We start from the raw sequence: 103,322 nt of genomic DNA on the forward strand, positions 1-103,322 counted from the left end.
GTGTAATTGGTTCAGATGTAACTTACAGATTTTTGGAATATTGGATCGCTCTTCGCAAGGTCTGTTCGTTTCGAAAAACCAAACAAAAGTGACCTACCCCCCCTTCAACCACCCGCGCGAGCGAGCTTCAACCCCCGCTATCTTTCCGCTCGTAGTTCCTAGTCTAGCCGCTAGTACCTTCACATTTGGCGCGCTGATGAGGCGGTACCGGAAATTTAAATTTGAATTTTAAACTGGGTCACTACAATACCCACGTTGATTACTAAATTAAATCACATTATAAACATCAAGTATCAAGTGGTCAGCGTCATTATAGTTTGTCTCAATCCTAAATTTCCACCACTTGTTGAATTATGTTGGCAAAATAAAAATATTTCTAAACTGGGGATTGTTATAACTAAAGTTGGCAATAAGTATAATTATTTTATAAACATGATTCGAAAACAACGTAACTCTAAAATCTAGAGTAGTAAAAACGGACACAGAGAATGATATTAATGATGATAACCTCACAAATACAAGATGACGCATTTTTAACCAAACAATGTTGCCGGTTGTATTTCTAACGTAGAATGCAGTGTTGGTGGAAATTTAGAATTGAGACAGACTTTAGTGTTTTTGGTAGCGTACAAAATAAATTCAGAAATAAGCCTTATGTGACTTGCCCTGTATAAATGTGAAAACTGACATGACAGACAAAAAGGGGCAGCAATCGTTGATTTAAGTATTACTTTTTATAAATTTACGCAGCTAGAAACCACTGGAAATTGTAGTTTCGGTTGCATAGGTACCTATAACGAAATTTTCATCGGAAGTCTCTCGTGACTAACCCTGTATATTATTGAACTTTTCTAAAGGCGGCCTTACACCAGGGCAACAATTGGCAACATGTTGCCTGCAACATTTTTTAATAATGTTGCCCGTCATTACTAAAAAATGTTGCCGGCAACATGTTGCCAATTGTTGCCTTGGTGTAAGGCCGCCTTTATAAACAATAGTCAAAATGTCATGTTGGTTGAGCCAAATAGTGATTTTCAATTTTCATGATAATACAATTGGTCGCACTGAGTGACTGAGTGTCAAAACTGTCATTGAGCCTCTGCTCTGACAAGCGAGAGCTCATTTTAAATGTCAAATAGATTTCTCCTGATTCCCCATTAAATTTGTTTTCAAAGTGAATTCACGGAAGAAAAGTGTGTACGGGAAATGAAGTGAACATAACCTCAACTATGATTTGGGATAAAATTGTTATACCGCTGGTCCATATGCGCACGTTTTGGGGTGGTACAGTTGGTTTTTTATTTAATTTTGACAGTGACAATCGTTTATAAGAAAAAATCTCTTTATTGCATATTAAATTTGAATAGTGTGCCTGTTTTGTTGAATCATAAAAGTAAAAATTGGGGCCAACGGGCTTGTGAATGAAATTTCTGTAATCAGTATTAAAATCTAATATGAGCCTTATCACAGTGCGTTGGTTACATAACATGCACTTTCCAAAATATTACAGTCTATTGCAGCTGATAAAGCTATTAATTAAAAAGCTGATCAGAGCAGCGTTATTAATTTTTTATACAAACTCGCCACAATCTACATTCTTTGAATTTTAGTTAAAGTAATTATGGCTGCTGCAAACAACCATGCCCGTGAGCAATGCTAGTTGCATACTTTGGCACTTTCATTGATGAATTGTATCGAAGAGATTTGTCACAAGTGGAGTGGAGGGCAAAGAACGTGATTGGTAAGAAAGGGTAAGTGCGAAGTGTAATTTCAAGTCGTATTAAAAACTGGTCTGCTTATAAATAAGACGTCGTAAAAGGGATTGTAACGAGGAATCCCTCTGTGAGTTATTGGGAAGCTGGCGACGCTCGGATTATCCTTTATTATTTTTTGTAGCACTTAGAGTGTCTGTAACATAAGGCAATAATCCGACTCTTGAGGAGCGACGTACCAAAGTTTATAATTACGAAACAGATTGACTGATTAATAATAAAATCTTGCTCCAGCCGTGACACCACCGAAACTAGATAGTTCCAACTGAATTGGTATGTTTTCTACAACTGGCACTTTGCCAAGTTTATCAATCTACACGATGATCGAATAAAGTGAAGTTGAAACACGCCTGTTGAGCCGACTCGAACACGTTTCCTCCTAAATTGAACAATCCCAAAACTGCGTTTTAATTCGTCCGGAAGCCGCCCTGATTTTCTTTATTTCGTTAAATCCGCAGACCCGTAAAATGTAACGGCTGAAGGGCCGGATAGTTCCAAAGTATTCACACACCGCATTCCACTTCGCCCTCTTGGAAAACTGCTAAGCTAAGAGAAAAATCCAATTCAGGGGAGAATCCAGTTACTTGCGATCCTCTTGTGTCATTTCTAAAATGGATGCACGCCCACCGCCATTTTCTTCTGCGACTGGCACAGCCAAACCTCGCACGTTTGTGAGTTTTGACCCGCGGTCGCTCGACCTCCGACCTCAAAGACAAGTTAACGACACCGGCGAGGACACTTGATCTGCGGTGCATCCGGAAGGTCAAGTGATTCACGGGCTGCACCTCGAAGACCATCTGGAACCCGTCGAAAAAGTAAACGGCGAAAGTTTCCGCGATTTATTTTGCCCAAATCCGGTGGAAATTATTTCGCGCGGCTCGTCTTTCTCTAATAGGAAATGATAACGCCGTTGCAATTATTTTTGGTTGTTGGCTGAGTGGGAAATATTGCGCAATAAAGCCTTCCTGTGCGTTGGCGAGCATTAGGTGGTCTAGGGGAACAAAAAGGCGGTGTTAGGTATAAAAATATATTTTGGAATTAAATAGGACAGTTTTATGTATATTTAAATTACGGTTTGTACAAACGTCGTGGCTGTCTTATAAAATATAATTACACTTAGAGTTCCTGCAAGGTTATGGCTGCAGCGGCATTTACTATACAATGAACACATCTCAATAAGTAAGAAAGGAAAACATCTACTCGTCTAAACCTAGTATATTACAACTTAACAGGATACAATAAAATGGCAAGTTTAAATATTGACACTTTGTTTCAATTCCAAGAACTGGAACGGTACGTGGAAAGTACAGTGTTTGTGTTCGACGATCAAATGGCCTCGTCTGTGCGAAGCTCCTACTACTAAAACAGTCTCTCCCTTCATGAGCACCTGTCCCTCCCCGTTGCAGTCCTCGGGGTAGGACATCTTCATGACTCTGGTCTGAGGGTAACCAAGTTTCGTGTTGCCGGAAACCGTGTAGGATCGACTGGGGGGCACCGGCGGCGGCCGCTCCAGGTCCAGGCCGAACAGGTTGCAAGTCTGCTGGATGATTTTGGCGTCGCACTTCTCGTTGGGGTCCGGGGGCGGCGTGCCGGCGATGGGCTGCGGGCGCGGCCTGGCGATCGCGCCCCCGATCGGCGTCCGATTCGCGAGACCGTTGGACGTGGCGGCGGTCTTGTGCTCCTTCTCCCTGCGGAGCGCGGCCCACCGGTACCGGCAGTGCCACCCCCGCCAGGTGGACTGGATGAGCGTGGCGGCCTTCTGGCGCGTGTCTGCGCGCAGCTTCTCCAGGTGCTGCCGGATGCCCTCGCTGAGGAAGATGTGGCGCTTGCCCAGCGCCCAGCTCGTCGACACCAGCGTGTTGTGCTGCTTGGAGATCAGGTCGACGACGTACTGGAGGATGAGGTGGCAGTCGTCCGTGACCTTCTCGTCGGTGCGGTGGAGGCGCGCGAACGGAGCCAGCAGCCTGTACCTGGCGTTGAACGCTTTGAAGCGCATTCTGTGCGGGTATCCTCCGGCCATCAGATTAACAGTTTCCAGCACTTGGAGGGAGCGTATCTGGCGGACGACGGTTCCGCGATCGTATCTGTTGGGAGTCTCCTGCGAATTGCTGCGAATGCACCGCACGAAATGAGGTCTAGCGTGAACCAGAGTTCGCAGTAAATTATCGAGTCGTGTATGGAAATCTTGCGTCAGAGTCGAGACTGGTTCGTCGCCGTTCAACAGATCGGTGTGGGAGGTCGGCGATATCCGGAAGCTGACGCCCCGGGGGACGTTCTCGACGGAGTAGAGCGCCTTCAGCTCGCTCCCGAACAGGTGCGTCGCGAACCCGAAGTTGCAGTTGTGCTTGTAGAAGACCGCGACCAGGTCGTCCGGCACCACGTCTTTGTTGGTGTCCAGGAAGTCGGTGGCGTCGTAGATGACTCTACCGGCGAAGTGCTGGATGCCGAAGAGACGCGGGTCCACCGGCTTCGGCTCGAACAACCTGGTGTTGTGCTTGTGCTGCACTTTGATCTTGGAGACGTACGACTCGGCGGTCCCGCGAATCGAGCACTCCACGTCCAGCATGCTCAACAGCCCCGTCCTCAACGAGGAGATCAGGTCGATGCAAGGGACGTTGTCGACGTAGTCGACCTCCACCTCGCAGTTGATGCCCTCGTCCCGACAGGACTCGATGCTGGACTTGAAGATGTGGGTGTTGTAGAAGTGCTGCATCGTCTCCGCGCACAGGTTGATGCACAAGTGCTCCAGCTGGCTCGGTTTGGGGTCCTCGAACCCGAACATGTCCAGGATGCCGATGAAGCCGTCGGTGGCGTGACGCACGGCGTTGTTAAGCGCCGCCATCGACTTGCTCCCGGCGTTGGTGCTGCCCCCGACGGTCGAGGCGTGCTGACTCGTCACCTCCGCCTGGTTGTGCACGGACTCGTTGGAGTCCGAGCTGAGGGTGCCGAGAGTCGAGCCCAGCCGCTTGAGACTGTTGGCCCTCCGGACTATCGTGGCGACGGTGCGGCAGTACAGCGCCTTGGCCAGACAGTCCCTCGTCATGTTGGACATGTTGGCGTCGCAGACCGACTTGACGAGCTGGCCTCGCGCGTTGTGGGTGCGCGAGGTGAGGCCTCTGAAGAGCGCCGCTCCCGACACCCCCAGCAGCCCCGCCACGGCGTTCAGCTCCGTCTCGCCCTTCACGTCCACCTCCAGTCCCTTTCCGTCGATGAATTGCACGTTTCCCAAGAGCAGTACCGCGGCGAGTACCCTGACGACGTCCAGGAACGGTATGCCGAGTATGCCCAAACAAGTCTTCCACGTTTGAAACCTGAAATTGAAAGTTTGTTGTGTTTTCGTCGATTTGCGATGAATGGATGAGTCACCTCGACGAGTCCTCGGCGAGGTCTTGTCGCGTGTCGCCATGTTGCAAGTACCTAAGAGTGGCCGGCGTGTGACCTTCCAGGTTGAGCTTGCCCCGCTCCTCCGTGGACAGGCCGGCCAGCATCTGGTAGAATATGTGGTAGTTCTTCTCGCCCGCTAAGGGCCTGATTACGCGAGTTTGGTCTAAAAAGTAACAATGAATTTTCGTTCGGTACAAAGCCCCGTCTGTTACTTGTACTTCGATGAACTGACCCTAAAACACAGCGGCGTTAGTGGTTAGTACCGGGGTACCACGGTTCGGTACGTACGATTCTGCTCGATTCGGAGTTGGTGGCGGTTTTGGCGGAACCTAACGAACGTAATACTGTGAAGGCTGCGGCTAAATGTTTGAAAGCGTCGGTCTCGGGGCCTCCGCCGGCGACCGCAAAAAGTTGTCGCAACAACAACATAGAAGCATGGCTCTTGCCCGAGCCGCTGGTTCCTGCAATGGTGGATTCGTCAAGGTGGCTCCTTCGCGGAGGCGACACTTACCTGAAAGTATGATCGCTTGGGGATAACCCGTTTCGGATTGTTGTCTGACAGCTTCCTGAACCACCCTGTTCAGTTGAGGGCTCAAGGCCAGACCGCGGGTACTGCTCAGCGTTAATGGGTTTCCGACGTCTCGGTACGGGTTCACGCACAGCAGAATGGGACCCACGTTGGTCTACAACCAAAGTGCCCCATCATTCTCTCCCCGTACAAAACTGGTCGACTAGACTACACTCTCCGACATCTCAACGCATTTTTGTCGCTTGATCGTACCTTCTTAAACTAGGCTCGTGGTACTAACGGTACCACTTTTAAAAAGCAGATACGCATTATACAAGATCGTTCTCGGAATTACTGTCGGCAATTTGTTGATCTAAGCCTGAATTACTATCAGAATTCCTAACGTAATGCTCTGAAAATTGAATAAGTACAATTTATTTCATTTTATAACATACCAAAGGTAATTTTGTCGTAACCGATACTTAATTTCATTAATTTCTTCGTAAATCAAGTTCGTTACTCTCACAAACAATCGAGGTGGATTGTTATTTCCACGAATTCCTTATTTTAATGAGCACACACGAGTTCATTAAGATTAAGTGTGTGGTAACCTGGTGTACAATAGTTGGGAAGTGAGAGAAGGAAAAACTGCGGGAACAAGAAACTCGGCAAGCAGAGGTGAAAAGATACCATTTATGAGAAGAGAAGAGACGCCAAGTAAATCGAAAAAGAAAATTAGAAGTGCACGATATGAAAGAAAAGGTGTTCTAAACTGGAAGAAGAAGCGTAAAGACATTTTTACTACATCTGGTTTTGCCGGATGACGCCTCAACTTTTTATTTTAATTGGAATATCTTACTGTACGCATGAAGTTACCACAAAAAATGACAGTGACAATAATCACTGCTACAGCTTTTATTGCGTTTTTCTTCAGAAGCAATTAAGAGCAATTTAGTTTACATATTTTTTCAGCAAGGCAAGTAACTTCTATTTTTCAGTCAAAAATGATGTTTTTATGTGCAAGAGATATTCCAAGAAGATGTTTAAAAGTTGTTTGATTCAGACTTCAAAAGCGCATCTTTTATTTTAATCTAGGGAACAAAAAGAAATCACGAGGTGCCACGTCTGGACTGCAAAGCGGACGTTCTAATAATTTTATTTTCGAAATCTCGAAAAAGTGTCTTTTGTTGTATTTCACGAGGTGCAATAGTTATTTTTGTACTCATAGCCTTGAAAGAAACGCTTCCAACATCCAGCGCTCGCTCCGAAACCAGTGCTTCCCGGTCGACACGAATGTAAAAATTGCAAAAAACACTGGCCCTTTGAGGCATTCAAAAAAAAAATCTGTCTTGATAATAATAAAATTTAGTTCATAAAATACAACTTCCCTGGCTTTTCCTCCATTAAAAAATTACGGAAAGATTTATAATCGTTGAAAATTGTTCCTACAAAATTCACAAATTATTGCAAGAATTGAAATATCAAGTGAAGCAATTGTTTCCAATAACCAAAGATCACTGCCTACTTGGTTTTATGTTCGTTTATGTTTAATGTATTAAAACAAAAAAATTTAATTTAATTTTCGTACAAAAAATATTGTACGAACCACTTGCGTGAAGACATCTTCCGTTCATTCGCGCATTAATTAAAGGCACTCGCTCCTTCGTCGCTCGTGCTTTAAAAAATGCGCTCATGCGGGAACATCGTCTTCCCGCACTTGGTTCGTAAAATTATTTCACGTTTAGGACACTGTAAACCACAGTTCTGGGGAAAAAAGAACGATTTTTTCTTTACACTTCTCGACTTTGATTGGATTAGAACCTGTGGAATTGTCTTCAGATTTAGATTCAAATCCAGTATCCAGATTTCTGTACCTATTGCGATAATGTAGATTGCTATAAACATTTTCTTTGAACATCCGTTAAATCATTGTGCAACATGTTATTAATAGCAACCAGTCCAATGTCCAAAATATTTCTTCCAATTCTACACATCTTCCCTCACACCTCAAAGCTACGTTTTCTTCAGTAATAATAAAAACTACTACTCTTTCTCGTAAATTGTTTCTAGGTGAAACCCCTTCAAATTTAAATTAATTGAAACAGTTCTTTCATAAGCAGAGTCTTGTGATGTATTATTTGGGTGTAAAAGAACTTTTAAAATCTCTCCTCTTCTTAGTCGCATTTTTAAAGTCCAACTTCTATTTAAAAAATGTTAATGCAATAAAATTACAACCGTGAATGTACAGGGTGATTCAAGTTTTACCGCCCGCACGATTAACCATATTACAAAATTAGTAAAAATTACGAAACTTTAGGGTTACATTCCCTTCATATAAGGCTTCAAACGTGTGTAATCAATTTTCCTGTATCACTTCATTCAGAGCCATAAAATTTAAAAAATTGATTTTGACCAAAATAAAAAAAAATCCGTGCACGCTCATAATTCACAATTAATTCAAAGAACATATTTATGAAGTTCGCATCAAAAGAAAATGATTAGTTTTTGAATTATTCCAATTTAAATATTAACACCGAAAAATTATCAATTATCATGCAGTGTCATAAATAAGTACTTCATTGTTGGGAAACATCTGTTGAGAACTTTTCCAGTAATTCTTTAGTCCCTTTAAGGTACCATAAATAACCCCTCTTGTGGAAGTGACCGCCCAATTTAATAATAAATCATAGCTAAATTTTGCACTTTAATATCGAATTCCATTTATTTAAAAAAACCGACGATGCTTTCATGATTTCAATGACATCAAATTTTTACTAAATGTTTGAAAGGACTCTCAGTGAAAAATTATGTAAATTAACCTAGCGGTTATTGAATTAAAACGAAATATTTACTCGTTTCGTTAAAAAATTTGAAATTTTTACAGAATGTTCTACAGCGTTACACAATCATTCTTGAATTTTTTGAGAATTTTAAATCGATTAGAAGTGTGTTTTCGGGCGGTAAAACTTGAATCACCCTGTACAATTTAATTCTGAAGATGCAGCTATTATAATACACGCCCCTTACGCACCATCTTACATTTGCTGTTTCTTTATTACAACGCTACGTAATTTTGAGACGTGCCATCAATTTGCTGTTGATGATGATCAGTAACGAAAATTTGTCTCAACGTTATTATAGTCTTTTCTTGCCGAAACGCAATTATTAACCAATATCCCGGATGTCACGACCCGCCGACCGCCAGAGACTCCAGAATCCCGGACATCGCTTCTGAAAGTTTCTGACTAATCAGTTTTGTAGGGGACGCTTGTTGGAACACAACGCTCCCAAAGTTGTTCCTTGTTGTGATGAAGCCTGACAAAAATCGAAATTGACAAAAAGCACGCAGAAAATAACAAAGTAGCCGACAGGCAATCTCTTTTGAGGGGATTCGTTTCACAATTTCCCCACAATTTGTTTCCACTTGTGCGAAGCAACATTGTTTGCTTCCAACCTGTCCTATTCTGCACGAATCAAGTCTTCACTCGTCCATATTTCGAGTCGTGCTTGATTAAAATTAAGAAACAAGGAAACGTTAATTGCTTCTCGTTAAAGTTGGTGCTCAGGTTATAAAGTGTCCAATCAGCGTCGACAGTTGCCGACTTGAATTCTTCATCTTTAATTAAAACTAGCTTTGCATGCAACAGTTCGAGACGGGTCGACATTGAACTTGCCATTGTATTTTTCAACCTGGGAAAACGCAAAATTACGCCCATTTTATCTACAGTTATTATGTTCCCTTTTAATTGCCGTTTACAGTTTGCATGTCCGCTTTTCGGAATGCTTCCGGACGTAAGTAACAACGCCATAATTTCATTTTTTTCATCGTTACAAAACTTTACGACGGCCGGACAACATGTTGTACAAAGTTTTTATTAAAATCAACCAACCATAATAATTGGAGAGGCAACTGGCGACCTTGTTAACACGAGTAAAACGGTCCCGCAAGGGTGGTTTATTAAAACCATTAAATTTCGTTTGGAAAGGGCCAACTTTAGAATATTATCGCAACGTCTGGAGCCCCTCTCGGCTCATGCAGCTGGATTGCATTTGAAATTTTAATGAAAATTATGTGACCCGATTCTCATAAATATCCGACACGGTATTTTCGTTTAATTAACAGTGGAGAAGAGTCTCGGTGTTCAACTCTTACCTTAAAGAGTTAGTTTTTAATGTGTGCAATAAATAGTTAATTTCATACCAATTTAGACTCCATATAAAGCTAAAAGTCTTTAACCGTTTGCGTACTGCGATATTAGACGTAAATCATTCTGATATGTTATTGCCCTTAAATAATTGTTTTGTTAAGTTAGACTTTGTGGTTAATCTAGCAAAGAATTCTTCCTATTTTATTTTTCAAAATTTTGTCCTGCCTGACTGTTGGCTGCTGTTCCAAACTACACTTTAATGAAAGTGTTAGATGAACACGTTGGCATAAATAATTTTTTTAAATTAGCAAAATAATCACATGAACTTTCAACCCAACAGTACAGATAGACAGAAGAGCTCATTGTAAAAATAGAAAACGTTTAATAAAATTGACTAAAAACGAAATTTCTAAAAACAAGAAAAAATTATTCAAAAACGATTAGGAAATGGTTAATCAGACGAGCGCAGCGAAATTCCGCAAAATCACACCAGTACACAAAATTGCATTTCCTAACGTGTTGCATACAAGATTTTTTCTATTTTTGACAAAAAAAAGTTTCTTCAAACGTTAAACGAAGTAATAAATTTCATTAATAATAAATTATTATTGTGTTAAAATATCAAGTAGGTAAGTAGGCACGTTTATTTTGCTTAAAAACAAAAAATATCACAGTGTCAAATTGATGCTACAATAAATTTTTCCTAACCAGTTAGGAAAGATTTTACTTTTCGTAATCAGTTACGAAAAGTGTGACGTTTCCAAACGTCAATTAATTTTGAAAAGTGTCACTTTATATGTCAAAATTAGAAAAATACATTTAATTTTAACTCTGCAATAAAGCGTCACTATAGATAATGTACATGTGCATATTTTCAAAAAATATTTGCAACTCCTTCTGAATAAAAGAGAGTTTGGGGTTTTGAATAGTTATTTACAGTAAGAGTAAGGAAGGCAAAGCTTTCGTTCACGCGAATTGCGTGTTCGTCTACAAAGCGGAGCTGAGTGGACGATGCAATGCCAGTGAACGAAAGCGGCCTTACTCTCAAGTGCTGTATTTGCTTTTGTTCGATACCTCCTTAGAAATTCAGTCTGCAACTTTGTATTCAAAATTTTAAATAAAAATAAATCACATTTTTGGACGTTTCTGTTGCTGTGGAAAAAAAATACAAAATAAAGAAAGTCCTATAACGTCAATAATGTGGTTGTGTACACGTTTGGGAATTGTGAAAATGGATAATGGAAGAGTTGTATGTTCCTGATTATGTCCTGGAAGAGGCCAGTGCCGCGAGTTACCAAATGTTGCCTAAAAAAATCAAAAGTACGGTATCAGAAAGAATTGAAAAAATTTACGAATGAATGAAAACCAGTGAGTGAAAGACACTGAGCGAAAAACGATGAGCGAAAGTGAAGTGAACGAAAGGGAAACCTTCATCCACTGGTATATAACTATGGATACAGACTCACTTTCCAGGGAGGTATCGAATAGAGGTATGTAGTTCCAAAAATGTTTTGAGAAAAATTATATCAAATAATTACAACAGATGACTTCAAGCAAGGCGATCTTCATTTACCAGGCCATGACACTGACCAAAGACAGTGTGCTATGGAATGGCCTACCACAGTCTGGCAACATTGCTTCACCAACATTTGGTGAAAAAATTCGAAATCCACTAAACCTGTCATTGAATTTGCATTTGTCAAATATGAGTGATCTAATTTTGCGACAGTTAAAAAATGCATTATCGCATTGTAATATACAGTTTAAATCCACCTTGGGGACAGAAAAATAACGGTGCTCATTACTGATAATATTTCAGATGTTCTGCTGTGTTCCGGGCTATTGAAACTGTTTGGTTATAAACTAACGCGAGGTGGGCATTTCCAACTTAAATATAACAATTTTGTTCTCCCCATTGCCTAAATCCCACCCCATTTCTTGTAACTTGCTTCCCAGTCTCATTTCAATATTCCTTTTTTAAGCCAAAAGATTTTCCCCAGTGATTGTGTGGTCGTTACTAATTTGGATTATTTCTCCCCAAAATGTAATTTCTTCGTAATTAGAAGTTATTTGCACCGCGTTTGGTAGAAGTCGCTTCATTTTGTCCCCATTTATATCTGTTCCCCTAAAATATTTAGCACAAGAATGGCTGCTTTTGCGATTTCTTCACTTTTCGATTATTAAAATTTCTTTCCAAATTGGCATTGTTTCCTCATTTGATGGAAACCTAAATACAGGTACCTACGTAATTTGAAAAAGAAGACATAATTTGAGTTGCAATTTGGTACGCAACACTTAAAATGCGCTTTTAATTCAGTTTGACGAATTTGACCAAGGACTTGTCAAAATTTATTTTAAATGTCGAATTAGTTTCAAAATTTTAGGAACATCGTAGGTCATGGAATGGCCTACCAGAGAATGTGGCAACGTAGCCAGTGTCCTGGCCTGTAACTTTAGACCGCCTTGCTTCAAGTCTTAAACGCATCAAGCGAGATTATTATGAAATTTGGAAATACTGGAGAAGAAATTAAATTTTCAAAAAACAAGAAAAGACTTTCCTAAAACGCCTATTGTGGTAAGTAAACACATTCCTATCTTTAATTGTGCTAAAATCTTGAAATTCGTAGCTATAGCTGACATTTGAATAAAAAATCGGAATTTAATTTATCAAATCGCGTCATGGTCATAATTTCCTTTTTCAACAAGATGGTGAAGTGTCCCACTTGGCAAGAGTTTCAAGACTACGAGAAACTGTCTACAATAATTATTGTCGAATAAAACAATGCTTATATTTTTTGAAACAGAAATAAATCAAATAAAAGTTAATCCGTGATTGTTTAAAAAAAGTCTTGATAAGTACAGGGTGATTCAAGTTTTATCGCCCGCACGATAAACCCTATTAAAAAATTAATGAAAATTACAAAACGTTAGGGTTACATTCCCTTGATGTAAGGCTTCAAATGAGTGCAATCAATTTTCCCGTATCCCTTCATTCAGAGCCATTAAATTGAAAAATCAATTTTTATCCAAAAAAACTAAATTTTTTTTCGTACACGCTCATAATTCACAATTAATTCAAAGAACACATTTATGAAATTCGCATCGAAAGAAAATTGTTAGTTTTTGAATTATTCCAATTTTAACATTAAGAGCGAAAAATTACCAAGATTTATAACATAAATAAATATATATCATAAATAAATACCTCATTGTTAGTAGACATCTGTTGACAAGGGTACCATAAACAATTCATGTCAAGTCAACCTCTTTTGTGGAAGTGACCGCCCAATTTAATAATAAATCCTAGCTAAATCTTGCACTTTAATATGAAATTCCATTTATTTCGAAAATCGGTGATCTTTTCATGATTTCAATGACACCAAATTTTTCCTAAATGTTTGAAAGGACTCTCATCGAAAAATGACCCGTAAAGAGTTTATTTATCACTGTGAACACTCCGAAATTTGGATAAAAAATTGTAATTGAATAATCTTTGCACCTATCCTTAAGTATGCATTGTCCCATTATTCTTATAATTCTTTCGAGTAGTGCCGAGTCTCACATGATTTTAAACCTTCTGTTAATTACAACAGTGCTAGGGTGCGATCAATTAAAAAATAAATCGAGTCGGCGTGTTACCTGTGGCAACCCATGCTATACCATAGGCTCCAAAGCAAACTCGATTTATTTTTTAAATGATCGCTCTGTATAAGTTTTGAAATATGTAATACTTTTAAAAATACATACATATTCGATTTATTTGACGTATCTGTAATAAACGTGTCTAAAAAATAGTACGTAGTAAGTGTGTGCGTCTCGCGAATTTTGACGATAGAAACATTATTTGAAAGCAAAATGCGAAGGTGACTTTGAAGAGCATTAAAAAAAAACTTTTCTATATTTTGTGACCGTAAAAACGTTTTCCTTCTTTGATAAATACGAGACACTTGAAAAACCTGTAAACTCTGTTAAAAAAAATTGTAAAAACTCTTTGCAAGAGACCAATAAGAACACCATTAGAAACTTGATGTATCTGCTAATGAAATTTCTGAATATTTTCCTTGAATAAAAACTTTTATTAAACCTGATGTCTAGCATTTCTTTTATTACACTCAGTCTAGCTCTTTGCAGATCTAACTTTAGCAGCTAACTTTGAACATTTCACTTTGGGTTTTGACCAGCTCGTTGCTCGTCTTTGATCTGGCTTTTACGATTCTCAACAAAGCATCGTTTAAACAAACGTCATTTTCTTTTCATGCATTTGCAAAACCTCCCGAACATGCTGCAAAACCTTTCGTACCGAACTCGTACATTCTTGCTGCAACAAAAATAAAGAAACATTTAATTTGAATGTTTTAATTAAATCCGATTGAACCGGAGAAAATTTATCGGTTAATAAGTTTCCTATTATAAATTTCGACGAGTACTGTCACAACCTTATTTTAGAAAAAAAATTAATTAAACTGACTTACACCCCGACGTGCTTTGCAAACAAACATTTTTTAGCATTATTGATCGAGATTTATATTTTGTCCTTTGTTGCAAGATCTTAGGCAGCTTCATTCTGTGATATAATACGGTGATCTAGCAATTCCCTTCTGATAAAAATTGTAATTCCAATTCAAGCGAAATTTTCGCTTAGCTTTGCTGCGATACCACAACAAATGCGGATTTATTGCCCCATTCAATAATTAAAGCTTAGTGTTTCGTATTAAAGAGCCGGGACATAAATAAAACTAAATTAGTCCAGATGATGTTTTTGTCGATGTTGTCTGTCAGAATTACGACAAGTGCGATTAAAAAATATGTACAGTGAAATTTTGCGGAAGAGATAAAAACTGTCCCAAAACATTAACAAAGAGACTGTCGGGTCCGTGTTTGTGACGCTGAAAATGCTGTGTCCTGCTTCCCTTGCAGTTTTTCTTTTAACGACCCACTAGCACGAACAAAGAGTGATAATTGTTTCGTTGATTGCAACGTTTGTTTGCATTTTCCGTTAGCAAAATACAGTTTCTTTGTATCTCAGTTAATTTCAGTGAGTCGTAACAGTTAGTCATAATCATATTACTTCATTTAATTTTATTTCCTTCATTTTACGACGTGCTTTGCCAATTTCTGGCTCCCTTCATTTAAAAAATTTACTCTCGATTTTGGGCATTCATATTACAAGTATTTTAATTTTCTCTAATGTTAATGGTATTAAAATTCCTCACGATTTACCGAAGCGTTCTGAAATTTACGTCAAACCATTGGTCGGGAATTTCATTTTGCTGGCCAATATGATTTTAAATTAATTTTTGATCCTCATTCGAGAATACTGCGGGACAATGTAATGCGGTAGGAAAATTTGAAGCCAATCTCTGTAGAACCCCGAGGCGACTGAGATTGACTTCGGAAACAATCAGGTTCAAGAAACTGCAAAAAAATTGTCGCGAGTTTTATTTTGCCGCGGTTTATTTCCGCCTCAATATTAAAAAGAAACAGACCTCCTTTGTGTTAACGACCGAGATTGAAATTATTATTCCCTGGATGCGAAGATGAAAGAAAATTAATCCCTCGGGAATAAGAAAAGTCGCCTCGAATTACCTTTGAGCCGGCTACTTTGCCTAAATTTTCACAACAGATAATAACAGCTCATTTTTCATCTCCCCCCTAATGTTATGCTAATGTATCGTTCCCATCGTTTACAATAAGTTTCGATGAGATTCTTTTTCGCTGCATCATCCTATTTTCAAATGAAACAAGACCTCAATGGGATTCATTAGATTTGGTGAAAAAACCCACGCTATTCAGTTATTTTATTGAATTTACACAACATCAAAGTCAGTCTAATACGTTTTTCAAAGAGTGGTCACTCTGACTTCTATGGAATTGTGATTCAAATTTATTCTCATTGTGTCGAGACTCCGATATGAAAGCGTCATTATTTTTCGCTACATATTCCCAGAAGAAAATGATTTAAATAAACCGGTCGCTTGTTCTTGTGTTGTACAAAAATCGGCGCTCCAATTTGTCACGGCTTAAAAATTAATCTGAACGGACCCACTTGTGCCAATTATAAATTCGCATGAATTCACCCTTTTATGTCGCAAAGTCCGCAAAATCTTTACAATTTCAAGCAAGGATAAGCATCGGAAACCCGACAAGCTTTGCCGCGGCTTTTGCCACTTTTTGCAGTTCATTGCACGTTAGGAAATCCACACAAACACCATACTCGTGGATAATTGCTTGAAATTGCAAACAATCCTGAAACCAGAAATTTAAATCGAATAATGAGCGCGCTTCATGAACGCACCACTAAATGACGTAGGCGGTTGGAACGTGTTCAATTAGGAGCCGAAGAAAATGTTTTTAAAAAACGACGTTCGGGTGGGTCGCAAAAGCTGCATTCTGCTAAATTGCCTTTCTTACAATGTATCTTTAAATTTAATTTATATAATGGTGGCAAAAACAAGTGAAATTATCATGTTTAATTAAGCAGCGCTGTTGGTTGCGGCAAGAAAAACCGTAATTATCGCCGGAAGGGGTGTGATTATCGCATGAATGAACGCAATTATCAAGTAATCTGAATTTGATTGGCAAGAGCTTCAACCTCATTTATCAATTTCACTAGTCAAGTATGCACCTGATTTAGCTTTGGCAGACAATTATTACAAAAAGGGAGCCCTAATTATATCAAACTAAATTCTTCAACGTTTCATTTTATTGCTCGAGGGCTTTCTGGCTGCAAATGAATCTCTTCAAAAATTGATGAATATTAAAACTTTTGGCCCGGCGTATTGTTTCTAGTTCCGACTTAACTCTTGCATGCAAATGTGCTGAAAACCACTATTCCCCAGACCATTTTCGTTACTATTCCTCTAGCAGAGCAGCCACTAAATAAGTTACAAGTTCCGCTCAACTATAACCACTCATTGTGTTTTAAATGAATTAAAGAGGGCCGGTCATAAATCAGTTTCTGCGTGGGATGCTTTGTAGTACAAAGATTAATTTCGTTACATGCATACCTAGCCAGCGGTTCCTTAATTAATAATTTTTATCAGCGTATCTGTCTCATTCCCAAACCAAGAAACAGGTTTGGTACGACCGTTGGATTTCGATGCTCACCACCGATAGAGGCATTTTCCCGGCTCATTACGTCAAATCTCCGGCACAATCACATATTAACGGGGGTCCCGGGCCCCAAAATGAAAACATTGCAACTGTCAACCTCAAATTTAAAACAGCGATAATGCAGAAATCTGCAACATAATTACCGGCATTGCGTTTAGTTACGTCGAAATTGTTCGAATTTAAATGAATCATTCTTGCAGATGCTGGTTTGGTGCAATAAATGTATATTAGTCAGTGTGGAAGTATTATATTGGGTGGGAATATTGATAGTTAAATTTTTATGTTGTCGGGATCTGTATAGGGATTTGTGTTTTGTTGGGTTGATGTTGGTATTGTTTTTCGTATTTGAACTGTAACCTAAAAATAGTGCGGTAAAGTTTGCTTATTTTGAACTTTCGCTTGTGCGGAGCCGTGTTGATTTTCCGTGCAGGTTCGTCGAGGTGGACAGAGTGTCGGGTCGTCCGCGGTCGCCGCGCGTTTGGAATTCCCGACGGAGTCCGGGTTCCGGCGCTGGCCCGGAGCCGCCGAATCCCGATGCGGCGTAATTTACGGCCCGCTAAAGCGATGGTATGTAAATGCAAGAGGAACCCGTCGTTGTTTTGTTGGCAAGTTCACGGTCAGGCGTAAACAGGGCCGGCCCCGGGCGGCGCGACAGGTGCTGCCCAAGGTCACCTCTGTTCAATGACCAATACTCACGTAGAAGTTGGAAGCGGCGAAACGCGCCTGGAGGCACTTCATCACCGCGTCTTCGGTGAGGGGCCCCTGCAGGTGGATGAGGTCGTCCAGGTCGGCCCCCGCGGTGGGCGGCTGAGGGCGGCTCTCGACGACGGCCACCACAGGGGCGGGGGCGCAGGGGGCGCTCCGCGGCGGGATGATCGGCTGGGTCCCCGGGACGGCGGCCACGGGCACGGCGGGGCCCTTCAACGGGGCGGCGGGCGCGCCTTGCACATGGAGGCGGTTCCTCAAGGTCACCAGCTCGGTGCTCAGGCTGCGGAGGCGCTGCTGCAGGTGGACGGCTTCGTTCGACGACGACGCATCTGGAAAAATTTTCATGAATGAGCGGAGGTGAAAAACGGTCGCGTGACCCACAAACGGCCACCAACGCGGCGCGGCTCGATGGGCGGACGTGGTCTTTTTGCGACGCGGCGGAGGACGACAAGGACGTGAGCGATTGTTTTGAAAATTTCTAGTTTGGTGGAGGACCCCGTGGGACGCGGCCTGGATTGTCGAGACATGATCCCCGGTGAGCTCACGTTGAATGACGGCTTGGTCGAGTGGCCGACATAATCCAAGTTGTACAACAGCTTCAGGTTCTAAGAAAGAACTAACCGTTTTGTTGGCACCTATCCTATACACATTTATCCGCCAATTAAGCCCAGATTCTGCCTTTTAAAGGCTTGTAAGCAGCTTTTTTGAGATCTTGTTCTACACCACTTTTTACAAGCAAAACCAACATGCTAGTACCAATTAGACTTTAGAAACAACACTAAATGGAATTAATTATCAACATTAAGTTTTAATTTAGAAAATACTGCCTCTACACAATTTATTTAAACAACATTTTTGGTTGAAGAATAAAGCTTTTGACATTTTTTTGCAATAATAACAATTTCTTCTTCATGCAGAATTAATTGTACAGGTGTCCCCAAAAAAACCAAGACGAGTCCATACTTTTTTTTTGTAATTCTGAGAAATGTTTATTTTGAAAACAACAATATATCACAAGTATACAATTACATAACAAAAATTAAAAAAAAAAACGCATAAATACGCTACTATCGTTATGCTGAAACCGATACGTGATTTTATCAGGCCATTTTGTAGCCCATTCACAACCTTTTAATTTGGTGTATAGATAATTAAAATCCTCCGATAAATAAGGGAGCTATGGACTCCTCTTTTTTTTTGGGACACCTGTATATGTAAACGAAAATAGCTATATTATCTCCTCCCTGCAAATTCTCATTTTTCGAAAAATTAATGTCAAATGTCACATAACACCCTTGTTTCGATTTCGGTGATTCACCCTGTATTTTCAAGCCAAAGCAAAAGTTTTTTTTTTTGGTTTCGATTTCGAACCATCAAACAGGAGTGCATTTGAAAATGTATTGATAATATTTTTTAATTCAGTTAAAAAGATCTGCCTTGATACAGTGCTCAAGTTGTTAAAATGTTCTGTGACATAATGTGACGCCATTAATAATGATTATATTATTTCGTAATCAAGTTTTTGAATAATTTCAAATTAATTGAGTGTATTTTATGTGTGCAAATGACGTTTGATTAATATTTCCTTAATTAAATTAGAATCAAAAAATGATTTGTCGATTTCCTTGTAAATTTTTTCGACCCAACTTAACCCAGATTCGATCTGTCCCACGGCGTACTAGGTCGACATTCCTAATAAATAACCCAAGCAATAAAATTTTATGCATCCGCCATCTTGGTACGAAACTCCTTTTGTATTGTACTACAGACCGAAAACGCATAAAAACTCATTGTGTCTCCGGTAATAATAGAACCGATAATGCAGCCACCTGTCAATTTTTAAACCGTTCAACTGTTCAGAAGCTTTTTGCGGTCACTTGAACCCAACGTCTTCGAAATGAAGGCTCTAAATAATAAAATCCCTTCGAAATTTCGTGATCGAGTGACATCGCACGAGATAAATAACGAAACGAAACGGTGAACTATTTAACGCGACGGTGAAATTTTTTAAGATGTCTTATCTAGCATTTACGGAGATGGTATCTCGATGGCCGACACGGCCTTCATCAATAATTCGCCTTATCTCGATCAGATCGCCGGTTTGTTTACACATATTTCGCGAACGTTGGAAGTAGATGTTTCCAGTTTTTTTCCCATAAAATTGCGTCTCCTCCGGTCACATGTCTACATCTCTATGGGACCGGAATAATGAATGATCTGGAGCCTGCAGAACTCCGGTGATCCGCAATTGTTTTATTGTGGCTCTATTAACGATTAAATCTATATCCAGCTTTAATTAATGTAGATTTATATTGTCGTAAATCAGTGAAAAACTTGTTCTTGAAAAGGCATTAAAATACAAATTAAACGGCCATTTTTAATGGTTAAGCCTTTATATAGCGTGTTCCGAGAATGCCGCCACTCGAAAAAGTTTTGCCAGTTGATTTATAAAAATAATCAGACTGATTCGACCCACAGTGAAAGTTGTTTTTTTTTCGCTGCTGAACCATATTTTGTCGATTTTATTTTTCTTCATTTCGCAGCGACCACGCGATTTCCATCAAGGCTGAAACTGGGTATTTGTCATAAATTCCCGTGATAAATAAACATGTCTTCCGTTAAAGACCCTAAAATAGCGACGACATGAATTTTTAAATTTACTTTATAACACGATAAAAGCTCCGAACGCCTGTTATTATCCTTGCGAGTTAAAATAGGATTGCAATTTTATCACGCCCGGAGTTTATAAATTTTCGAGTTCTTTGTTAGACCACCGCGCACGCGAACAAACCATTGACAATCTTATCTATCAGGTCTTAATTTAAAATTGATGTTGGAGCGTGTGAAAAATGAACTATTTAAAAAATCTTCACCGGCTGCGAATTCTTCGGGCGAGCTGGACCTCGTTCGATTTACATAAAATGTTAGAAATACATTAGTGGAGAATTTGCATTTTGAAAAGTGTACATGTGTGGTGCACTACAAAAAGTTCTCTCGGCGAGTGCAGGATGTGCAAGAGATAAACGTGTCCGAAGGTAAATTACAACCTTTCTAAATTTATCATGGGTGCAATACGTCAAAAAAGCGGTACAGTACTCTTACCGTTGTGAGAACACAACGTGGGTGTCAGTAATAGAAAACTCGTAACTTGCTCGCTGTTATTTACAACCATCACAAAAGGATACCATCGAGATACGATTTTTAGAACATGACGGTTGATTAAACGTCGAGATGATTTATTCGTTGTTACACCGCCCTTTTATAACAGAACAATAACAGTGCTCTTGGAGCATCTAAGACTAGGAGTTCACCTTCACCGGAGGTCCGGAAATACTCCGAGAGTCACACTCGTGCCAACCCAAACCAAGTTCACCGTTTCGAAGATAAATCAAATCCTGGCCCTCGTACCGTGCCGAACTGGGTCCAATCGAATTCGCTGGGAAGGGTCGCTGACTCGCACGATAATTGTGTTCTTGTAAGAGTCGCTGGACACCCCGAGAGGAAATTAAAACATGGCAAAAGGTGTGTACCGAGCTATTTTCTCTAACGTGTAATTAAATGGGTCAAAACGGAGCGATCACGTTTGCAACACACAAATTTTTCAGAGATAAGAATCGAATTAATCGCTTCACTTGTTTGTTAGTTCGACGTGAAAGCTGCCTGTGAACCATTCCGTATAACCTATACCTTTATTTTTACTTCTTGGGAGCAGTTCTGCGGTCTTGTTTTGTTCGGTCTGGGTTGCGCAATAGAAGAAAGGTTACGGTTATGCTTTCAGATTTGTATACTTGATATTGCGGTGTTATAACAATTATTAAAAAGCTCTGTGTGGTGTACAAATTGATGAGTGGGCGATTGTTGACGGTAACACGCGGGAAATGAGTCCTGAAAAGTAGACGGAGAGGAATCAATATCGAGACAGGGAGGATTTTTCTAGCGCTGTCTCGAGGGACACCATTGGAAGAATTATTGGCTGTCATTACTGATGAATAAATTATTTCAGTTGTAACAATATCAGAAATTTAAATTATCTAGTTCGTTTGTAATTCTGTAATTAATTCTCGAGAGCGGCACCTTCTAGAAGTACCATTACCGACCGATATTAATGGTCCAGCATTTCTGTGTCTCAATGACAGATCGAGGAAATTTGCATTTTTTTGCTTGAAAAAATTAGCCTGTTCCTGAAGAATGCAGATGCTTTAAATGAAGTCAATACCGTCAAACATTTTTTTTTGCTCTTCATCAATTAAATTTTAATTCAATTAATGTGATCAAAATTCAGTATTATTTTTCAGTCTTATGTTACGATGAACGATAATTTCTCATTAGTTCTTAATTGTTTTATAAAAATTAAAAAATGCGATCCTGTCCATTAATATCGGGTGTTCATTTAAATTTATTCTCACAGTAAGTAGGCGTTGAAGAGTCGATTCTGAACGCACCACTCGTCAGTCTGCAAAAAATTAGGTTAGGTTTACACAGCTGATCCGTGATCCGTAATCCGTGGTGCGTTCACAATCGACTCTTCAATTTGAGGATAAATTTAAATGAACACCCGATATCAAATTCCGATGCAATTCTACTTTTTTTCTATTTCTGATTAAAAAGAAATATACAGAATTCTAGACCTTCTGTCAGATATAGTTTCAAAACTGGTTCATATTGCGTAATATAGTAGGTACTATTCCGGACACGGAATCTTGGCCAACATTTTTTAGACATTTCTAAAAAAAATTATGTAAACCAATCTTTAGTGTCATTAATAAATGACAGTTATTAAAAATCACTTTGAAGTTTTTCTTATGACATCAAAAAAGCAGGGAAATGGCATTATCGAGTCAAAAGTTGGGTTATATTCAATAAAGGCCAGTTCACACATATTTGTCAGTTAAATGTCACTTGTGGCCAAGATTCCGTATCCGGAATACTACATCTAAAAATATCGTACTTTTTAATCATGTCATAAATGGGCAAGACGTGGGAGGAAAAACAGTAACGGTACTATTATCTCTTATAATTGACAATTAAGCTTTGAGAATTCTGTCCGTTTGAATTATGAGAAATGTCATTAACACATATCCTGCACTTAAAACTTAATAAAATCGCCATTAAAACATAACACCTACATAACTAGTAAAGAAAATCACTGACCTTTAATTATTATTAAAAGAGCAGCTTTCTAAAGCGTCAGTCATTTTTCCCTTTCCCTAAACTAACGTCTTCTTCGTCTTTGTCGATCGAAAAAATCTCTATTCCATTTGCTCAAGACAATACTTTCGAAAGATGGATCAAAAACTCTCGGAAGTTGCGCTTCCCTTTCCACCGATTAGTTGATGTATTTTTACCATTTCGGAGTAAATTTGTGGTATGCAGGTGGTCCGTATTCTTATGCAAGCCCAGTTGTGGCAAATACCAGTGGCTCCCATAATTCAGCAGAGAGTATGTGCGAATAATACCATGGCATGCACGTAATAGACCTGAAGTCGCACGTTTCTTCTAAGTTAAGTAATATGGAGTTGTCGCGTGCTAGCTGAGCTATCCAGTGCGTGCACAGTAATTATTTATAATGGGAATAGGCGGCTTTTTTCATCGGGGAAAAAAATTGATCATCCAACACTTAAAACGGAAGGGAGTTACGCGATCTGGAATTTTATAATGAGATAATGATAGACGTAATACAGTGAAACCTCCCGACAGCTGAAACCCTCGAGGAACGACCCGTAATAAGAGATGTTCGCTTTCGGACTGATGGAGGTTCATTACAGTGTATACAAATATGGAGGAATTACGGCGAAATTTGCTACTTTGCCCGGTCGAGACCGTGAGGCGTTTGATCTTCGACTGGTTGTTACAAGCATGCGATTCGTTTTTTTTTTTCATCTCGAAACCGTTTACCAAATAGGATGGTTTTTCAACTACAACCAGGAAGGCAGCAAATTCAATTTGATCCCAGTAAGAGTAAAATGGTCCGCAAGTGATATTTTCGAGATGAATTTATTTGCGCGGGGACTCCATCTGCAAAATAAAATTCGGTGTCCTGTGGGTGTTCTACACATTCGTTTGTTTTAACATCACATTCACTTTTTCAGCGGCAAATAAATTCCAGCGTATTCCCGAATTTATTCCTTTTTGTTTATCAACTTTCCAGCTCATGTAAATCGTTCAGAATATGAATAATTCGGGAGATAACAATGTACACAGTTAGTGTGAAAAGAGCGCGATACACAAATAAAGGGTGTTTTTTTAAATTTGGCGTCGAAGTAGGCGGTGGAGAGTCGATTGAGATCGCACCACTCGTGTAAAAGCGTTAAGATTTAAGCAGCTGATCCGTGATCGGTAACCTGTATAGTGCGTTCACAATCGACACTTCACCGCCTACTTCGACGCCAAATTAAAAACAATCCACCAGTGTGTGTACGTTTAAGTAAGTTAAGAAATAATAATTGATTTGATAAATGATATCTAAGTAAAATAAGTCTGGACATCGTAAAAAAGTATCACATTCTACTCGCGTGTAATGGGTAGGTATTACCCGCTCGAATGAATGCAGCAGACTCGTCTACGGCTTCATTTTCGTGAGAAGTATCCAACGTTACATGCTCCTTGAATTACGAGTGTTTTGTATTTTGTATTATCTGAGAGATGTTGTTTGTCAATTAATTTTGTCGTAATGAAGCGAAAACAATTTGTTTTCACAATTTACGTATACAACGTGTAACAGAAATAAGTACATTAATTTTAACTGGTAATAGAACTCGTCAAAAGGAACAACTTTTCTATCTACCATTTTGCCGAAAAACGATGTTTAATTCCAAAAAAAAATTGGAGAGATTTTTCACTAAAATAACCCTACGCCACTAAATAGTGCAATGGCTAATTGAGATCAGCGCTAATATGAAAAAAACGTCCATTTTCATCCAGAAAACGTGTTTTAACGCAGAAATCGAAATTCAAAGAAATCTACCCGTATAGCAAAAAATCCACTTCGTAAGAATCTGGTTGTTTCACGTTTTTAGGTAGCTTAGTTTTGGAGATATGAACGGTTTTAGGAAAATCTTTCCTATTTTTTTAAGCCACTACGCAACATTTTTCGCCAAAATGGCAGAGAGAAAAGTTGTTCCTTTTGATGAGTTCTATTACCAGTTAAAATTAATGTACTTATTTCAGAAACACCCTGTATACTCGTACTTCTATCACAAATATTTGTCTCAAATGTTTTATAACAACAATTTCCCATGAATTTAATTCGACAAATAAATAAATAATACAATATTTGTGCAACGTTTTTGAAAGTTTCAGCAGAAATTAAACCATAAAGATGTTTTTCTTCAAACGTCCGTAAAATATGACATTGCACTGCTGCATTGATAATGCTAAAGTGTCACTTCATTGTCATGGCATCTAACAAGCAGACCAGCGTCCGTGAAGTTATTATCTCCGCTGAGGAGCGTCCGTGAAGTTATTATCTCCGCTGAGGGCGTCCGTGAAGTTATTATCTCCGCTGATGAGCGGCTGTAAAGTAAACTAGCTAAATCATTTGAAATTCCTACCTGGTTTCTTAATATGACTTAAATAATTTGTTATGAAGGTTTGAAGAAAAAATAGTATACATATGTTATTATAAACAATTAATCACGAGTGATGTAGGATCTTTCAGGAAAAAAGTGGGTTCTAAGCATGACTGGAGTGAGTTGAGGATGTGAAAACGTCACAGCAGGAAAAGAAACTTTCTCAATTAATGATTTTCTGTCACTGAAAATTATAATTATTTTTGTAATTATTCATATAATAATATTTAAGTTAAACGAAAGCACTACAACTCTTAATGAGAGTTGAAGTTTCTACATTTCTGACGAACTCGCTGAAGTTAAATGAATTTTGGAATAGTGTTAATGAGTATGTTAAACGTGTCTTGGGAGCCGACGAGAGGATCGAATTAATTTGAAATACCTAGAATTGAATTGCTCGGAATCGAAGCAGCCCCTTTCGGATAGGCGAATTTCATTGATGGCATTCATGGTGAAGATTTCTCGCTAATTACCCTGCAAGAATTCGCAGCTATTTACAATTCACAAGACCGTCCGGCCCACGGTTGGAATTTTTAACGCAGCAACGATAACCTCGTGCTAATGAATGCGAACACGCAATGGCATACTAAACGGCCCGTGCACTGCCGAAGATAACATTAATCACATTAGAATGGTCAGTTTGTTCCTGCATTTGGGGGCGCTCAGGAATTCCGAAAATTTCCTCCTATCTCGATCTCCATCTGGGAATTCCGACGGATTAATCCGCGTTGATTTTATTTCCACCAAGATTAGATCTGAAGCTAGAGGTGTTTCTCGCTGTGTATCCTCAGATCAAAACATAATCATGATTTGATGCATGTTTTCTCACGTCAAGCGGACCGTGAGAGCAGATATGCAAATAAGAAAGTGGATACAAACCGTAAATAATCATAATTTAATGGAGGCAAAGGCGCCGCCTCAGCTACGACCCAAGAGATATTGTTTTTGGAGTTTGGAGGAGCGGTCCAGCTGGCGTTAATTGCGTTTTAAGAAGCGCAAAGGGTAATTGCGGAAATGGAGAAGAGAGTTTAAATGCCGGCAAAGCGGTGGAAGTGAAATCTGTATTTATCTTTTTCTGGAGCAAATACAATTAGTTCAAAGGTCAAACAATATTAATTATACTGGAAACATACTGTTAAAAAGGTTTTTTTTTCACAATTTTCCCTTAGGATATCCAGTTTTACCGTTGGTTCGTTGCTGGATTACGGACAAATAAAACTGTAAAGCATTGGATGTTTTCTGTTACAATTTCCCAAGAAGTATTTGAAAAACACTTTGCTGTAATTGTGAAAAATAAATGAAGCTAAAGCGTGAAATCTAATTAAATTTTACAAGAGGGAAACACTTGTTTGAAGCAGTGTGACTTTTAATCATCATGGGAAAAATAATATTCTGTTTTGAGGAAGTGTAAGAATCACTAATTATTTTTATTTCCACCCAAAGTTTAAAGAGAAGCGTGAAAAAGTAATTCTTGTGGAAGCAGTCAACTAAGGCTGGGTTTACACGAGCGTCCGTTGAAACGTAGATATTGTAAAAATAGGTTGTAGCATACTACAGTCGAGATGTTTCTTGTAAAGCTAAGTTTGCACATGCAAAGATTATTGGTGCCACGAGTATGCCATTTTAATGGCACCAATATTAACGGCAACAGTTTAGTTTGTCTTTCAACTGACGCACGATTTAACATGGGCGTCAAGTGCTTTACTTCCTGCAAATATTAATCTCGTAGTACAAATGTTGTCTTTAAAGCTCGATTTGTTAACTGGCCCAATCAACATCTATTCCTTATAGTTCCCCAACAGAAAATTGTCATATAAAGTGTTGTCAACGCCTCTTTTCACCGTCTTTTCACAACACAAGACGTTTGCACTAACAACTACCCCACCTTCTTATTTTACTGCCGTAATGATTATTCGTGCCGATCGAGTGGCGCCAGTTGAACGGACATGTCTCCACATGCAACTAAACTGCGCCAGTCGAGTGGCGCCAATAATATTGGCATGTGCAAATCTTTTTTAATATACAATATTTTTCTCCCACGGACGTTCAATACCGAACTTTAGCACAACACTCGTTCACCCAAGCCTAAAGGTAGGCGTTCACTAGTCCGTATCGTACGCACTAGCCAAATCGTCTAAGACTGCGTAGTACAGAGGTTGTAAACACTAGTTCCCAATAGTCAAGATTTTGAACTATATTTATTTGCATCAAATGTTTCTGAAAAAGAAGCTTTAGAAGATGATTCAGTAATTCACCAATCAGGCAACAGTTTGGCGGAGTTGTCATTAATGGACAAAAAGTTTAAAGCATGTGAGCAATACTTACGAATTGTCAAATTGCAAGTTCTTTCTAGATTTTGAATGAAATTGTCACATTTTTGGTGACATAACTTGTGGATTATCAAACAAAAGAGAAATCATGTAGAATATAGATACATTTGTTTTGTTACAATATTGTGGCATCATCCGCTTATGATGATTGACATATACAGAACGAATAGAATAGTTCCTTGACGTCCGTTTGATGCGTACAATGCAGACTAGTGAGCGCCCACCTTTAGTCATCGGCTCCGACAACAATAATTATTTTTTCAAAACAGGAAATTACTGAATCTATCCAAATGAAATTTTGTCTACAGGTTATTGACATATCAAGGACGCACAGACGTACATTTTTTACGTACAGGATGTACAAAAAATATCTTCTCTAAACTCTAAACATCTAACAACAACTTATATGGAAAGTGCTCCAAGCTTTTAACGTAATCATGACTAGATAAAATGCCATAATTCTGGTTTTGCAGCTGAGTGTTCCCGTAATACGGCGTTGCAGAAATACGATTATTGAACTGTTTTTTTTTTACATTTTATTACATCACATAACTTTGTTAAAATATGATCGAAAATTGTATCGAAAACGTTGGTAGCTTCGGTAGAATTTAAAAGTCGAGAGCTTGCAAAGAGACATTATTGATTTCCTCATTTTGTTCTTTCTGTCTCATTAGTCGCTTCAGTTTCTAAACAGTGCAATTACTCGACGTCATTTCTTTAAACTGACAAATCCCCCCAATAAGCAAGAGCCAACGAGTGTAATTAATTCCACTTTACAAAGCAAACGGTTCTGGGTCGAAAAATTGTTTTTTCAACGGTCACAATTCGTCCAAATTAGACATCCCCCCCTTCAAAGGACGAAGAAATAACAATCAAAGGAACTGGGAGAGGAAAACAGCGTTCACGTGGCAAAATTGTTTTCAGACATTGATTCTGTTCGCCCGTTAGCTTTCGATAAAAATAATTATTCTTTCCCGGGCCGCTTTCGGCGGAAATTAATGTTTAATTGGATATTTAAAATTGGAAATCCTAAGTATCAAACTGTAAACTTGTCACGTGGGTCTTTGATCGATTGATTTACTATTGAGCAACACACGCCACGTTTTTACTATCAAATCCGAAACGTTTCCGCCTGAAACATTTAATTTATGCCAAGTTGCGGCGAGAACTGCTACAAACATACATTTCTGTTTGATCTGGAGAGCGCAACATTGGGGTCGTAACTCACCCCTGTAAGGTCGATGAAATTTAAAATTGTACCTTTATTTTTTGCCACCTAGAAACGTGCACGGCTTTTAGGACCTCCAGAATAATTTATTCGTCCGTCATATGGGCTTAAAATTTCAAGGGTGGCGGCGGAATCTAGGGGCGGTGGGGTAATGTGGTGGGAGGGAGCGGCCTCTATATAAAATTAATAATTTATAAACTGCCTGGCCGAGCTGGACTCCCCTCGATCGCACCTATTTATTTTGGCGGTCCGGACTACTCCGGGACAATAATAACGTTCGGAATAAGGATTTACACCTCTTTCCGGGCGTTTTAACAGGACGTCGGTCGTTTGTCGGCGGAAAATTCTTCGATGGTGCAGTTCGATGGCTATCAGAGTAATGAGGGGAATTTAATCTGGAGTAATCCCAATCGTCCAGAACCCGGGACACAGATGATTTTGCATCTTTAATTAACGGGCTCCCGCGGGATCGTGTTGTTTTTCGATTTGATTTGATTTTTTCCTCAAAAAGTGGTACATCATGCACGATCGAACATTCCAGTGACAAACTAAGCGTTTCTGACGTGTTTTATCTTGTGGAGCAGCCTGGGAGAAGGAGCCCACCCAAGTCATGTTCCACCTCATTTTTGATATTTTCGCGCGAATTGTTCGGGAATTGGGTTTGCGTAAGTGGAATCAAAAAGCGGAAAGCAAATGTGTGACCATCGACGGGAATTGGCGAACGGGTTTCCATTCGTTTAATGGTTTTCACGCAGAAGCTTTAAAAGTCTGCCGTTTATCGAGATGTAACTAGTGGTAATTGTTTCGAGATAAAATTGCGAGATTGCAGTTGTCGTTGTTTCGCTCAATTATGTTTTATTGTGTTCGTTATTGTTGTGTGTTTGTTTCAGAATGGAGGCGATATTTTTGAATGAAGCAGTACGCCCACGGTGGAACGGACGACCTGACCTATTTCGATGCAAATTCCTGAAGAGTTCGCGTAGGAACCGGTGGAATTTTTGATCTCGGCGAAGAGGATTTATGGGTGAGTGATTTGACCTGATATAATTTAGATGTACACGGATCAAAAGTACAGTAAAAAAATTGGGTTGGATTGTTTTTTGGAGAAATAAGTGTCCAAAAATATCATAATGAAAGACGCTACAACTTAAGCTACATTTTGAGCCAACGATGTTCGTTTTGGAGGAAGAAAGTTACTGCAATAAAACGCGGCACAGCATTGGCATTTAGTACGCGAAAAGTTTTGCATTCAGAGATTAAAAAAAAAAGCATAATATTGTGGTCCGAAATGGTTTTGTAATTAGGAAGAATTAAAGATTTAAGAAGGGTACGAAGATAAATCTTGGCAATATAGGTAGTTGCCGTTTTTGCGAGTTAATTCGTCCAGGTCCCGTTGGGAATTCGTAATAGCTTAACAAATTAAAATTTTGTTTGCATTAATTCTAAAAGTAAAAAACTATGTATAACTGTTACAAATTGGTTCGTTAGATTATACCGTGAGATCGAAAAAAAAAAAAAATTAGAGTTGGCTGTAACCAAAAATTTCAGTTGGCAATTCGTTAAGATTTCAATTATCAGATGTCAGTCTCAAAAGTTAGGTTAGTCATTTTGAGAACGTTGAAATCTTGATTTTCATAAAGGTGTGAATTATGTGTGACCTGGGGCCCAATTCTTGAAATCACTGGAAAATATTCGTTTGAGAATATTTTCCCATAAATGAATTCCCAGTGGAATTTAACATGTTCTCATATCTGTATTCTTGAACTGTTTGGAAAATGATTTCACATGAGAATTTAAAAATGCAATACGAGTATGTTGACAATTTGGATCAAACGGGTCAAATTTCGAATAGTCTTTGCGCTTGGGCAACCATTATTTGGATTGCAATGAATTCTTCCATTTTTTTCTTTTACAAACACAATTATCTATTAAGAAAAGTGTCAGTGACAGTCGAATTTCTCGCGAAAAAATTATTTTCCCATGATAAACTCTAGGTAAAATAATTCTTGGGATTACTAGTGGAACAATCCGTCTGACATAAGTCCAGAATACACTTTTGCATTTCTCATGAGAAAATTTGCCTATTTTTCCAATGAGAATTAATTCCATCGATTCAAGAATTGGGCACCTGTAGGTTGTGAAAGAATTTCCTCACCTAGTGCAATGAAACAATGAAATTTAAAACTCTCGGGTCTTTATTCAACGGTAAGCACACAGCTTGTTTATAAATTGAAACTACCGAATTACCGATCAAACGATCAATTTTCAAATGACCTTCGCAAAGTCGGGACATCAATTAAATTGCATTAATTCGGGAATTGTGCCAGGCCTGTTTTTGAACGCGTTATTTTTCAGGTATGGAAAAACAAAATAATCACAGGCAAGTTGTTGGTAAGTGCCTTGAAAGTCCGGAAACTTTTGTTGAAATTCCTCAAAAACGTGAGGTGTCGAATAGGACCATGACAGTTACTATTGTAATGAAATGACATCTGATGACATTTGAATTAAATTTTTACGTACTGCCAACTGAAACGTATTAATCATGGCCATCTCGATTTTTTTAAATTTTCGATCGCACGGTATTATACAGTTGCCTTATTGGAAAGATTCAGGCAAGGTATAAAATGTGATACATTTTAAAAATCACGTTTTTGGACTTTAATTCAGTGTCGAAAACTGTCGTAGATAGAACAAAATTGTATGTATGTAATTATTTTGTAGAGCACAAAGAGCCTGTCAAAAGTTATATTGTCTATTACGTTTTGAACGTGATCTTCAAAAGCGCGCCGCGAAATACTACGATTTCGTGTGACTTTATGATTTATGGTTTTGGGCTGGCTTAGTAACAATTCGTTGGAAAAAACTGAACATTGAAAAGCATTCTATTTTAGTTTCCATTTTTATTACACTTTTAGGCGTTCCCTAGTGTGAATTCTCTCTGTATGTCCTTTTACTCTTAATGGAGTATAGGGCGCTTTCGTGTTTCTTGGTCAATGATTTGATGTGGTTGAATAGCTATACTTGGGCCAACCAACAGATATAGTAATAAAACCGCCCCCTAGTGCCCGCGTATTTTAAATAGCAGCTTCCAATTGGCTTATTCAAAACGTGCGCAGATTTTCGAAAGCCTGATGTACATCCACAAAAATTACTTGACGGCATCCGGCATCTCATTCGTTTTAACCTCGCTTCGGGAGTTTGACCACGTGTTTGTTTGTTTATTTTCCTTGGCATTTTTCGATTTGTATTACAAAATACTTTTTTTTCAAGACTTTTGGTTCTCTATTTGTTAGAAAGAACCTGCTTCATTGTGAAACAGGCTTCGGCGTATATCGTTCTACGCAACTAGGCCACATCCCCTTTTTTATTACTATATCTGTTGGTTGGCGCAAGTATAGCCCAACGCACCTTCCAGAAGAAATTACAAAAACTGGAGGCAGAAGCCCAAAACAAGTCACTAAGGAAGATACTAAAGAGACACTGGCCAGACAAAAGAAGCAACATCGAACAAAACAAAGCAAGAACCAGTAAAAATCACAGTAAAACGAAGGAAATAGAAGTGGATTGGACATACGTTAAGAAAGACAAATAACAGCATTGTAAGACAAGCACTAGATACTAGAAGATCAACCGGAAGGACAAAGGAAAAGGGTCAAACCCTTCAACAGTTGGAGAAGAAGCGTAACGAGGGAACACGAGGCAATCTGCTTGAGCTGGACGGACATAAAAACGATAGCGAAGAATGGAAAGACACAGTAACTAAAATCTGCAAAGGATCGAGGGATAGATATGGTTTCTCTCTTCGGTTAGTAAACACACATCGTCAGCAAACTCGATATATTCCGGTTCTGTTGTCTGTTACCTTTTTCATTAGCCAATCTATTATGATAAGGAACAGCGTGGGTGACATGACGCAACCTTGTTTTACTCCGTGTGTACTATTTAAATTATTATTCTTTTTTAAATTGTAGCCAACGAGAAGACAATATTTTTTTTTAACTCTTCTTCATTTTTTAAATTCATGAATCATAAGTACTATACCAATATCTGATGCCAGATGTGACAAAATTCCATTTGTTGTTTTCTTGACATCATCATCATCGTTTTCACCCAGTCAATGAGGTAACCGATTGCCAAAGGAAACAAAAACTTTTTTTGTATAGAATTTTTTACTTTTATAAAAATTCAAAAATCAAATGGTAATTTTTAGAACGTGAACTTAATTGCAGACAGATGTTATTATGTTTTTGATAAATTCTCTTCTTTAAAAAGAATCCGAATCAAACTTCTCTCTTCACTCATGCATTTCAGCTGAAAAACCATCTGAAGATTTTTATTGTCGGATTTGACGCGCTGCAAGTTTTTATTGGTTTTGTTATTAATCTAACATCTTCGTTTTTATCAAATTTTGATTATAGAAAGTTTATTCCGCGACTTTCAAGCATGGTTGCTGTTAGTTTGCTTGAGGTTTTAGTGAAAGGAAACAAAAAATTTATTTAGACCGCTTTAACAAGATCGATAAAGACAATAAGTCCAACATGGAGAATTCTGTAGAGTCATCAAGCTAAAAATGGTGTCCCGAGTGAATGTTAAAAGCACAGCTAGATATAACTGAGTCGTTCAAAACTAGCGACCGGAGTAAAATTTCCGTCTATAATTTCTGTAGGTAACTTCATCATGATTGTCAAAATTGTCATTGTCACCATTGTAGCTATAGTAAATTTAGACAAAGTTAAGTCCGCTTAAAAAACAATGTAACCTAAACCTAACTAATTAAGAATTAAGAAGTTAGGAAGAAGTCAGGCAGATAAAATGTTACCTTAGTTGGATGATAACGAAATTACAGTAAGAATTGTATTTAAAATTAACTTCAGGATTAGCCTGGAACCTGCAACATGACGACCACGAGGCGAGCTCACTACACCCCGATATACATACTCGTACTTGGCGCAGATTTATTTTAACTGCGTAGCTCTACGACCACATATCGTAATGAAATAAAGTGCAGAACATAATCGGGAAATTTCCTTTTCTAATAAATTTTGTTTGAAGAAAAGCGAACGATTAATATTTGAGTTGTGTGTATTCAAACAGACAACCAGACAGACAAAACATTTTTAAAATTTCTAATATATATTCTGCATCATGTAAGTAACCTAGAGGGTTCAAAATTTTGTTTAAATATCGAAATATCAGACGGACACTCCAATTTCATTTATATGTATAGATATTTTATATTACATATTTGGGAAAATAAATTTAACATTAAAATAATAATTGTACATTGTTTTATGCATAAACACGTTGTTGGATAATGAATGATTTGTAAACAAAATACATAAGTATGTCTTAATGTGAATAATATAAAGCAGATTCAAAGGATAAAAATCAACCTCAAACATCCTTTAAAAATCAACACGAAAATCTCCCAGCTGCTCGGATTCAATCACTTGAACAGTCTTTTACCACATTTTCCTTTTTTTTTTGCCAGTAATGATGACAGTAATTCAAGTAATCGTTGTCGTTTATGTAAAATATTTATTGAAGGATTTACAATTTTTTATTTAAATAATTACAGGTTTTCCTAATTTTATTTGCAATAAATTGCATTGCTCCTCTCGTGTAATTCTAGACCAGTTTTACCATACCGATTAGACGCGTCATTTAATATTAATGCTTTTAATAGATATTGATTAACGAAGAAAAGCCAATAAAACTAAAAGACGTTTAGTGGAATGGTGGTGCGACAGTTCGTGTAATTTTCCTGAAAGAAAAGTAAACGAGACAGGGTCGAACAATTCAATTTTCCGCTTAATAAATATTAGTCAACTGTCAGAACCCTTTTACTTAGTTGTTAATTCCCCGTTACACGGTTCGTTTGCAATCTCGCTCTAACAGACCCTTCACTTTCTCTAACAAGACGATATTTATAAATTTATCCGATTGGGGACGGATGAAACGTATCGCAAAAAAAAATCATCAGAGAAAATCGAATTTTCTGCGAGAATTCAGACACGTGAAACATCTCGGCGATCAATCTCGTTTAAAAAGTATTTCCACCGAGAAACCGGCGAGATATTTTGGGACGGCCTCCACGGATTATTTATAAAGCGAAAAGCTCGGGAAAATACCTTCGCGTCCACAATTATTTTCCGGGCGGTTGCGAGAGGGCGCGAGCGAGCCGTAATGGCGGAGCAAAATGAAGTATACGAGTCGAACGACGTCTCTGGCCCATTACCCGCCTAAATAATAAATACTCGGTGAAAAGTCGAGGGGTGGGGTTTCTGAAAGTCTTTCTCTGTTGCGGCTCCCTAAGAATCCGGAGCGTCGAAATTGAATAGTGCAACATGAATCGCTCCGGAAAGTAAGCCACGTTCCTTTGACTTTGAGCTTCGGGTGCGTTTTCCGGGGCCAAATCGTAAACCTGTTAAGTGGATAATGACACGTTTGGAATGGTTTTCCGGAGGTCATAAGTCACTAGACGGCCGTGTTTGGGTCACTTGCACTTTCACGGATAGGTTGGGGCCCTTTATCGGCTAAAGACAACACATTTAGTTTATTTGGATGCAGACGGAACCAGTTTTTGTTTGCGTCTGCATTCTTTGGCGTGTCATCAAAATGAAGATGAGGCTGATTAAAATTTCAGATTTATCCAGTGAATGTGTCTGTTGTTTTATCTGGTTATTCAATTTGTCTACCGAGGTTTTTTCAGGGTCCGGGTGCATTCTAGCCCAATTCCTACCGGAAATGTGTTGAATTTTCTGTGGTCAGTTAATAATAACATCTTGGTGAGCTGTTAGAAATTTGAGATTCTAATAGTTTCGGTTTCGTTAAAAAAAAAGTAAATCATGAAAGCGGGAGTTTACGTTTAGACTGAATAGGTATAGGTGTTGGATTTTCTCATGGGTTGTGAGTCATATCTGCACAAACGACGAATATCGGTCTCAAGTAGGCACTACAAACCGACCGGAAAACATCGTCATTCGTTACGTTAGTGTCGTCTCTCTCTCGTCAATTTACATGTAAAGTAGTCGACGTTTTCAGTTTTCGTTTACAGATTTTTCACTGGTTTATCGCTCTGCCTTCGCGCAGATATTTCCAAGGTCACAGTCCATGAGAGGATCCAATACCTCGGATAATACTGCAACTGGAATAGACCTGGAGTCTGTTTTGTTCGTTTGTTGGAATAAAAAAAGTTCATTCGTAGAAAACTGCCTTTTTCCCAGTGGAATATAAATTTCGTATTGAACTGAATAAAGGAAAAATGGAAACGGGACAGTTCCTAACGAACTCCAGAAAATAACAGTTATTTTAAGGCAATCTAAACATTTATATTCTACGACACTCGGCTTGTAAAAAAGTAATATCAAATAAGTGAAAATAAATTAAGGAAGTGATAAGAAATGAAAACACGCAACAAGGAAAAGGCGAGATATAAATGTAAAGTAGAATATGTTTAATAATGTACAATTTTATGTTTTAACAAAATAAAAGAGAAAAATTTAAACGTGCGTTTAGACCCAAAATATAAATTAATGAAATACTTCAGTTCATGAGCTGCAGAGTTTCGCATGAGTCTGGCAGTCTTTGAGCAGAAAGGGAAATAGTTTTCTAAAATGTTGTGTTGGCAGAAAGGATAAGTATCGGGTGTTCATTTAAATTTCCGGTCAAAGTTGGCGTTGAAGAGTTGATTGTGAACGCACCACTCGTGTAAAAACACAAACAACGCAAAAACTGAGGTAAGATTTAAACAGCTGATGCGTTCACAATCAACTCTTTAACGCCAACTTTGATCAGAAATTGAAATGAACACCCGATATAAAGAAAACGTTACGTGATATGATGCAGGGATCGTTCTAAAGGAAATAGTGAAAGAATAGATAGACATACCTAATGGTTGAACAAAAATTGAAAATAAGTGTTTGGATGTGAACTAGAGAGAGTTTATGAAATAGTATATTATGTTATGAGGAGCAAAAATGAAGTTTTATGTGCTGCGGCTGGTAGATTGGCTGCCGAACGCAGTGAAACCAGGTAGGAATTCAAATGATTTAGCTAGTTTACTTTACTGCCGCTCATCAACGGAGATAATAACTTCACGGACGCTCTCAGCGGAGATAATAACTTTATCTGCCGCTCTAACGGACGTTTGAAGAAAAAAGGAATTTATTATGATAATACTGAAAGAAAAAGTTTAGGTTTACTGAAAAATGAACGAGAACACTGAAAACGAGGCAATAAGAATTTCAAAAGGAAAGAAAGAAAATCCAAAATGTGTCGGGATTTGTAAGAACCAAAGAGAATTGGGTGAAAATTAAAAAAAGAAGAATGATGATAGAAAAAAATTGTAGAAAAATGCGGAGAAAAGAATAAATGGAGGCTATATGAAGGAGGATGGTGAAGTGTGGGTAATTAAAGGAATACAATGAGCGTGGTGACATAATAGAAAACAGTAAAACAAAAAGTAATGATCACAGCAACTAACAAGAAAATTTAAAAGAAGGGATAAGATAGAAAAAGAATTTGAATTTGTTTTAAGGAGCACCATTGCGATGTTGAAGAGTCTAATAAAAAGAATGTTCTTCCTGAATGGATCATTTGGAGGTGTAAAGAGAAAAAGTATGGAGAATGAAAGGAAAAACTGTAGACAGCAATAAAAACCAAAATTAAACTAGGTAGGTAGATTGAGGCAATTATTTTGCTTTCCAAGAAAAATTGTGGAATTCCCTATTCATTTTTGCTTAGTTTAAATAGGAGTACAATATACAGTGCGTCCAAAAAGTCTGGAAACACCCCAATAAAATAGAAACGAATGATTTTTGAGAAAAACGCAAAAACAGTTCAATTAGTGTTTTCAAAAAGCTTGCTGTTGATGGTATTTTGATGACCTTGAAAGAGTTATGATGTCATTAGACGTTTTTTTAAATGGCAAAGTCGCATTTTTACTACCGTTTTTAATAGATCTTTTAATTGTCTACTCGACGGTCAAAAAAAAATTTCAATTTACATAAGAAATTTCCTGAAAAAACCTAATTGGTTATTAGAAAATAAAGGCAACTAATTCTTACAACAAATGTTCAAAATGTTGTCCTTGAACATCTTGACAATACGCAGCAGAAAGCTTTTTTTGACCTGTCTTTAGATTTTTTTTCAAAAATTATGCGTTACGTTTTCATTTGGGTGTTTCCAGACTTTTTGGACATACTGTATATCAAAATGTTTGGATGAGCTTTTAGGAGTTTAAGTGCTAAGGAAAATATGTTACAATGAAAAAACTGGAAATAGGGTAAAGCATGGAAGCAATAAAGGAGCATTTGCAAAAGAACAATCCTTTATTTAGTAAATAATAGAGTGCCGTGACAACTGTCTAAATGTCAATAAATTCGCTCTCTAATAAAAACGAGCCAAATGTTGTTGCAAGTGCTTCACTGCAATCCAATGGTGCTACAGAAGTTAGAAAACGCAAAAAATGGACTATGGAAATGAATATTTTCATTATACGGGAATATTTTCGGATCACGAAACTACAGGATGTTGTGAGTACTTACAGGCTTGATTTATTTAAAGCGTTCCAAAGTAAGTACCCCCAGTTTCCTGTTACTATTCAAAATTTAGCTGACCAGAGGAGAGCCATTATGAAGAAAAACTATATCCCTTCGGCAATTTTAGAAAAGATCAAAAATGATGTAAGTTAGAATTGTCAATTAATTATTCTGACAATAATGAAGTTTCTAATAATTTACTCCAAAATTCTGTTGAACCGCAAACTTTACAAAGTTTATCTAATCATAATGACTCTTTCTGTCCAATTCTCGATTCACCAAACAACACCATACAAACAGACATACATAATTTAGACTTGAGTTATAATGATATACATGTTATTAATCAAAATTTTTACTACCATCAAAATTTTAAAGAACAAATTGAAGATGAATTCAATAGAACTCTTAACAAATTTGAACACACAGAACCATTTAATAGACCACTATTACCTAAACAACAAAGTTCCAAAAAATTCTTTGCAATGATTGAAATTTTAAATCAATTCATTTTACCTAAATTTGTAAATAACACGACAAGTTTTAAAAAATTACACAGTATTATATATAGTGGAGCTTTAACAATTATCAGATTAAATGGATCAAAAGAAATTGACCAGACAAATAATATAAAAGCGAAAGAATTACCAAAATGGGAACAAAGACTAAATAAACGAGATTTAGCTAGAATAACTCAATATTTAAAGGGTATAAATTCTAATCATCTAAATAATTGTATTCAATCCATTTTAAATAACAACCGAATACATTGTTTAAAATATAATTAATATAATAAAACATTAATAGAAATCAAAGACACTTTATTACAGAAGTTAAATATTTATTCTAAACGACTCAAAAGATATAAAAATAATAAACAACGGAAATTTGAAAACAAACTATTTAGAAATAATGAGAAGTTGTTTTACAAAAATTTAACAGATAATAAAACTGAAACTAATAACGGTACACCAAATATAAACGAAATTAAAGAATTCTGATCAAACATATGGTCAAATGAAGTTCAATTTAATAATCAGGCAGATTGGATTCCTCATTTAGAAAATGATATACCAGATAGTAATAATCGACATCATATTCAAATTAGCCTTGAAATTTTAGTTAAAAATATTAATAGTTCACATAACTGGAAATCCCCTGGAGGTGACCAAATTCATAACTTTTGGTTAAAAAAATTTACTTGTATTCATAAATGCTTACTTGATCACTTTAACGGATTTATTAGGGAACCTAACACATTTCTAGAGTTTTTGGCCCATGGTATAACATATCTGAAACCAAAAGATTCCGATACTAAAAATCCATCAAAATATAGGCCAATCACATGTCTACCTACAATTTATAAAATTATGACATCTTGCATTAAAGTAATAATTTACGACCATTGTCAAAAATTAAATATACTTAATGAAGAACAAAAAGGTTGTGTTAAAGAGTGTTTTGGTTGTAAAGAACAACTCATAATAGATACGGTAATAATGGAACAAGCTAGAAAAAATAATAGAAATATTTATACCGCATTCATGGACTACAAAAAATTTATAAAATTAATTTGGATTTGATTAACTTTTTATCTCATGTTATGACATTTTGGAGAACTACTTTAAATTTATCAATAAACAATATGTACTAAATTAAAATCCGAGCCTATTCAAATTAAACGGGGAATTTATCAAGGAGATTCTTTAAGTCCTTTATGGTTTTGTCTAGCCATTAATCCTTTGACAAATCTATTAAATAGCACTGGATATGGTTTCAATATTAGACTTAATAATACCACACTATCCAAATTAAATCACCTTCTTTATATGGATGACATAAAACTTTATGCATCAAAAAGAATCACATTTTATCTTTACTAACAATAACTGAAAATTTCTCAAATGATATTGGGATGAGTTTTGGTATTGATAAGTGTAAAATGCAATCAATATGTCGCGGTCATTACGAACATTTAGAATATATAACTCAAGAAGGAGAAATCATTAAAAATTTAAATAAAGGAGAATTTTATAAATATTTAGGTATTAATCAATCAAATCATATTCAACACTCAATTATAAAAGAAAATTTAGAAAAGCAATTTTATTTAAGAATTAAATCTATTTTAAAATCAAAATTAAACGGTAATAATTTAATTAAAGCAGTTAATACATATGCTGTTCCATTACTGACCTATTCTTTCGGTGTTATAAAATGGTCCAAAACTAATTTACAGAACATAAACATTAAAACTAGAGTTCTTTTTACCAAATTTAGTAAACACTATCCTAAATCTGCTATTGAAAGATTTAATTTACCACGCGAAAACGGTGGTAGGGGTTTTTCAAATCTAGAAATACTGCTAAAAAATCAAATTGCTTCACTAAAAAATTATTTCCTCAATAGAGCTCGTGATAACACCTTTTTTAATGCTTTGGTTTCAGCCGATAAAGGCTACACACCTTTAAATTTAAGTGATAATATAATTTCAGATATTGTTAAGCCAAATATACCTGACACTATAGCAAATATAAAACAGAAGTCTTTACATGGGAGATACTTTAAAGAACTGGAACAACCAGAAGTTAATATTCAGGCCTCTCATGCATGGCTTAAGAAATCAAATATTCACCCTGAGACGGAGGGTTTTATATTTGCAATACAAGATCGTGTTATAAATACAAGAAATTATAAAAAACACATACGTGGTTTACAATTGATAATTGATAAATGTAGGATATGCGGAACTGAAGGGGAAACAATTGAACACATCATTTCTTCTTGCACCGTTTTGGCTCAAAGCGAATATAAAAAACGTCACGATATATTCGCTAAAATTATACACATGAATTTAGCTGTTAAATTCAATTTATTAAAGAATACACAACCACATTATACATAGTTATACACCAGAAAGTTGTTTGGAAAATGACAGTTACAAGTTATATTTTGATAGAACAATTTTAACTGACATTCATATTAAGCATAACAGACCAGACATTATAATTTTAAATAAACAACAAAAGCAAGCATATCTTTTAGATATAGCTGTTCCAAATTCACACAATATAACACAGACATATAACACAAAAATTAATAAATATTTAGAGCTCTCCGTTGCTATGAGAAATCTTTGGTGTTTAGAAAAAATTTCGATTTTACCACTTGTAATTTCAGCAACGGGAATAGTACCGCAATCTCTTTTTAAAAATTTAAAAATTCTGGATTTAGATAACACATTGGTAGTTGAAATTCAAAAAGGTATATTATTATACTCATGTCACATCGTTAGGAAGTTCCTTAACATTGACACAGAACATAATACACAAAAAAGTCAAAATGCGGAGGCGAGACGCCGGTAATTATGTTGATAAGCACTGCACTATTACTTGATAGTAATATCCGTAATAGTGTATGTACTCCGGCAAAATTGCCGTGCCGCCGGGTGGAGGTGGGATAGTATGTATGCAACAAGTGTATAAAGGAGTACTGTGCGTTCTTATGATACAGCTATTTCGGTGGATGTATTGGCGTAATGCCAAGGTGAAATAATGACAGGATAGGGCACTTTTTTCTCATGTTTTTTACTTTTTTGTACGCATTAAAAATGGTGAAATATAATACAGTTTTTTAACACTCGTAAAAATTGGATGTTTATTGGGATTATACGAGGAAATAGCAAGTTGGAGGATGCGGAAAAATAAAGGAGAATTTAAGGAGAAAGCGAAGAAAAATCTCCGACATGCAACTGTGGGATTTAAGAAATTAAATGTATAAATAGTTGTGCATGTTGAGAGAAACAACTTGTTTAAAAAGAGTACTGAAAATGAAAAAGAAGATGACAGAAAGTGTAAAAAAATAAATAGGGGAAAGATGCAGGAACGTTCAAAAGTTGAGAGCAATTGAGAGAGAAGGAAGGGAACGGACAGTGTATAAATCGAAGAGTTGTAAAGTAAAAGAATAATATTATGATACTCACGAATGTTATTCGCTTCGATAAATAAAAAAAATCAATCTTTCAATTTTAATTAAACGTTATGATTTATTATGAATTTGAAATTTTGTTGGATCGGAATTTAAATTTGTGAATTGCCATAATAACGTTCAATAATAGCCGCATTAATGTGAGTCATCTTAGAATAAAACCGGATGGAATACATAAATTTTCCTGGAGGAACCGCACAGAATACGAATAAGAAATGCGGAAATAGCAGAAAAGGCGACGCGGCAACTCAGACCCTTCGAAAGGACAGACGGGATGTCTTAGGATGCTCAAATAATTGAGTCAACTTGTTTATTCCTCCTTGTATTCTCTTGTATAATTATCTCGTATTTTCATGTCTCCGTCTTATTATTTTCTTCAAGTCCCATCATCCTATCCCATGGAATTATAATTTTAAAACCACGATAAAATGTTACGTTGCAGTACTAACAAGCGACATTGCAGCAACTAAGAAATGAGCAGTAAAAGCTCTGTGTACTTTCTTTTTACTTATTTTAATTCTAGTTCCTCAGACGAAGCATTCTTCTCAAATAAAATAAACAAACAGTGCTTTATATTTTGCTTCCAATCTCGTTACCGAGCTTTATATAGGATATTGATAAGAAACTCGACTTGTGTCGCTACTACAAATTAATATTTGTACCAGGAAGGGCTCCAGCTGAGCCTTTTCAAACAAGTAATAAACAATCCGTTCGGCGTACGAAGTGAAAGGACGAATCGTCGCTCAATTTCGCCTGATCATTGCTATATATATTCTTTAATGATTTTAATTGCGAGCCTCGATCCAAGGACGAGTGGTACTTACGCATACGTCACAGATGTACAGTTAATCATGAAGAACAGCACGCGCAATTACCGAAGATGAAGGGTTTGTGAGCAGCATTCAAACTGCATGTGTAATTTAAAGCTTTGCCTCTTGGATAGGTCGGTCGTAATTACAAGCCTGTCTTGGGGTAATTAACTCGCTAACCATGGGAGACTTAACATTTCATCTTGATGGAGTCTCGCTCTTCCTCCAGACTCTGTGCACAAATATCGCGATTCTAGTTCAAAGTGGGACCGCGAGAAGTGCGGATTTTAATTTCAGCTGCCCGATAAAATCATAAGCCAGAGGAAGACAATGGAATTGTTGTTGAGCAGTCACGACTCCGTCGAGTTGCGCGCTTCTCGGGGACATCAACACGTAGTCGTCTCGGGTTAAGGAATGGGTCCTGCGGGGTCGAGCAATAAATCCGCCGCGGACGCACCAAACAGGACAACTTTCCTGATCTAATCAAACTAAGTTGCGCAAAAATTAATATAAAACCGAGTTGAAGATGACGGACGGCAAAGTTGAAAAGTTTTTGATTGGGGACGAGTGATGGGTTCGAAGATGACAGCCGAGTCCTTGGGAAATGAAGTTAGAGCTGCAATAGGTGTGGAGAGCGTCGTAAAATGGAAATTTATCGTAGTTATCAGAGTCTCATTGGTCTTAGAAACTTTAACGAGTTGAAGTTTTGGAGGAAAAACTCAGTTTGAATTTCTAATTTGTTGAAATTCCGTTTATGCTGGTATCTTGGGCTCGTTAAGCGTTTCCATTTTCCACCCTATTTTGAGAAAATTGCTTTGTTTTAAGAATCAGACAAAAATTTAACAACAATTTAAATAAGTACAAATGTTTATGGAGTAGACCAGTGTTATCAAATACCGTGCGATCGAAAATAAAAAAAATGGAGATGGCCATGATTAATACACTTCAGTTGGCGTTGAAGCACAATTCCCGAATCAATGCAAGTAATTACTGCATTACTTGCGAAGGTCATTTGAAAACATGAAACGAAGAGAGTAACATTATGTTTGGAAGCTAAAGGCAGACATTTCGAACATTTACACGTAAATACGATTGGAGCATCTCATGATTCTTTTACAACCGACAGGTCACACATAATGCACGCCTTTATGAAAATCAAGATTTCAACATTTTCAAAATCACTAAACTAACTTTTAAGACTGACTTGATTGATAATTGAAATTTTAACGAATTGCCAACTGAAAATCTTGATCACAGCCAACTCGATTTTTTTTTCGATCTCACGGTATTTGCCCTGGATACTGCGATTCTGCTCTAAACTAGTTTTTTATTGGGTACAATATGATTTGTACAAAAGCCACCACAATCATTGTGTCAACATTGTACGATTATAATTTTCTAATTTAGATAAAATTAATTTGGTGAAAAACTCTTTGCACAGCTGTTACACCAATCAGTGTGGTTTGTTGCAATTACATATTTAACAACTAAAATTACAGAATACAGTTTTAATTATAAACTTCCTCAATAAATCCTTTATTAAATAAATGAGAGCTAGAAATAGTGATAAACGAAATTTTGCATCAAGATAATGACCAACTGTGCATACCGAATGGTTCGTAATCTGCTCGTAACTCGACAGATGTTTTTTTTAATTTGCACCCATCACTGTTGCGGGCGGATTTAGTAATTGAGAAAAATATTAAATAATAATTAAAACATACACGATCTCACAAAACGGTTTCATTCTTGTTAAAATTAATTTAAATTTTAAGGGTGGGTTTTAGGATATGAATTTCATATTTCAATAACCTTTAATACTGGAAGTCTACTACAGCAGCATCGTATTTGAGGAGGAATTGAAGTGCCTCTTTTCGTTCCGAGTGAAATTTATTGCACGAGCACAGCGAGCGCAATAATTACACGATGGATGAAAAGGCATTTTGGTCCCATGGAAAATGTGCTATTTTTTTGCTCGACCTACTGCATTTAGCCATTTAATCGTAAAAGAAATATATTTAAAAAGACACAGCAAAACAAGACACAGTAGATCGGTCGACTGTGCTTTTACTCTCAAAGGGCTACTTTGCTCCTTCTTTTCACGGGCTAAAAAATATTATACGAAGGTCATGCAAAATAGTACATATCTTATTAGGAGCAAAAATGAAGTTTTATGTGCTGAGGCTACAAACCATTTTTGCTCCGAATAACATATACTATTTTTTCTTAAAACGAAGATTGGGTAGACTGATAAATAAATTAATGTAGCTCGTTTTGGAAAACGTTACTATGACTATGAATAGTGAGGAAAATCCGAATTAAAAAAAAATATATTGATCTGTCAACAAGTTTTGGATAGTCTTTGTAAGTAAGTGCATATGTTTTGCAATTATGGACAAGTTTCTTGATTAAATCGTATTTGTTCACTTCAGCTTTCAATATGTCAGATTCAGAAACGAAGTTGTTAAAATTTGAGTTAGGAATTTCAAATGATTTAGCTAGTTTACTTTATCTGCCGCTCGTCATCGGAGATAATAACTTTATCTGCCGCTCGTCAGCTCGTCGTGGCAATTAACTGACACTTTATTTATTATCAATCCAGCAGTATAATATCATATTTTACTGACATTTGAAGAAAAATATTTTTCAATCACTGTTACCATGTATTGGTTTTTCTAAATTTCCCCTCGCTTTTCAACACTTGTCGGTGACTAGCACTTATTTCCACAACAATAAAAGCAATCGAGAGATCGGAAAATTTTTCATAAAGAATTCAAGCACTACCAAGGTTATAACATAATATTTTTTTTAATGTCAAAATCCATTGCCGGAACATATTTGGAGAACCACCTCTTATTTTAAATGAATAAAAATTGTTAATAGTTAATAATTAAATGGTTTTATTGATAATTAATGTGTAGTGAACTGTGGTGTGTTGGTGTGTTTGGATTGCATCACACTTAATTAGTTCTGTGATATTAGTTATTTTGTTTTTGCAGTTATGTTATGCCGTACATGATAAAATCACTTTGTTAATTGCAGCAGAATGAAATTCTAAAAATTCGACCATGTACCGATACCAAATTTGACGTGACCAACTCAAGGAACGCAATTTTTAGATATGTAGTCCCAAACAATCTAGTTTTTCGTTTTAGAATAAATTATTTGCATTCAGCTGTAATAGTCTTAACATTTACACAACATTTAGTTCTTTTTTATCGGCCAAATATTTATTTTGCTCTTGACGTTTTTGGGTTCGAACATGCAATTACAGCTATTTTCGCACAACGCATGTGTCAGACTGGAAATAATTACGACACCAAATCCCCAAATTCATGTAGATAATGAACAAATTCGAGTTCCTTGACCGCACATTCCGTTACTTGCACGAAAAAATCCCCCCGTCGATAATAATTAATCGATCGTAAATCAATAAGCGTGTAATCCAGACAATTTGTGATAATTGTGAACCGATGTGGAGCAATTTATCTGAAATCGAACCTCGTTTCGATACGATCGTGTCCCATTCATGTATGTAGGTGTGTTTTTTCCACTCTGTTACAATTCCACAAGATCGAACCAATTAAAATTCCATTCTTGCAATAACTTCTAAATTAACACTACGTACACCAAGCGACGCACAGAAATCTGTGACACAGTTCCGACGGTTTTATTTGAACAATTATTGTCTAGTAAACATTTTGATTAAAGGACAATATTTACATGAAGCGAGAGCACTATAATTTGTTGCGTAACTACCTCGTAAATCTAATACCTGCACAAATAATTGAATTGTGATTAAATCGTAATGCAGCCTGCATATGTTGGGGAGTGTTGTTGCACTCGCAAGAAGATCCCGTGATAATTTTCGATCAGCAAGCCTCGCTAATAAATGCGTCAGGAGTTCGTTGTCTAATGCAAATATGTTCTTGACAAGGGACGGACACTGTAAAAAGTCTTCCATTAAGCTCGCCGAACTTCTGCTCCCACACATCCTCCCCGGGAAAATTGTTGTGGGAAGTTGTGTCGTTTCGAGAAATGTCTTACACAAAGCACTGTTTCGAACAGTAGTAAATATAGTACCTAATTGCCCTCCCGAAACGTAATGACTAATGATGTTTATATTTGAATAGAAAGTGAGGATTTTAAATTTAGTTTTCAGAAGAAAGCTACATCCTTTATCTGATCGAGCTTTGAAGCTTTGTCGAATTGAGTTTTTAGTGCGAAGGTGGAGAAGTATCTGGAAACTTTGTTGATTTTTAATGTATTATGCCAAGATAAACAGGAAAGTCAATAATTGCTTAAACTCAAATTGTTATTGATTTTCTTGTGTACTTAACAACTTCGTAACTCTATATCCAATAGATGACGGTATCCGACAATAGATGAGTGTGTACACATGAAATATACAGGTTATCGACAATAAATAACTTTATTGAGATAATTCCCTTCGAAAATTCTGACAATCACTTCGTTTGCTCGGTCCACGCCGCAGCTTCACGTTTTGCTTTCAGGGGATCAAATCATTTTCATGAATATTGTATGTAATAGATTAACTTTGGCATTTATGCGGAGAATTTATCAGCACAGTTGGAATTTATTTCGGAAACGTGGAGATAAATTGTAATTAGTACAATTGAAAACCCGTTTAAAATATGTATTTGTTAATTTGTTGTGTCGTTTCTTCCAGCTTTTGTGACATTTCATTCTACAATAAATATCCAATAAAGAGCTTGCATTTTGTACGATTGTCGTGGAAACGAGAATACCTAATAAATAAGGAAAATAATTTCCAGAATCATAATCGTAGAAAAAGTATAGTATTCTACTCGCGGATAATCACTCGGATGAATTACGTCACTCGCCTTCGGCTCGGACACAAAAGCATCCTCACGAGTGATAGCCATCATTACCCGCTCGTTGAATAATGTACAATTATGTTCCAAGCAATATTTTTTCTAAGACTGCAATTAATAATAAATCAATATTAAAACACAAATCTAAAATTTGACGTTTCTAAAGCCAAAATCACGAGACAACTTCAATGCAACTTTATGATTCGGCTATTTCGCTGCATGTATGTATTTGCATAACGTCATAGTGAAATATGATTGTAAATAATATACAGGTGTGTCCCAAAAATGGCGTACTAACGGTGCACTACGGTGTAGAAGAGATTACTGTAAACGCCAGAAAAATGTTTAAAAAATTCTATTGAACTTATTTGCTGATTTGGCGGTCTTTGAAAGTGGCACTTAACACGTCAATTATTTTGAAATATATGTATGAAATTGTCATGACAGCTACCTCTAATCGTATAGTTTTCCCATTTATAATTTGGTTTTATGGCAGTGCAATTGTAATTATTAGGGGCTGGGGTTGTGGTTTTGGCGATAGTGAAGATATTGTAACCTGCTCAGACAACAGACCTTCTTTTACAGTCCTAGGATTTATGGCGGTAGTTGCCTATTGTCGGGGTATTTAACACCCTTACAACAGGGCTGGTAGTAAAACCAAATTATAAATGGGAAAACTATACATATTATCACAAAGTACAAGATCACTCACTACCAATATTAAATCCTGCATAATAGAGAATTTAGAAGCTTTGGAAATCGAAAAAAATATTTTAAATCCACTACGGTAACATTGCAAGGTAATGATGTACGAATATATCTTTGTTTATATTGAATTACCGTTAATAATAATAATAATAAAAATAATTATTGTCGGAAACATTTTTTCCATATTTTTTTCATGTACATTTAAGCATCCTCGATTAGGTAATAAGCAGTTTGTACGGCAATTTTGGGACACCCTGTATTTTATATTTTTAACAGTCGATGAAAAATTATTTTTAATTTAAGTAAAAAGTTGTCAGTTTGATGAATTTCTAGTTTTCGAGCATCGGAACAAAATTGTCGGATTCAAAGAATCTAAAAGACTCAAAGAAAATTGTATTGATCATTTGCGATCGCTAAATTTAGATTGACGAATTTGCGAGCGAAGTCTATTATTCAAATCAGATCTTGTCGGTATGCTAAGTTGGAAAATTCTGTTCGAAAAATTTCAGTCGATATCCGTCTTTTGCATTCCCGTCAACAAAGCACCAATTAAATTCCAAACTTGCTCCAAAGCTACCCAATTTTTGAGCAACAATTACCACCCTTTGATTGAGTTAGCGAAGACCGTTTCAGGCGCGCTTGAAATTTAGAAAGCTCTCTCTCCGACCTTTCAGTCGCAAGGTCATAACTGTGCATAATTCATGCAGTGAAACCATCAACATCCTGGCAACAACTGGGAACAAGAGTAAGCGCTGAACTTCCGACCAACAAATGGCACCGAAACTTTCCGAGTGTGTAATCCTGATCGGTTCCGCCAATTTTTCTTCATATCGTAAAGTCGAAAAGTTTCAGGATGCGAAACTGGCTCGTAAACAGAACGTATTGGCGCCAATTTAGGGACAAAGCTCGGAGGTGAATTTGCCGACACCGGAACCGCTCAAACGAAACAGAAAAAAATGTGGCAATGCACGCAAAAATTCACACGTAATAAAAGTGGTTGCCGTACTGAGAATACGCACCCATGCAATAAACTTCAACTCCGCTCGCAAAAATGATCGTTACTGCCCTAGCTGCACTCGGTGGTGGCAGTTTCTTATTGGTTTTTAAAAAAGTGAAGCGTGCACGTTTATTGCTTTTAAGGAGTGTAATTCAGCTTCGGCGCGAATTTACTACTTATGAAGGTTTTAATGGCTTCGGTCAAAATAAGATCTGCGTGCTAGCCAACTAACTGTAATTAATGTGCCGATGGTGAGGAGTTGTTAGACGGCGTGGGCAGCGTTTAAAAGTGTTAATCGACCACTAAGTCCGGAAAAAGGCGGCTTTCCCACCTTGTTATCCACAAATTAATGCGATGGCGCAATGTTAAATTTATCGAAGAAATTGGTGTGGCCTCGGAGCGTCGTGTTTGCGTTTATTTATCCATATTTTCGATTTAACGATCGAGGTCGTTGTGTGGTGTCTCGTCCGAAGTTTCCTAAATACTTAGTCGAAGTCATTACTAATGCATCCGGAAAGTGTTCGATCATGTTCCAGACATTTTCAATTCAGGATAAATCGAACAAATAAGTAGACGCAAAACTTGGGGTAAATACTTTAGTAGGTTTAACAATAAATTTAAAATGTCCTGGGAAGTTTCAAGTCCCATAACAAAACAGGATTTGTTTCTGAACAACTCTAACGTTATGTTGCACTTTAACATCAATAACAGCTCAACAGAGACCTTTTGCCCTGTTTTTAAATGTTGTCTTTAGCGGTAGTTTAAAACTGACAAGCAACGTGCTTTGAATTGTTTTATTTATGTCATTTTTATAGCGGCATATAAGCCGAATTTGTATGTATTTATTGACAGTGAAGTAAATTTTACTTGTTCATTTCATAACATGTAATTACAACACAAAAAAATCTTGTGTACACTGCGAAATCCTTTAACATCCTCGAGATTGTTCAGTCTTGGCCGCAAGCGGCCTCGGCGACAATTTTTCTCTCGGTACGGTAAAGAATGATTTCGCAGCCTTGATATACAAATACATAACTATTAAGCGCAGTTAAAATTGGAAGAGAGAAATAAATCGCCAATAAAGAACTGTTTGTTTACGTCCATTATCGGCTTCTTTGTTAAGCTGTTTATTTTTTTAATGATAGGGCCTGCATAGTAGTTGTAAAGGTGTTGGATTCTCTCATGGGCTGTGACCTTGGAAATATCTGCGCCAAGGCGGAGCGATAAACCAGTGAAAAATCTGTAAATGAAAACTGAAAACCTCGACTACTTTACATGTAGTCGAGAGAGAGACGACACTGACGATGTTTTCTGGCCGGTTTGTAGGGCCTACTTGAGACCGGTATTCGTCGTTTGCGCAGATATGACCCATAGCCCATGAGAAAATCCAAGACCTTAACTGTCAGGAAAAATATGAACTCAACGATCATGAAACCATTTTAATTATAATTAAACTTTAATAATTCATTTATTGTTTATTTTAATAATTTTAAAAATATTCTAGATCATTTAAAAAAATATCCCATTTGAAAAGAAAAATATGCTTCAATAATTTGTTAAATTCAGTATTTACGTTGGTAATTATAAAATTTAAGTTTAGTTTTTTTTTGTTTAAAAATAACTTTCAAGTTTGTTTAATTTTAATTTTTCTTACAATCTAAAAAAATGTACTGTTTAATAAAAAATTCAGTAATTATCAATAATAATACATTTGAATAATTACTATTTATTTTGTTTTGAATCAGATTTTAAAAAAATCAATAGGTACATTGATTCCTAATTCTAGTCCTTTCAGATTTCAAAAATATTTTTTTAAATGCTTCATTTATAATGAATTTTGGTTTTTATATAAAATCAAGACTTACAAAGATTTAGATTTGTTTTTATAAATTATACAACCAATGAAATAAAATCCTCCGAGAACTTTTTGACCGTTATTATGTTGACCAGTCTGAAATTTTCCATTTGAAAAATAAATAAATCTTGTGAATCAGTTGTTGACTCAAATGGATACCTGCAGTCCCCGATTATCTAATCTGTTCCATCAAGGTTACCTTGTCATGCGAACCCACAGTAGATGGCGTCCCAAGACCCCAAATGACCGTTACCTAAATTGTTGTTTTTGAAAACATTCCGTTTACAGAAAAAATGTAAAACGCAAACATTGTCTGTGCAGTGTTACCAACGAAAATAAACTCTCTTTTACGTGAACACACTTCAGTTGTTCATCTGATATTCCAAAGACGTACATCATATTTTTCATCAGCTGTTGGCAGCTACTACTCCTTTTAATTTTTTTTTGTTACTTTGTGGGACTTCTCTTAATGTCGCACACAACATACAATTTATGTGCCAAATGGTTTGAAAATGGCACACGAGATGCGATATTACTGGGACAAATGGTCCATAAACAAACAATAAAAAAATGTGGCTCGTAAAACAATTACGATGGCAACAAATGGACAAGTTCATTGTTGTTCGCAGTACCTCGTATTGGTAGTTAGTGTGTTGTAAAACATTATGGAGGGACTTTAATGGTGCCGAGATTTTTATTTCAACAATATAACCGACATTTTTTATTGCTCAAGAATTAACAAGATTAATAAAAATTTCAAGTTTCAACAATCGATATTAAACAAGCTATTGGTACTGCCAGATTTTGAATGAAAAGTGCATCATAAGCAACAGAATGTAAATCTGGATTGTTGGATGCATGAATAGTGAAAAAATTTACATTGTAGTAGAACCAAAGCAGGTTTTTGTCGTGATCGCTCGTTGAAATCACCGAGGTAGTGCCGAAGATCGACCAATATGAAGATATTTTTGTAAACAAAATTTGTGAAATTCTGAAAATTAATTAAGCGAAGACTATGAAAACGGGGAAAATGTTAAACAGTGTATTTTTGTTTCTGTTTCTTCTGTCGACAAAAGCTTGCTGATGTAGACGTTGCTGAACGAAAGTGCTTAAGCACGTTGTGCCGGAGATGACATGTCTGGGTGGTTTAAGTGAAAATGTTTTTTTTTTCTGGTAAAAACGCATCTTCGTGGACCAATTGAACCAATTAAGATCGAAGGCACCGGGGAGAGGACGCGGTGTGCGTGCAACATCTCAATTATGAATCGATAGATTCATTAAGAACTGGATTTTCTGCATTACTATCAGTTTGTGGCACAAGAGGAAGACGCCGTTGACACAAATCCGCCACCCACTGTCGGCGGCAATTTAAAACCGATACCTGTCGGTGCGCACTCGCCGAACGCCTGAATTCAGGCAACCACCCTAAGCACAAAAGCACCACACGAGAGCTTATCTCTTAAGCAACACACCTTGGAGCTTCTTCTCCGTCTCCCAGAACTTCTGCAGCTCCGTGAAGTATTTGTCCAAAATGAACACCTTGGAGAGGCCTAGAGTAGCCATCTTTCAGGGCCTGAAAGCGCGCCCGGCCATATTTCAGACATCACACCACAACACGAACAACAATCACTCGCGAAGACTTCGGTGCACTGGCTCGGATGACGGCCGCTACCTGCGACCTGCTCACGTGATGCTCCCCGCTCACCTGTGCTACACCTGTACGCAGCTTTTCGGGATATCATAGGCCTCAAAGGACCTAGCCGCGGCTCTTTCGCTTTTTTCCATCGGCCGGGACCGAGTGGCGTCGCGGGTGCCGCCGCCGTCGGCCCCCGGGCGACTTCCGCCGCGCGGCCGCCCCCCCATCCGGAGCTTTCGGCATTTTGTTATTATTGCATTTCGGCGGTAATTAGGAGAGTTCGATGGTGCGTCAGCACGAGACTCGCTGCATTCATCAAAGGCGAGGGCTGCAAACTGGTTTCAGCACTAAAATCTTCGCCGGTGCTCCGCTTGTGCTTCTTTTTTCGACGGTGCTTCGCACTGGATGTGTGCGCAGGTCCGGCAAGGTACTACCTGCTTAGTGCTTAATCTCGGTCTAAGATTCAAAAATCGGACGGGTATTTTCAGTGGCGTGCCGGTTTTTTCCCGCCCAAGGCGCGGGTTAGAGGTCAAGCCCGTTTGGTGCCTTTCCACCTTTTAAAAATTGACACTTCCACGCCAATAAAATAGACTTTTGAACGCAGCAATAAAAAGTTGTTTCAATAACACGCTAAGAAGCATTGTTATTCGCACATCATGGACACCGGAAAAATTTGACAAAAGTAGAGATGCTTAATTATTATTATTTCGTTAATAATTTGATTATTTCATTATTTAAACAATTGATGTTTAAATTTAAATGATTTAGGCTTACACAAACATACCTGCTAATTAATACAATATCAAGAAATTATTGTTAAAAACAATCCTTCAGTTGAATCTAAATTAAATTCTGTTACCTCCTATGCATAAAACTTTGTTGATATCCAATTTCAAGGAAAAATTATATTTTTATGATCTTCTTTTGAATATGCTTAGTTGTTCATAAAAAAATCTGTTCTAGCATTTTTCTGTCGCATTTATCCAACCATTTGGTAATTATTTCTTAATCTTGATTTTCATTAAGAAGATTTTTCACCATAGATCAAAACCATATCGATTTTCTCTAGGTTGGTGAAAGCCATTTGTGATTTAAATTGAGGTTAATATTGAGGTTCCTGTTAAAGTGACTTAATTCTGAGTAAATGACAACAAAAAAGTCTATGATTTTTTTGACCCATTTTTTCAAAAAATTCAGTGACTTTTAGCCCTTTTTTCTCGAAAAATATCAGCATTTGTATAAGGCATTATTGGCTCAATCGTCACATATTGTGGAGTTCTATCACTGGTTAAAATATCTGCACAATTTTCAAGGTCACCCTGTATGACTTTTTTTAATGTCAAATTTCGGAATTTTCGAATAAGGGTTTGCAGACACCTATTTGTAAAGAGGAAGTATTAGAAAAAAATGTATTCTCAAATTTCTACACTAGAATACCCCCTTAACAAGTTAATCAGTAGCATCGGGCCTTCAAATAAATATATCTTTTGAGTAGGTGTAGGCGACATTCTAATTCTGTTAACAGTATAAAGTAAATTTTGTAGGTAATCAATTATTCTCGGGAGTTACACAGGTTACATAGTAAACTTTTTCCCAATTTCATATTGTCATATTCCGTGGAGGGGGAATAGGGAGAATGCACTACAAAAATGAAAAATATTTTCTAACCTAATTTTATTTCGTTAAAATGTTAGACGTTTCTTGTGTCATTTTCTACGCTGGAAAAATGTTGCAAACAATTGAATTTCCATAGGTTGCTCTAAATATAAATTTATTTGAAGGCCCTTTACTAGATAATTGTTTTTTCTTTGTGCACGTCACTGGCCTTTATGGCGTGAACACAGTCTCAAACATTAATTTTTTACAGCCTGAATGATGGTTGGGAGTTATTCAAATTAACGATAAAAACCTCTCAGATTACTGTTATGATATTAAAGTTTGTACAGACACCTACAATTAAGCGACCAATTACAGTTAATAATTTTTTGGCAGCCACTATAATAGGAAAGCTACAACACCTCGAGGACTTTCCGAGGTGCGCTGTGTCTTTCGTGTCCAACCTCCTACCGAACAGACTCTAATGACCACCAACAGAAAAAAACACACAACGGTAATGGTGTTTGCCACTCAACCGAAAATTGTTCGGATTAATCATGACTAATTTCCTAGTTGATCGTTGACATGGAGAAAGTTTGTAACTTCAGACGAGAACCCTCTCGCCGAAATTAGCTTGTCACCGTTTTTATTCTTGGTCTGGACCGCCATAATTTGGCACAGATGAGGCCCGATGTAATCTGGACGGTCCCATATTGTGTTACGCCGTTTGGCCCACAAACTCCGACAGAAAATTATTAAATTTCCCACGGGAGATAGGTTTACAAGTTTGCCTCTTATGCAAATGGCCCCGAAAGCTTAGTCGACTGTCGATCATGTCCATATCGGACAAGATCTGGTTTCGAAAAACGGCACTCTCTGTTTTGATTTTTACTAATTAACAGTTGTCCTAACAGAATGACACATTTTTTTAATTGCCTGGTAGGCAGTAGGTGGTATAAAATCTTGGCCGAGAGGTCATTAATTTAGTGTGTTGGGAAACATGACACCGGCGACGTGTTCGTTATTAGTTTGTTTGGTCCTCTCAAAAGTTGTTTGTCATGCTTATATTTTGCGAAATTTATCTGATGGTGTCTACGCGAGTGCCGGTGATGTCAGAAACGTAGCGGAAACGCAGTTACAACCGAATGCTGCCAAAGAAAAAGTGAAGAGCAATGATGTTGTCGATGCGGCAAGAGACATCATTTCATCCGGACTGGAATCCATCAAGAGCGACATCGAGAAGGTTCCCGACAACGTGGATAACGCCAAACCTAGCGACCAAGATTGGAAGCGACTCAATAAGACGTTAGAAGAATTTTTTGATAAATACAAAAAGGATACATCGGGTCAAAATAATATCACGGTTCAGACCATAAGAGATGGTTTTCAAAATTTGACTGAAAATTTTGTGCCGAAGTTGAAACGAGGATCAGTTGCTCAGAAGGATTATGAACGGCAAATTCAACGTCCTGGTTTCATCGCTCAGATATTCTCAGGAGGTCAGTAGAGAGTGATTACAATTTCATTCCGTTTATGGTGAAGTTTTCTTTGTTCTTCTGTTATGGTACTAATTTTGCATCTTCTCATCTTGCTACACCATATTCTTTTTTGTAGTATGGCTTCTCCCATTCAAGCTGTTGTACTTCTATTTCTTCTCTTTTTGTTGTAAAAATAATGTAGATTCAAGAGTTTTGGAAACAATTGTCTTTTTTTTCACGTTATAATTTATTTCTGAATATTCAATCAAGATTATCTGATCAGAGTGGATTGGAATTTTGTGGCGTTTTTTGGCCACACCATTTCCCACTGTACGACCAGATGTCTGGCGTGATTACGAAAGCATCCTCCTCTGTTAAATGAAGTTGTTAAGAGTTATAAAATTAAGCAGAGGTTGTGTTTTAATTGTATGAATAATTGATGAGACGAAGATCGTTAGACCAAATCGAATTCTTCGTCGTAAAAACAGTTTCATACGATCGATAAGAAGCCTAACTTTTTCCACAATCATTCTCTCTAATAAACCATCAGATCGTCGAGATTTTCACCGATTAAAATTACAGGAACGCAACAGGTCGCAGCCAACATCAACAATCTGGCAGACACGACGACCACAACGACCCAACGTACCAATTTCATACACAACGTCATCAACTCTTTCTCTGGTTCAAACCAGGAGAATGCACCACAGCAAGAGACACAATCGACGACGCCACCTTCGGGGTTCTTCCAAGGTGCTCTCAACCAAATCAATAAAGTCGTGAGCAACTTTCTTCCAACCACGGCGACGACGATTCAACCGAATCCGGTTGATATCATGCAGAATTTTGGAACTCAAATTGATAATATCTACAGTCAAGTGAATGGTGCTGGGCAAGGTGGTACCACTGGAATTCCACACCAGGCTGAGGTGGGTACCGAAGGTTCTGGACAAAATGGACAAAACGTGGAGCCAGTTGTTGCCGATCAAGCTGTGATGCAAGACAGTACTAATGTACCCACGTCCAGCGTTCCTATGGAGATGTTCATGTGTTTCAATATGGCAAAAATGATGAACAATTATAATAAACAGAAATAGTAGCAACGTTAGCTTTTTTGGTTTAAAAACGAAACTCATCCTCCATTTGCCTTCTACAGCATGTCCTTTCCTTGTACCAAAACATCTATTTCAACTGCTTTCATCACTCTTCTCTTTTTTGTAATCTTCACAAAGCTTTGAAGCTTTCTCAAGAATAACCAACAACGAAAGGATTTGTAATTACGTTCGATTTTTTAAAATCTTCAGCTGCACTGAAGAGAACCTTAAACAAAGTGGTACTTCTGCCGATTTGAGGCCAGTACCGCCCCACAAACTAACAGCTTTGGGCAAAATGTTCAAAATCGATCTGATTGTTGCGCATCAGCTTGTGAAGCAAGACAATGCCACCACACCCACACCCGGTACTCCCATAGACATGTTTATATGATTCGACTTGGCAAAAATGTTGAACAATTATAATAAGCGGTGAAGTAACAGTGCCTGATTCAGTGGTACTAATATTTTTATAAGATCCAAAAAGAAATATTGCTAAAATGCTACATTGTAATGCGAACGAAGCAAATAGGAGCATATAAGAGGTCCAAATGCGGCGCGCTGCGTGACTGTGATTCGACTACAGATGGTTAATTAGACTGTACTGTTGCGAGGTTGGGTAAATGGTGAAGACATCTCTAAGAGAAAGACAGAGCTGAAGACATTGAAGGAGTATTGAAGAATTTTCGAAAACGGGCAACGTCCCCACGCTCGCCGTCCTTAATTGAAAAATTCCAATTGCGTCCGAACATAATGGACCATTTAAATTGCAAATCATGTATCACTGTATTATTTTTTGAAACTGCGTCCATCCACGTGCTCTTCTTATTACACGGCACGCCCTGTAGCTCCACAATGGTCGTGTTAAATTGAGACTAGACCACACGCATCTGATTATGCCCTGCCCCCGGGCAAATTAAATTCCTCCACTGCCGTTACAGTTACTTTAATTTCACATTGTTTATCAGTCCCGGACGAAGATCCAGAATCCGGTCCGGCATTTCCCCAAACCGAGATTTTATTGGCCAGAAGTCGACGCGGCACAAACCGGAGACGTTTCCGAGAAGAGTCGAAAAAACCCGGACAATAAAGCAATTTGATTAAAATCAGTATTTTTTTATGGCGCTGCGGTGTCACGTCACGATGTCTTCAGTTTCAGGTTTTCTCTTCATTTCACGTCGACGGTGACGACGGTCGTATATGGAGAGGCGACATTAATAATGGCGTTGTTTAAAATGTTGTAAATCATGGTGCGTAATAGATCATGTCTAATGGGGTATCGAGGAATATCAAAGAGAAATATAAGAGAGGCTCCGTAATTAAAAGGGACACTGTGTGTTTGTGATACTACGTTGCGTAATGGCTGATCTATTCGAATCGTTGTAAGAGTTGACTGATTAATCAATTTCCATCGGACGATTTCTATGCCGCGATAGGTTATTAAACGATGCGTTTACGACTGCATTAATATTAATAACACCATTTGAATGGATGGCGGACTATGAATACATCATTGTAATTTCACATTTTTGTATTCGAATTATCGTGTGGTGTTGCGAAACAACGACGCGATCAAAATAGAGACAGACAATAGGTATTTTGATCACATTTTAACTGAAATTATTTTCATCAGATAAGAATCTCTTTTTATTATACTACAAATTGCTGTTTAAGTGAGGAAGCAGAAAACACATAAATGTAAAGTAGTTTCCCAGATTAGACAGAGAATTTGAAATGTTTCCTAATTTTAGTTTATTACCTAGAAGGTGCATGTTTTTTCGTAATTTAGCCAGTTCTCAGAAAATTTATCTCAATTTTTAATCCACTAATTTTTTGATGTTTCCTACTCTAGTTTATTAAATAATAATGACAAACAAAATGGAAATTTCAAAAAGAAGAGTTTAAATTGAATTTTCAAATGATTGTAAAAATCTACAAAGATTTAACAGACAGAAACACAGCTGCATGCACTCTCTAGATTAAAAAAAAATCACTAGAAGAGAGAGTAATGGTTTGCTATATTATAAATTATCGATTCCTTTATAGGTTTGTGGTGTTATAGATGTCATTGTTAGTTATTTATTTGTGGACTGGTTCTGACTGTTGTTGCACGGACTAATTTGCCATGGAAAAAATTACTTGAATAGTTTATAACTTGGACAAAACATTGCAAAGAAAAAGTATTATTAGTTGTCAATAAAACAAAATTTGCAAACATACTCTTAGAAAGGGTTGAAAATTAATAATTAGCTTTGGGCGGAATATAACTTTCACTGACAGAGAAATAAAATTCTTAAAATGTTTCCAAGTAAAATCCAAATTTTGTCACGAGGAAGTCAAATTAAATTTTACGTTTAATAATACAGAGTCGTTATAAATGATTGTCCCATCGCAGTAAGCGTTGGTGACGTAGTTGAATGTGCCCCAAGCCTCATAACATGAGTGAGACTAATATCGCCGATAGGTGGCGCTCCTGGCGGTAGTGGAAATCTGTCTACGGGTTTGTCTAACGTTGCGAAGCAGGCGGCACATTCAAAATTTGTGTGGGTTTTCAACGCCAACTACGATGGGACAATCATTTAGAATGACCCTGTATCATTGATAAGAAAAAAAGATCTACCACGACAAACAGAATGTGTTTCGTCTTTTTTGGTATACAGGGTGATTTACGAGGAATAATGAGCCCGACGGAATAGAAAATGCAACCCACAATACATTGCAACAAAAAGCCGGACATCGAAGCGATAAATGTCCGGGTTTTTCTCCTGATGAATTGCGGGTTGCATTTTCTATTCCGTCGGGCTCATTATTCCTCGTAAATCACCTTGTATTTTGTTTTCTTCATTATTATTACCCAATTATAAATATTTTTTTAGTCTAGTGTGACGTAAGATACTTAGTTTGTTTTCAACAAGACGTCTATTCCTAGGTAAATAATTTTTTCAAAAAATTCCTTCAAGTTTTCATTAAAAAAATCAACAAAAAAAAATCCCAAATTCTAAGAAATTTTACATGTTTATTAAAATTATATACAATAACCTAACCTAAATGTGACATTCAGAATTTTCCGAATTTATTCAACGTATAAAGCAGCACGTTCAAAATTTGACAAGTACTATAATTTCTAATTTTTTTTATTAAAATGTATGGGGTTGGAGAATATAAAATGAGTATGCAGCTAAAAAACGTTGTTAGTCACTCTAATATATTTTTATTGTTGATCAATTGTTCTGTGAAGCAAAAAAGAAACAGAAGAAGAATCTTCTGAAAACAAGAGTATTCAGTATAATTTATTTTGCTAAAAACAACACACTTATCTCCAATTTGATAGGATACAATCCAAAAAAATTTATTTCGAAAAAATAATTTTTTTGTTCGACACTGTCAGAATTTGAGAATTTTCTCCTATGTGAACGGATTTTGATAAATGTCACAACTTGTCAAAACGAAACGTCAAGCTAATTTTAAAGATTTTAAGCGATTTGGAGCCTTTAAGGGGTTCGTCGAACAAAAAAACGTTGTATTCAACTCGTTCGTCTGTAAATTGGGCCTTTTTTGGCACTCGTGGGCCTTTAAAACGCTCGTTTCACTCGCGTTTTAAAATGGCCCACGCGTGCCAAAAAAAGGCCCAATTTACACACAAACTCGTCAAATAAACTACTATTTGCGTATTTTATACAGTAATGAACAATATTACTGTACTCAAAATCGTACAGTAATAGGTCACTTTACAGCATAGCAACCAACCATTTTGTGTTTTTCGTATCTTTCCTTGGATTTTACAGCGAGCGAGCAGTTTGACGAAGCTTCTTGGGCAATATTTAAAATATCTGTTGAGTTATTTTCCGCGTTATTTTCGCCTTTCAAATCCATCATTTTGAAATTCGTTTTCAAATGTCTCTCAGGTTGCTATGTTAATGAAAATCTACCTACTAAGGTTTTTCAAGTTATTCGCAAAATTTTTTACGAACAAATTTTAATATTCTTAAAATGCAAAATGAAATAGTATGTACGACCTCATATACGCTCTTCGTCAGAAAAGTGATTTTACTGGACTCGTATGGCATTTAAGTACTCGCTGAGGCTCGTACTTAAACTTGCCATAAAATACTCGTATAATAAACTTCCACTTTTCTGAACTCGTAACACAACTTTGGGTTTTTAACGAACTTTTTGAAATATTTTCTAGTAAACTCTAAGCACCTTTTTCAAATTACATATTACAATCTTTCTTATAAATTCCGTTTTATTATTTTTTAATCTTCTCTGATACCTCCAGCCATAATTACATATTTCGATTTTTGCTTTGAAGATAAATCAGTTTAATTTATTTAAACTTTTTTATTTCGAAATTGTCAAAGTGGCTTTATGAATAGGTAAATCTTTTTTTCATTTTTTCTTTTTTACATATTTATCAACAAAAATCATCGTGATTTCAAAATATCACTATAAACTCCATTTATAATTTTGGAAACAGCCGTTTCAGTTTTTGAATCCGGAGCTGGACCATTCATTACAAAACTGTTTTTCAAGATTTCTTCGTCATATCTAAGAAAACACGGAAGTCAACTTTTCAAACCGGTTTTTATTGTACTCAGCTGAAATAACTATTCAAAGAATCATCGATATGTGGCGCATAATTTTCATAACTGTATCAAATAAAATGAATCAAAATATTTAAATCTAGTACTCCTTTTTGAAAAATTTTAATTGCTTCGTTTAAAATCCCGATTAATTTACCACATAATAATCCACCGAACAGAACAGAGCAATTACTGTCTCTGTGTTTTTCTTCCATGGAAAATCTTTGCGACCACTGACTAATCGTTCTCGGTAAAAAATCAAATCTTGCGCAGCCTTGGACCGAGTGTTGGTACCAACAAGCCTAGCAACCTTACTTCTTCCAGTGACCCCTTAATTTTCTCCACAACACATACAAGGCAATCTTGATCTTCAATATGGCAACAAGAAAAAATCCATTGTGCAATTACCGTCTAATTGTGCGTCGATCTGTGGGTTCTTTCGGTGCGTGCAAATGTCATTGGTTACTTATCGATTCGTGCCGTGCGAGCGCGACCATAAAACAAATTCTGACAAACAATATAATATGTAAATACAAACTCCTGCAAGAATATTACACAACAACAGCGGCTGGAACTAATTACGGGTCATTATTCCTGTCGGTTACAAGAACTCGCCGTACCTCGACCTGCGACCAAAAAAAGGACTTTGATTCAAGGATTAATTATTACCCTCATTAATAAATGGCAATTTCTGGGTTGTCAGAGGCTAGAATTTACGTAGCACCACGTCCGTCGTCCAGACGCGGCGCACCAGTAAACCATCTCTGGCAGCTTCCAGAGATAACGTGAACATGCGCCCATGCCATACCCACGGCGGTCACGTTAAAGTACAAATTCGCATCCGACGCAGCCGTTAAGGAAAGTTGTGTGGGGCACATTTATAAATCCAAATGAACTTTGATTGTTTCTCCTGGGCAAAGGCTAGAGCTGAATTTTCTTCAACTGGTGGAGAGAACAGAGGCGGAGCCGGTGATTAATAATATTCTATCTATTACGAATGCAGATTTCATGCTGTCTCGACTCCTTACAAGTATATGTCATCGTAAAAGTTGTTGGCGAGAGTAGAAGTAAGTAGAGGCGGCTGAGACGCAAAGAGAATGTAATGGCGCTGGTTTGGTAGCTATTGTACGTTAGGTCATTGGCTGCCGCTCCATCAGGGTCGCTTTTAACTTCTAATGTGGGTCGCCGGGCTCTGGTACAATACACTTGGCGAAAAAACAATTGCGCAACCGGGGGACATTGCTTTTCGCACTCGCTGTACGAGAGGCTCCAAAAAAGTTACACTTATTGGACTACTTTCGGAACTGCCGGCTCTTTTAACATTTACCGTAGTCCGCTCGGGAAGATTTATGAGTGACAAATCGCACTAATGTACGAAATTTCGGCGATTCTAATTTATAAACTGGTTGGAAGTTGCTTTACAAGTCATTTTGAACGGTCGAATGTTTTTCTAAACTATTTTCTTGCAAGTAGAGAAGACAGATTTTTGACTGATTTATTTTATGGATGGAGTAGCGGTTTGAGGGGAATCGGTTAAAAACAAATCTCTTAATGGGAAAGATGTGGAGGTGAAAAAGACACATAGACTAACAGTAATTGCTGACCACGTATTTTTCTGTAGCATTCTCTGATCGTCGTCCTTGTTTAGCGGAGTCATTGAAAGGAACCCCATTATGCACTCATTTAAATGCACAATTTAAATTTTGGAGTTTTGGTAATTGTCGAGTTATTTAAAAAAGAAAGCTTTCCACATTCCAACGATGTCCTTAGCTTTCGGCTTTATAGCAATTTTTAATTTGGGAACAATTTTAGGTCAGTGACGTCTGGTCCCAACTTTCCGATAAATAGGTGACGCCGGCCGAAATTCGTTCACTTTCGTTCACGCTGTAAACGTGTTCGTTTCGTTCACTCCTCTCCTGTCTCTTTGCAAAAAAGACTGAGGCTCCGTAAAAGCGAGCTGGACAAAAAGACGATGCTCTTCTTCTGGACAGTTCGACCGCTCCAGAGGGCCGGTGGTAACAGCCGTTATCAATTTTGAAGCTTTGCAGATAAACTCGACTTATTACAATAGAAAAGATATTTAGATATTTATTTTGCATAACAGTTGAAACTTAATATCCAGTATCCTCTCGCTGTGTCATCTTGATAATTTGTAGATCCCACACAACTTTCTCCAGCCTCTAGGATTTTATATCAAAAGTTACAAAATAATAGAAACTGAGGAGAGCAGGACTAGTTTTTAGTTCAAAGTAAGGAATAATTCTCTACTTACACATCTAGTCTCAGCTGCATTTTTTGACGACAAGGTAACAGTTGAAAATGATTCGTTGATGCATTTGGTAGATGCACCTACATTGTTGAGCCGACTCTCGCACTTTAGTCCTGTTTTGATAAATATTCTGTCAAATAAGAAAAATGCCAAAAAGAGATGGCAAGATATTGCAATCATTGCAGAATCATTTTTTAAAGAAGTTGTTAATTACCGAATGTGACCAGATGGTCTTTGGTTTTTTGTTTCGAGAGGCCAAGTTAATGTCAGGGATAGCAATACCATGATGCTACTTCTACTACATCAGGAAATTTTCCTTGACGTGGAATTCTGCAGTTGACACGACCGCGCCGAATCGCATCCAGACACTGCAGATAAATCATGATGCAGCGGACACCTTCACATTAACATTTCTGTAATAAATGCAGGCGGCTAATTGCCGCATCGCAGTCACAGATATCTACAATTAATTCGATCGGATGGGCTCCGGATTTAATAAAGGCGAGGTTTCCCACGAGCACACGTGTTCGATCTTGTAATAAAATTTACAACCGACACACAGCGCAAACGAGAAATTCCCGGAAACTGGACGAGCCAAGTAAGAAAGCGAAACTCTAAAATAAATAACTTGTCCGTTGAGTTATACTTAAAAATTATTACGGTTTGGCTAGCGAGGCGAGACCTCCAGGTTCAGCGCTTCGCCTCTCGTCGAAGTCTCCGCAGAAAGCGGCGTTTCCCTCGTGAGACCGCGATTGAACAAATAAATTCGACCCGGAGTCGCGTAATAAATTATAATTGCACAACTTACGGCAAGCGCACGGCTTAAGCTCGACAATAAAGCGGCGATTTTCGATTTTTATGCCGAATTGATTTAGTGAGTCTTGGCGTGGCTGCGGGCGCGTTAATTAATAATTATCTAATTTATGGAGCGTCATCCGTTAAATTATTGGTTTTGGGATATCCAAACGTCCGATCCGACTGCTTTGTGATTCATTTGACACGGCTTTTTTGTGCGTGATTGAAGCTGAAAATCGACCGTGGAACTTATTAAAAACGTGTAGTCTCTACAAGGCTATAAAAGCAAAGAATATATTTTTTTGTGTTAACAGTTCTCGATTATCTGTTGGTTTTTTATTGACCATTAAAATGTTCCAATGGCGTTCTCCCGGCACTTTTTGCCGCGCCGCGACCGTGATGGAGCTGTTAATAATTTTACGTCGATACCAATTACTCTTGGAAAATCGACAAACGGACGCAGTTAACCCGGATCAGAGACACTAATGTGAAATGCAACAATTTTCCTTCACCTAAAACAAAACATTGGCAAGATCCGTTCTGGATGTGATAACAAAGTGAAATTTTTGCGCGAATTAAACTAAGTTTGATAAGGGAGAATGATGGGGATGATTACAAAGCCACCAATAGAATGGTGAAAAGTACCTTGAGCATTGGAGCACTTGGGCATCAGAAAGATTTATTGCCGATGTGTTCCATGGTGTAACAGATGCCCAAAAGAAGGATACCTTTACAGAAGTCTTCATCATATTATACAGAGGTCAAAGCCTGGACGTACGCGTTTACAAATCAAAGTTATGCCATTTAGAAGCGTAATACAGAAAATAATTGCTTCTTTTTCGTAAAATCTAGATCTGTTACAACTGCTGCTTTGAATAATCAACGTACAGTGTTAATACAGAATAGTACGCCATGAAAAACCTCAAAAACGTTTGGAAAACTCTCTATTTTGGTTTGCGGGTCTTAAAAGGGAGATCCAACTTATGCTCCAGATCTAGTAGGTACCTTATGATTTTTGTTCATCTGAGACAAATGCATCTAGGGGTAAATTTTAATTCATCAGTTTGATTTAGATCTACGAAGTGGAAATACATGAATCCACCACTTTCTCTAAAATCTTGAACAAACACTAGAGGGAGAAAATGTTTGGCAACAGATTTGTGGAATTTTGACAAACTGTTTTTAAAAGATTATTTACCTCGTGGGTAGCGTAGCAAGACAACATTGTTATTAAGGAGGTCTAGTCTAGAATGTAGAATATTTTATCCTTTTTGCGTTTTTTTTTTTTGTATAAAACTTTTTACTGTCGATCTTGGTGTACAATTTTATTAATCCTTTAGACGGCACCAGAAAAAATGTATTGAAAAATTTAAAAAAATCATTTTGAGAGATAGCCATATTGATATTTTGTTTTTTTTTTAACTTTCACGAAGCGAGAAAATTTTGCTTTCATTCTGGTATCGGCCCAGTTAATTGGTTAAGTAAATCTGATGATTTTATGACGGCCTTTTTAAAGAACATAATTTCCAGATGAACGCTTTTAAAATTTTTGCGTACCCATGAGGATTTTTTTCAAAGTGATATAAATTCTTCAAAGCCCCGCGTAGGATTTCAGAGACACATTTTTGAAATCCTGGTCTTTAAGAAAAGTCTATTCGTTTTTTTTTTTTTTAATTTGTAAACACTAGAGTACCCCCACAATGTCCAAAGTAGTACCAAGGGAAAAAGAACGAAAAAATTATGACACGTGTGCAGTTCCATCAAGACAACCCTCTAACCCACGAACTGAGTGCTATTCGTGACTTCGCTTTCAAAATATTGAAGGAACGCCTTTATTCGCCAGATCTAGCCCACTACTAAGTGATCAAAAAGAGAACAAATCAGAACAGGCGTAGCGGAATCCTATGGAAATAAGCGTTCAATGCGTGGCCGTAGACAATTTGAGGTCTCAAACGTTACTTTATAGTAATTAGTAAACCACACCTTATGAATTTTAGACCTTGGAATTATAATTGTGCACTTTCGTATCCCACCTCCACCCGGCGGCACGGCAATTTTGCCGGAGTACATACACTATTACGGATATTACTATCAAGCACTTTATTATTATTATCTGATAATGGAGAAACTTTATAAAATAAAAAAGAGCAATATGCGTAAGAATGTGTAATTTACCAGCTTTATTGCTAAACACGATGCCACTAGATTCTTCAGTGAAATGTCAAAGAAACGTCAGTTTTAAAGTAACGGTGTTGATATTAACCTTGAAAAAAGTTTTCGATTTCGGCAAAGTTTACGGACGTTTCCTGTAATTGTAAACAACAATAATTATCTCACAGTCAGTGGTAAAATGAGTTTTCTTATTAATAATTAATTAATTAATTAATGATAGATTTTTTGAGAGGTAGGCAACCAATAAAACGACTGTGTATAGTACAGATATGTGTACGATTAAGCTAAGAGAGACGTTTCGATAAAACAAAAGTTATTGTTGATCACTCTGTACTGTTAAAAAGTACTTTCATGGTATCTACTTGTGTTTTGAGTGACTCGAAGCACAAAAGATTTTTTTTCCATAAGCATAAATAAGCATTTGAACACCGTTACGCTAAATGTGTCTTAACTATGTAATATTCCACAGTTTTGCATTCACTTGCTTAATCACGCGAACGGTAAACGCAGAGCCACCCTCGTACATTTCGATCTCGCAAAAAACATTCCAAAGCGAAATTCCTGTCATTTGCCTAATTCAGTTGCGAACGCCGAGGGCAAGACAGGAAACAATTTTGTTTCTTTTAACAATTCTGAATACCAGTCCCTTTTAAAACATTCCATTTTCCTCCCAGAGATAACCTGACCTCCCCCCTGACACGCTTCAAAACTGTTTCATGCAATTTTTTTCACCCCGACACGCCATTATCATTTTATCCTTCCTGCGATTAATAAAACTCGAGTTTAATTTTTCGCCGGCTGCAATAACAAACTATTTTTCTGCTGCCATCTATTCGACTGCGAGGCAACTCTCACAAGTGTCGGTTCCGAAGTCTTGAGATTTCTGTATGAATATTGACGGTGTAAAACTGGTTGCATAAAAACTTAACACTACCGCATACACCTCCAGTCAAATTAATTATTTCTTCGTTTTTAGGTGCTACAACACACCAGACTTAGCTGCATGGGAGTCCCGTCTCGTCTAATTTTACGAAAATCGATTCAAACCGTCCTCAGTTTAATTCCCCTTGATTTATGACGATTTATTATCGCTCAGATTTATTTGAATGTAGTATCACAGTATTGAATTTCCTCGAATAAATTTCCATATCTCCGGTTTCTCAGGATATTATCCGGCCAATAGATCTTTAAATTTGCCGTGCGCGGATTTGCACATTGTGGTTTCAGATATCCAAACCGCAAACGGAATTGATACAGACCCAAACTGATGCAATATGTGTGTGAAATAGCGAAATACATTTTATCTAATTTGGGGTTTCGGGTGGCCTTGAGAGTACAACTTGAGGTTTACGTCAGTATTCGATAAAACCTCGATCAGGAAAATTTTATTACTTGATTGGGCCGTAAATTCCACCTTTTATTTAATTTTTATTGAACTGGCCGTAAAGTGGAATTGTTTGATGGTTTTTAATCTCTGGATTCAGATTTTAAAAATTTCTACCGCGCTGCAACAGTGTGGTGTAGGTCTGCGTCAAGTAACAGACGAGTAGTTATGATTATTATCGATGTACAAGGAGTTTACTTCCTGTGCAACATCCTTTTTGCTCAACTGACAAGTGGAAATGTTTAGTTTTTTACGCGTGGATACCGCGCTCCCCAGGAATGCGGGTTTATCATTAAAACCATTCAGTGATTAATAAATCGGTTTCGTTTATTGTTGAGACAGGAAGTGGAACATTTTAAGACAAGTTGTTTGAGAAGCAATCTAAACAAGCATCACTGGTGTTTGCATATTTTATAATGAACAGACTCATTTTTGATTGAGCAAGCGGTGAAGGCAAATGCAATCAAAAAATAAAAATATTGAAGCAGAACTGAGTAAAAAGAAAAAATCAGAATAATATGAACATCTCTAGTTTCCTTCAGAATATTTAATCCAAACAGATACCTGCCAAATTTTAATTTCAGCTAATAACACATAGTGCAACATGTCATAATTGCATTAACATGTTCAGTAATAAAAAAATTTCTTTTATTTTACCTAGACAACAAATTATACGTGGAAGTTGTGTATCCCATTTTTTTTAGGCGTGGGACTACAACGCTGGCTGCCCTCGTGCGTGTAAACTTCCCACTTGTAAAAAATAGTGCTTTGTACACATGTCGCATAGTTTTTACGTTCTCTCGTTTTAACGTGATTCCTCATCTTACGGTTAGCGGTTTTAACGAGACTGGATTAACTCCTACTCAAGTTGGACAAGAGTTTCGAGAGTTTTGTTGCGTCTAGACGGCACAGCTTACGATAACTTTGCAAGTTTCCATTATGACTCGCCTAAACTACAAGTATTAAACGATTATCTCCATCTCAGCCAATAAAAATATAGTTTTTGCACAGCTCGTAGGGATTCCACTTTACATAATTAAATTAAAAGTGCACAAACATCAAACACCTACGTCTGTTAATGAAATTACAGTTAGCTTTCGATTTGAGGAAGATTCGAGGTTATCTCGTGAAATATTTCCGCAATTTAATTTAATCGCATTGTCCATTATAAGCAAGCGCAAAAATTCCTACCACCAACAAAGCCAGAGTCGTATTACACCCATGTTTATAGAGATATCATGTTACCGTGCAGGCAATAAGTATAAAGCAATTAATCCTTTGAGTAATTAATAGTCGAGGGGGGACATTTGATTTATAACAAATTATCACAGCGCACGCTACTTAGCAGTGGATGTTCGCTGAGCAGACTCCGCTACTTTTTCCAAGAGTTACAGCTCCCGGTCTTCTGGTACCAAAACACGTTTCATCTCTGGAGCAGTACCCGACGTAGAGATTAGTGAAGCGGCAATAATCTAGAAATATTTTCCGAGCGTTTGAAAGAAACGCGGTAGGCAGAGAGACTCCGGTTTTACGGTAAATTAATAAGCAATCAAGTGGCACCTAAACGGGCTTCATTTGGCCGATTCCATTAAACCGCATCAGAGCAGATTTATTATTTGCAAACCAGCTCCGCATTATGCACCGAGATCGTGAATAGTAGAGCAGATGCTAATCTGCGGACGGTCCCGGAACGAGAGCCGTAATAAAACAGGAGCATCTGTCAGCGATAGGTGAAATGACAGCGTCTTCTCATTACCGAGAGCAGTGACGAATCGTGGCAGAGGATCGACCTGCCAGCTGTCTGATTTAGAGTCGCGAAACTTGTCCCACACAAAAACAGCAACAATGCCGGGTCGGCGTTCACCAGCTCACAGGGCAACCCACTGACTCCTGGACCACGACCGCGGCTATTTGCGGGCGAGGAGAGGCAAGAGATGCGATCATTGGAATGGAATGGTGGCGGTTTCGGTTCGCACGGGATGATGGGGGATGAGGGTGAAGGAACAAACTGTTGCACTGGACCGGCTTCAGAAAGATGTGGTCTTGGATATTCGTACAAAACAAGACCAAAAATACACAAACATTAAAATTGAGGCGAGAAAAATGTTAGCAACTTTATCAGATTCAAATTAGGAATTTTTAGACAACATTAAAGGGGGTCTAGACGCCTTGGATCAGAAAGATGCAACATATTTTTGCTAGCGACGAGAAGATGGCAAAGTTTTGGTGTATTGATCGACATTCCAGGAAAAATGTTTCTTTGAAAAATTCTCGCAGCCCGACTAGACGATAAATCTTGACATACAGTGTTGCCTGAAGCTTGGGGCAAAGTAAAGATTATTTTTTTTCCACTACTAGTCTCAGAAGGCTTCATTATTGACTGTCGAACCGACCCCAGAAGTAGAATTTCTCTCCCAAGGTTAATAATAATTTTCATTATATGGATGACATAAAACTTTATGCATCGAAAAAGAATCACATTTTATCTTTACTAACAATAACTGAAAATTTCTCAAATGATATTGGGATGAGTTTTGGTATTGATAAGTGTAAAATGCAATCAATATGTCGCGGTCATTACGAACATTTAGAATATATAACTCAAGAAGGAGAAATCATTAAAAATTTAAATAAAGGAGAATTTTATAAATATTTAGGTATTAATCAATCAAATCATATTCAACACTCAATTATAAAAGAAAATTTAGAATAGCTATTTATGTAACCAGTTAGGAAATGCGTTATTTTGTGTAACGAGTGGAATATTTGCGGGACGAGCGCAGCGAGATCCCGCAAAATCACACGAGTTACACAAAATTGCATTTCCAAACGTGTTGCATACAAGATTTTTTCTAATTTTGACAAAAAAAAAAAGTTTCTTCAAACGTTAAACGAAGTAAAGAATTTCATTAATAATAAATTATTATTGTGTTAAAATATCAAGTAGGTAAGTAGGCACGGTTATTTTGCTTAAAAACAAAAAATATGACAATGTCTACTGGTGATACAATAAATTTTTCCTAACCAGTTAGGAAAGATTTTACTTTTCGTAACCAGTTACGAAAAGTGTGACGTTTCCAAACGTCAATTAATTTTGAAAAGTGTCACTTTATATGTGAAAATTAGAAAAAAGCAATTTTATTTAAGAATTAAATCTATTTTAAAATCAAAATTAAACGGTAATAATTTAATTAAAGCAGTTAATACATATGCTGTTCCATTACTGACCTATTCTTTCGGTGTTATAAAATGGTCCAAAACTAATTTACAGAACATAAACATTAAACACCATCCTAAATCTGCTATTGAAAGATTTAATTTACCACGCGAAAACGGTGGTAGGGGTTTTTCAAATCTAGAAATACTGCTAAAAAATCAAATTGCTTTACTAAAAAATTATTTCCTCAATAGAGCTCGTGATAACACCTTTTTCAATGCTTTGGTTTCAGCCGATAAAGGCTACACACCTTTAAATTTAAGTGATAATATAATTTCAGACATTGTTAAGCCAAATATACCTCACACAATAGCAAATATAAAACAGAAGTCTTTACATGGGAGATACTTTAAAGAACTGGAACAACCAGAAGTTAATATTCAGGCCTCTCATGCATGGCTTAAGAAATCAAATATTCACCCTGAGACGGAGGGTTTTATATTTGCAATACAAGATCGTGTTATAAATACAAGAAATTATAAAAAACACATATGCGGTTTACAATCGATCATTGATAAATGTAGGATTTGCGGAACTGAAGGGGAAACCATTGAACACATCATTTCTTCTTGCACCGTTTTGGCTCAAAGCGAATATAAAAAACGTCACGATATATTCGCTAAAATTATACACATGAATTTAGCTGTTAAATTCAATTTATTAAAGAATACACAACCACATTATAGTTATACACCAGAAAGTTGTTTGGAAAATGACAGTTACAAGTTATATTTTGATAGAACAATTTTAACTGACATTCATATTAAGCATAACAGACCAGACATTATAATTTTAAATAAACAACAAAAGCAAGCATATCTTTTAGATATAGCTGTTCCAAATTCACATAATATAACACAGACATATAACACAAAAATTAATAAATATTTAGAGCTCTCCGTTGCTATGAGAAATCTTTGGTGTTTAGAAAAAATTTCGATTTTACCACTTGTAATTTCAGCAACGGGAATAGTACCGCAATCTCTTTTTAAAAATTTAAAAATTCTGGATTTAGATAACAAATTGGTAGTTGAAATTCAAAAAGGTATATTATTATACTCATGTCACATCGTGAGGAAGTTCCTTAACATTGACACAGAACATAATACACAACAAAGTCAAAATGCGGAGGCGAGACGCCGGTAATTATGTTGATAAGCACTGCACTATTACTTGATAGTAATATCCGTAATAGTGTATGTACTCCGGCAAAATTGCCGTGCCGCCGGGTGGAGGTGGGATAGTACCTACCTAGGTGAACAATGAACAGCCGTCACCTAGCAACGAAAGATTTTCGTTGATTTCATTGGTTAACGTAGACGATTTTCATAGCAAAATGAGAACTCGGATCGTTGCATCGGACAATAGTATATTATATACCAAGGTGGAGAAGTTCATGATTATAGCTAGAGCACCAAGATTAGAGCCCGAGGCGCGCCGAGGGTTGTAAGGCGCGAAGGCTATCAGGGACTTCTCCACCGTGGTTTATATACTATTTTTTTCACTACTAGATACGTTAAAACCCTTTCTGATAATAATTATTAATCAAATTATTTTGTCGGATGCGACGGGTCCGAGTTGTCATTTCTTGACAGTTGGTATGAAAATCGTCTACGTTAACCAATGAAATAGACGACAATCTTTCGTTGCTAGGTGACGGTTGTTCCATTATTCACCACTGGTTAATAATGAACAATTATTTACCTGTCACTGAGCCAACGTAGAAAAACGAAACTTCTCAGTGTTCTATGACAACCGATAACGCTAGACTTTATTACTTAGTAGTGAAAAAAATTTTTTTTTCTTCAAACGTCCGTAAATTATGACATTATCCGGCTGCATTGATAATGCTAAAGTGTCACTTCATTGTCATGGCATCTAACGAGCTGACGAGCGGCAGATAAAGTTATTATCTCCGCTGAGAGCGGCAGATAAAGTTATTATCTCCGCTGAGGGCGTCCGTGAAGTTATTATCTCCGCTGATGAGCGGCAGTAAAGTAAACTAGCTAAATCATTTGAAATTCCTACATGGTTTCTTAACATGTCTTAAATAACTTGATATGAAGGTTTGAAGAAAAAATAGTATATGTTATTCGGAGCAAAAATGGTTTTATGTGCTTTGGCTGGTTTGTCTGCCTCACTGCAGCCAATCTACCAGCCGCAGCACATAAAACTTCATTTTTTCTCCTCATAACATAATATACTATTATTAATATGTAATTATTATCAACCAGAAGTTAATATTCAGGCATCTCATGCATTGCTTAAGAAATCAAATATTCACCCTGAGACGGAGGGTTTTATATTTGCAATACAAGATCGTGTTATAAATACAAGAAATTATAAAAAACACATATGCGGTTTACAATCGATAATTGATAAATGTAGGATTTGCGGAACTGAAGGGGAAACAATTGAACACATTATTTCTTCTTGCACCGTTTTGGCTCAAAGCGAATATAAAAAACGACACGATATATTCGCTAAAATTATACACATGAATTTAGCTGTTAAATTCAATTTATTAAAGAATACACAACCATATTATAGTTACACACCAGAAAGTTGTTTGGAAAATGACAGTTACAAGTTATATTTTGATAGAACAATTTTAACTGACATTCATATTAAGCTTAACAGACCAGACATTATAATTTTAAATAAACAACAAAAGCAAGCATATCTTTTAGATATAGCTGTTCCAAATTCACATAATATAACACAGACATATAACACAAAAATTAATAAATATTTAGAGCTGTCCGTTGCTATGAGAAATCTTTGGTGTTTAGAAAAAATTTCGATTTTACCACTTGTAATTTCAGCAACGGGAATAGTACCGCAATCTCTTTTTAAAAATTTAAAAATTCTGGATTTAGATAACACATTGGTAGTTGAAATTCAAAAAGGTATATTATTATACTCATGTCACATCGTGAGGAAGTTCCTTAACATTGACACAGAACATAATACACAACAAAGTCAAAATGCGGAGGCGAGACGCCGGTAATTATGTTGATAAACACTGCACTATTACTTGATAGTAATATCCGTAATAGTGTATGTACTCCGGCAAAATTGCCGTGCCGCCGGGTGGAGGTGGGATAGTATCTGAAAGGGTTTTAACGTATCTAGTAGTGAAAAAAATAGTATATAAACCACGGTGAAGAAGTCCCTTATAGCCTTATAGCCTCGGCACGCCTCGGGCTCTAATCTTGGCGCTCTGGCTATAATCATGAACTTCTTCACCTTGGTGTATAATATACTATAATGTTTTGCAATCCGAAACGTAGAAATGTGAAAACAAAAACAGATGTAAATAGAGCCAACGAAACCAATACCAAGGACCAAAAGAATAAAGGTGCTTGAGGTAAGTAATAAAAAATTACAAGAATGCAAGACGGAGAAAAAGTAACGAAGTGGCCAAAAACCATTTTGGGAAGGAGGAATAATACAAAGAGTTAATAAGAAAGGGGTAAAAGAAGGAAATCCTAAATCACAAAAGCAGTGTCTACACAAGAACCATTCTTTGTGTGCACTGTGCAATAACGAATGTCAAATTTGTGGTCAAGCTGGCCGTGGTTTTCTCTTTTCCAAACGTAGATCGTCTTTTCAGCTAACTAATCCTTCAGATACATAACCTCATCATCATAGCTTCGCTTGTTGTGATAAATGACAAAAGTTTCAGTTTCATTTTACATATATTATTTCCCTAATTCTTTCAACAGTTTCTGGACTACGTATTGATTCATTGATTGTCGTCCACTTCCACTCTTTTAATCTTACATCTAATGTTTCGCGAAATATTTGACAGATGAAGCTACGCCATACATTAACGGAAAGAAAACAAACATCCAGAAGAAATAACAGTTTATCTGGAATTCTTACTGCTTGATAATTGTTTCTCAATGGTGCCGATCTTTTTTTTGGTATACAATGAGAATGACATCTCTTTAGATTGTTGAGAATTTTACTACTGACAATTTTAACCAAAATTTAATTTATTTTTATCTCGAAAACGAAAAGACTTTTATTAGATAATTTTTTGTGTATGAGTTCTACTCATCCTCACCTACTACCAGTTTTTTTTTGTACTAGCATTAAAAAACACCCTGTATTATATTACTAAATGAAGAACTTAGGGGTAGATTCACGAAACTCAGATAATTTGCAAATCTTTAAAGAAACGGCAAATACAATGTTTCAACGATATCACATGTCATGGTTTTGAATTTGCAATGTCTTATCGTGAATGGCCCCCTTAGAATGACTTGAAAACTGCTCTCAACTTCGTTTACTTTATGGTACAAAATTAATATTTCTACCCTTAGTTGGACTTATTTCTCTGACCAATGTCAAACCACTGCTTTGATTCATGTTGTTAAGTCTGTTGATGAAAGAGAGTTTTTGATCATCACCCAATCAGAGGTTGATTAAAACATAAAGTTTTGTTTTTTCGTAAACAAATTAAATTATTCTATTATGTAATACATATCTGTTTTGAAAGTTGTCCAAGAATGTGAAAACAAAAGATTGATATGTTATTGTATTGTGTTTGGTGTCATTTGTTGTGGTAATAGCACTTTGTGGTTTTTGGGCCTTGAAAATAAATAATGCAGAACGTAATTGTCGATCGAATTTTCTTTATAAATTTAAACTAGGAGAAGCTGCTGCAAAACAGCAATGAGTTGACAAAGATGAACCCCTTTGCGTTACCCAAAACCAAAAAATTACCAGAAGAAAGTGGTGATGACAGTATGGTGCATCAATAGTTATTTGTACAATTAGTTATGAAAGTCATACCTTTTTTCACGAATTTGCAGATTGATTAACGAGGGCGTAGCCCAAATTGATCAAGCAAATAAGTGAAAAAACAGACTTTCATAACGTGTTGTACACACTATTTTTTTGCACATCGATGTAAGTTGAGAAATTTGGTCCAAAAGGATTTATAAAAAATTACAAAAAAAAAATAGGTATGCTTTGACAATGATCTCCAAGGAAATGGAATAAAATGATGCAAAAAAGTACTACATACTTTCACTACGGTTTTTCGTGTAAAAAAGTGCAACTTTCACTACGATTTTGCGTGTAAAAAATTGCCACTTTCATTACGATATGCAAAAAAAAATGTTTTTACTTTTCGTGAGACTACTGCAGCTCATAATATAGTTTTTGTGCCTAAATTGTTAAAATATAGAAAAAAGAAAGAAACCCTATAAATGTTGCATGGTAAAGCTCGATCACATATTTGAAATTACTGACCAAAAAAAAAAAAACAGTTGGGGTATGTAGTTTCTAACCACATCCACGATACTGTCCTGATTTATACTCACCAGTCACCAATTTTTCAAATATGTACATATTTCTTAAAAAAAAAAAACTTTCGGTATTAACAATACTGAACCAAAGTTTGTATCCCTTTCGCAGCGTATATTCATTACACCTTGAGATTTTCAAAAAAGCTATTTTTTTGATTAGATTTATTATTATTTATACTTTTAAGAATTTTTTAAGCTTTTTTTTTCTCTCTCTCTCTCGGTGGACTGGTGGACATAATACATATCTCGAGATCTACTTAAAATGTTTTTTCTATGTTACTTTTCTTCACAAGAGTAAAATTTACTTTTCGGACAATGTCTGACACAGAAAAAATTCCACCATGAACAAGGATTTTCAAAAGAGGTTCCTACTAGATGACTTATATCTCGGCTGTTTTTTATTTTTTTTTACTCTTTTTTATTTACGTAGTTTGTTCATAAAACTATAATGTACTTACGTATTTGTAAAAAATAAAAATTAGTTTATATATTTAACAGTCGCGTCAAAAAAAAAATACGTACATATGTATTTTAATGTACGACTTTATTGTTATGGAACGATAATGACCCAGTTTTCTGATGCGTTACTATAGAAATAATCCCCTAGGCCTAGGGCATTATCTTTAAATAACTCTAGGGCGTTATAAGTTCTTTGTTGCTTAGTTACGACCAGGCTTAAGGTATTTGCAAACAACTTTTGGTATAATTAATCAAATGCCTCGGGTGTCACTCTGCCGACCTCGCGCGTTATCAACCTTATAACACTCTTCATACTTTAATTACTATTATACCTCCTTTTCCGAGCGCCAAGGTGGCGCATTGTTTTCGACTGAAATATATATACAGGGTGGTCCAACACTTACCATTTTTGCGATTACACGTTTAATAATTGTCTAAAAATTCTGAAACTCGGTAGGCACAATGTACAATTAATATTCTATGATTGAGCATGATCAATTTTTTTCAATTAAATTTTTGTGATGGAGCTAACTTTATAGCGATTTAATATCAATGGTCCAAATATTGGAAGCTTTTTTTTGCTCTACTAGTTACAGAACTCCTCACCTTTTTGATTGATCCACTTCCGACTTTGAATTATAATTAGGTAATAGTGAAAATTGCGATCAAATATCAAGTTAAAGAAAGCTGGAATCCAAGACCATTTATGGTAGAGCTGAATAGGACAGCTCGTAATGTGCAGCAAGTAAAGGATTTTTCTTTAAATGAAAAATAGATATTTTAGAAAACTGAATATTGAATAATTTCAACTTCATTACGTAATTTATTTGAAAATTTCTTCAGAATATTTGCCGAAATTGCTAGGCGTAAAATAGTCGAGTACCAGCAGTTTGGCGATGGGGTATTGTAAATCTTACTTCTGGTTTGGTTTGGTTTGTGATTAGGCACTTAGTGTAACTGCGTCATAAATTCCTGTTAGTTGTGCGGCACCTTCTTTAATTGCAAATAAATCGGCTATGTGATGCGTTTTAATTTTTTTTATTTTCAGATTTCTGTTTTCTGTATTAGTTTGAACCTATTTAGATTAAATTTTTTTTTTGAATTTTGATTAATTTCACTTTATCGCCTCTTGACGCGAAACCCAATTGATAATAAATAAAATAATGGGACAGGCTTATAGCTCCATAATGTGTGTCTCTTCCTAGCCAAGCGTAAAATTTTTTCGATAATTAGAAACCGCGTAATCGCAAAAATGGTAAGTGTTGGACCACCCTGTATTGATCTCAGTTTAACTTGCAATGACCATTATTTATTGCGAACAACCTAATCATTTATATCGTATCTAATAAATTAGCAAATTTATTTTTTATGATTTCGCACACACCTGTCAGATAGTTGATACGAACCAACAATATGTATTTAATCGTTTTTTTCAATAACAGCCAACCAGATTCTAATTAGTCGATAACCATGCCTCCTCCTCCGACAATTATTTGCTTTCCTGCGTCTTCCTCTATAATCATATTCCTTTCTTGAAAAAGGAAACGGTAAATATCGTAAAAATTATTTAACCGTCACTTCGCAGGGAAAGATATTAGAAAGAAAAAAAAAATTTTGCTTTGTGTGTGCGATAATCTTACCGAATGTCTTTCGTGCTTTGATGATTATCGACCAATTTGATTCTTTGACTGTGGCTCGATACAAGACTTTGTGCTTTCAAGTAATCTGTCAGTCACTTGGATAGTCCCTAAACAATAAAGCTTTCGTAAGCACTATCTTCACATTGTTACCAATCATACTTACTCAATATATAATAAGTGTGATTATTTCCGTCAACTGTCAGATTTGAACTTTTAACCAATCACGAATTAAATGACTACTGAAAGTAAGTCACCAATCGGCACATTACTACGTAGATAAACCCACTCTTCCTGCAATAAACGCCCGCTTCCTGTTTTATGTTCGTTCATAGCAGCTTCATTCAGCAAACGTCAAACGTAATTTGGTCTTCTATCACATTTTGTATTTTTTTATTTGGTTCAGTTCAACAGAAAATACCAGCACGGAACGAATGTTTTCTTTTCTCCCACTGCCAAACGCAAGAAAGAATGCAGGTTTGTTGTCGCATGTTTTCGAGTGCCACCTCAGAAAAATTATAAATCGTTTCAAGTATTTAAATGAATATTATTTTTAAGCGGGACAACTTTCTGCTCGTCACTTACTTTGTTGCGAGACTCCTTGGTAGCTTCGATTAATGATTTATCTCCAAAGACAGAAGAATGTGTCGTAAACGGCAAAAATATGTCATCACCAGCAGAGCTACATGTGCAAAACGTGGAGAGTCCTAGCAGGAATCGCACAGCAGGTGGTCCTAATTTGGACGTTAAGTTTGGACCCGCATTAACGTTAAATAATCGAGCGGCATTGATAACGAAGGGCTCGAAGGAACGAAATTTATGGACGCTTTTGCAGATTTCATTAAGATAACAAAACAAATTGGCGCTGTTGATTTAAATTAAAAGAAGAGATAATTGGAGCTTGTTGAACCAGAGCTTATACCATTTGATACAGTAAAATGTGAAAAATGCACATCTTTGATGAGTTGTGGATTTGTGGTTGGTCAGACAAGCTGAAAATTCATAAAATAAATTGTCAAAGGTACGTGCTGTGACACTCATTTGCATTCGTGAAGACAGTTTGTGGGTTCGGGCTGCGAGATAACGACGAATAATTCAAGAAGGGCTTGGTATATAATAAGTTTAAAAATTTATTACTGTCGTGAATTCATATCTCACCAGAGTCGTTACAAACTCATATCCGAGGTAAGTCAATAAAGCTTCCACGAATCTGCGATGATTAAAACATGTTCGTTGCAAAAGTGAAGTGTTTCATTCGAGAACTAAATCATTTGCAATTTAACGAAACGGCTTTCAGCAAGTCTATTTGAGTAAAAGCATCAGAAAATCTAATTTCGTGTAAAGGAAGTAAGTTTAAGAAAATCGGAAGGTTGTGTTAAAAAACATCGAATTGATTCGATTTTGTAATACATACAGTGCGTTCGTAAAGTTCGGAATAAATTCGATAAAACTGTAAGTATGTATTAATTCCTGAGAAAAATCCTCGAAGAGGTCAACTTTGTTTTTAAAAAACGCATATTCGTCATTACTTTACTTATGTTAACAACTTTTCATCTCTTAAGTATGACGCCATCAATAATTTTTTTAAATCACAACCCCCACTTTTTTCTTCTTTTTCTGATAGATCTTCGTACTACCTAAATGATGAGCAAAAAAAATTGGTACCTTACATAACAATTTTTTTGAGAAAATGACAATTGATAATTCAAAATTTTAATTTAATTTTTAAGGTAAACATTTTTTTTCTATGGGTTTAGTTAAAATCGCAGGTTTGTTTTAATGGAACAAACAATTTAGAACATTTGCGGCAGAGAATTCGCGCTGAAATGGAAATAAGCCCTGACATTATTGAGCGCAGTGTACAAAGTGTCGGTAAGTGCTAAATGATTGGCGGAAGGCAGTTTCAACATTGCGTTGAATGTTATTGGTAAACTTAGATGTTTGTTTATTTTTTTAAGGCCAATGAAAATTTTTACAATAAAAATTAAATTAAATTTTTGGAGTAAAATTTGTCATTTTCTCAAAAAAAGTTATGTAAAAAAGTGGGGGTTGTCATTTAAAAAAATTATTGATTACGTCATATGTAACTAGGAGATGAAAAGCCGTTAACACAAGTAAAGTATTGAAGAATATGTACTTTCTAAAAACAAAGTTGGCCTCCCCGAGAATTTTTCTCAGAAATTAATACTTACACTTTTATCGAATTTATTCCAAACTTTACGAACGCACTGTATATGTATGAGTATGTATAAATTTGTTCCTATTTCTTTGTAAATAATATTAACTCCAATAAGGAATGAGAATTTATCCTTAAATGATATCCAAAATAAAAGAAGTAAAAGCAACTTTTTAGTGAAAACAATAATTCAAGTTAAAAGTGACGTAAATGCTACGATACAAATTATTTATTGGGCCAAAAAATTTGAAACAGTTCAAATCCTAGGAGTTGAAATGTTCACAGGCGAGTTAAATGTAAGGCCATTTATTTATCAATAATAATTACACGAAATATTTAATAATTAAATTATCGGTATTAAAAGAAAGAAAAAGCGAAAGTATTACCCAAATTTAACCGGTGCCAGTATGATGTAACACGAGTCGCCCATGTGCACGGATGACAGATGTCAAAATCAAAAATAGCAAGATGTCCGTTCAACGTCGCACAATTGCGACCTCGACTCCGTCTCGTTCTTCAATCTTTGTACTTAGCACAAAAAGACTCACTTCTACGCTTGATGATATAATGTACTATTTTATTAAGCATCTTCATATAAAGGTGCACATAGGTGTTTCAAAAATACTTACATCAAGAGCACAGCAAGCACAGTAAAAAAATATAAACTCTGACAGCAAAATGCCGTCATTTCTCTTTTTGAAATGTAACTGTTGTGACTTTTAAAAACAAACAATTTAGAAACCTCATCTATGCATTTTAACACAAGCAACGTGACAGTAATATATGGAATTTATTTAAATGATCTGTGCTCTAATTTTGACAAAATTTGAGCATTAATATTAGAAAAAAAAAAACATTGTAGACGATACGATATGAGTGGTCAATGGAAACTCCAGCATTGGAATCTATCAAGATAAGATCGAGAAGAACTTGATGAAAAAAGGTGAGTGAAATTAAAAATTAAGGGAGAAGGTTTGAAGATGCGAAAAATGATGCGACCTAAAGAGCATTGAGAGACGCCAGATCTTACACCACAAGAGAAATATAGGCTTACACTAATAAATGAGTGTAATTCTTTTTAAATTTTTTGGTAATATGGAAACTATACCCGAGATGTTACAAGGGTCATACGAGCCGAGAATCGGATAGATCTCAGAGAGCTTCCATCTCTCCGGAAATTGATCTGATTCATCACTGTTATTAAATATAATTAAAACTGGACAGGCAAGTCACACGGCGAGAACTAATCACTTTCCTGTCAGGTAAAAAATCTGGGGAAATTTATTTATTCATGGAAATTGTTGCAATCAATATTTTTATTTTTAATTATTCATCAACCAAGTCGAGCAAATCAGGACAGTTATCAGCTAAAATATTTGAATCAAAATCTAGCGGTCACACCCAGAAACGTATTGCTTCATAAATATTGTATTTAGACAATCAGATTTTTAGGATTAAATTTTTTTGTTTTGTTCAAACCTTTAATTAACCGTTAACACATGTTTCGCCATCGATGTTGGCATCATCAGAACGATGAAGATACTCATAATTCAGTAATGCAGTGGCAATAATTTGACATGCACGAGGGATATTTTGGTAGATTATTTCCCAAAACAATTCTAAACTTGCAAGAAAAAATCATCCAGGTGTCCCAGAACTGCCCAAACTTGAGAGATTCAGGCTAACATTGAAAACAAATTGACGAATGTGATAAAAAGAAGTATTTCTTGCGACAAAGTGGTGAAATTCCCTCTTCCATATCTGTTCCGAAATGTTCGAAATAACCGTGGTTTTAGAGCTTCTGGGTGGTGCTGAGAAAAAACGATTTTATACGATATAAATTCAAAACAACTTGGATCAATTAAGCGAGCGCAAAAAATTTCAAACCGATAGCATCACTACAGTTATAAAGAAAAAACTGGTGCCTCGAAATTTCACTCCGCCAAATTCCCACCCCCCAACCCGAAACTGTTACCTTTGCCTTTCCAATTACTCACCGAAAGAATCCAAGCCACGCAGACTAATAAAAACGTGCTATATCTTACTTATCGGTGGATACCGCTGACTACCAAAAAAAAAAAACACCGCTCAAATTCCTAATACCAATTTACTACTATCGGCTACTCACTTATGCAAATCGTTACCAAACAAGTGGCATCCTGTTCCTCGGCGGACAAAACGATCCGCTGAAGCGTCGCTTTCAGGAGCCGTACCGGAGGTTCGATCGATGGAGCAACACGACCAGCAAATCCTGAAGAATGTCGTCGCATGTCGTGTGCTCATAACATGAAATAGACCGACAGACGTTTGTTTGTTGTTGGTTGGTAAATATGTTAATGGGGCCGGATCGTATGTAAATGCTCCAGATGCCTTAAACTTTATAATTTTAATGTTTTACCAGAGCCGTGGCCATAACTGTAACGAGCCATACATATGCATGAATCTGTCGGTGGCACAATGTCGATTAATTATTATTTACCGATTAACTAATTTAACGCGTTGTACGTGTCCGAGTACGATGTCCTTTAATTAATCCTGCTGGCGCGGTCGTTCCTGCTGGCGAAAGCACCGCCACCACCTTAATTATCTCCAGTCAGAAAAAGCTCTGTAAACACTTCCCTGTTGGCGTCGAATCGCATCATGAATAAATATGTAGGCGCTAAGTGCAAGCTCGAATGCGTTCGATAGGTGGAAAGTGCAATAAATCGCAGCGCTTAACAGCCGCGCAGCGACCGTTTAATTAATTGAAATAGTAATCGAAAGCTTTATCGGAAACGGGCGATTTGGGCGAATTTCATCATTTTCTTGTTAAGGACCTCGAAGTAATCTCGTAAATAACGCGACGGCAATAAAGTCACATTAAATTCTCATAAAGTCGTAAAAAACCAGTCAATAATATTTATTACTATTTTAGTTAAAACTAAAAAACGCTGAATTGCCGGCATCTAACGGATTAGCTTCATAATCGTCGTAAAACTGCTAATTAAAGGTCGATCTTATTGTGTGTGGAATGTGGACGTGGGGTGGGATCGGGAGTAAATATTCCGAATGTTTGTTTGACGATTCGACGACGGCAACACTCTTAATCGCGCTTTCATTCGAACGATTTAAATTTAATGCACCACTCCAGATTAGATTGATCATTATTAGCGGCCTCACTTGTGCTCGTGCGCTGCAGATAAGCGAGTGCGGAGGTTTAATTGATGGATAATGAAATCTGCATTGATCGTAATGAGAGTGGGAAGACGAGGCAGAAGAATGATCCGGGAACGAGTAAATTCATAAATCATAACTTAACGGATCGCATTGTTGTGGCAAATTATGGAAGCATTGTGTTGGGTACTTTTGCGGGTTGAACGACTGTTAATGTTAATTTGATTTTTTCAACGGTGGGGTTTTTCACACGTGAAGGGTTTTATCACACAGAAGATTGTGTTGAACGTCTGGATTTTGGGTTTTTGATTTAACACGATGAGTTCTGCGAGTCTGAGTTTTTACATTTTCAAATAATGAAAATTAATGAACTGAATAGCTGGCCATACACGAGCAGAATTTTTGACAGGCCAGATCCGCGGATCAGAACTGCAGATTTTCCCGCAGGCCTCATCCGCCGATCTGCAGGCCTGTCGTCGCCCACTAACGTACCGGCTGGGCCAGTTGAAATTCCTTCAAAAAATCTGTTGGCAATTGTGGATCTGTCAGTGAGTGGGGAGAACCGGCGGAATTCTGTTAATTTATCTGCGGATCCAGGACTGTCCAGCACAGCTCTCGTAAAGTAGGTTTTGTTTTTGAGGTTATAACATTTTTATCGAAGGTAAATAACAAGACTTGTTTTTTTTTTCAGTTTTACGAAAACTTTTTGCTTTGACAATTTTACGACTTGAATTTGGGCATTTTTATTCTGGTTAGGCTCGAGAGCTTTAGCTCGAGGGTTTAAGCTTTGAATAAAAATACCCAAATATCAACGAGTAAAATTGTCTGAAGCAAAAATTTTCAAATGAAAATTGTACATGTACATGTATTATGTACAACAATTATCTTTTTTTTTAATTGGTTAATTTCCATTCACTCTTTAATAATTATGTTAAAGATGTTTTCACAGGTTCATAATTTATTTTACAAACGACTTCAACATTCATGTCATTAAAAACCATTACTAAATCCTTGAATTAATAGGTATTCAATCATATATTGACCATCTATTAGCGCGTGATGACAGATACGTCAACCTTTGACAGGAACCTTACAAATAATTTCCCACAAACAGTATCTAAAAATAACTCCTAATGTAATGGAAAAATTAATTTAACGCAAACAACTTATTATTTTGCGTCAATATTTTGTTTGTATTTTATTTGTATTGTTTGCTTTACTCCATAAACAATTTTTAATCATATTCCGCCCTCTTGTTACGCTTTTACGCTTCAGACACACTCACCTGAAATTTCGCCGAGTTCAAAAGAAGTTAATCAATCGTTGACATTTTTGAAAAGTTGAAACTCATCCAATCTGACGCAACAAAACTAACAGAAACCTATTAGCGGACTGTGAAGTTCTAATTGCACGTTTATCAACAACAGTGCAGCGAGCTTCTGCAGGGAATAATTTAATTTATTTGTCCATCAGGGAACAATAAGATAATAATTGCACCACAAGCGGTTAGTCGAACCGACACCATTACTTTCATATAAACTTAATCAAATGTGAAAATTGAAATTCAGATTGATATTGCTCTCGACGGCAATAATTTTCTTCAGACGATTTCCTCTTCCTCGTAATTACCGCTTCATCAGTGGGAAAAAACTGTAAGTGAAAGCGATAAAAAAGAGCGTCGACGGTGGACTAGCTTGACCGAGCTTTTGTACCTTATTTGGGAAATCTCGAAAAGCACCGTTAAGAGAATGTCTCGGGGCGGCCACAGCAAAAATCATTGTGATTCAATTTATCGATGATCGGGTTTAAAAGAGTCCGATTGAGCGTGCACAGTTATGGGCATTAAACGGTGTTACGTCCGTAGCGAGAATTCTGTTCCAGGCAAAAATCCCACTTTCAATGGCTAATTAAGGATTTTTACCGGGCGGAACGGCTCTCTCCTGAATATAGTAATAGAAGCCATTGTTCCACCTCCGGTATCTTAAAATCGTTGAGGACTGCGTAATCTCGATAACACTACACAGATAACGAGACAAAGTACAACGTGCGGTATGTTCACTCCTTAGAAGAACATGACAGCCGATAGCCTCGCCACAATTTACAGCGGACGCTGCTTGAATTCTTTTATCAAAACATACCGAGTGCTTTTTCAACGAGCAACGTTTAAAATTGTAACTACATTTTTTCCGCTGGGTTTTAAAACGAAGGGACCTGATTAAAGTGAGGGAATGCCGGAAGCAATTTAAAAGTTAGATTGAAAAGTTTCCGGAAAAATTCCTCTTTTTTCCTGATTCCGACCGGAACAAACGCCAACTCGCTGGATTTGTGTTTTAGTTCTTTTAATTTGAACGCACTCGACAAGGAGAATCGATGTGGGCATCGCGGTGCCCGTGTGGCGTGGCCTTAACTAACCTCTAAACTATGCAAAACAATTTTTGATCCTGGATACTTAATCTGGATAACAAGTGTTATTTCCGGACTGTGTATGCTTAGCTGAGCAGATTTTATGTATTATGGTCGTAACCAATAAACGAAAACAAATGGAGCAATAGTCATAGTACACAGGACTTGTAGACAGTTCATTACATTGTTGTTGTAATTAATAATACATTTCCAAGGTGGAGACTCTACAAACGTTGGAGTTGTTTGACCCACCCTGTATACCTTCTGTAAAAGGATTACATCTCGTAAACAAGTTCCGGTGAAAAAACTCGCTCGATTTAAATAAACGGTCGAGATTATTGTGTGAAAGCTCGATATTTATTGGATGAAATTATCAATAACAACCATTTCAGGTTGTTCTTTTTGCGAGAGCTCGTCGCAAAATCGGTGCGAACCGTTCTAATGGCAAGTGTCCACTTATTATTGTAAACACGTATGCGTCTATGTATTAATTATATGGGAATCGAGATTTCCATTGAGATGTCAGGTGAGTATTTCATAAAACATTCTGACTTATTACACGACAGACTAGATAGAGAGACTTCCGTCCGACTTCATTAAATCATGAAACACCAAACAATAAAAATGCTGAAAATTCATACGATCCGCAATACAAAAGATATAAATTATTATCATCTAGCGCAAACAAAAAGCCAGTCACACTTCATCATGCTCAAATTAGTGGTAATTTGTAGCCAGCCAACAGCTATTACTAACGGCGGACATCAAGAGACCGGTGATAATTCTCCTGCTTGCGTTTCATTTGCAGGACGATCGGAGTTGTAAGTGAAACTTGATAATGGACGACGGTGAGTTATGACGATGGCGGTTTGCGCTTTTCTCCGTTTCACCTCGGATCGCCTTCGTTTGTTTTAACAAGAGGCGATCGTCAGGAAATTATCACTTGGCGCCCTTCAGAGCTTTCACTGCAAGACCATTCAGAACTTTTGAAAAATTCTTTTACGTTTATTACATTGACGAAAAGATTAACTTATTCATTTTTTTACATAATTTCACTTATTATATCGTGTAAGAGGAGCCTGGGTTAAACCTCACCACTTATCTTTCTTTTTTCATACTCAGCTTTTCAGCCTCACCCTGTACGCGCAGTCAGTCGTTAAAACAAGTACACCTTCATTTGTCGCGTACATTTGTTTTTTATGCAGATGATCTAGTTATCACTCACCTTGAGAACTCGAATGTCTTCTGCTGCTCCTCGAAGCTGCTTCGACCACGCGACTCAGCCGTTTCTGCAAGGCCTCTTTTTCGCGATACCTGAAAAATGTGTTCGCGTCAATAAATCGTTAAACCTGTAGAAGTCGTCGCTTTTAACGATCGGATCAGATCCGGCGATAAAAATGTGGCGCCTCCACCATTCCGCTTCCACGTGAACTAGGAATGTAAGATTTCTACTATTTCGAGAAACACGATTTCTGATTCCGGAAACCCATAAAAGACCAATAAAGATCGGGAGATAAATCGACCATCGATCGATCTATGTACGAAGGCAATTAGTTTGGTGGAAGCCGTGGCTAATTATTATTCTTCATCGAGGAAAGGATGTTGGTAAATTTTTTTTCCGATACACGGGTATAGGTTTTATAACGAGCGCCCAAAGTGTCAAGGAATGATGCGTACACAAGACTCATTACTGAATCACTCCAAAATTCCTGTTGCAGTTCTTTCTTCAACACCACTATTTACATAATTCATTTATTTCTTTTTTTTATTTATTAAATACACTCAGAAGTTTAAGAGAGGCAATGACATTTGGCTTTAACGCATACAGAAAAGTACGTTTTCCTTTTGTAATTTTAATTTTTCCTTATCCAGATAAATTAAAAATGTATCTTGCTTGTGGCAGGCTTCATTAAAATGAACGCGCGTTTCGCGAACAAGCTTTAAACGTTTATGGGGATGTTTGGGGTAAGTTATTCCATCATGTTTCATCTATATTTAAATGGAAACAAGTACATTTTATATGTGTACTTTCATGTAAATTTATCTGTGAGGGTGCGCACCTATTTATCCAGCACTGCGGGATTTATTTAATCGCCAGTGGCGGCAGAATACAATAGATATTTTTAACGGTAAAAAGGTAATTTTCACTTCCGTTATGTATCGTATTTCGTAAAAAGCATTTGGAGTGTAATTACAAAGTACGTGATAATAACAGGAACAGTTTGTTTCATCGGAAGCAAGGTAGTGAAAATATTGTAAGGATACATTTAAAGTGTTTTTGTGCAACCGTACGCGAAACGAGCACTTCGCGTACCTAAAACAGGCCGCGAAATCCAATTTCGCGGCCATTGCTTTTAACGACGGGCGTTTTAAAGTAATCATCATTAATATTTGATACAAATCAGAGATTAAGTTATAATACGTACTTTTTAACTCTGGAGGAGTACCTACACGATTATTTACAAAATGAATTGTTTTATTTATTTTTGCTTGTTCGTTTTATAATAATTACAAATTTTCCGTTGCACAAAACACCTTGGCTGCGAAATCCTTTAACATCCTCGAGATGGTCCTACCTCGACCGCAAGCGGTATGTTAAAGAATGATTTCGCGGCCTTGATATACAAATATGTAACTATTATGAACAAAAGAATAAAAGTTGAAATTAAGCTAAAAGTAAAAGTGCATATTTCTGTTAATAGTGTCGAAGATAATCTATTTTGAGCCCTGATTCTTGAGGATTTGCAGTAAGAGATCTGCGTTTGGCGTGAACTAAACCGTGGCAGAATAAAATTAATTTTGCTCCAGAGCCATGAACAATCAACGTTATTTAATAAACTAAGAAGAGAATAATTAAGATGTCAAATTTATGAAGCAATAATAAAACGATTATTTGAAGTTGAAAGCTTTGAATTGTATTTTCATTTTCATTAAGTATATTAAATTTAAAGCGATTTTGCTTTGCTTCCAAACAGACCTTCAGCAATGAAATAAATGAAATTTTAAAATAGCTGATGAATAAAAAATATGGATGATTTGTTGCTTGTCGACATAAAAATTAAACCTACATGTTAAATAAACAAAAAATGTGTAGGTCTCTTCGTTAAAGAGAAATTTTAAAATAACCAATGAAAAAGATTTGTTGTTTGTTGAACAAACAAACAAAAAATGTGTAGGTCCCCATAGTGGTTAATTGTTTGAACTCGTGATTCTCTTTATTTCCTGGACGTTGGTGTCAAATAAATCAAATTTGTGGCGGAGAAGATTATAATTATGACACACAGTTCTGGGACACCTGTATAATACACCAGAGAATTTTCAGAATTTCAAAATGAGTTTGAAAATCGACTGTACAGTTACGGCCACGTTATTTTATTGTCACTTCGAAAAAATTTGTGTAGCCTAAGCTTTATTGTCAATATGACTGACATTCAAAATTTTTGTGACAGAAATTCTGCCACGCACAATAATAAAAATGATTGATAAATTGACAGCCATGTCAATGTGGGGTTAGAAATATAATCTGTTTTACAGCTAATGTCAGTTGAATGACAACGACTGACGAAATTCCGTGGCCGTGACTGTACTATTGTTTAAATAATAATAGTTATTTAAGATACAAGTGTAAAAAGTTATCCTTTATTGCACGAACGGTTTTAAAATACGACCGAGGTACGAGGGAGTATTTTAAAGGATGTGAGTGCAACAAAGGAAATTTTTACACGTATGTCTTACAACATTTTATCTACGATCGTGAGATCATCGCACCGGTTTCAACATAAATTTGTATAAAATTATTATTATTGATTCAATATTTTTCGAATAACAAAAGTCGTTTGGGAACCACGTCGTTTAGCAACCTACTTCTAAACCATGTTTCCAACAAATTGTATTGTTGTATTCTGACATTTCTGTGCCATAAAAGCGTGTACTAAACGTCAACTTTGACAACGATTTTTAGTGCAAAAAGTGCCTACTTTTTAGACGATCGTAGATAAATTAAGTTTAGGCTATGAGAGCTATATTCTCATGTTCTCATTGCTCAAATCAGGTAAACTTGATTTGTATAATCGATAAAAAGAATCGATTCTTAAAATCTCTAAGCAAAATATGTAAAACACTTTCCTCTGTACTCGTAATACAGCCTGTAATCAAAATACACGGAAAAATTTAAACACGTAAATATTGAATACTCCCGCATCAATGGAAAAATATGCGTTTTTTGAAAAACGTAAGGATACGTGAACAAGTGACATGGCAATTTAGACAATAAATTGTGGACGCGCCACTATCTTGGTCTCGTTGTGGAGATCAGAAAAGCAATAGTAAAGAAAAAGCGAACTCTCGCTTTTTGCACGCTTCGTATACTTTTTGTACGACAAAAAATTGGTTGGGTTGGCGTAGGTCAGGTCAGGTTTGATTACACCCTGTATATATCATAAAAACGAGATTCCTGATCCCTATGGACAACTCGTGTAGGCACTGGAAAAAAGTTATATCTGGGCGGGAAGTGTCCCATTACTGACTAAGAGAGGGAAGTAAAAATAAAAAGGAATGGTGAACTTTCCGCCCTCGTACTCGTATAAGGTTAGGAATGCGCATATTACAATACGATTCCGAATAAAAAACATTACAAGATATTGCTGAATTTGGGGGAGAATTTATGTGATAATAAATTGCTTACATAAAAAAAAATAATTATGGACTAACACACTTTGTTGTTTTTAAATCAAAAAACTCGACTCCGGTTGATTGCTTTAATTTTTATTGAAAACCTTCTCAAGCATAAAATAAACAACACATACTCTATCTAATTTAACAAACACCCACGCAGAAAAATATTCCACGCCGGTCCTTAGACCCGAACCGCTGGCGCTGCTTCCAATACCTTCACCTCCTCGCATTTGGTCAAATGCGATTCAAGAACGGAGCGTCCCACCGGAACGTAACCACTTATTATGTGTTCAATTTAAAATTCGCAGTGGTGTGGGAATGATAATTTTCACATCGGACTTGGTCCCAAAATTACACACGCGGAAAAGGAAATTAAATCCAAAATTGCTCTCCGACTTTTTTCCAACGAGAGGAAGATGCGGATTAGGAAAAAAACACTCGATCATTAATTATGATAATCAATAATCTATAAGTAACAGTACCGCGACTGGTGCAGCGAAAGAACCAGGGAAATCATTTACAGTTCCTTTTCGCATTTAATTTCGATTGTGGTCTTCGAGGAGCGTCATGATATCGGGCAATAAATCAAGTTAATTGAAGTTTTCGAAATTGAACTCAAATATTATTACAGCTAATGTTCGTCTAATTATACTGTCCGTTCCTCGGAGGTGTTCACCATAAAAAATTAATTGATAAAGTTAAGATGATAGACACATAATTAGGGTATCTAATTTTGATCGATGGCTTCATAGCGATGCCGGAAACGGTGGATTTTCTCGACTCCGGGACGCGTTTTCTGCAAATCGTAATTAAATTTTCTCCGGGGCAACCGGAGTTAAACCGAGCTGGATTTTCTTCGACCATCGAGGAAGACGAAAAAATCCGCTTGTGTGTCAGAAAGCACGGCCAATTACGCCGCGTCTCGATAATTATTGATAAGGACACATAAATTAGCATAGTGAAGAGGTGCACGGACGTCGCACAAAAGAAAAGTTATGCGACTGGTGGCGCAATTTACGTTCGTTAAAATATCTCCGGTACCGAGAAAGTGCATTTAAAACAAAGACACTAATAAACCGGAGAAATGCTGACACAATTTACCACATCGTTAACTGTAAAGTCGCCTGATTTATGGCCGGTCGAAATAAATTCCGCTCGGTAAAAAATCAACGCACTAATTTCGAGCAAATTGCGTCGAGCCGCCTCCCAGGGTATACACGGTGGATCTAAAAAAACGCACATTTTCGGAAAATTTACGATTTTTTGCGGGGGAGCTCCGTCGAGGAGGAGACGAAAAGATCGAATCACGCACGTTTGAATGGTCGCTGTGCGGGGGAATTAATTTTCAGAATTAATTCAATTCCCTCTGAAATGATTAATTTTTTAGTTGCGTGTTGAAGGCTTAATTGGATTATTGTATGTAATTTCACAGCAACGCTTTAATCCTGAATAAATTTGGGAGGGCCGCGCTCATCCTGTTGGCTTTGGCAATTAATCTACCAAATTGGTTTAATTCTATTAAAAAAATACAAAAAGACGATGGTTATCGGAGGTAGTCAACGAACTCGGCGCACGAGAACGCACAGATCAAAGTTTATTCAGGAGGTCTTGATTGAATTGGGAAAAGAAATGTCGAAGAGGGTTGCGATAATGGAAGTTTATAATTTGATGGATTTGTTTGGAGTCTGTTGGGGCGAAGGAACGGGGGGCGGCGGAGGGAATGAACGAGAAGAACGGATGAAAGGAAAAGAGTGAGGTGAAAGAGGACTACATGATGGAAAGGTTTGGGTGATTTAAAAAATGAAAAGATAACAATGTATAATAAATGGAAACAAGGGGGCAAAAAATTTAAAGAAAAAGGATAAAAGAAGAAGGGCAACGAAGTAGATTGCTTGATTAATGAAAAGGAGGCAAGAAACAAATGGCACGTCGAGATATAGAAGAAGTAAAAAAAGAATGCACTTGTTAATTAAATTATTAATCTGTTAATTAGATACTTTAGAAGTAACGCTGCAAGAAAGTCAGCTCTTCTAAGAAGTAACGGTTCCTTCTTCTGCCATTGACAACATTTTAAAAATTCTTGTCTAATTTTTCAAAGACAGGAAACACTTCATAAAACATGTCTTTTAACGTAAATCAATAAAAATCAAACGGATAATTTTTGTGTTGCTTAAATTTGTTTGTTTTATACATTAAAAATTCATCAGTTACGAGTCATGAAATAAAAATTTCTCACCTACAAGGTTAATCATAATTGATGGAAAACCTGAATCCCACCCACGCAATAGCTTCTCAAAGCTAATCGCCCAGTAAACGTCATCGTAAAGTTGTTCTTTTGTAAAAAAAAATCCAGAATGTTTAAGATTATTTTAAGATTCTTCTCAGGACAAGCTTTACGTTTTTTTTTTTTGCTAACAAATACCGAGTTTCGAGCAGAAGTATATAGAGATGCACTTTATAAGCAATGTCCTCATTTTACCGATTTAATTCTGTTAATTCCTTAGGACGTGAGAGTGAGAGAGAGTTTACATTTTTTAGTTAGGCAAAAATAGATAAATAGGTTTACGTAATCTGTTTCCAGAGTTTGGTTCTTTGCAAAACAAGATTTGCGTTTGTTGAGATAAGGTGCCTCAGTAATAGTTAATTAATTAATTGATAACCATCAGATCATCCTGATTTCGGTCCAACTGAAAATTTGTGGGTCGTGGTAAATGATATCTGAAAGTTGGAGCCAGAAAAATTGCAATAAAACAACGAGGCTTCTGATGAAGGTAGCAAACTTTAATTTACAATTATCAATCGTCACCGACGTTTGCAGAAAAAATCTGTGACAACGCGGGAGTAAAATGTATGTTTACCTACTCTCGCGATAATTACCGCATCGGAGTAAATTGACACTTTACATCCTTGTTGCGTAAATAACTATTTTAATTTGTTTTAATATTTAATTATTTTTCGTAAACAGTATTTGCACTGTTTCTTTCACTTATTTGTTTAAATCAATTTGCAACTTATTTAGTTTATGACTTATTTGAACATCAGGTTCTTCTAATCTTATATTGTGCCCTTGATCGTCCATTGGGAAGAAGTAATTATTCACAGCTTAAAAAATGTTTCCTTAATAAAATGGTAGATGTTTCCTGCAAAGGTGCCTTACACAGGAAGACGTAAAAACATGTTTTGCGGAGAATGACCCCTTTTTACAACTATTTATTTGGTAGTTTAAAAATAATGTGAAAAACTTTTACATACGTGGAGTAACGTCGGTAGCAATGCAGAAATATTGCGCACGAAGCTGTGATGTAAGACTGATAAATGACAATCTCCAAAAAATGTCTCTGTTTGTCTTCACGACGACGAGATTTTTTGTTTGAAAGATAGATAGATCCCTTTGAAGATGTGACGGGGACTAACCTGCAGAAAAACTCCGGCCGTATTCGGTAGCGGGCGAGGAAGTCGTCGTAGACCCGCAGCATGGCCAGCAGATGTCCGGCGACGACGGCGCCCTGCTCGTACGTTTCGTCTGGCAAAAGCATGCTGGAGGCATCGTCTTCGTCGCTTGGCCCCTCGAGCACTCTCAACACTTTTAAACTCCTTTCCCAGTTACGAGTGCACGCCACAAGCACAAACTGCACCACCCGTTACGATTATCGTCATGGTTCGTCCGTATTAAGTTATCGTGTTCTACACGAATTGCACTTTCTCGTTTCCTTATCCGGCCAACCTGAAAATGTTTCGGATTTCAGTACGGCGCTTTTCACCGATTCACTAACGAACGCAAGTCACGTAACTCCCAACCAATTAAAAGCTCATTTAAACTTAACGAGACGAAGAATAAGATTTTAACTTAAGCTGCACAACTCCACAAGTAACCCAGAGTGCACGATAATGACATTGACACTGACATTGACACACAAGTTTGGAAACGTTAATTCTTGAGTATTATGAAACGTGTTTATGATGAAGTATTGCAAAGATTTACCAATTGACAAAAAATAAATTATACAGGGTGTTTCTAAAATAGGTGCATTAATTTTAACTGGCAATAGAACTCGTCAAAAGGAACAACTTTTCTATCTACCATTTTGCCGAAAAACGATGTTTAATTCAAAAAAAAAATTGGAGAGATTTTTCACTAAAATAGCCCTACGCCACTAAATACTGCAATGGCTAATTGAGATATGAAAAAAACATCCATTTTCATCCAGAAAACGTGTTTTAACGCCGAAAATTCAAATAAATCTACCCGTATAGCAAAAAATCCACTTCGTAAGAATCTGGTTGTTTCACGTTTTTAGGTAGCTTAGTTTCGGAGATATGAACGGTTTTAGGAAAATCTTTCCTAGTTTTTTAAGCCATTACGCAACGTTTTTCGCCAAAATGGCAGAGAGAAAAGTTGTTCCTTTTGATGAGTTCTATTACCAGTTAAAATTAATGCACCTATTTCAGAAACACCCTGTATAATAATTAAGGTTTCTACAATACTTTCATTTTTTATTCTTGAAAGGAACTAATTGAAAATCAAAACGAATATCATACAGAGACCCACAAATGCTGGGCAATCTTCCGGTTTTTCCTATAAAAGCATCATTCAAAATTCAAATACACAAAAAAAAATTATCAAAATCTGAAGACTAAGGGCCAGAAGCGAAATTAAGTTAATCGTAATCAAATGCGGGATTAACTGAACACGTGATCAGATTGAAACAATCGAAGTTTCGGATTCATGTGTTAATCGCGTATTAAAATGTAATTCGAATTAAATTTTAATGCGCGATTAACCCAAGAATCTCGCATTTGATTACGATTAACTTAATTTCGCTTCTGTAAACGCCCCTAATTTTTTTATCGGATAAATTTTTCAATTTTAGGAAAACTTTTTGCTTTGACAATTTTACGAGTTGAATTTGGGCATTTTTATTTTGGTTAGGCCCGAGAGCTTTAGCTCGAGTGTTTAACCTTCGAATAAAAATGCCCAAATATCAACGAGTAAAGTTGTCTAAAGCAAAAATGTTTAAGTGAAGATTGGGAAATTTATCAGATATAAAAAATTAGGTCGTGTTATTTTTGGCAAGATTAATTCCAGAATACAAACTTTAACGTTAATTATTTATTTATATGTAATACAGTTATTAAAAACACAATTATTAAAGACAATTTGAGAATCTGACAGGAGTAGCAAGACGTTTTTATTACATACATTAAAGCAAGCGCTCTGATTGGCTGAACACGCACGTTTGATGTATGAAGAATTAATCGCGAAAAATTTATTTTCAACACTCAACGTCAAGAGTGAATATTTTTGTAGGATTACTTCTGAGGACATTATTTTATAGAAACTTGTGATGTGACTTTCACTTCACTAGATCTACTGGAATCCAAGAGATTGGTAATAATTTCTGGGACTTACTGTATATGTAATAAAAAAAATACCATCAAAATTACCAATGAAAAACGAAACCTAGTGTCTAATTGTAATTGTACCTAAAATGGTGACTTTTGTTCTCTCTTTTTTTCGAAAGAATTAAGCTAAAATACGAAATGAAACAAAAGTACTAAAAAACAAAAAGAAGGTTATATACAGAGTGATCACAAAAAAAACGTCCCAGCTTATATCTTTCTTATTTGACATCCGATTTCAACGAGTAATACATCAAATTAAAGGGTTTAAAGAGTACTATAAACTGAATATAAAATGTTACCCTTAGCAACCCTCCCTTGCAAGGGTCAAGTTTTTTCGTAAAATCAAAAATCAAAGAGTTTTCCTCTTGTGAGCTCAATCCGGGGACATAGGTACAGTATATGGTATTATGGGATATTTACTGTTTAAACGACTTAGATGAATTCATAAAATCCATTTATGTTGTTTTGGCATAATAGAAAGCCATGGAAATTTTGTATTCAATTAGGTTATGTTTTTCTAAGTTTGAGGTTATAAATAGCGTCAATGTCTAGTGCATTGTTGCCAATTTTACTAGTTTACACTAGAAGAATACTAGACATTCGCGGAAATTCAGCAACATTTTGACAGGTCTGCATGTCAGGCACTTTAGTGACGGAAATCAAACAGTGTGTCCAAAGTTAAGAAAATAAATCATGACCTCCCATTATGCCAAAACAACGTGAATGGTGTTTTTTTTTTGTTTAGATATCTTAGAATATTATGTTATCAAAAATGTAAAAACATTGGGCGGAAAATAGTCGCTTTTCGTATAAATTTAAAAAAAAACCTAACTTTGTTGACAAATTTCAAACGAATATTATTTTTCTTAAAGATCTCACTTTGATAGCTAGTGAAAACTAAATTCCGTCATAAATTACAAAAATAGGTTAACTGGATTTAATTGCCATTTATAGCGTAATTATTGTACGAATTATTTAACAACAGTAATAAAATTAATTGGATGTTTTCAGAATGTTTAAGGACAAAATATGCTCCTACATGTCTGAAAACAGCGTAACAAATCTGATCAAGGTCATTTAAGTCCCTTTCACACACTTTTGGAAATTCAACAAACTCGACACCAATACTATCAGCAAAATACTTTTGATTTCTCCAGAAATGATGCCAGCTTTTTTTCAAACTCAACTATCATTATTTTCATCAATTCGTCGTTTCTCTTCACCGCTCATTTTCTAATTTAATTAATTTTTTAAATTATCGCAACACAGATATTGTAGGTTCATTAATTTATCTACAATCTTTGAGAAACTGGAATGGTTTATAAGAAATTGGCCGAAGTCTACATCTGTTACATCTTTAAAACATACCACTTAACGGCTTAGCAACCGTAGTAGCGGCAAAAATTTTATCGCACCAGTTTTATCACTCATCGAGGTGAACTAATAATTACGAAAAAAAAGGACGAATTTTTGATCAGTACATTTAACAAAAATTTGGTCAAGCAAGATTAAAATTAACTAAGATGTCGTACCTATTATTGAGCACTTTTGAAATACGGTTTAAGTATCAGGTTTAATTTTAGAAAATAATTTGTGGCGGTATTTTCGTTGCGAGTGTTTTTTTAGTAATTTCCTGGTTAATAGTAGCGTTGGAGCTGAAGTTGAGGCTTTTTATTTAGAAAAACGCGATTGCGACTAGTAAATAGTTGTCACTGTCGAGATTTTACTACGGCAACGGTTTCAAGCCTTCACCTAAATTTCTTCCGCGCAGCAAAAAGCTGCCGTTAATAAGACGATGAAGAAACCGATGTGTAAGTGGATAATTATAGATAGTTCGAGAGGTAAGAAACGCATGTCTTCGCGAGCGTGGGATCCTAAAAGTAGGCAATGCGGCATAAACGCCACAAAATAAAAACTTGCGTTCCTGCAGATCCTCTGGAACTAGAAAATGAGCGGCCGATTTGTCAGCAACAATAAAAAATCGAACACATTACACAGTCAAGTTGCTCCATTAATAAATAAAATCTCGTCCAGTGACACGTCTAATCGATCCCATAAATCAACATTAGGTACACCGATCAGGCGAGTGATTTCGAAAGCGACACTTGTTTCACGAATTGCTCGCTCCCAGCCGATTTTGTTGGCATCGAGAGCGGGCCCACTAATTATTTCGTAAATAATCACCGAGAACGGTTATAATGATCTATAATTTGGCCGTTAAATTCAGAAACTCGCACTAAATCACCATTATAGAATTAATGAACACGTGGATAAGGCACAGCTTTTGAACTTATCACCGGAGCGCCAGGTCCGGACCGGCGCAGGTGCGATCGAACGCGACCCCCAAATCGCCGCGATCCAGCCGAAGAATCGCCTTTCCCACGTATATTTATTTATGATAATTGGTACGTGGAGGACGGGCGGACGCGGCCCGGTCGGGCGCTTTACCTCGCATCGAACTCTCCGGAAAAAGCGATCCGAGCACAGACACAACGGCACTCCGGCGCACTCCGACACACCACCCAAACAATGCGAAGCAATTTTTGACAAGCTCGACCGGCGTTATGAATATTTAGACTAGCGAGGAGAGTACAGTTCGAGTTCTCGGGAGTCCATTCAGGGGACCTGGTCGCGACCGATCCGAACCGTTGCACTCGAAGATCGTTAACGTTTAATTAGGTAACGACACGCGTTTCATTGATAAACAATACGTCTTATATATGTCGCTGACAATCAACGTGTGCTGGGGATTCATGCAGGAATCAAAACAGCGTGGAGACGCACGCATGCGCCCTCCGGAGGTGAACACGCGGTATGGCTCCCCGAGAATACCTTCTGATTAAACTGCTGTCAGGATTTCGCACCGGGGCTAGACGGACGAAATTTGCTATTTCCTGTGTGATATGGTGGCGATTGCCACATTGTTTTATTTCCCAAATTACAAAAATTACCCACTAATTTACAAAACAGAAATAAAGGAAGTGGCAATCTCAATTTTGAGGAATACCTGATCCGAATCCAGTCCTAATCGCTACCACTGATTACAGTGCTGGTGTAAAGTGAAGTTTCTCTACTAAATTAATCGTCGTACAAATTATTTTAATTAATTAGAAGCGCGGGTCGACAACATTGTGAATGTGGTATTAAATAAATGTATCTTCAAGCGGTCGAAAATCGCGCCTTGGTGTATCTCTATAGAAATAGTTGAAGTGGCTTTTTTGTAACCAGACTTGAAACACTTCAAGTCCTAGGAGTTGAAATGTCCACAGACGGCTTGACCGAATCAAATGGTAAGGTCATTTGAAGCATTTCTCACGATTTATTTATCAATAATTACACGAAATAACAGTATATTATATTATAAGTGATGCATCATTATACAAGAGTGAGAATTTTGACCGTCGAGTGCGCTTGCGCACGAGTGGGACACTTCTCATGAGTTTCATAATGGCATTTCGATCACGTGTGATATACGACGTTTTATCTTACAGGTACAACTATTGCAAAAAATCCAAGAAATGCAGTTTCATTCAAGTAAAATGACAGCTGTCAAATTTAGTCACCTGTCAAGTTAAATGGCAACTGTCAAATTAACTCACTAGTGAGTACTTTATCTCACTTGTGATTAAAATTTGGCTTCTGTCACCGAAAACAATGGTCTAAGGTAGCTCAAAAACTCCACCTGTAAGATAAAATAATTAAATTATCCCTATTAAAAAGCCTCTAAAAAGCGAAATAACGAAATTATTACCCAATATTTAACCGCTGCCACTGTGGTGTAACACGAGTCGCTCATGTGCACGGATGACAGATGTCAAAATCAAAAATAGCAAGATGGCCGTTCAACGTTAAACAGTAAACATTAGACCTTCAAGTACTAATAATATTGCAACAAAAGAACTAGGAATTACTGGTGCCTTAAAATTTGAAAACTGTAAATTTGAAAATTGTCGTTGCTGTAACTGCAGCAAAAGAAAATAAATGAGTTCATGTCCGATTTTTGTATTTAAAAAAAATTAAACTGTAAGGGTTATCATTATTAAGATTTACGACAAAGACAAATTTTCGCCTGCCAATGCCTCTATACAGGCTGTCCCAAAAGTACCGCCTTTCCTTAGAGGTGCGTCATCTAGAAGTGTTATGGAGTACTGAAAAATAGTTTAAAAATTCAATATCTACTTAAAAAATTCAATATCTACTTCTACGGTGACTCCCGAAATGCTTGAGCGCCTTAACGGCAACATCGTTAAAAGAGCCAACGCATGTTTAGTCGCAAATGGGCAAAATTTTGAAAATTTATTTTAATAAAATAATTCTTGTTGAAGTGTTTGGTTGTTGTGTTACCTCTCAAGCTCATCAAAATGGTTGCCTAGGTATTCAATAATACAATGCTATTACATACGTATTTCTAGGTAGAGGTAATTCTCAGGTTACAGCGTTGCCATTTTATATTTTAAAATTGCGTATATTTCCTAAATGGAGGGTCAGGATTTTTTTTAAATATTTTTCCAGCACTCTGCTACATCCCTAAATGACGTACCTTCAAGGAAAGGCGGTACTTTTGGGACACCTGTATACTATCTGAGGAAAGGACGGTTGTTTGTTTACGACAGAAAAGTGCCCATCGACGGCTCAAGGTCCTAAATCGTAATCATGGTAACCATTACAATTTTATTTAAATACAACCCAAAGTTATTTAAATCCAAAAGCCAGATTCGCATTTTGTTTTTGTGCTTCGCCTAGTTGCGACCTCGACTGCGGCTCGGATTTCAATCTCTGGGCTTAGCACAAAAAGACTTACTTCTATTCTCAATGATATAATCTACTATTTTAGCAATTACTGTTTCCCGGACGTCTGGAATGCAAGATAATTAGTACATTAAACAAATTCTAATTCTAAAACTTATTTTTTTGTTCGACACTGTCAGAATTTGAGAATTTTCTCCTGTGTGAACGGATTTTGATAAATTTGACAACTTATCAAAACGAAACGTCAAGCTAATTTTAAAGATTTTCAGCGATTTGGAGCCTTGGGGGGCTCGTCGAACAAAAAAACGTTGTATTCAACTCGTTCTTGTGTAATCTGGGTTTTTTTTTGGCACTCGTGGACCTTTAAAACTCTCGTCTCACTCGAGTTTTAAACTGGCCCACTCATGCCAAAAAAAGCCCAAATTACACACGAACTCGTTAAATAAACTACTATTTTTTATTTCACTTTGATAAAAACACAGTTATAAAAATCTATGTAGTTATGAAAATAAATTAGGAATTATTTGTGTGATGAAGGTTGGTGCCCCTTGATCTTATTAAACCTACTAATTCTTATTGATTTAACTAATCTGGACACTTTCATTGCAGCGGTTTCTTTTATTTTGGATCCTTCTGTAAATAGAAATATGTATTTTCAAAAACTGCTAAAGTATGAAAGCAATATTCACTGAAAATTTTTATGATAAATGTCTATTTATGTATGCATGTATGCGTAATTATACAAGAACGTTTTTTGAAATTCATAATTGCATGAATTATTAATTTGTAATTAGGCGAATAAAAATACCAAACAACAAAATACCTCATGTAAGATACTTTCACGAGCCTCGATCTACATATATGATACATATTTTTTTGACCCTTGTTATTTGCTGAAGTTACAAGATGATGATTGATGAGACACTAGGCTATTCCACTGCAGTTTAGTTCAGTTATAAAAATTTTCACTAGGCTGTGACTTCGGTTTATTGGAATTGCAAAGAAAACACCTTTCTCCTTTATCTTGGAAAAAACAAGACGATCAAACTGATTCTTATTACAACTGTTTGGAGCAATTGAAAATGTGAGTAGAAGACAACAAAAAAATCAAAATTACGTTAACAGAAAGAATTGAAAAAAGTGAATGAAAACCAGTGAGTGAAAGGCAGTGAGCGAAAAACGATGAGCGAAAGTGAAGTGAACGAAAGAGAAACCTTCACCCACTGGTAATTATGGATACAGACTCACTTTCTAGGGAGGTATCGAACAAAAGATTATTGTTGACATAAACATTTATTTTGAAGACCTTCACGGATCTAGTTACTTCAGTATTATTGGTATTAGAGCACCATCAAAGCAGATATGCTGGTCTTACGCTTACGTTATTATATCAAAAAATAAAAAAAATAAAGCATCATGTGTTCCATTATAGACTCGTACTATCATAAAACACTCCCCCAAAGAAAGGGTTTTGGCAGTGATACAGTAACAACAATTCAACCGTAAACGATGGTAAATATCTTATTTGTCAAAATTAACCAACCAGAAGGAGCAAAAAGAAAATTAAGAGAAACATTTGTCAACCTAAAATTAACCACGAAGGTGATTTAATT

At 36.6% G+C, this 103,322-nt stretch overlaps 2 protein-coding genes across 5 annotated transcripts; one reads left to right on the plus strand and one right to left on the minus strand.

The window, feature by feature from the left end:
• Positions 1–2,785: 2,785 nt before the first annotated feature.
• dachs (unconventional myosin-IXb-like dachs) lies at positions 2,786–99,681 on the minus strand. 4 transcript variants are annotated; one of them, XM_069047825.1, is made up of 8 exons: positions 99,409–99,681; positions 94,972–95,281; positions 88,109–88,197; positions 17,622–17,962; positions 5,668–5,839; positions 5,445–5,617; positions 5,139–5,389; positions 2,786–5,083 (listed from the first exon to the last, which is right to left on the minus strand). In XM_069047825.1, the coding sequence occupies exons 2-8, from the start codon at positions 95,091–95,093 to the stop codon at positions 3,025–3,027; spliced, it is 3,207 nt and encodes a 1,068-aa protein (XP_068903926.1). In that variant the 5' UTR covers positions 95,094–95,281; positions 99,409–99,681; the 3' UTR covers positions 2,786–3,024. The 4 variants fall into 4 exon arrangements, with proteins under 4 accessions (XP_068903926.1, XP_068903934.1, XP_068903948.1 ...); XM_069047833.1 differs by lacking the exons at positions 88,109–88,197; positions 94,972–95,281; positions 99,409–99,681 and adding an exon at positions 52,986–53,415; XM_069047847.1 differs by lacking the exons at positions 17,622–17,962; positions 88,109–88,197; positions 94,972–95,281; positions 99,409–99,681 and adding an exon at positions 16,920–17,042 and having other exon boundaries at positions 5,139–5,319; positions 5,369–5,389.
• Positions 54,515–57,320, plus strand: LOC138131174 (uncharacterized). The gene is made up of 2 exons (XM_069048014.1): positions 54,515–56,244; positions 56,806–57,320. The coding sequence occupies exons 1-2, from the start codon at positions 55,746–55,748 to the stop codon at positions 57,318–57,320; spliced, it is 1,014 nt and encodes a 337-aa protein (XP_068904115.1). The 5' UTR covers positions 54,515–55,745.
• Positions 99,682–103,322: the final 3,641 nt, after the last annotated feature.

Source organism: Tenebrio molitor, chromosome 1 (genome assembly GCF_963966145.1).
Source record: "Tenebrio molitor chromosome 1, icTenMoli1.1, whole genome shotgun sequence".
NCBI lineage: Eukaryota > Metazoa > Arthropoda > Insecta > Coleoptera > Tenebrionidae > Tenebrio > Tenebrio molitor.

Coding starts and splice junctions, on each gene's coding strand:
- LOC138131174 (XM_069048014.1), top strand. CDS start 55,746: ATGACACCGGCGACGTGTTCGTTATTAGTTTGTTTGGTCCTCTCAAAA. Junction 56,245..56,805: donor CGCTCAGATATTCTCAGGAG/GTCAGTAGAGAG, acceptor TTAAAATTACAG/GAACGCAACAGGTCGCAGCC.
- dachs (XM_069047825.1), bottom strand. CDS start 95,093: ATGCTTTTGCCAGACGAAACGTACGAGCAGGGCGCCGTCGTCGCCGGA. Junction 17,963..88,108: donor AAGACATTCGAGTTCTCAAG/GTGAGTGATAAC, acceptor AAATTTTTCCAG/ATGCGTCGTCGTCGAACGAA. Junction 5,618..5,667: donor CCAAGCGATCATACTTTCAG/GTAAGTGTCGCC, acceptor CCACCATTGCAG/GAACCAGCGGCTCGGGCAAG.